A 108,506-nucleotide genomic window follows, 5' to 3' on the forward strand; every position below is an offset into this window, starting at 1 on the left:
TTGTTATAAAGTGTTGTTTGACTGCCACTTAAAAGTGAATAATAATTTTTTTTTTTTTTGCATTTATATATTTTATCATTTTACTCATCAACTACATCATTCACTTTAAAACAACCCTTCTTGAAGGGTCACCAACGTTACTAATTTCTTTAAAATTTTTATACCGTTGTTTCATGGCCTTAATAAAAGGAAGACTGCGTCCGCAACAGTATCAACTCACAAGTTGAAAAGAACTAGCAAGTTAGGATGACCAATTTTCTGAAACCATAAAACATATTTGATTTTTTCCCATCAATAATGTCATTTTGTTAAAAAATTAATTTGATTTTACAATTTACATTTTTGAATTTGTTAAAATATCAAATTGACTTTAGAAGAAGCTTTAAAAAAAGAACTAAAAAAAAGCTAAAATTTTTTATTAATATTTTTTACATCAATATTTTATAGATAATTGCAAAACTGTAATTTTTAATACATTTCATACGCCAAATATTCCACTTAATACAAGTTAAGGCCATACACAAGATATCTGTCAGAAAAAAAGTTATTGCTTCCCGACGTTTTTCTCAATAAAGCGACTTGGAATGAATAGACAACACAATAGTAAAAATATTAATGATATCATGAATTCTTAATGCAAACCGACCAAAGTTAACTTTTTTTCCAAGAATTAAAATTTATTATACATACTATAGCAATTCACTTTTTTTTTCTTTTTTTGGGATTGATATCGAGTTTTGGACTGATACTGCCTTCGACAAATATTTCAAAGTGATTCATCTTCGTTGAATTAGCAATGTGACTTGCCGTTTCGATGTTCATAATTGATTTCAAAATTGGAAAGATATTCATAGCTCAGAAATTGTGCAGCAGTTGCTTGAGTTTTGGAATATTTCATTATGAAAATACGATGGCTCTGATTTTATCACTAATTTCAGACAAAAAAATTTCCTCACAAACTTCATACTTGTATTTAATTTCGAAATAATCTTGATCCATAATGAAAGACTAAGAGTATTGCTCAACTGCATAGTTTCTCGTGTCGCCAAAATAAAAAAATATATCTTTCGGCCTTTATCTGATAATAATTACTTTTTAGTTAAAGACAAGCATCAGACAATGTATTTCAGGATTAGTAGAAAAAGCAGTGTGAATAGCACTGTGCTGCTTGCATCCTAATTATTAAAATACTCATTTTTTAAAATCTCAAATCATAGATTTTCATTTATTTTTATTTTATAAAAATAAATGAAACTTGAAAATAGAAATATATGAAGTGATTTTGTAAGTCAATATTGAAAAACTTGGTGACAATGGATTAAAACTTAACATTAAGACTATTAACTTAACATTAAAGCTTCAGACACTTAACATTAACAGTAGAAAACCAAATTATTATTAAAAAGTCTTTATAATCTTTCTTTGAATATCAAAAATCTTAAATCTATTAAATAACAGAAAGGTAATCAATAATCTATTAGGCTTACGATAACAATCGATGGCAAATCTTGAGAGACAAGAAGAAAACAAAATCCTTGATGATTTCCTTTTTCTAAGACACCATAAAGAATAAAAACTGTTTTATAGGCTAATCTTTTAGCAGATCGCACCTAGTTCAAATAATCAGTACTGTGATGAAACCATCGCTTCAAGAATAGAACGAAAAAATATAAAAAATAATTAAAAAAATTTAATACCACAGCTCTTTTTTGAAACTAATGGAGAAAGCACGAAAGGTCCCCGTTTCATTTCCCTCAAAAAGACTATATTCAAGCAAATTTGATTTATTTACCAAGTTTCGGCAGCAAGGCAGAATTCGATGAATGTACGGAAAGAAAGAAAAAGAGAGATGGTTGAACGATGATTTGGTCTAAAGGATGATGTATTATTTTTAAAAAGTTACACTTGAAGAAACTGATATTATATTTTAAAATACTAACTCGGCGCTCTTACATGGAAGCAATAGAATTGTTTATACTGTATCCTTAATTCTGGCCAGAGAAGAAAGGTTAAGCAGAGGTCTTGTTGAAGAAAATATTTCCGAGTAAGAATTGCAACGGTTTTTCAGTTTGAATTCTCACCAGAGAAGTAAGACCAACCAATGGTGTTTGAAGGTTGCGTTTCTTTCTTTGAGGTTTGTGAAAATTGAATTATTCTCATGAGAAAAAGAAGATCAATCAATGATCGTTGAACTTTTGGAAACATTCGTCGATAGGAGTCAATAAAAGAAATTTTGGTAACTTTTAAATGTCGTCATCCGGCCTATCACAAGTAAATTTTTGAACTCTACAAATCTGAAGCTTCCTTTGAAGATGTACTTTTCATTGTATATTTTGTAAATCAGTCAGTTTTCAAAATTTAAATTATTCTTACGTTTTTTTTTATTTAAATATGATTAGACGGAATAAATATTCAGAAAGGCAAATGTTTGTCCAATCTCATTTAAATCTTCACTGTCACAAATTGCGACCAACTTGGTCACAACGTACCTTCTGGAATCTCTCACTCGTTTTTCCTTGTGCTTCCACGTATTTTAAAATCAGTAGCCTAAGGTTCAAATTTTCTCGAGTTTCTTCTACTTGTTGCAACCATTTTATTCCTTCTTATTTAAAAAAAATGATGTTCCCTTTAATCTAAATATATGAATGCAGAATATTACTACAAAACATAACATCCTTCAGTGGCAGTGAAGATAAATACTAAATACAAATAAATGCTAATTAATTGCATTTAGTGAAAATCATAAACACTTAATTTGACAAACAGCACATAAACCGATCAATAAATTGACACTGAAAGATGTTTGCCGTTGAAAGACAGTCCTTCAACGTATTTCCCATCTCCGAAAAAATATAATTTTTCTGAGATGAGAAATCATAAAAAAAACATAAATCATAAAAATATGTACCAAAGTCATCAAATATATATCATCAAAAAATTTCATTTTGAAATCAAAGTTGATGCAAAAATTATACTTTTTGACTCTCCATTTTTGAACTTAAAATTTCTTTTAAATGATTTCCTAATATGTTTGCACCATTCAGTATTTCATCCCATTAATTTTGAATCAATCGAAAAAATGCAATGGGACATGATGATATGCAACAACAAAGTAAAGGACTGAAAATCAAGCATACAAAAGAAGCCCGAAGTCAGATTTACAAAATCGTTAACTTTCGTGTTGACTGTTACTTGCTTTAAGATATTTTACTTACAACTGTAATTGTGTAATGTCGTGGTTTTATTTTTCTAAAAATGCGCCTGTTGAGCATATTTTAATTTGTTTTAAAGTGGAAAAGCATCACAGAAGATTGCCCTCGGGTGACTTTCTCTGGGCGAAAAGAAAAGTTCATTGTATACATACGCTCTGAAATAAAGCACAAAAAGATCAGGACTTTCAATCAGGACTCAAAGAGAGGGAGTCCTGATTGACTCAGGACTTCAGGTTCTATTTAAAACAGCAATGAAATTGTCAGAAAATTTCAAACGCTGGTGCATCATTTGTGTGAATTCTGTGTTATTTTTATGCTGGCTAAGAAGTTTCAAAAATATTTTATAAAAATCCTGGTATTGTGACGATAAAAATGTATCCTTAAAATATTCCAATTAAAATAGTAAGACATTTTATTTTCAGTTTTTAATGTCAAATGAATAATCTTTTTCTAGAAAGGAATAATCTGTTTAATTTAATCTGCTTAGAGAAATATTTATTTTGAAAACGGTAACAAATCAGTAAAATTTTTCTGAGGATTTATCTCACAGTTACGGGCTGCCATCTGTTGGGCCTAAGTGCAGTTAGATGATATTTTACAAAAACCGTTTTTATAATTTTTACAATCTGATCTATGTTAAGTACAAGAATTTAACTTTTCAGAAAAGCCTAACCAGTTTCTTTTTATATATATTTTTAAAAAGCAATTGAAACGATTGTTTTTATGTGTTTATTTCCTAACATCTGAGTTTGGAATAAGACTATGTTAACTTAAATAAAGCATGAATTAAAATAGTAAATCGTTGCTAGAATATTTCTTATTTCTGCTTCTTTATTGAATATAGGGCTTAAAATAACTCTGATCATAAAGAATAAAATATATGGTGTGGCTCAAATTGAAAACTTTGGAATAAGCATAGTCTTGAAGCCAGCGAAATAAGATGGATTTTCAACGTATTTTTAATGTTCCCTTTGTTTCATTGTATTTTATGAGTTTTTGAAATTATTAAAGCATGAAGTAAAAGAAAATTAACATCCTTTTTTTTTTTGTCATTAGAGGAATCAACAGAGCTTAAACAAACCACCAACCTTTTCATTGTTGTAGCTTTTGAATATTATAACTTTTCCAGTTTTATCCCAATCATTTGGGGAAAAAATGTGAATTTTTCAAAACGTTTTCGAGGAAATAATTTCATTTCCACACTGCGTTACCAATTGATTTTTTCTTTAATTTCCATCTAGTTTATTCGATATGAAACCCTGAAGGTCTCATAGATGGAATCAGAAGTCATAGAAAGAGTAACTACTTGCCTTCCACACTTTTGAATCTGTAAATTCGTTTTTCCAGTAATGTAAATTTTCTAGATTATCTGAAATGTCTGAAAGCTAAATTTCTTGGAATTAAATAAATCCAAGCTATTTTCTTGAGGAATTTAATAAATGCCAGGTTGAGATGTCTTCATTGAAAAGTGTAAAATTCCCCTCATGACATGATAATTCTTGAATCTTCAGAATTTCATGTTTCAAGCAAACGCAGTCAGCATTTTTATACAATCTGTTGATTCAAATAGAGAAAGAATTTCTCTTGTAACGGCGAATTTAGAGTTGAACCTTTAGAAATTTTGTGCAATTTTTGAATTAATGGCACATTACATTGAGACAAAATCAGCGAATTTTCTTCGCAATGCCCTTGATATACTTGATGTGAAATTTATATTTTTACTGATTCTTCTATTGTTCTTAGAGGGTTAAAAGAAGGCAGATATTGGTCAGTTTTTGTCACGAGCAAAGTTAGGTAGTTGTCTCACCTAGAGTCATGTGCCAGGAAAGAAAGATTAACTCGGCGGATACATTCTCAAGGGGTTGATTTAAAGTCTCTTAATGTTCCCTGAATGTTGATATATATGATATGAGATGACATTTGTTATGATATTAACGACAAAGAAGAAAAAAAGGTTGAAAAACCAAATGTAAATTTGTTGGAAGATACAATTTCCTGATGTGTCTTCAAGTTTTCGAATTAAGATAAGATTATAAATAGAATTGCTGGGCTTATATTTTTTAAATAACAGCTATAAAAATTCTATTTCTAAACATTCAAAACTTTCTCTATCAGAAATCGAAAATGCAGAGCTTCTAGTGACCTATTTAATCTAAACTCGGTATTTTGAAGATGTAAATTCTGTATTCTCAGTTATGCTTTTAAGGATAAATTTTAAAGGTTAAGACTGAGCTTAGAAATATATCAGACTTCTTGAATCCAACATTTTGACTAAATGACTGCATACTTATTAAATGTTTGGCAGAATCTGTACATAGAAAATACTGGCATGCTGGAACTCAAATAATGCTATCTATTTTGAGAGAAAGATTTTGGATTCTAGAATCCCGTAAAACTGTCAGAAGTGTGATTAATAGTTGTTTGAAATGTAAATGTTATATGTCAAAACCATTGGATTTTAAATTTTGTCCGCTGTGTGCCGACACTGTAGAGTTTGAAGTAATAGAAGCCGACTAAACGAGGTCAATTTTTTTGAAGAATGGTTCGAAAGTTTGGACAGTATTGTTCTTACATGTTGAATACCAAACTATTTAAACTATTTTTTGTTTTTTAATGATATTTCTTCGATTTTTATCTTGAAGGAGAATTATCTACTCATGTAATGACCGCCGAGAAAAAGAAAAAGATATCGAACAAATTTTTAAAAAGAATTTTCAAAAAGAATATCTGATCTTACGAATTCAAAATAAAGATAAAATTGTTTCTTGAATCTAAGATTGGTGAAGTTCTGTTGGTAGAAGATGACAGTAAAACGGGATTCAACTGGCCTTTGGCAATAATAGAGGTTTTTTTTTTTTTTTTTCAGGTCGTATCGCTACAGTATATATAATTTGAGACCAGTGCAGTGTATTTTCCCACATGAATTAATGTATTAATGAAATTGATTCTCTCACAACATACAAAAAAGAAAAATAATGTAAGTAAAATTACCTTAATGACAAATTTTCTGTCCTTTCTCTAATGTTAAAAGAATTTTTAGATCTGGCCGAGGCATTAAAGCTCCAGTTATAATGCTTAATCAAATTATTTATGTTTTTAAATTGTAGTAATCCACTCAAAAAGTACGGAGGATGTGAAGAAACCATTAATATAGAAAACGAAACGAAGTGAATGTATTTACTATGTGAATAAGAACTGAAATTGTGGCAAATTAGATAGATGTGCATATGTGTTATAGTAAATCTGTATTTAAAATGTGTTCTGCCGAAATTATGGAAATACTTTCCTTTGTGCTTATAATTCAATATCGTAATATAATTCAATAAATGATTGAGTTCATTTGCTATATTTTGGATGCGCAAAGGACTCAATTCTGAACTATTTTTAAACCTGATTTTAACTTTAGCATTTCTGCTGTGCAATTTTTTTATTATTTCTGCTCGCAAATATTTTATAAATGTTAGCTAAAGTAAAGTAATTAAAAATTTCATTGATTTTATTTTCATTTTGTGGATGATTGCATAAAATTGCTTTGAATATGCCTGATTTTAGTAAACGACAACATAGAAACGCAATGCTATTTGAAGATAATAAAAAAATACGAAAGATCTAATAAGAAGGATAAAATCCTTGATGAAAATAATTAGTCCATAAGGAGCAAACTTTTACAAACGAAATTATTGAATGATATTCAGACAGAATGGCAGACCATATCTTATCAAAAAGCTCGCTATCAGTAATTCATCCAGATAGCAGTTTTTCTAACCACTAGTGGCAAGGGGAAAATTCTACTAAACAGAGAAAATTCAATGATTCCGATGCTTACATTAGAATACCCAGAAAAATAAAAAGGTGATGAAAATTGTTAATTCTGTTCTTGTAGTTTATATTCAATAATAAGGAGCATTTAGGGCCAAATAATTATTCAATAACAACAGAAAAAAATGTGCATGTTTTTTTTTTCTTTTTTTTTTTCTACAGTGTTTGCATTATTTTTACAGAGTTATTTTAAGTTTGAAACGTACGAGTTATTTTTGTGGGATGTATTGAATATTTATTTGCAATAAGGTACGCAATATTAATTTTTTGCTCATATAAGAGAAATGTTGAATATATTTGTTTATATGGTGCAAATAATATCACTTCTTTATTTCATTTTTATTAAATAATTTTTATAACATCATTTCCTCCCCCTCCCCTCTGAGGGTACTTCAGACATGGGGTTGAGAAGCTTCCGGAATGCTGGTTGATTCTCGTTGCCCTGGTGGGTACAGAAATGGTATGGAGGGACAAGCCTCTACCAATGACAAGACGTGCTTCCAACGGGAGAATTAGTACCGTGGCCGGTGGATTTAACCATAGTTCCTGCCTATACTGTAGCGACGTCTAGTCATTCCAATTTTCCCATGTGTCTTCAGACAGGTCGGAGTAATCGGCTATGACTATAATATTATTTCATTTCTTATTAGATAATTCTTTACAATGTGCGTGCTGTAGATCATTCATGTAATAGCACTGATTAATTTTAAACGTAAGAAATATAATAGTATTAAAAATGTTTAAACAAACATGTCAAGTTAGATATTAAGCTACATTTGGGTTGAAAGTAAAATATAAAGTAAAATATATTGCCAGCAAAAATGCATAAATTTTCTTGTGCAAAAATGCTTAATGATGCCTTCAATAAACTTAGACTCGGTAAATGAAAACTTTCTACATGGCTAATATCTAATATAACGAAACCTATCTACCTATCTAATATAACGAAATAAAGAAATTTCAGAATATAGCAACAGGGATAAAACATTCGATATAAAGTTGAATAATCTCTTGACGTATATCATTACATACCTTATGTATTATGATTACGTACCTCTTTACGTTAAATTATCTGTTTACGTATCTCTTTTCGTAATGATCTCTTTACTATCTCTTATGTTACGTAGTTATACGTATTATGACTTTGAATAATTTCTGCAGAGTTTTTGATGGAGGATTGAGAACTGCCAAATGTCGCATTCAAGCATTTTTTATTTTCTCATATATAAAGAATAGAGGAAGTATCGTAATCATAAACAATTGGCACTCGAGATTTTGAAGAATCTCCACCTTTTAGACCGCCTGAAAACAAATTTTAGTGTTATATCTGGCTGTCCATCTTTTTATCTGTCCGTGAACATGATAACTCAAAACGATTTCAGCTAGATAAATGAAATTTAGTATACGGATTTATAAGCTAAATTTATATATTTCTATCAAATTTCGAACTAAATTCATTCATTCATTCTGGCTGGCTGGCTGTTCGAATACGAGTGAACTTAATAACTACAAAATGCAAAGATGTACGTAGATAAAATTTGGTGCACAAGTTTAGCATCTAAAATGCAGATTCTTTTCAATTTTCGAACCAAATCTGTCAAACGGTTGAGTGTTTGTCGGTCTGTACTTGTCGCATGCATGTAAACTCAATAATTCATAAACGGAACAACTTAAATCAATGAAATTCGGCATGTTATGTGACTACATCTGTAGTTTCATGTCAAATTTTGATGTCAATCGATAGGCAAAAAGATGGCCAAAATAACATTCTCATAATAGATTCAGTAAAAATGCTAGATTCGCGCCAAAGATCTATATGTCGTAATTATTGCTCATCAGTGTCATGCGAGGTATTCGCGACCTTACCCAAGGTCAACAATTTTATGCTATGGGAGGGAGATAATTTATTGGAGAGTATACGAGAAAGTTTCGGGGAGACAACTCCCACTGGTTAAGTCAAAAGATCTTAAAGGACCAGCTGAATGACCTTTTTGTATGAAAACTATAGAACTATGTATATGAACTATTCTCACAATAGGTTCAGTAAAAATGCTAGATTCGCGCCAAAGATCTATATGTCGTAATTATTGCTCATCAGTGTCATGCGAGGTATTCGTGACCTTACCCAAGGACAACAATTTTATGCTACGGGAGGGAGATAATTTATTGGAGAGTATACGAGAAAGTTTCGGGGAGACCACTCCCACTGGTTAAGTCAAAAGATCTTGAAGGACTAACTGAATGACCTTTTTGTATGAAAACTATAGGAAAAAATAATCAAAATTTATAAAATAATCAGGAATACAGGAAAATTTATGCAGTTAATACTGATTAAAAAATTTCATCATATTTAGCTTTAAAGTTAACTTGAGTCAACAAAATTTTTACCTGCCTATGACATTTATTTCTCCTTTGAAAAATTTCATTCATATAATTATAATTATTATACAGGTAGAATAAATTTCAAACATATCAACAAATTTCATTACCCTTTTTTATACTAAATTTAGATCAGCTTTTTTTAAAAAATATTTATTATATCAAACAAATTTTAATGCTCACATGTTAAAAGATTTAAATTATATTATTTTTATTGTTTGAGATAATTTACAAATGTTTTCGGAAATTAATGTGTTAACTTATTAGCAATGACAATGATATAGGCTTGGCCTATTTCAGAAGTAGAACATGCATGTCACTTATCGTTTAAGTCTTCTACTTAGTGATTATGAAAGGTAAAGTTTCAATCCCTCAACAACAGTTACAGGTGTTGCATGCATTTATCGTAAACATAACAATGTATATAGCATTCACAAAATGGATAAGGCGTTCACAAAAATGGCTAGTATCATGTTTTTAAAGATTATAGGGCTTTATGTTTCTCTTTTTAAGCTTTTTGAATATAATAGAAGAAATTTTAAGGCTAAAAATACTCTCCTCCCAAACAAAAAATATTGTCATTTGCAATGTTGTCTTAACCCTCCAAGCGACTTGAAAAAGAGAAGATGCGTTTTTTTCGCAAATCAGTTCCAGAGGAACAAAACAGTCTTATTTTATCCTATTCCGTTGCTTTCCAGAAGGGTGCAACTGTTTTTTCTTTCTTTTTTCCCCCCCTACTACAAATTCTGCCGTGAAAAATGACGGAGTTGTGTTATTTCGCCTCCATTAATCGCCTCCGTAGAGAAATATGGGTGATTAGTTTTACAATAGGTAGATCTGCGGGTAGTTGAAAATAACTAATTGAAGCTGACAAATGAATTTCTTATCATGAAAATTATTAAAAATAGGGAAGGTATGATGTTGGTTGCGGAAACTAAATATTTGTATTCATAAATATAGCGAAATGTTTTTGGAGGTCTTATAGTATAAAAAGGTACGATAAAACAATTTTTAAATAAACCGAGTGTCATCAAAGAAATAACAACAATAAAAATAATGGAAGTTAAATTTACTCTTTCACGTTAAAAAAACCCATTTCTTTCTATGAAAGTTTATTATATTTTGTTTGAAGTTAAAATTATATTTTCGTATTATTAATTTATATTTAAGAAATTCAAGACTTTGCATTACTCGTAACTTTTGTTTTTCACATACTGAATAATTTTTGAGAGAAATTTTGTGTTTCATTATTGAAAGAATAAGTTTTTGTTTCAAAAAAAATTTAAATTAATCATAAATTATAATAATAAAACGACAAGGAAAATGTCGAACATTTAGTATGTTATATGAATCATATCGAGACCTGATCTCCAGATAATACACAATATAAATGTTTCATTTGATAGATTTTTCCCTCTTTAGCTGAAAAAATGTATTTTTAATATCAATTTTACTAAAAATATTCACTTTTTGATCGTTATTTTCTGGAATATGGAATCATGATTATATGTTATTATCCATTTTACTATTTTTGAAAATATTTTTTAAATATTTTTTTTGGTTGGAAACTAGATGTTAAATAATGGAAATAAATTTTCTAAAACATTTTTCATGTTAAGGAAGGAAATTTTAACGAATTTGAAAATAAAATAAAGAAAGATTATTTTTAATGCTGCTTCTGGTTTAGTTTTTAATATTTTCTTTTCTAACTTTTCTAAATGAATTAATTTGTGAAAAAAAAAATGTTTGTTTTAAATGTGTGTGAATTTTTTGGACAATAGAAAAAGCTTTCAATTTCTTTTCTTTAATATTTTTTTCTTATAATGTTATATTATTATTAGTTTTTTATGATACTATTGTTAATTTATTTACTTTTATCATCACTTTAAAACAATTTATGAAAATATTTCAAAAATATTACTTCCGAGATACGTAAATATGATATACAAAGGAAAATTTCTGATCTCAATAATAGGGGTTGATGGAAAATCAAAACTACAGACTTTTAAAGCTATTTGAAAGAGATAGTTTCGATTCAGCATTAAACATTCTGACCGTCTTTTGATGATTGGATAAGAAGCTGGGAATGCAAAATGTCTTCCGTTCATGATAAGAAGATTCGAATACATTTCGTGAGAAAATTACCTTGTGAAAAGCTGAGCTAATAACAGCTGAGGAAGTGAAAGCATTGGTGAACTCCATGGGACGGCATTGCAGAGATATAATTGATTCTGAAGTCTACCCAGCTGAGTATTAAGCACCAGAAGTAAGCATTTTTGCATGTGTCATGAATCTATGCTTCCTTTTCCATCTTTAGCACTGCTGTTCTAATATAAATATCCATTCTAAAAATTATTCTGTTAAATATTTGATTGAATTATCTTAACAGTGTTATATAACTTTAACACTTTTTTGCATGATGATGGAAATTTCAATTATAACATTTAGTGAATAAAAAATTGTACTCAAAACAGGTGTACTGTAAATTGGTTGTTGCAGGCAACTTTTTTCACGACTATTGCGTAATAAGGAATTTAGTTGTAAAAAAAAAATTGAATGTTACAATCATTATAGAGGGTTTTAACTTGTAATTCTACTGTTTGTTATGACTGGAAGAAACGTGCGAATCCTTAATTATTTTTTTATAACTAATCTGAGATTTTTTTGCTAATAAAAACGATAATGTGTGAAAAAATTTAGAAGAGAGGGACAGTAAAGATTTTGTACTGAGCTTAAGATGTACATTTGCATGATGATGGATATTTCCATCATACTGTTTTTTACTTACATTATATATTTATTCTAGAATTTTTTAAAACATTTTTCCTTTAATCTAGAGCATGAATTATATCACCTTGATTTATTTCACAAGAAAAGAAAAAATCATGCAAAGAAGGGTTAAGATATTTCTCTTAATAAAATTGCTATAATGAGATATCAATTCTCAAAAACCTGCTCTTTTCAAATGGTTTCCACAATTTTGGCCGTTATTGTATAGTGTATATGGTTATGTGCACATATGATTGAATATAGGTTCTCTACTGAAGTCAAGATAGCTTAAATTTCTCCAAAATGCTTTTCGATTATTGATGTTATTATTTACATTGGAAAATTATAAATTAATGTTTAGAAAAGCAATAAAATTTAGGAATAAATAGATATTAAAGACTAATGTAATCAAATTATATATGTTTCAAAAGTGTCGCTGTTTAACATTCGATCTATGATATAGCATGTATTCATTTGAATCAAGTCATATCTATACTTTTATTTTCCAGTCTAAGTAAATGATTGGGAATCTGAGCGGGCTACATGCAATTAATAGAAAATTTGAGGGGATAATGGCAGATGTGTTCGATAGCATTTTCTTTCATCTGATTGCTATATGCGTTTAAGCATTGGAAAAATTATCACATTGTAAATCTTATCTATAAGATTTTCACCTAAAACATTTGATTTCAATCGATACCAGTGTGAGAATGACATTCTTTTCCCTGATAACGGAACGCAGCGTTTGTGGGAAAATGTGAATGGCCCTAGTTATTATTTTTTTAAACAAGTGTCTAATATCGTGTTTCAGAAAAAACAAATAAGATAATAGATTTTTGGTATTAAGTAATTGATTGCAAAAAGAACTTGTCTGTAATTTTGTTGTGCAGAAATTATAAAAAATATAATTTTGATGTAAATATTGCTAACGCAATCTAATAAACTGAATAATAATTTTTAATGTAATGTAAATTCAACATTATTTTTTTCGTCAAAGTGGTACGCAGAGAAAAACAATTTTAAATCGTTATCAGTAATATTTAGCTGGTGTTCTAAAAATTCTATAACAGTGCAAATCCTATTAAGCTACACGCTGTGAATAAAATACTGTTTCACATCGTCATTGTAGATTTAATCAATGATTAAATGGAGCAATATAGATGGTCATTATATTCTCAAAAGTACTGCAACATACTTTCGAAGATTTCCATTTAAATATAAATTAAATGCCATAGATTCCTTCGTTCACTCCATATCTTTTAATGAGGTGAAAACTTCAAAGTACTATTACCGAATTTTATGAGTTAATTAAACTGTCATCTATCAACATCAAAACTGCGTCGGAAATTTTTTCAAGACTACCAGCTATACAGTTATAACTATTTCAAAATTATTAAATAAGAAATTATTCATTTCTATTTAAAGAGCAGTTCTCGCAAAATAATTGTCAATATAACTCACGGAGTGATATAGACTGTGGAACTCAAAGCTATATCAACTAAGAGCTCTCATTTAGGTCTTGCACAAATGCATTCTTCTTTTAAATTGCAACTGAAAGAAACTAAAAATATGCATGAGTTTTAATTATTTGCAAATATATTGCCTTTTTAATTTTATTACAATGAATAATTTAGAATGGATTTGTAAGGACACAAAAATAAAACTAGATAATCATATCATTTTGAATTTAAAATATTTATTTCTTGACTTCTCGAAAGCAATGCTATCAAAAGATAACTATGCAACTTATTGTTTTCCGCGTTTATAATGCTATAAGTACAAAAAAATTTTGATGTAATTTTGTTTCCAGTGTTTCTTTACATTCAAGTTATTCGAACAAGTTGCATGAAATTCAATTTTTAAGCAAAATAGAAAGCACGCTGGCCAAAAAAATGGGACAGAACTCTTATTTAGAACTTTAAAAATAAATGCTATCTAATTTTCAGAAAATGCAAATCTTTTCAAGATGGAAAATATTAGAAAATACTTCGATTTATTCAAATTTAAAATTTATCCTCTGATTTTATACTAAATAAAAAGATTCAAGCAATCATATGAGAGCAGTGTTTATTCAGTTCTGATTCATTTGCTATCATTATCCCATTCAGTATAATCAACATGTTAATATTTGTAAAGCTTGATTCTCAGATGCAATGCTAGGAACCAATGTTTTATTTACACTAGCAACCTACTCTTTTAAAAGTATTCTTAATAAATCCATGTTAACTTTCAAAATGCTATCTAGTAAATTATGTATAATCGTTTTATATCCCAAATATTCTTTTTCTCTCCTTACGTTCTTGCAAATACAGGAAATTTAGCATATTGGTTCGTCACTAAAATACGCCAATAACGTAACCTCAATTCAATTCAATTCCGTTAAATAAACACATATCACAACCACGTGAGTGTGGTTTGTACAATCCTTTTTTTTTTTTTTTTTGCATTTTAAAGCTTAAGTTAGAAACAAGTGCTAGTACTTAGATTTTATCAATCCTGTATTACACTGTTTGAGAGAAAGTATCAAATATGTTATCATATCTTCAGGAAGAAAACTTGGTTAGCTACAATTATTATGATAATTTTATTAAAATGTTTTACAGATAAGTATAATGTATTCATTAGGGTTTCTGTACAAGAGTTTCAAAAATTGGATTTCAAATGCAGTTTGAATTAGTCTGATCAAATCAAAGTGAATCATAGACTGACTACTCCGACCCATCCGAAGGCACACGGAAAAACTTGAATGACCGGACCACAGGAACGGCAACACTGGCGAGAACTGTGGTTGAGTCCTAAGGGCCATCACCGGGCACGGTACAACCCTTCCCTAAGGAAGTACGTCCCGTACGGACGTATACCCACACGGGTGGCGAAACCAACCAACACGCCGGAAGCTTCTCATCCACAATTACGAGGTGCCTCCCCCCTTGGGATCAAATCAAGGGGAATATCTGGAACTACAATTCCCACAATCAGTTATGAAAACCAGTTGTCCTCATAAATTGGAAGTGTAACAAGCTATAGCAACAAGACACAATAAAGGGATATTGGAGACATCAAGTATTGATTCAAACAGAATAATAATTAAAACTACGTGGTTTCCTATCGTATATTAGAAATCGAAGGAAGACCAAGAAATGATACAATTCATAAAACTTCAAACTTCATTTCAAACATTGTGTGATGATACGAATTTCAAAATCAAAACAATGCTTATTCTTTAATTGAGCTGAAAGAAATTGATGATAAAATTTGGGAAATTAATTTTTTTAGCATTTTTATATGACGTAGTTTTAATAAACTATGTTTTTTTCTATTTTAAAGTATATTTCTTAATTTTATTTTCAAGATAAATAAACTATAAAAAATTAGATTACTTTTGCATTATTAAAATTGCTTTTCAATCAATGTTCATTAAAATTATTTACGTCGCTCAAATAAGAAAATTTTTCCAATTTCTGCCTTTTTAAATTAAGTACTCCTAGAAAAATTATTTCTGTTCTGAATCAAATGATAATTCTGTGGAATGAGCCAAACACTCTAATAATGAATCAAGTATACTAGTTTTTTTTTTGTTGTTAGTTTAAACGTTAATGTCAGTGAAACAATGATTTAAAGTCCAATCATAATGAAATATTTTAATTTTCTTTCTAACTCATATTCGTAAAACTGCATACGTAAGATGTCATTTATAAGCATCTGTTATCTTTATTTTTGTGATTTTTTTATAAAATATAATAATATTTGAAAAATAAGAAATTTTTTGGTATAACAGCGATAATAATTATGCAGGTAAAATTCTTAAGATTTAAAATTTGTTTAAAAAATATTCTCCGTGAAAGGTATGTTGAAGTGAACAGTGTTTTCTCTATCTCTGAATTATGCATTGCATAAAAAGCGCAGAAGAATGCTGGAAATCAATTGTTTGACTGATACAAATATACATAACATCAATCACGCACAATTCTCAGTAACGTAAAGAAAAAAAATCCTTCATTTATAAGTTGAACAAAATTTAAGATTCTTATTTCATTTATTACTGCTATTTATTTAATTGTCATAGTGTATGGTTACTTATATGATTGAGGTACTGGCTCTCAGTAACCTTTACACCGTCATTTCCTGTCAGTGAAAATTTCTGTTTTTCTTCTGTTCTTTTGCCGCAGTAGAAGAAACAAAAATAAAAACTCAAATATTAAATATTTACAAAGCGTTTTAAAAGTTTTAAAGTTTTAAAAGGCAGAAGAACGCTTGAAGCGCGTTACGGCCATCCTGCAGAAGTTTCACTTGAACGCGCTAGACGCGTTATGGACGACGAAGAGGTTAAAAAACGAAAATGTAATATTTGATAATTTAATTTAATTTTGTAATATTTAATAACTTAATTTATGAAATATGTAATTTTTGATAATTTAAAAATAATATTAGGAAACCCCCTCCCCCCCTTTTTTTTGCAATTCATTTTCAGACAATTGTTTAAATACAATTTCTTTTGAATCATCTATTTTATTTAATTAAATGTAATTTTTTTCCTGCTAAAATTATGTAATGGAAGCTATTGTAATTAATATTTCTATATCTTTATAATCATAAAAATGATTATAGAAGTTTTTTATTTTGAAGTTTGAACTATTTATTGTTTTTAGCCCCTTCCTTTCAAAGATAATTTTATATATTTTTTAATTGCCTTTCAGCCCAGTAAAGGAAAGAAATGAATTATTATTATTATTATTATTTACTATTTAGTATGAATCACAGTTTTTCATAGTATATCCAGACAGACTTAGCAGTACTAAAGGAAGAATTCTATTTTCATCATCGAAGCATTAATTATATCAAAATTTACTGGTACTTTTGATGAAAATATTTTTATAAAAAAATCTATGTAAAAAATTATTTACTTCAAACAAAAGTCAGAAATTTCTTTATACATTAATTAATTTGAAAAGGATAATGCATTTTCAGGAAAGAAGGCTCAAGCATTAAAATTTCATATTTATCATAATTTTTTTACTGTAGGAGAAAGGATAATTATTCCATAAAAAAGAACTCTCGTGCATGAATAACCTCTTAACAGAAGGATAAATTTGCCTTTTCTATAACTCTTCTAAATATTCGCCAAGCTTTTCTGCTAAAAGTAACTAAGCTTCAGTGAACCTACAATTGAGAACAAATGGCACTAGTTAACGATGAGTGCAAATGAGAATGAATACATTTGAAATACAACTAATTTGACATGGTTTGGCAGTATCATGATTGGAAACATTCACATATTTAAACAATCTTTGTTATTAAGGAAACCGCTCTGTACTATATGCAATTATTTCATATAATTTGTTGCATTCTTACCGAGCATCCAGGCTTTCCTTCACTTACCAATTTTTTTCAGATGTCGCATCTGAATAAATTAATAGAAATAGTGCTTTTCTTTCCTAATTCATTATGCTAATATTTTGAGCTTTCTTAAGAATTTAGGCTTTCATAACTACTTAAGTCATTTTACTTATTACAATTAGCTTGATTTGGCTATATATTCAAGTATAAGTCTTTTTTTATGTTATGATGCTTCCGACATCGCTTTGTTTTCTTCTCTCTTTTTTTATATTGTTCGATTCCTAGGACTTATTTATTTTGTGCATATTTTAGTTAATTCTGACAAATGTGTTTTAAAAATAAGACATTTTGTCAAACATGTGTACTGATGAAGTCTTCAGACTATTACGAAAGGACATCTAAATTCATTGTTTGGAAAGCGCTGACTATTGTTATCTGAAAATCGTGAGGTGATAAGACTGATTCAAATCCATGCAGATATCACATGTCATCCGTTTGCACGTGAACAAAACATGGCTGGAGGTGTGTTGACATTGCCGTCCTCCGACTAAGCCACTCATGTCAACATGATTTGGGAGGCGAGGCTCTTATCATGTCCTTTGAAAGGTCAAGCTAACACTATCTTGAGAAAAAGGTTCGAAAACATTTCGCAATTAGCAGTGAAAAATAAATATTTCCGATTTTATTTGAGCGATTGATCTAATGAAACTCACTTGAAATACAGTTTGTGAAATGAAAGACAACTCTTACTGTATTGATTAAAATAGATTGAAAATCGTAAGAAAAATCAACATTAATTCATTTTTTAGGAAGTTTTACATATAACACTTTTTAAAAATCTTTTTCTTTTTTTTAAATTTAATTATATTTCCTCGTACCATTTTGCAGTAACATGTGGTCTAGTTTAGGACAAAATTCGTAATTTTGAACCATGGTCAGAAGATAAGGACGATCCCCCCTTTTTAAATATCAAAGGAAGAACAGTTGGTCTCAAGGATTTTACGTACTCCGGATTCGCTTAACACGTTCACTGTCACGAATCAAGCTTAATACTCGGACCATCTATCTAATTAGAAGGCCCATTTGTTGCTATCTCATAATTATTATAGAGAAGGGATCGTATGATTAGATAGATGGTTAGAAAGTAGGTGCGACCCACGGGGATGCTTATTGCAGTTAACATGTTAATTTTTTTTTTGTGTGTGTGTGTGTGTGTAAACGGATTTAAAATCAAGACCTCATCACCAGTCCCCAAAAATCTTTTAAGGGGAAAAGTATTGTTATTCACATCTTTTCATGTAGAAGTAAAAAGAATTACATGGAATTTTTTTTATTTAAATTATTTATTAATTAGCCAATAAACCTAACGTTTGTGGGGTGGGATTTCTTATTTGTTTTTATTAAGGAAAAGTTAATGGTTTCACTAATTATAAAGAAAAAAAAATCATACAAACTATCTTAGATTCCAGTAAATTTCAAAAAAACAACAAAAAAAAAAAACATGTAGGTATGCGTTATATGCGTAAAAGGGAAAATAATTTTAAAATTAGCATTCGACGAAATTCCAACGCTTCCACAATCAAAGATTCTTTAAGAAGCTCATTTTCACTGAAAAAGATTATTTTATATAAAATATTATAATGCAAAAAAGTTTTCTGTAGTCTACAATGTTTATTTTTATTAAAATGAGAAAGTCCAAAGAGTTTCAAAATCCCCTAGTTTCTCTAAAAATTATTTAAAATTATTCTAAATGATATTATACAAAAATTAATTACACATTGTGAGTGGAAGTTAACTATGAGTTTACAATTTGGAATATAAAGGTCGTCATTTTCAACCACGAATTCCTATCTCCGTTGACTGTTGAATGCTACATGTGCCAGTATAATGAGGCTTTGAATCAATATTTAAATAATAAGAAGCTTTAAAGCAATTTAGAAATTGAAAACATTTTTTTAATATCAATAAAATGAAAGAAATCGTATTTGAAAATCTCTCTTCTCCTGTTTTAGCTTGTTCACTTTTTTTTCAGCTTAGTTTAATTTGATGCCTAAATTAAAAATCGTGTTTATTATTGAATTGCTTTCGTCCCTTAATTTGCTTGAAAGATCACACAAGTTTTATATGCAAATACTTAATGAATAGAAATTTCAAAGAATTTTTTTTTCAGCTTCAATTTCCTATCGGTAAAGATATTTTTTATATAATTATGGCAGTGCAGGTTATTTCTCATACAAGAATTTTATGTTACACAGAATTGTAATGTTTTGCACTATAAAGAATTTAGGGACAATTTAAAAAAATTCTGAGACTACCGTTCTGCATAGAATTATTACAAAATATTAAAATGATTTTGAAAAAGTCATTTTTTATTAATTTTTTAATGTAAAAACATTTCCTTTAAAAACTTCAGTTTAAAATTAAATAGAAGAGATCAATGGAATAAAAGAAATAGGATTTTAAATTTTTCTCACATTTTTCTAGATTTTTAGTAAATTTGAAGAAATCAAACATGTTTTCAATTAGTAATGATTTTTTATTGCACTTTCAGTCATTTGTTGCATTGCTGTAAATGTTAATTTTGAATGTATTATTAATGTGATTTTTTTCATCAGTGTTGTTTTAATTTTCTGGGTTTTTATCAAGTGCAATCATAAAATTCTTTCGGATATAAAACTGATAATAACAGATATAGGAAACAAGAAAGATCGTTGTTAACATTAATTAATGAAAATTACTACTTTGAAAATCTGCTTTGAACCGTCAAATTTCTGATTGTCTCGTTCCTAGTGTAATTTAAAATTACGTGTTTTTTTAATTATTTGCATTTTGAGTTCTAGTGAGTTTATTAAAGTAAATAGAAAAGGTTTTTGCATGTGTTTCTTAATCTTGGGAACATAAAATATAGAAAGATTAGTTGCAAGTAAAATTTTGTTTTACTTCTCTTCATATTTAAAAAAATTGTTGAACAATATTCCTAAAGATATTTTATGAAAATGTTAATTTTTTTTGTTGTTATTGATCTTTATGGGAATCTGATAATGATCGATGGGTGTCAATCGAAAAATATTAACTGGAGGAAAATCAAACATGTTAATTGAAACAAAATTAGGTCTTATCGGATGATAACAATAAGAGTAAAAAAAAATTTAAAAAAACAAAAACAACATAAACATTAATTTTTTCACAAGTGAAATATTTTATTTCAAATTTATTACTGACTTGTAGCATAAAATAACACTGCATGATTAAGTAGTCATTAATAAAGAGTTTAACGCCTTGAACATAATAAACAAGTTGTAATTACAAGAAGAAATAATTCACCTATGAAAAATACATCTATTTTTACGCATCAAAAACGTAAAAATTGGCAAGCTTTCATATAAAATTATTAATAATCGGGATAAATAATGATGAATCCGAAGGAAATTATAAAATCATTCAGTAAAATAGGCAAAATTGTTAAAAGGAACCATTGTACGGTCATGAAAATTATTGAGAAATACACCAAGTATAAACAGTTGTAGAATTTTAAAAGAGAAAGAAGATGAGACGATTTACTGATATAGGAAAGAAAAATATCGTACTACAACAGCAAGTATTGTAAAATGTCACAAAACATCTTATAAATATTAGGAAAAACCAAGAGTGTAAGTATTTTCGAAAAGACCCTTAATGAGAAGAATAGATTATAGAATTTTAATAAGGATTTTAGGATTTTAATTTTTTTACCATTTATAACTCTAAGGAACTTAAACGAGTATCTCTAACTTATCGAAAAAAGAAAAAAAAAACAGTATCAAGACTTAAATTTTTGATACAACATTTAATTTTGAATGAAAAATTAAATTTTTTCCCACAAAGAGGCACGCAAAGATATGGAAGTGCACGGAATGCATTGCAAAAATATGCAACTGAACATGATTGTATCTTTGTTTTGGTCTGAGAAAAATAATGAGGTCTGATTTATATTTATCGAATCTATTGTACAATCTGTAAAATTGGCTACTTATCTATGATGCCAGAAAATGTTACCTCTAACATTGAGGAATCTGAATTCTCAAGAAATTGTATCTTCCATCATGAGAACGATCTCAAAAATGTATAAAAATTGTGGAGGAAGGGTTACTGCATTGGATTTTCGATGATCCTCAAATATTGACTCCATTAAATATATGTGGGTATATCTTGAAAACTAAGTACGCCAAAGGACAATTAGAATAAGGAAGAGTTGAAAAATATATCATGGAAAAAATAGCAAAAAAATCTGGTATGATCTGACAAAAAAAATGTCGTGTCATCTAAGTCTTTAAGATTAAAGGAGGTGATAAAACCCAAGAAAAGCAGACGAAATGTTGATTGTGTTACTTTTTTTCATTTTAGTTTTGTTGTCTGTACTCTTTATTTACTCTTTTGGAAACATGAGTTTGGCGTTTTTGATGAAGTTGAATTATTTTTTGTTGTTTTTATTTTAACTGGATATTTATGAATCGTTACCATTTGTTTGAATACGTTTTTAATTCTTTATACATACTTTACACATACACATGCTTTATACATATTATAAACCAGTAATATGTTTGAAATAAAACGTTTTATAAATGAAACATGGGTATTTATTTTTTAGTGACACTCTGCAATATTGATGAAGCTAAAATTATTGTCCAAAATGAAATCAATAATGGTGTTAGTGACAGCGCTGCACTAGTTAAAATCCAGTGTCTTATACAGTAAGAAATGGAGGATTTAAGATTTAACTAGCTTGCGAAGAAAGAAACCTTTTGAAGTTTTTTTTAGTTTACGTTTAACTAGGGTTGTTTGGGATGGACCTTGTAAATTTCGAATCGCGGTTAGATGACGAAGACGAAACCTGAGTTGGCACCCCCTCTCCAAGCTTCCTACCACACCATCTGGAGGATGTTTAGCCCCAATTGATTTAACGTGCACCAAACCCGCTTACCCGACAGTTCTTCGGTTAAATCGCGTCCTGAGCCTGAAATCCACCGGTTCTGACGCTCAGACCTTACCACCAGGCCACCCCGATTTTAGGTTGAGTCTTTTGAATCGAATATTATTAAAAAGACTCTTTTGTGTTTTAGAGAGCCTTATTTGGTTTTTATTGGACGAGTCTAGTGTTTATAAGAAGTCTTCAGTAAGCAACTGAGATTGAAATCTTTTTTTTTATTTTCCGATTAGATGTCGAGATGATTCTGAGATTTTTCATACTCAAAGTTTCTTTTAGCGTGCTTTAAAAGGAGTTAAAAAAATTTTTGTTGTTCATATTTTGAAAGTTAATGTTGAAGAACATTTATCTTTGTTTTTCCAGTGTTTTGTGTAACACGTTTATATTGGGGTTAGTTTCATAATATTTTCGTTTCGATAAATAAAAAGTGATGTTGGGGCTAGAAATTAAAAAAAAAAATATCCTGACTCTAAACCAAACAGCTGTGGTGCTTTGCCATGTGCTGGAAATTATAAAGCAGACAAGGAAAAACTGATGTGGCACTTTTACGATTTTCCACCCAGTTTGCAGCGATAGGTGACAAGCCCATAGAAAATTGTTACGATAGGTCTATGAATTAGAGAAATCTTTACTTGTAAATAAACATCGGCACAGGAAAGAAGGTGAAATCCATAAATTTTAATACAAGTGATTCTGAAGAGGCGAATTGATTTTCAGGAAGTAAAGGGCCTCGTTTTCATAGATTTTTGTCATTTTCGTCTTGAAATTCAATTTTTAAGTCATTTAGATCTATGAAAATAGGGACACCTCTTGAAGGGAAGGGGAGCGACTGGAAATGTTTTTTATTCGAAGAAAGACTGCTGCGGGAATGACGATCAGAGCCTTAATTCGTAAAACGTCAATTCATTCGACAAGGTAAGATTGTAATCAAAACCAACCACACTAATATTGCAATGGAACTCATCAGAGCCTTAGTTCCTTTGCAATATTGGCATGGTTGGTTTTGATTATAATCTTATCTTGTCGAATGAATTTTAGTAGTTTGATATAATTCACGTTAATTTATTTCAAGGTTAAATTCTTCTTCAAGACTTTTGGATAGATTTTGAGAAGCTGATATGTGGCAGTACGAAGAAGAAAAGCGAAAGTGTGTACGTTCATTTTGGCCACAAAACTGATTTCAGCCGATAAATTCAAATTTATTTTCGAAAGAAACTTGAATCCTCAAGTATTCCTTTTAACTGGAAGAGTCAATTGTTGGGTTTCACGTATCAACCATGATAGCTGAAAAACTGGAAATGTGTAAATCTTGCAAGGAAAGACCAAATAAAGGAGGGGGATTCGAAAAAGGTACAATTGTAATTCACAAAGAAAACAACAAATGTTTTTGCAAGGGATATGCGAAAAATAATTTTTTCTCCTATTTAAAAGGCGAATTAATAATAATAATAATAATAAAGAAACGTGAAGAGACTATAGAAAAGAAGAACTAACTTCGATTTCTTATCAAAAATTTAACAACTTATACACATTTCAACAACACCGGTAATTAGACGTGTAACAACATTATAATTCAATACTGTAGAGTTTCAATGCATTTAAAAAGAGGCAAAAAAAAAAAAAAATAACCAGGTCAAGAAATATTTGGTTTCAGAAACAACGTTGCTAATCGAGGACCTAATAATCTACCGAGCACCCACTGAATTCGAGATTTGCAACAGTTGGCAAGATTTTCACAAACTTACTCGAAAGGATAAAATAGCAGTTGTTGGCGGACAAAAGAAAAAAAAAAATGAATGCATTGTTGGAAAACAGAACCTGGGAATGTAGAACTTGCAGACGGAACTACTTACAGCCTATCATTCATAGTCCCTTGAAGCCAAGACACGCTAGCGGCACCATATGTATCATGTGTGTTGGCTTGAAGTGGTACATAATTGGAGTACTTAAAGTCCATATTAAATAGCCATCCCTTACTCACTTCAAAACACAAACAATATCCAGACATCAATCTATTTCGAACCTACAACCATTCGGTTAGGCTAGGTCAGTGCTGGTCTTCCAACTGTGCATCAGAAGGAAAATGACCGTTTTCGGCATTGTATACAAAAAGCCCGTTTTTAGTCTAAAACACCCTACGCCGATATAATCAAATAGCAGGAAAAACTTCTGGATTGTTTCCACTCTTTTTATTTTTGTGAGTGAAAATTTGCTGGTGTTGAGTTATCATCAGTAAACAATGAAACTCTAATATGGCACTGAAAAGCTGTTTCAGGCTGTCTGCTGCCAGATGATTGTGGAGTCACCTAGATAAAATCCATTTTCAGGAACGTGTCTAATGATAGAAAACATTCAGAATTATTCTTTTTGAGTTTGGCATCAATCCCAAAGTCCGTGACGCATTGCTCTTCATTTTTCAGTGACTTCTTTAAGTAAAAGCAATAAACAAACAAAACGTTGTTTTCATCTATTATAGAGAATAGTACTATCTTTTTTATCAAAAGATGGTTTTCAGGTTAGTAAAATTCCTTGATTCTTTACATTCAAATTTTAACTGTAATGTGAAGTTTCTGTAAAAAGTATTTTTAAACATAGATTCTAGGACATTATTAATGTCAATTTCAAATGCATTCTTGTTTCATTTTATTGACCCTATAGCATGTAAGTGAGTAGTAGTTAGTGTACTCATTATTCATTTTCATAGCCTCTTTACTAATATTTAAAACATTTCATATAGATGATTGGTCTGTAGTAAAAGTAAATTTGAACCAATTAATTGTAGCAATGATTGTATTGGCTGACATTTACACTTTTATTTCGCGAACATGAAGATAATTAGGCTAATGAGCATGTGGGCCGAAGCTATGAAGGACATTTAAACTAGAAATTAATTCTGGAAGTTTGCTGAAAAATACCGAGGAGTTTTAATTAGTTGCTTTCAATTAAGTCAAAATATGCCAACAGTTAATTTAACACACACACACACACACACACACACAAAAGCGCTATACTTATGTTAAAATAATCATCTTCGGTTGAAGTGAAGATTTGTGTGCCTCCGAGTTTGTCGCCAATATGGCAACCCAACGGAACGCTCTTCTAGCAACCCTAATGCTGTTTTGTTTACTACTTTTTACAATGGTTGAGTTGTACATAAACTACAACTATTTTATGAAAAATGTTAACTTAAAAATAATAAAAAAATATCGATTAAAAATTTTAATTTTGTTTTTATTATAATTAAAAAAAATTTTACAACTAATAAGACACTGCAATTTTATTTTTAATGTGAATACGAACAGAAAATATTTATTATTTTGCAATTTTTAACTGTCAGTATGCGCTTTAAAAAATCGTCTGAATTTTGACTCGACGAAATCGTCTGCATTCTTTAAATCATCTGCAATGGAATTCTTCGCAGTTCTCGTAATTCTTTTGGTGCTCTAACGGTTGGTTTCCTTGATAATTTGTTATGACAGCAATTGTGAAAGAATGGATGTCGGGTAAATGGAATGAAGGCAGCAATTCGAACCTGCAGAATGGATGAAGGGTGACTGGAATATATATATATAATATATATTTTACGAGTTGATGAAGATAGGAAAGCAAGCTTGTTTGAAATTTTGTATGGAGAATGGTTTGATATCGAAGTATAGTATCGAAGAATGGTTTGATATTGAAATATATCGAACCGGCAGAATGGATGAAGGGTGAGTGGAATATATATATTTTTTACGAGTTAATGAAGTTAGGAAAAGGATACAAGTTTGAAATTTTGTATGGAGAATGCTTCGATTGCTTCTTCCTTCTCTCTTTTTTCTTTCTTTTGGTTATGTACTGTTCCTGTTATCCACACAGTTCTTATGTTCTATGTGCTAACGAAGCTACTAGGTTCCCGCTCCCGCTGTTAGCGAAGCCATAAGATGTTTCTTTTTAAGTTAAAAAATTCAGCCCGGTGCCTTCTACAGATGCCGAAGGCATCATGCACCCAACAGACCGGCGCAGCCAGTCTGAAAAAAAGCAATACTTATCAGTAAAAAAATCATAATTATTTTGCGGAAAGTGGTAACCGTAACTGTTCCGCAGAAGTGTTTGTTTACTTTGTCCGCCATCTTTATTGGTCACTTGGCATCCTTGGAACAGCAAGGGGTGCACTAAACTTCAATTTTACCATCGTCTTCTCCCTGAAAGTGCTGCCAGCAGATATACATTCGAGTTGTGTATGGATAATGTCATTTCCCGAAATAATAATCTGTTAAATTTGAATTCCGTCTTCGACTACACTCAGACAGAAAGGTATGTATCTTAAGTTTTATATTCTAAGTTTTTCAGTTAAATAAAGTTGTTCTGGGGAATGGTGTTTGTTATTTTAAATTACATTATTTGAAATAACAAGCTATGAACGCAGTTCTTTTCTTTTTTTAATTTCTTTCTTGTGAAAAAGAGAAGTATGTTTGCACTAAGTTTCCGCAACATTATAAGCTTCTGTTAAATATGATAATTATGGAATTTTCTTGTATTCTTAAGAGAGAGTTAAGAGTTCATCTTAGTTTTCATGAGTTGAATTTTGATTTTCATTATTTTTTAAATGACATCAGGTATAAATGAATTTTCTCAGTACACGAATGGTTTAATATGAGACTTCATATAAATAGAACAAAACTCATCTGCAAATTGCTAAAATAAGCAAGAAAAATCATGAGACGGTACAAAAAAATTTGAAATAACTAAAGTTTCAAGTTGAAGGGAGTACTCGAGACAAGTCATAAAGAGATGACTCGTCCATGTTCACGAATCAGATAACTGTGCGGAAAGTAAAGAGAATATCTATAAATCAATGAGGCAAAATCAACATTTAATTTCTAAAACGAATTTCGGAAAGCAGGCTGTCCTGAGATAATTTATCTTGAATTACGTAAATCAGAACATTGTCAGAAATATGGAAGGAAAACTATTCTTAAGATACATTCCTAGTGGTCAATTAATGCTTAAAAAACAATTGGTTGTGCTAGCTCTACTGGCAAGGTAATGAACGAAAAATGTTGATTGCAGAAAAAGCAAAATTGTATGAACAGACTCAGTTTTGGAATTATGCGATTTATTCAGATGAGAGGGATTCAAACTTTGCGTTTTAAATGAACAGCGAAGCAAGCAAATGCAAAACTCGAATCAATGAATATGAGAGGAATTAAAAGAATAAGAGACGAACTGTTGAGTAAGGACATTATATAAGGTTTGGGGTTAGATAGCGGCTTCTGGAAAATTTAATTTATAATTGAGGGAACTATGAATCGATATAGTTAATTGAAAGATAATGATCTGTGTTTTGAAATAAGGACTTGAGAAATCATGCATCTTTCAACAAAATAATCTTAAATATACTACTCGAATTGTGCAGGAATTCTTACTCTAGAATAAATGGAAACGACTTAACCGCTTAACTGTTTTGCCCATATTCCATACGTGCATCGATTTATCAAATTTTGATAGTTGTAAGCAAAAATAAACCATTAATAATAATAATAATTCAATATTAAATTTACTTCGAATACATAGAATAAGTCAAGTATTCAATGGATTTCCATTTGAATCAAAATAAGAAAATATTCCTAAAAGAGGTATCATCTTATTAGATAGTAAAGAAAATAAAACAGTAAGTGGTTAAAATCCAATTCCAGCCATCAGCCAGTTTTAAATTTAACTCTTATACTAAAAAAAAAAAAAATTCATATTCTAAATTCCAGTAACCAGGGATTACTTCCACTGAAAATTTGTAGGATTAACTGGATCGGCAAATTAGAACATTAAAACTCATCAATAATTAATATTACATTAATCTTAATATATTCGTTCTAGATGAATGATAGAAAAAACCTATACAAATTTAGAGGATTTAATGTCATTGAAAAGAAAGGATAATTAAGGTCAGAGGCTATCTAAAACATTACTAATTCTTAGTATTTGCAAAAAAAAAAATAAAAAATAAAAAAAAAAAAATCAAAATTTGTATATGACCTACTTTTGCGATTTAAAATATATACTATTTGAACTAAACTGGTTTTTTAAAATTAAATTTTTATAATACATTTTTTTATTTTGAAGTAGATTATAATTTCACTGCTATTAAAATAAATAATGCTTTGTTTTTCTTTAAATAGCTATATTGTTGTTGTGCATATTTACATTTAAGAATAAGTAATAAAATATAACGTGAAAATTTCCCTTTCAGATTAATTTTTTTAATGTATGAAAATACAAATACATAATTTAAAGTTATATTTTGATTCTTAAATTTCAGAAACTGCTGGTAAGTCATACATTTTATTCTTAATTTCCGATATGTTTCATGAGAAATAACGAATATTAGATTATTATATTTTAATTTTTTATTGAACCTAATTTTTAAGTTAAAGATATGTTCCTGGAAAGCAATAATTCTCGTTGAAATGGAAAATTTGGAGTTGTTAGAAACATATAAAATGTAGAGGCATAATGATAACCCAATAAAACGAGCCTTAATTTGAACAAAAAATTAAATTAAAACAAAATATAATACAAATTAATGAACTGCGACTTCGTATAGATGGTGAATCAGTTCTTTAACCTGTGTTGTTGAACTTTCATAATTCTTCACGGTGCTGTAGACAACTGAGCTAAAGGATAAATTTTTCGAAAAATGAAACTACGAAACAAAGGACAGCATAAAGTTTTTGGAAAGCTAGTTGACAAGGTGGCAGCATTTCTTAAATGCTAAATATTAAACTAAGAGCTTTACTAGCTTTAACAAAATAAGGCAAGTCATGTTTAACCTTGAACTTTGAAAGAGTGTAGGATGTATATCATTTTTAATCTTTTAATTCGAAACATGGTAGAAAATAAGTATTGAAGAAGATTCTTCATGGATGAAACTTATTTTAAGGGGGGGGGGTTGTTCTGACAAAAAGAAATGCCATTTACCATTTAACCCTTTAAAGAGCCATTTTTTTCTAGTCATTATGTTAAAATATTTTTAGGCTTGAAAGAATAAGAAAAGGGATTCACTTAGCTTATTAGATAAATTTAATTTGATTAATTAATTTGGTTGATTAATAATTAAGTAACAAATCAAGACACATCATTTTGTCTGAGATAAAGAACTAAAGCATCCAAGTTTCTGACTTACTAAAAAAATTTGTCAGAACTTATGCCAACCTACATAATTTCGTACAAAGATTTATAAATTTGGTGGGAAGCATACTTCCCACGGCCCTAGAAAGGGTTAAAATTTTTGATTAATTTATTGTCAGATTCATTGTTGAATTTCTTTAAAACTTATTTTTTCTATAAAAAGAAGTAAGGAAAAAGTACAAAATACTTAATTTCAACAAAATCATCAAGATAAGAAGGAATTGGTGAAACTAATGTCCTAATTAATGTATTTTACATGATTAATCATTTTATGTTTTTAGATGACCTATTTCTCACACAAAATTAACCAAAACTTCATGAAGGTATAGGACAAATATTTCATAAATTGTTTAGTGTTTATTTGGGTTTTTAAGCCTATTAAAAAAATTCTTATTAATTAAAAAAATCATTCTTAAATAAAAGAGAAGGAAAAGATTAAAATAATGGTATTTATTAGGAAAATTATAAAACATAAAAATGTTTGCGTGGAACTATATCCGCGGCTATAAGAAATGCATAATCCAAATTTTGCTTTAATAATATATAATAGCATGGTAATATTTTAGTTCGCTTTATAATATATTTTGCAGCAAAACTTGCAATTTTCTTTATTTCAAACTATGTTCCAACTATAATTTTTAAATGCTCTAAAAATACAAGATATGCAGTTTATAAAATATATACATGCATTTCTAATTCATAAGAGTTGCTCAATTTTCTAAGCGAAATCTGAATTTCATTTAAAAAACATTTTAGAGTCAAACTTGCGGAATCTCTTTTGAAATTCAAAAAACAAATAGGATTAAATTTTTATAAAAACATCCAATCCGTCAAAAAGAAAAATAGTTATTCATTTACCTTTTGCTGATACATTTTCCTTATCGAATTAACAAATTTGATTTAATAAAACCTGAATACTACTTCAAAAAAATATGGAAGAATGATGCAATTAAATATTTGCGTATTTTTAATTTTCTTTTAAATTCCAAATTTAAAACAACCCTTAAGAGATATCATTTACTGAACACTTAGTTTACATGGTATACGAAAAAAATATAGTAAATGCAACATAGATATCTATCCGATATCGAATGAGCTTTCCTTGTATTCATGTTATAGGAACCCAATGAATACCAAACGGTTTGCAGGCTCGAGTGCGACAAAATAAGCTATAAACCTGTCATTGGACTGTGGTAGAAGAAAAGTGGCTTTTACTAAATTATTAAAATTTTTGAGAAAAAGAGAGATACAAGTTCTCGATAACATTCCTTTCAAGATTCGAGGTTTGTATAACTCATACAAAATACCTGTAAAAACCAGCAATCGATTTCCGAAACTCGTATACTCTCCAATAAAGGTCTCCCCCCCCTCCCCCCCTTGAGCATAAAATTGGGATTTAGGTTAAATACCTAGGGAATACCTTGCATTGTATCGGTGAAAATGTCATGAAACTTGTAGTACGAAATATAGATCTTTGCCGTGAATCTATCGCAAGAATATGAACATAGGACTCCTTTTTTCTGCCCGATAACACCCAAATTTGACACGAAACTAGAATTGTCACAAGATAATAAACCGAAATTCTTTTAAGTTATTAAATTTATGAGTTCATGCATGGAAGTGCAGACCAAGAAATCGTCGACCCTTAACCAATTTGTTTCAAATACGGATCTACATTTTAGATACTAAACCTGTGTATCAAATTTTATTTATCTAGCTTTTTTCACTTTGTAATCATAGAGTTCATTTGTACTCGAACAGCTGGACAGTCAAACTTCTGAATGAGTTTCATTCAAGAGTTTTGATTTCTACAAATTTGGAGTAAAGTCCTTATATCAAATTTGAATGATCTAGCTCAAAAAGTCAGTTATTGTGTTCACAGACAAACATAATGCCAAAAATAAATTCGTCAAAATATCGAGTTTGAATTTTTATTAAATATTTCCTCTGTACTTCGTATACGAGAAAGTAAGTGAAAATCTGGAGAGGGGATTTGCTTTTCAAGTATTGTTCTGGTCATTTGACCACAGTGCAGAGTTGCGAAATTGTCTTGTTTCGAAATTCTTGTTTCTTCAAAATAAAACATTAACCCCAAAGTAAATTAAATAATGGCCCTTATTTCCCCTCTCTGTATTTCCCCCGGGGGGGCATCTCGTAATGAGGATGAGATGCTTCCGGCATGGTGGTTAGATCTCACCACCCTGGGGGTTACACAAATAGGCGGGGGATCTGACTCCTCCCATCGATGACGGGATGTACTTCCTTCGGAGATAGGAAAAATCCGTGTGCCTACATGGCGGGTCGGAGAGTCAGTTGGTTGACTTCCCCTCTCTGTATGTCTTTTTTATATGCTTGTAATTTTTGTTGAGCTGTTTTATTGTATACTTATATCCATGGAAACAACTAGGGAAATAAGTGCTTCGAACGTTTCGTTCATGTCTGGAAACTTTTTCAGAAGTTAAAATTTAATGACGCTACGAAAATCCTTATATCGTGAACAGGCAGTGGTAAGCATAGTTACCACTTTTGAATTTAAACGATATTTAATTATAGACAATGTATTTCCGAGCTATTAAGCCAGCTAGATCGAATTTTCACCATCTGATTACGCTATTTATCATTTTAAAATACTTATTTGAGCCATCAAAAAAATATTTTACAGGTGGAAAGAATATATACTAAAGAACTATAAAGGATTAACAATTTATTTTTCTTGATGGGGAGCTCTAACCCTTTGCTATATACGCCCAATACATTCTAATTTTTTTACATAATTCGCCTATTAAATGTTCTTTACTGTATTGGATGCAAAAACCCAGAAAAATAGCGAAATATTACAATTTTAAGGCTAATATCCATCTTGGAATGGTACTTTCGGTTGGTTTTACATCAGACAAACTTTATTATAATCATTATAACTTTTTTCTATGAAAAAATGGTAAGTGGTTTTAGAGACAGAAAAGTGTCTTCTGTAAAGAAAAAAAAAAAAAAATCCCCATCAAAAGGGTCAGAAACCGATGTTTTCAATCTACATCTTACATCCAACCTACGTATGTACTAATGGATGCCTTAAATCATTTAAGAAAATTAATTTACGACATATGCGAAATCTTGGAGAATTATTTTGTCTCGGAAATAACGGGGGATTGCGGTAGCCTGGTGGTAAGATCTCGGCTTCGGAACCGGAGGGTTTCAGGTTCGAAGTCCAATTCCACCCAGGAATCGTCATGTAAACGTGTCTGGTGTGCGTTAAATCCTGCAGAGCCAAATGCCCACCCACTGGTGGGGTGTAGAAATTTGGAGAGGGGGTGCCAGCTCAGGTGTCGTCCTCGTCATCCGACCACGGTTCAAAATTCCAAGGTACGGCCCAAAATAGCCCTAGTGTTGCTTTAAAATGGGACGTTAATATAACCAAACCAAACTCAGAAGTAACCAGTGGAATTTCATCCTTCTCCCCTCTCCTAATTTTGAATGATTTGCAGAAATCAAAATACTATCTCCGCAGACATCTATTAATAGTTAACTATCGAAGTATTCGAAACATTAGTCATTCAAATTAATGGTGTACTTAATTCATGTTCAATAGTTCTGTTGTCAGATAATATAAATGAATACGAAATTTTAACTTCTAGACACTTTATAATTTATTGCACTATCAAAGCGATACCCGACTTCGATATTTTGGATAACAGGTTATCTCAGTGGATAACCTGTTATCTTAGAGATCGGATAACAGTTATGAACTGTGTCCAAGCTTTTGAAAGGGTTGAAAAAAATGATTTATTATCAATCTTTTTTACAAAAAAGAAATAAATGGCAGTTTCAAAATGGTAATGTTACTCTAGGTTGTTAACCCTTCTTTGCGTGATGATGGAAATTTCCATCATAACATTTAGTGAACAAAATATTGTACTCAAAACAGGTGTACTGTCAATTGGTTGTTGATAGCAATTTTTTTCATGACTATTGCGTAATAAGGAACGTACTGTCAAAAAAAAAAAAATCAAGTGTTACAATCATTATAGCGGGTTTGAATTTGTCATTCCGCTGTTTGCTGTGGTTGGAAGAAAATTGCGATTTCTTGAATGTTTTCTTACAGCAAATCTGAGATTATTTTACTAATAAAAGCAGTAATGAGCGGAGAAATTCAGAAGAGAGGAACATTGAAAGCTTTGCACAGAGCTTAACATGTAAATTTGCATGATGATGGATATTTCCATCATACTGTTTAATTATTTTATATATTTATACTAGGATTTTTTTAACATTTTCCCTTTAATCTAGAGCAGCGATTCTCAACCTGTGGGGCGCGCCCCCCTAGAGGGGCACGAGAATATCCAAGAGAAAATATTTTAAAAAATTGATTAACTGACTGAAAGGAAAGCACACATACACATATTAAATATGTCGAAATGCATTTTCTTTTCTAACTTATTAAAGTAAAACAACTTTCTAAATCAAAACATACGAAATTAAAAACAAATTTGATAATTATTAGTGACTTTCTTGGGCCTGTCTTGCAGAGCAAAGTTTTTCGAAGGAAGGCTTAATATTAGAAATAGCCACTCTCAGTTCTGTTTCTATATTTTGTCTTCAAAGATGCCACAGCAGAAAATCCAGTTTCACAAAGGTAGGATGTTGAATGGTAATAGAATGTGAAATGTCCTTGTTTTTAATGCAGAAAAATCATCCTTACTCCTGCCCCAAATTCAAATAGTGATTTATTACTAAATCGTCTTTTAGTTTCGCCACTTGTCGTGAAGTCTATGAATTTTTCTTCCTCATCAATTGAGTCTTATGAAATGGATCCCAAATCCACTCGTAACTTGCTCTCAATTTGTCGTCAGCATGAAAATACTTCTTAAAATTCTTTGCCAGCATGGCTAAATGATTTTCAATGGTTACAAAACTTTTACATGTTCGCCTTCAGCCTTATAAGTTTTAGTACAATCATTCACATTTGCAAACATTGTTAGGTTTTTTGCTTTAAATTTCTTCTCCACAATTTCAATTTTCTACAAAAAGCATTAACTTTATCACTCATATCCATTATATGTGTATTTGCTCCTTGAAATTGAAGATTCAAGTTATTTAATTTCTCGAATATGTTGACCAAGTACCTCAATTTCATCACAAATAAACCATCGCGAAAATTCTCGGCCTCCTGTCTGTTTTCTTTTTCTAGGTAAAGGGCAATTTCTTTTAACACATAAACACGTTGCAAAAATTTCTCACGTGATGATCATCTTGCCTCGCAATAAAATAGAAACGCTGAATGTACTGAACCCATGTCTTTACAAAGTGCGGAAAAGATTCTTGATCTCAGGGGTCTCATTTTTATATAATTTACTACGGTTACAACAGTAGTTAACACAATATTCAAACCAGGACTCATTTCTTTCGAAGCCAAAGCTTCTCTGTGGATCATGCAATGTGTGCACTGAGGCGAGTTTGTTTTACAAGTGCTTGTATACCTTGGAATCTTCCAGACATTGAACAAGCACCATCGGTGCATATTCCGACGCAATTTTTCCATTCTGTTTGCTTTGCTCATAAAATCATTTAAAATAGCAAATAATGCGAGCGCTGATGTTTTGAGTTCTATTGGTTTGCAGAAAAGTAGTTTTTCTACTACTGACGTATTATCACAAATTCGAACATAGGAATTAAATGAGCATCTTTATTACTATCTGTTGCTTCGTCAAGCTGTATTGAAAACAATTTGTCACGCAACTTCGAGAAAAGCTGCAACTGTACATCTTCAGCTATATCCCCAATTCGACAAGCAACAGTATCCTTTGAAAGAGGTGTGGACTACAATTATTTTGAAAAATTATCTCCAAACATAGTTTCTACAATCTCAATTGCTGCTTGCAAAATAAGCTCTTCACCAATGATGTGAGGTTTTTTACATCTGGCTATTTTATATGATCTTTGTAAGATGCAATTAAAGCTTTTTTATTCACAGACAAAATTTCTTTAAAAAATGATTTTTGCTTTTTATATGATTTTAATTTTAATTCGAAGAATTCTCTGGGTTTTTGACGTACTCACTATGAAGAGTTTCCAAATGTCGTTTATGTTTATTAGGTTTCATGCTATCTGCGGCTAACATTTTTGAGCAAATGATACACAGGGGCCATTCTTCTTCATTTACTTCAGTACTGGTAAACCCAAAATTTAAGTATTCTTGAGAATATTTCCTTGATTTTATTTTCGGAACCACGTTCATCTGTGTACTTGTTAATGCTTGACTATCATCTAATGCTTGATTACTTCCGCTTAAAAATTTATTCAAGAGTCTGCATAAATCTGCTGCCGTGAATATTTAATATGGTGAATTGCAATTAACGCGAAAACATATATAACATACACATTCAAGACTGATTCGATAGCGATAAAAGGATCAGCTCGAATTAGACTGACTGGAATTGAAACTTGCGTTATCGAACATTTTCCTTCTTCCTATGAGAAAACATTTGCTCCGCGCATGTTCGAGCCGGCATTGGTCGTGAGGATTCCCTTTCGCAAATATTGCTTATTTTTTTTTTTCACTTTTGTTTTGTCATGCTTCTGTTTTATTTCTTTTATTGTTCGAAAAAATGTATTCCAAATTTCTAAATTTAGCTCACCCTGTCTAGGTAAACTTTCATTTACGAATTTTCCTACTTTCATATTCTTTTACGTTATCTCCCTGTTTAGTTTTCATTTCAAATATAATATTTAAATTTTCTCCGCTCATTCGCTTCATCTGTTCACCCCCCGCTTGTCCAAAATGCAAGATATGGTTTCTCGCCAACGTGGGCTCGCTTTTACTCTTGTTTTGGCACTTAGTTAAAAAATAATTTAAAAACAGAATCCAAAATACTCAATATACATTATTGTTGTATACATTTTATTGTAAGCGGGGGGCGCGATGAAAATTATGATTGAAAACTGGGCCACGAATACTGAAAGGTTGAGAAACGCTGATCTAGAGCATGAATTATATCACACTGATTTATTTCGCAAAAAAGAAAATACATGCAAAGAAGGGTTAAATGCTATTAAAGGAGAATGATTTGCCTCCCTGCAAACGAGAAATGTTAGAAGTTATCTATGAAAATAATGGTAAGGTCAGATACAGAGATTTGTATATATGTGAACTTTTATTTAGCTAATTGTATATTAAAGCATATTTTGAATTATTGCATATTTCAATGTTGCGGGAAATGCTACGTCATGTATAGCAAGAGCGCACTGTATCGCTATTTGTAAAAACAAAAAAAGAAAAAAAACTTACAAGAGAATGAGTCGTGACCTGTACTCTGATCCAAGCGAGCATACGAAATGACAAATAATAAAAAAAAAAGCGCTGTTAAAGATTTCTTTTAATCCAAAACTAAATACAATTCACATTAGGACTACTAAATCCACACAAAATTAAATACAATCCACAATAGGATTGAAAATGTAATAACGACCGATATTCTGGTCAGACTGTTACGTATGAATTTCATTCAACGATGGCCAAATCTAATTGAAAGCGTCTTATTTTGAAGGGAAAAAAAAATGTTGATTACAATAACCCTCCGCATTTATCAAATTCTTTTGTTCACTTGAAAGAGTAGAGCGCCAGATGAAATTTTTTCTTTAATAAAAATGTAAATATAATTCGGTCAGAAATTTTTATTAAAATTATATCTACACAGTTTCTGATAAGACGAATGTAAAATTTCTGGTGTTCGGGTGTTTTTTTTTTTTAATATTTATTGAAACGAACATTTTAAGCATAACACTTTTCCATTTGACAGCTTTTTAGATCCCTTCAGAAATTTAACAGACGTTCGCATTAATTCCGCAGGAGGCTACACACTTAGTCATTTTCAACAGATGTGATACTTAATTTGTTTTCTTACCGAGTGATAAGAAACGGTTTTTATATCGCTTGTTTTACGGCAGATGTTTTTGGAAAGCTTCGAACGGTTATTCCTAACACTTTTTTTCTTTTTGAATGGAGTTTATTTCAGACCATCAACAACAGAGATAACGGAAGATATGATATCAAAATCTAACGTATACATAATAGAAGTAATTGTACTTAAGCTTATTACGAAAATCCCGCTTAAAGGACTTCATTATTATTTCTATTATTGTAGTAACTCAAAAATTTCTCTTGGCAGACGAATTAAATATTAAAATTCCACTCATAATCCTTTGAGATTACTTAACGTGAAGGAATACAACTTAACCCTTTGTCGGAAAGACAATATGATGAATAATTATTCTCTTAATACATGGACCTGTTTATTACACCATAAATAAATACATGCAACTGCTTTAAATTGTGTTTCCCTAAAAATGAATCTACATCATTTTAACATTCTGTAGGTATTTTTAACAATTAAAATTAAAAAAAAAATAAAATGTCAAAATAATGCCTCGTCTTGAATGATGACTGAGAGAAGACTTTCGACTGCAAAGGGTTAAATTCAAATTCTCCCCAAAAATATTAAAATTATCGCTTAAATTTATTTTGTTATTTTTAATGAAAATTCTTCTAATCTTAAATAATTCTCCTTTTCAGTGTACATTATTTCCTGACATGCATCTGACAACATTCTTCAATTTGTATTGTTTAAATCTAGATGAGAATTTTGGGATTTTTCTTTCAAATTCAAGAAATTGATTCGAAGATCTTTCAAAAGGTTAAAAAGTAATTTTTCCTTGACTTTTTTTCCTTTCCTTTAATAATTATTTTCTTACAAACTAAATGTGTTTAAAATATGAAATGATCACATTTTACGAATTCAAAGTATTTCAAGCTATATTTGAAGCATTACTTTACATTTATAACTTATTGGATATGGAATAAAATATTGAAAATGTATAGCTTTACTCTAGAATTGAAGAATTATTCCTTTATGATGGGAGTTTTATACAGAAAAAGTGAGAACTTCTTAATTTCTGATCTTGTACCAATAAAATCCAACAAATCAAACTCTTAATTTCTGAAAAAAAATTGAATTATTCAAGCATTTACTTGATTATAAATTTGTACAGTAATTGATCAAAGATTATTAACAACTATTGCTCTTCACAATATATCCCTACAATGCTCTCTAGCTATCGAAACAAATTTTTAGTTATTAACATTCCTTAGATACCTTTACTCTTATAAATCACATTATACGATTTTGTTCTTAACTCCTTCCGGTAAAATGACGAGTATAGCTCGTCATTGGTATTTCATGCCATTTAGTACAATGACGAGCTATACTCGTCAAACGACTCAAGTTACTGCTGAATATGATAACAAATTTGGCTTAAAATTTCTAATGAACTGAATCTGCCAACATTTTTATTTCTTATATTGATATCATAAATCAATATAGCATATTTTTTACTGTTAGATTGTTCTAATACAAGTCACGACCAAATTGTCGTTAGTCGCTGGATTTCATTCTTATAAACATTTAGCGTGACCATCTGTCTTATTAAAGGAAAAACATGCTGTGAAATAAACACCGTGAATAAGAGTAGTACAGCTATTAAGTCAAGGTGATTGGAGTGATTCAGAAAAATCAGAAGAAATAAGTATACATTTACCTGACACCGATAATGAAACTAATGATATATTACCAAGAAGATGAAAACGCGCTTAGCGACTAATAAGTGATTTAAGTGAATTCTCGCTCTGGAGTCATTGACACATCATCAGAATAGATTTGAAAGGAAATAAGATAATGTGCCTGAAATAAATAAAAAAAATTATGGGAGTGCCTAGCGTAAACGCGAAACCTAGGCCATAATCCGTAGCCATTCAAGGTTTTTGACAAAAATGTTAAAGCTGAACTTACGAATTACAATTATATCCATAGCAATAATATAATTTTAATTCACAATATGTAAGAATTATAAAATAAAAAAGTTTTCTTAAATGAAAATTAAATGGTTATTTCATCCCCAATTTTTCATTATTATTAAATCTTACCTGATAGGGTTAATCTGTGCAAGGCCGCTGTAACCGGTGGCATAGTCTCGGCCTCTAGATCGGTGGGTCGCATATTTGATACTCAGCTCCATGAAAGATCTACTGTTAAAATCGCTGTGAATACTAGATCTATTGAGGGTCAAACGCTTTTCCGTCTAATGCATTGCAGAAGTTTAAAGAGAGGTTATTTCATGATGCCGTTAACCAGACCACCATTAAAAATTATGAAATCCATTCCCAAAAAACCCTCGTTGATGCAGAAAGAGGACTAAATGTAGTAATTCTCAGTAGATGCAATATTTCTTTGTTGATTTTTCATACTAATGGAAGACAACTTACAAACCTTAGACAAAACTTTCGCTATTCGGCTTGATGTCTGGCTTCTTAACACTTTACCGACCGGTAGCGGTTCGAACATACTATGCCATTTCATCGCGCTGGGGAGCAAACGTCGAATAATCGACGACCGGTTGGTAAGCGCTGAGAACAAAACGTCGATTAATCGACGGCCGGTTGGTAAGCGCTGAGAACAAAACGTCGATTAATCGACGGCCGGTTGGTAAGCGCTGAGAACAAAACGTCGATTAATCGACGGCCGGTCGGTAAAGTGTTAACACTTTATTTTAACACTTTAAAAGATTGAGTTTATATCGCCTCGACAGAATTATTCTCATCGGCAACTTATAAACAACATTTTCTTTTTTGTCATATCTACGAAGCGATAACATACCAATTTTTAAACTTAAATGTCTAAATCTCTGAAATGAGAAATGAAGCTATATTCTACAAACCTGCCAAATGATTGAAGTTATTGTTTCCTTCACAATGCTTCTAGACAATGACGGAAATTTGAAGGAATGTTCAAATGTGATAGTTAAACCTATCAACTACTTTTTAATACCTTATTTATTAAGGCCACGGTGGCTTGGTGGTAAGGTCTCGGCTTAAGAACCTAAGGGTTTCAGGCTCGAGACCCGATTCCACCGAAGAACCGTCGTGTAAGTGGGTCTGGTGCACGTTAAATCCGTCGGGGCCAAATGTTTTCCCACTGGTGTGGTATGGAAGTTTGGAGAGGGGGTGCCAGTTTAGCTGTCGTCCTCGTCATTTGACTGTGGTTCGAAATTACGAGGTCCGTCCCCAAACAGCCCTAGTGTTGCTTTAAAAAAACGGGATGTTAATATAACTAGACTAAACTAAAATCCTTGTAAGTTAGAAATATAAGCGAAATCCACGGAGGCCACACGTGTCACCGTTTTACACAAATGAAATTCCACCTCTCAAATAGTTCTTTATTAATGTTAAATAACTTTATAATGACCGTATAGCTTGCTTTTTTTTAAAGAGGGAGATTTTTTCATTTTTAGATCTCCTTAGTGTCTGACTTTCGGAAGTGGACGCATCTTCTGTGACGAAAAGACATTTGCAGGCGTTTTAATGGACTCGCAAAAAATAAGTAAGATATTATTGTAATTTAGAAACTTATTCACATCTGTCTTTTCAATACACTTATGCTTTGTCTTGCTTTAATTCTTCCAGTCCTTATCTTTTATTTATAAAATAGTTAACTTAGAAATGAAATTAATTATTCAATAGCATGCGTCAAAATCTTTTAAGTCAAATTTTGTGTGAGTGGTGAATTCTGCCATATATCGGAAATTTTCGAACACAGGGTAGCTATTGGTTGAGCGCCTAGTAGATCTATAAATGTTATGATTTGTGCAATCCCCAAAAAAGTGATTCATCAGGATGAGATCCGGGAAGGGGGATTAGTGCTACTGTATTTTCATCCCCAAATCTATTGCCTCCAATTTGAATCCAAAATTAGTTGCCTTCGGCGACCAGCTGATTCATCTATCTCATTATGAAATTTGATAGTGATTACAATATTTATTTTTGTTGTAGTTCGTATTAATAATTTGAAAATAAAGCTATTCGAAGAAGTATTTGTCAATTGAAATTCCTGAACATAATTCATTGTTATTCTTGAGCAAAGGAAGGTAATGGATAAAATTGAAGATACAAATTACTACAATAAACCAAGTAAAGTGTATAAGAAAACGTAAGTTTTTTCAAGTGAAACAATCAATTCGGAAATCGGAAAGAAATTTGTACGTAATAAAAATTTAAAATAGATCATTTTCAAGGGTACATCAAATAAAACTTCAAAGTTTATCAGTAAATAAACTCAAACTTACATTGACAAAACTGTAATTGAATACAGTTATTCGCTGCTGCTTCTCAAATGTTGGTTTAGACCTCTTGTTACATTATCGAAAAAATTTGAATGCGTTTAGCAAATATGGATTAAAAATGAACAAAAGTATATCAAATTAAAAAAAAATGTAATAATAGCAATAACTTGAGCCAATACTGGAAAATATTTTGATATGATCATATACAATCAGGAAAACAATTATCTACGAAAGAAGATATTAGAAACTGTTTCTGTACAACATTTCACTATTTCTGTTTTTGGTTTCCGAATTAAATTTGATGAAAGATTGGTTCGGGGTTCAATTTCAAACAAAACTAAAGACTTGATACAAAATATCGCAAAAAGCAGCAGGCATTAAGGTTAATATGAATAAGTTACTTTCTATAATTCTTTAAAATGTTTGAACGTATTTGAAAATTTAAAAAAAATATAAAATGTTCCGTTAAAAACTTTTTTCTTAGTGAATCGTGAAATTTCCCCTCTCCTCTTCATTTTTATTTTTGTTTCGAGCATTAAATTTTCTTGAAAAACTTTAGCCATTGATCGCGATAACTAAAAACTATGCAAATTAAATAATTTTCAAATAAAATTTGAACTAAAAATATTTTGCATTTTAAAATGTTGTGAAAAACTTTATTATTTTGCGGTAATTGTATTGGAAGTTACTGGTGAAAAAATGAATAAAAATTTCGAAATTTGAATTATTTTTTAAATAATTGAAATTCGAATAAAAATTTCAAAAATGGGATCCGAAGTGCGCATTCCCACTCTTCAAAGTATACTTGTGCTAAATCTAAATGCGAGTGTTTTTATAGATCGCCAACAGATAGACTTTCAGTTTTGTTAGTATATATTTAGAGGTTCATAATTTCAAACAGAATCGCCTAAAAACGGTGAAATTTGATATCAGTACATAATTTTTAAAGTTGTTTCGGAATGTTGTGACAGGGTTTCGAACTAATGTCCAAGTTAACATATAAAGGATCAATTTTTTAATGTTTGAGCTAAAATCTTTTAGAGGGACCTTTTACTGATTAATAATACATGAGTTGTTATTAATTTTATTTAAAAATTTCTCCGGGTAGTCTGTTGAAGAAGTTAATTTTTTGAAGAGCTGAAAATAACGGTAAGCTGTATTTTGAGGCATTGCTCTTTCCCCATACATATCACAGTTCCCGCGAGTAACTTCGGTGGTCTTACTGCCTCGGCCAAATCCAAAAAGCAAATGGTGTCGGAAATATTTAGTTTTGCAGACTGGATATTCCACTTTTAAATTATTCGAAAATTCCCCCTAATCAATAACACTTTAAAAAATAAAAATTGAACATCTTTTAGAGCATCAATTCTCTTTCAAAGAAAGCATTTTCTCACAGGGTTTTATTTTTGTGTTCAATTTCAAATTTTAAAAGGAAAAAAACTCTCTAATGAATTATTCCTTTACTCAATAATTCAACTAAAACTTCTGAAAACTTGTAAGATCTCAGTTGATTTATACCTTTGCTAAAATTAATAATTTCAAAATCATGACAATAAATAAATTTAATTAAAACCGTTTTTAAAAACGCACTTATATTAGTTCCCTATAAAGTAGAATTTTTTATTTTCTCTTTTAGTTTATAATTTATAAATCATTTTCAGGAATAATTGATTTTTTTTTTATCGAATTCACGATGATTTGACTTATTGGCACGGAAACAAAATTTAACTATATTAATTTATTTACTAATAATTAAGTTCTAAACATATTTTTTTAAAAGAACAATACACAAAATACGAAAGTGCACAAAATTTGAAAACTCTACGATGTGATTTTCATTAGGAAGTTTTCCATCGACAGGAAAAATTTTTATTTACAAACGCACCAGTCAAATAAATGCATAGAAAAGAAATCGATGAAACGGAAAAAATTTATCTTTTAGATATCTTTTGATAAAAGATGTCCTCTAAAATTAATTATTGCTTTTACATTTTCATTTTTATTTTATATAAAAAATGGCCACTTCGGAAATAATTTGAATAAAATTTAAAATTTCTTAAGGTATTGAAAAAACAGCGACACACAAAAAGCAATTCATCTAACTTTGTCTGACGCATTTCTAGAATGAAGCCATTTTTTATTCCAAATATTTTAGAATTTATGAATACATAAACATTTGTGTTGGTTAGCCATCAGCGCAAATCTTAACTGAAAGCATAGAATTAATGTTTTGGGTTCAGTATGATGAATAACTCGTAAATGAATTTTGGTTGACGAGCACTTGCTTCACTGTTCGAAAAAAGAACGTTTGATATTAAAATATTTTATCATTTAAAAGTGACAGGAATGAGGCAAGAAGAAAAAAGAACAAAAAGTTATTACTCATGTTCTCCAATTGCTGATAGTTAGATTTTTTTTTCTTCTGTTCTGCTAAATCGATTCTAAATTATGAAATGATCAATAAGGAGATAATAAAGATAGATAACCAAAGGAAATGATTTCATTCTAGCAAAGTGATAATAACGTCTTGGAGTTTGAACTATTTTGTTGATAAGAAGAACGAGATAAATACAGCTGCTTTTACCAATAAAGTCTGCACTTTCCTTAGGAAATGGGATCCTTTCGTGGACCTTCATGACCTCCGTTTAGTTTTCTGTCATCTGACCGTTCCCATTAAGATATCAGTTTAAAGAAAAATGGTCGTGCACAGAGGAGCTCCCGCTGGCATTCTGTTGCTACAGAAATGTTGCAGCTTGGGTGAGAACAGAAGAAGAGTATATCAGACGAGCGTCTTATTTCTGACGTTTCTGGCATACACTGCTTACCACATGTCAAGAAGACCCTTGGCTGTCGTGAAGAATTCTCTGAATCAGGATTGTAGCAGACTGACTCCTCCACCAGGTACGTTACTGAATAATTCTACAGTCGATAATTGGTGTGATTGGGCTCCTTTCGATCAAAAAAATGCCAACCGACTATTAGGTGTTCTGGACTCAGTATATGTATTCTCATACGCAATATGCATGTTTATCAGTGGGATGGCTGCAGAACGTATAGATTTGAGATACTACTTAAGTATGGGCATGCTTTTAAGCGGACTATTTACTTACCTCTTTGGACTCGCATATTATTTAAATATTCATAGTTTCACCTTTTTTATCATTGTTCAAATTCTTGGAGGTGGCATGCAGTGCACCGGATGGCCTGGAGTTGTATCTTGTGTAGGAAACTGGTTTGGAAAAGCTCGCCGCGGTTTAATATTTGGAATCTGGAATGCTCATTTATATGTCGGAAATATTCTTGGAGCGTATGTTGCCGGTCATTTTGTGGCTCAAAATTGGGGCTTATCATTTATTATTCCAGGAGCTATTGTCGGTTTGGTTGGCTTCATAATGTTTCTTTTCCTAGTACCTCATCCAGAAAACGTTAACTGTTCCACTACAAATCATCATGCAACACCTAAAAGGCCATCCTCTGATGTATTTTTTCCCAATGGTACTGAAGTGCATGTAAAATGCGATTTAATGGTTCCTCCTGATGGCAACAGTGTTCACGAAAAATCTCCTTTAAAGAATAATTTTCCCGATGTTCACCATCATAGCAAGAAGAAAGCAATAACATTCTGCGATGCTCTCAAAATTCCTGGTGTGGTTGAATTCTCTCTTTGCCTTTTCTTTTCGAAACTAGTGAGCTATACTTTCCTGTTCTGGCTGCCAAGATACTTAGATCATACAACTGGAATAGGATCTCAAAGTTCCGCCTACCTCTCTATTGCCTTTGATGTTGGTGGAATTCTCGGTGGAATTGTTGCAGGTACAATATCTGATCATACAGGAGCAAGTGCGTTAACATGTGTTGGATTCTTAGGATTAGCGGTACCTTCTTTGTTCATATATGAATCTTATGGGAGTATGAACAGAACTGTTAACATAATTTTGCAAATAATCTGTGGAGCACTAGTAAATGGACCTTATGCTTTAATCACAACAGCTGTGTCAACAGAACTGGGTACACATCCAAGCATCAAAAGCAACTCAAAAGCTCTATCCACAGTTACCGCCATTATTGACGGAACTGGTTCTGTAGGAGCAGCTATTGGACCTCTGCTCGCTGGTTTGGTGTCTGAGATGTCCTGGTCCTACGTATTTTATATGATGATGTTTGCTGATATGTGTGCTTTGCTATCGCTACTTAGAACTGCCTTTAAAGAAGCCAAACAGTGCTATGGACTGCATTTTCGATGTGTTTTTCCTTTTTCTTGCTGTACGCCTTATGAAGGCACATATGAGAGAATTGCACGGTGATAATTACTTTTATTTAATTTAGTTTATAAATTTCAAAGTATTTTTGCCGCAATGCATCTTTTTTGTGTATTTGTCTTCATGAACTGAGCATTCAGAACTGAATTTTTAATATTTCTTGTCATCAAATAACTTTTTGATAATGTTTCTAGTATAGTTTGACTTTTTATGAACTCGAAAATTGTAATCTAAAAACATATATACATGTGATCCTACATTTTATTTTATAAAGCGTGTGAATTTTATGTTATTGCATCCATAGTTAAATTTTGTGTAATTAACTTTTATTAGGTAGTTTAACCATAACCTCAAAACAATCTTTTTAATCATAACCACTTTTTAATATTTACGTCACCTTGAGAGGAGTAAGCGTGTATATTTGCAATTCGGTTTTTATGCAACACCATCCAACAGTGAAGTTTTGCAGAAATTGAATTATTACATGCTTTTATTTTCCTATCCTTTTCCATGGTGTTTGATGAACATATATTTTATCAAATGCTAAACAAAGCAGGATTAAAGTTTTCATTTCTCTTCTTAAATTTAAAACATATTGTATCAGAATTGTGAAATTAATGACTTATATTAATTGAAATATGACTGTTCGAGTAAAACGAGATACCAGAATTGCTCAAATAAAAATTTAAAGAGTTTCACATTAAGAAATTCTTGACTATTTTCGGGAAATGAATTTCGAATATTTATTGCATGTGAAATGTAGTTTTCGATAAATGATATGATACTTCAATTATTTGTTGCATTTTTTTTGTATATAAAACATTTAATCACTTCATAAAGATTTCCTTAATGAGTGCAGTGGAATACATGTATAATACATCTCATGAATGCTTGTAATATGCTTTTGTAACATTTTAGTGAAATTAAAACTGCATCTGTGTATTTATACTTATGAAAATGTATTATCATTTAAATGTAAAGATTATAAAATATTTGAACGAATGTTATATGTATAAATATTCATTATCCTTTATAGCTTCTTCATATATTTGTAGTAATAAATTAAACATATTTCATACATTTTTTGAATTTCATCAATATATTCATAAAATAGCTGCTTTTAAACATCACAATTGTCTGAATAATGATTGTTAAGTTAATGATTATTTTATACGAATAAAAGTATGAGAGGAATCTGAAATGTATCAATGTTATTACTCTTGTTTATATGATAATGTCAGTTAACATAAGATGTAAAATGATTCCATAAGTAAAGATAACAATACCAAATATTAATTACAAGTATTTTTATTAACAAGAATACCAATAGAAAATTGTTTTATGCTAATGGTCAGAAAGCTGTGAGAGTTATTTCTTTTTAATTGAAGTTTCTGAAAATTTCAGCGTTTGAGTTGTATAAAATGTCCTAGTAAAGTATAATTTAATTTTTGGGGGTATTTAAAACAGAAACTTTAATTTTTTTGAAGTTATAAATACAAAAATTTATTCATTTTAAAGAATAATGACTCACTGAAAGTTATAAAAAAATAATAAAAATGCCTCACCATTTTCAACTCTTGCAATTTAAATTATTTTTAATAATCATTTATGGAAAATTCGAAATTTTTGTAACATGATTCCATTTTTCTTATTTTTAATAAATGATATACATTTCCAATTTTAAATTATAATTTATTTACTCTGTTGCAGAAACAAGAATTTTTCATTAAAATAAAGCAGATATCAAATTTGTATTTTTAATGAAAAAGGAAAGGTACACGACGAATTTATTTTTCTAAATTTGGACAAAGATAAGAAAATTATCACAAGAAATTATACATTCAAGCTTCAATTGCAGACTAGTATTTTTTAACTAAAGTAAGTTTATAAAATTTGTTATTTACATTCAAATTCTCCTGAATATTTTTGAAATTATTTTTAATATATTACTATTTTCAGAATTAAGCTTATTTCTAGGAGCTGTCATCTGAAAAAAAAAAAAAATCCGACTACTCTACCTGCTCCATTTAAATATCAATTTCTTTAAACTGGGAAATTTATTTTTATGAATCTGATATTTCTAGAATTTAATCAATAAATTGAAAAATATGTATAATAACAATAAACAAATATTAACATTTTAAATTCCATATATCCTATTGAAGGTTGATCGTTTGATCGTTCCTTGCTTCAAATCTAACAATACACTTTTCTTGGTTTATAAGATTCTGATAATCACTGAACTCTTTGAAAAATCAGTTACAACCAAGAAAATTATAATAAATATAAAAAAGTAAGGCTTTTATCAGTGTATTAAAAAGGGGAAAATGTATCAAATTTAGAGGTCAAAAATCTCAAAAATGTAGCGCAGATAGAAATACTCTATGAAAAAATAATTATATATATAATGTTTTGTCAAATTTCGTATAGTGAATGCGTAGTAATTTTTTATGATCTCATTATGGCTTTATATTCTTCTATTTGCTGCCCGCTTTTCAGATTTTTGATTCCCTGATTTTATCTTTTTTTAATTTCATGATTTTTCCCAATAACCTATCCCAATTCTTTTTATTCTTACATTGATTATTTTTTTTTACTAATTATTTCTTAGTTTTTGACCTTTATTTTTTTACATTAATTGTGGCGTAGAAAAACAATGTTAAATATACAAACTTCATTCGGTAATCGACAGCGGTCATGCTGAGGCTGCAAAACCGTACGTAAACCACTACATTACCAATCGACCATATTTCTTTGTTTCCTTCCACATTTTAAATAGACACGTAAGATTTCATCGTGAAAATAATTACTTTCTATTAATAATTTATATTTCTAAAAATATTCTTATCTGTACATAATTTATATATTTAATATTCTTCTAGAATAATAAAATGTTTCGCATTAGTAATATTCCTATTCTAAAGGGAAATTTTTATTAATTATTTGTGCATACCATTCTTATTTTCTTTAAATTTTTTATTAAAAATATGGATATAAAAAAACTGTGAAAGTGGGAAATTCTGATTTTAAAAAAATAAGTAAATTCAAATTAATCACATTTACAATGTATTTTGGTTTTCAATAAATATCTATTTTTTTTTTCTCCTTATGACTTCTTTGTGTCTTAATTTCTTTGATTTCCTACTTTTTACTACAATAATAGAATGACGTTTAAAAATCTATTTCCTTTTTTTAAACCTTTAATATATTTCATAATTTATTATTACAAAATCTAAGAATTTATATTTATAAAATTAATTTCTAAGTGGCTTCTAAATTAATATATTACTTCATAATTAAGAGCTCTAAAATTATTGGCTCCCGATGGCGATAGCTGACTTCAATAAGAGTGCTGAATTTTAGAACTCTAGTTTAGTACATGAGGAAGAGAGTGAAGTATCGATTAGAAAATCCCACTCTTACAATCATGAAACATGTGAAATTAGTAAAAGTTTTTTACTATTTAAAACGTTGTTTAAATAGTAAAATATTAAATTTAATTTGTTGAGGCTTAGCTAGAGTTATATAGGTAAAACGTTTGATATTGACCGAACATGTACGAAAATTTAGCATTTCGCTCTTAGTTGGTTTGAAATACTAGAACACTTTAATATTATTGTAACAGTTTGGATGTTTCCGTTGTTCAAACACTATTACTGTTTATTTTTATTCCCTGCACATTTGAAGGAAAAATCATCAAGTTCGTGCTAAAAAAATTATTGAAATGAAACTTTGTGGTTGCTAAATAAATTAATCCATTGTTAAAGGTAAGATCAATTTTAATTCAAATGGATATCGATTTTCATCCTTAATAACATTGCACAAGTATAGAATTAATCTTATTTTTAGCCTTTTAATGGTTAAAATTATTCGAACACGAAGTTTCATTGAAATTTTCAATATTTTCTTCCTTCGAACCGCAGAATTAATTTTCTTTTTGCCATGTTTGTTTTTTCAATGAATGGTACCTTATCAGTCAACCACACCAATTAAATTTGTTTGATCTCATTCGCCTTTATTTCCTGTTTGATGGAGAGCTAGCAACATTAAATAATGCACTATTTTATCAGGAAGATAGAGAGCAGAAATCGACCTTCTGTTCATCAAGTGAATAACAAATCAGTCTTTCTATTCAGAAACTTGCCATTTAATGCGCAACTCGGTCAAAGTAAAAATCTGAAAAAATATCGAATTTGTTTGATCTCATTCGCCTTTATTTCCTGTTTGATGGAGAGCTGGCAACATTAAATAATGCACTATTTTATCAGGAAGATAGAGAGCAGAAATCGACCTTTCTGTTCATCAAGTGAATAACAAATCAGTCTTTCTATTCAGAAACTTGCCATTTAATGCGCAACTCGCTCAAAGTAAAAATCTGAAAAAATGCCAAATTTATCTAAGCACCCACTTAAAGTTAATATTATTATTGCAATTATAAAATTGCCAGATCGTTTAGATAATGTAAAAAACAAACCAGGTCATTTTGATGTTAAAAATGATATGCCAGTTTTACCATCTTCATTTTTTCAAAGCTATTTTTATGCGAAGTACTTCTGGAAAAAATGACTATTATAATGACTAATGACTATTAAATGGCTATATAACACTGTTAGATTATTGAGACGTTAAAAAAAGGCTTGTCGAACGAATTCCAAATGTTTATTTTTAACCTCTTTTTCATTCATGAGTTTATCAAATATGATTTTTATATATTTTACTTGCATATCTTTTATCGTATTTTTGACAGAAAATAATGCAGTGGTTTAAATATTACAGAACTGAGTCGAAAATTAAATAGTAAGTTTTATTTCGAATATTTGGACAGAAATTAGGTTCATTTTTAACTGTTTCTAATGAATTTTGGATAAATTATTTGTTGGCTAATAAAAGAATTAAATTTTTAAAAAAAGGAAAAATATTTGCAGAAGAAACACCAATTTTAATACAAACGTTTTTCTATTGCTATAATATATATTATAATAAATTCATGATCTTGCTTCTATATAGCTTTTATTAGTATTCACATTACTGCTAGGAGAAAAGGCCGCGGAGGTCACTGACCTAGTGGGAAGGTCTCGAATTCGGAACCAGGGGGTTTTAGGCTAGAGATTAGACTCCTCCGAAGAGCCATCGTGTAAGCGGATCTGGTGCGCGCTAAATCCGTCGGGGCCAAATGTCCTTCCACTTGTGCGGTGTGGAAGTTCGGAGAGGTGGTGGTGCCAGCTCAGGTGTCATCCTCGTCATCTGACTGCAGTTCAAAATGACTAGGTCAGTCTCACAATAGCTCTAGTGTTGATTTAAAACAGGACATTAATATAAATAAACTAAACTACGCTAGAAGAAAAATAAACCGATGTAGTGACCATCGTTATTTGTTTCCTTATTTACCCTGCTTCACTTTGTCTCTTCAATTTCTGAAAAGAGAGGAAAAAAGAGGATTGATTTATTAAACATGTACTTAATTAGTTCCTGCATAGCAAAAATGGACACCTTTTTAGAATACATTTCATCAATTTTACTTACTCTTTTTCTAGCAAACACCAAATGAAAACTTCATATTTAAATAAAATTCATTAGTAATAGTAAAAATTTAATTAAGTTTCAATACAAAATTTATACGCGAATCACAATTGCTGACTGCTGATTGTTTGACTAGGTTTCTAACTAGTTAAACCACAGTTTAGTGGAGTACAAAGACATACAAAGTTATTTAAAGAAAAAAGAAAAACATCCAGGTATATGAGCCTTTAGCTATTGTACCTTTCATAGAAATCGAATAAAATTTTGGTTTAACTCCCCGGGTCGTTTCATTTGACGTGCAAAACTCTTTTAAAAGAGAGCGAAGTGGGATTAGTAATCTATAATAAAATCGTATTGGTTTTCCAATAAAAAGAAAACTGAAAATGCTGACTCTACGTCATAGATATTCCGCAGCCCTTGGGGTAGGTATCAATTACCGCTCATTCAATTCAAGTAGAATTTTGTTGCGTTCGTTTATTGTGTGTGACTACCAATTAGATGGTTTCTATGAATAGTAAATGGGAAGACTGTCCCTTTGCATTTCAACCCCGATCTTGTGTGATAATAAAGATATGAGAGTCGCTTCACGACCTAAATATAAACATCGAGGTTTTCTTCTAGGGATTGTATGTGCAGAAATTCAATACATGGTTGATCTCAAATATATATATTTCAAAACAAATTTATGAAGAATTAAAATTGCCTTAATATCCCTTTATTATTTTAAATAAATCATTATTTGTAATATTTTTGTACTGAGCAGTCAATATTTTCAATATTCTAGTATTTATTCAGAGTATGAACTAGTCAAAAACAATTGTTTATATGATATTTATTAAATTTTGGAAGCTATAGCATCATCTTCTATTATAAAATGACAATTTTTGTGTGCGAATCAGCAAACTGATTGGCTAGCTGAAAAAAAAATTATTCTGTAGTCACATAATTTCCTACTTGGGTATTAAGGATCCAAACCCCAAAAATACTTCGTTCAATTTTCAAATTGTTGTTCAAAATTCAATATTTTTAATTATCATTTTTTATTCAAAAGAATGAACATTTTTCCTCTTAAAGCTTCAAATAATGGCATTTCCAATTTAAAACTTTATTAGGGCCACGATGGCCTGGTGGTAAGTTTTCGGCGTCAGAACCAGAGGGTTTCAGGCTCGAGACCCGATTCCACCGAAGAAACGTTACCACCTGGTACACGTTAAATCCGTCGGGGCCAAACATGCTCCCACTGATGTGGTGTGGAAGTTTGGAGAGGGGGTGTCAGCTCAGGTGTCGTCCTCGTCATCTGACCATGGATCAAAATTGCGAGATCAGACCCATAATAACCCTAGTGTTGCTTTAAAACGAGATGTTAATATAATTCAACCAAACTAAAACTTTATTAATTATCCCAAGTTAAACACACATAAAATGCCTTTATTACGAATTTATTTTTGAATTTGTAGACTACTTGATTGATTTTAAACATTTGTGAAATCTAAGAAAATTATCGACATATTTTGCAATTCTTTTTCCCATCTGCTTCCATTATTTTGTAGTCTCATTCAATGAAGTATTCTTCAAAGGAAACTGGAACATATAAACAACTCTGTTAACTAAATTAAAATAATAAAAAATGGAGGCGAGTTTTTTTTTAAATCATATAAACCACTTTTTCTAATGCTTCATGTCGGACATGAAAACTTATTATATTGATAGAACCATAATTATCCGTATTCTAAAATTATCTACAATTATTAGCATTCATGATAAATAAAAAATAACTTTTATATCTCCTGATACTTGTTTTAAATGAATCGATACTGTAATCTCTTTCTTCTGAAATTTGCTTTATATAATTGGCTTAGAGCTTAAAAAAATCTAATTTGAATTGAATTTTGAATCTGATTAGAGATTTAAAAAATTCCCTTACATTTGGGATACAAACGCACTTAAAAGAAATAGCTTCTTCACATACCTCGATTCAGGTACCGCAAGTTTCGGAAGTTTAATTTAGATGTATTAACTTCCCATTTTAAAGCAACACTTGGGCTATTTTGGGACGGATCTCGTAATTTTGAACCGTGGTGAGATGATGTGGGCGGCACCTGTGTTGGCACCGCCTCTCCAAAATTCCCCACCACTCGAGCGGGAGGACGTTTGGCACCAACATGCACCAGACTCGCTTCTGCGATGGAATCGGGTCTCAAACCTGAAAGCCTCTTGTTCGGAAGCCTAGACCTTACCATCAGACCACCGCAGGCCCACAGATTCAGAAAATTTATTACTTGCATTCTGTGGTCCAATATCTAAAATATCTAGTTGTGGTTTAATCAAAAGTTCAGTTTAGTTTCTATTTATTTTTATAGAAAAGTAATGGCCGTGTTTAAATAATTACCATTAGACTTGATTTCACAAATTTATAAAATTAAATGCAGATAAAAAAAAAGTCTTTATTTTACAATTAGCTTAAAATTTGTAAGCTGTTCCATTAATTTATGATGATTTTACCTTAAATATGACTATTTCACGCTTTTTGATATATATTTTTTTCGTTTGCTTTCACAATTTCGAAACCACGTTGAAAAAGTCGAATTGAGACACACAGTTAAATTATTATCCTCGAAAGCATTCAGTAGCAGTTAAAACAAATTAACGACTCTCTTAAGAAATTACAAGCGATGATTCATGGAAACTTTATACTGGAATAATTTATTCTACATAAATTTCAATCAGCGTGAAACTCATGTCATCATAAAAATAATATAAATTAAGTATAACTTATTGATTATGAAATGTCCAGGAGTTCTGTTACCGTTATTTATTATTATATTATTATTTTACTACGACTTAAGAAAAAAAGTTAATAATTTCTCTTTACAAATCAACTATCTACACAGGATTTTGTTAAATATAATGTAAGAATTTAATTACCTATTTTTTCCCCTGTAATTCTGATAAAGATCTCTTCGTTATTACGTTTACAATAGTGTAAATTTGTGTATGACAAAGGTTTCAGTTGTTCTGACTTCATTTTCTTGAAATAAATATCTGAAACAAGTTTTGTGCATCTTAAGGCACACACAAATGGAGAAAATTCTTATGATCCCCTTTCCTTAAACCACCGTACAACGCGAATACGATCACAATGCCCCCATGCCTAGAGGAATTCGCGGGGCCTCGGATCTTGTGACATAACGGAGGGAGGAACTGACCATACTTTTGATTCCTGAGTTTAGTTTAGCTCAACTGTACTAACGACCCGTTTTAAAGCACTAGGGCTATTTTGGGATGGAATTTGTAATTTTGAACTGTGGTCGGATGACGAGGGAGACACCTGATCTGGCACCTCCCTCTCCAAACTTCCACACCACACCAGCGGGAGGACGTTTGGCCCCGACGGATTTAACTTGCATCAGATCCACTTACACAACAGTTCTTCGGTGGAATTGGGTGTAGAACCTGAATTTCTTCGGTTCCGAAGCCGAAACCTCACCATCAGGCCACCGCGGCCCTTTTGATCGTGAGAAGAGGAGACAAATCAATGGCGTGAAGGCTCCTATGTATTTTCTCAATATTATTTATTATTTATTTTTTTATTTATTACAAATGCCCAGAAGATTGGCTATGACGCCATAAGATATCCAGCCTTCCAATATGTCAAAGGCATAAGGAAGGAGGAAGGAGGAAGGATGCACCACGTGGAGGCCTGCTACATTACACCCCACATTATTTATTATCATCATTACAATTAACAGCCATCCGATGACAGAATTTCAAAATTGATTAGAAATAAAAGACAAACTTTTAGCAAATATATTTATAAATATCCCTCTTCCACTTTAACCCTTAGCACTCTGATGGCTCCTCTCAGGCACCATTCAAGATGGTGCCTGAGATGGTGCAAGATGAATCATTATTTTGACGCTTTATTTATTTATTTTTCAATTTTGATTTTTAAAAATGCCTACAGAATGGTAAAAAGACATAGATTAATTTTTCGGGGAAATTCAACTTAAAACAATTATATATTAATTTATTTTTTGGAACAATAAACAAATTCTTGTATTAAGTGCATAGTTATGCATCTAACTACTTTTGAGAGTGCAAAGGGTTAAACTCCTGTGAAATTTATTTTGACATAACCCTCCATAAAATTTTCATTTGTATTCCGACACAAACTTTGATGTTACTTTCTTTCCACTAAAACTTACCGAGAATGCATTAAACTTTTTTAGATCTCTTTTCTAATTTTAGACGAGTTCTTACATAACAACTTATCTAAGTTTGATTGGATAGCCTTCAGCAGCAAGATTGGATAAAGTCCATCAATCGCTGATAAACTCAGTATATGACAACAATATTTGTCAATATTGTTAAAAAAAATGTGCATGTGTATCAGTAATGATAGTTCCTGCTAGATAAGAAAGTGTTTTTGAATTATCTTCCAGATTGATAACTGAAAAATGTACCTATTGAGGAAATTTGCTTTCACCTTATTTTACATATTTAATCTAAGAGTAGTGCAAACAAGATTATCTTTTAAAAGAAATTGCATACAATTATCGTCTTGAAAAAGCTTATCAAACTAATCAGAAAAGTCAAAATCCAAGGGAAATAAAATAATTTTACGACGTCTTGGAACGGGATAAAAAATAAACATACTCTCAAGCTACAAATTCGCTACATGATATATTCTTTTTTAATGTGAATTAAAAGAAATTTATCTTAAAGTCTGATTATTTTTAAGAAGATGAAAATTATTTCTCTAAAATGTATTCACCTGGCATGTGTGAATTCCGACTTATAACATAACTAATAATTAAAATAAAATTTATTTTCTGATGACGTTTTTCCAATTATTTTATTGTGCAGTTTTTTCTATATTTACCTTGTATACTTCGCATTGGCTCTTGACGTATCGCATAGTTTGCCCATTAAATTTGGGTTAGTTGTTACTTTTCATAGAATCAGGCTCGTAAATCCAGCTCAACAGTTATCCTCGTCATCAGACCACGGTTCAAAATTACAAGATCCATCCAAAATAGTCCTAGGGTTACTTTAAAAAGGGACGTTGATATAATTAAACTAAACTAAACTAAAAAATCTTGCACCCATACATTCAAGCACATAAAACGCTTGCTGTAATACATTCTGGCATCTTTTAAAATTTTCCCCATGTCTTCTGTATTACATTCTATATGCTATACAAAGACAGATATAATTTCTAATTGCATATTTTCCTGTCATTGTCAAATTAGCATAATTAAATTGGAATCTGCGATGTTCAGCAACTCAAAAATGAAGCATGCTGCAAAACATACCACTCAAAATTTGAAATATGTAATTAAAAAAAAACTTTTTTTCAGGAATGTTGCATTTCACTCTGGATTAAAATTATTCATTTGTTTAACGTATTTTAATTGAATTAAATGAGCAGCTTTTACTCGATATTGTTATATTTAAAAAATAATTATAGTTTAGGGGATATTAATAAGACTCTTAAGTAGTACATCATGTTATATTTTTTGCTCAGAATGTACTCTAAATTGTGTTTACTTCTTCTAAGGATTGTGATTTGCTTATATTTGAGTAATTGGATCGTTGTCTTGATTTGTCACAATTATAATAGAAGAAAGGCAAAGTGCCGTATAAAACGAAAACTGAAAGTAGAATACATTAATTTCTATAGAGGAAAGTGTCACAGTAATAGGAGCTGAGCAGTTTCATTCAGGTGATTCAGCGAAGAGAAATAGTCTGTTTTGTGAATCACATGTTATCATACATTTCTTTTCGTGGTCTTTTTATTGGCAATCATGTGCGATTCTGTTTTAACAAAACAGAAATAAAAGGACAATTCCTTTAGGTATAGGAAGCGGATGTATGCATAGAAAGTACAAAATACATATTTTAGTGCTTTTCGAATCCTCACTACAGAAGGAAAAAGGAAAAAAAAGTCACGCGACTTTCATTTTTAAATAAAAGCAAAATGGACGTTTGAAACCAAAATTTTTACTTCAGCGCCAATAAAAATGCGAAATTAAAAAAAAAAAAAAAATAGACGTGTAAGATGAAAAGGAAGGATAATAAAACAATTAAGGCAGAGGAGAAAATAAAAACAGTTGATAGTTCTGCTTATTACGGTCTATAGCATTATAAATCTTCGAGCTGAATTACTCGCAGAACTGTATGAAGTGTAAAAATATCATTTCTTGAAATATCTAAGAATATACAGAACTTTCACGAGTTCACTAAATAATATTTTTCTTTCATTAGGAACTGCAATTTTATAACCCCAAAATCTTTTCCCATTGTTTTACGATTGCATAAGACTCATGGTGGCTAGGTGGTAAGACTCGTTTTAGCGACCAGAAAATTTCAGGTTTGAAAACTTCAGCCCGTTTCTATGTAAGATCCATTATTATATGCTGCTGGTGTGCATTAAATCTGACGTCGATAATCGAACGACTAGTGAGGAGAGGAGGTTTTAAGAGAAGATGCCAACTAGTCTATCATCTTTATTGTCTGACCACATTTCAATATTACGATGCCCCTAATAGTCTTTTTGTTGCTTCAGAACAGGGTATAAATATAACTTCGCCTTGATATCCCACTGGAGTGTTTCGCGATTACCACATTCAAATTGTGGTTATAGAATTTCGTTTTCATTGGCTTTCTTTTGACAAAATTTAGTTCATTTCTTTTGATAAAATTTTTTAACATCTTGAAAGTAAGATTTCAAAGCAGATGAACCTTACATTTTGATGTACAATTCAAACTTTGAAATCTAAATAATATTTCGCATATAGAAAATACTCAAGCTTGTAGAAAATGCTTTTGATCTGAATGTGAGAAAAGGAAAATGTCGTTTTTGCTGATTAAGTTGTTAAGATGGATGATTTTTTTCCCCTTTTCTTCTGTTATCGAACACTGCAAGTTGATAATTAAATTACTGTATTTAAAATATTTATTATTGAAACAATTATAGAGGGTTCTAAAGATCTTCAATTCCAAAGGATAGTATTAATTATTTGAAAATAAGAAGATAAAACACTAATAAATTGCTAATACGTGTCTTATTTTACTTTAGAAACCATATATATAAAATGAATCATTCAAACAAATAATGAGTAATCGATGATAGAGGAAAATTCTTTAAAGAAACATATCGAGGAGACATTCAGATATAAAATGTATGCACAGAATAAGGGATAGATGCTGAATGATGGATCGTCGTATAGATTGGACCGGTATCTTAACCTCAATTTCAATTTCATTAAAGACACGAGTCTTAAAAGAAGCATTTTTTATTGCAAATTATAATAAATATGCTTATTTTATAAAATACGCATATTTATTGCTCAAACAGACATTTTTCAATAAAATCACAGGCATGAAGCCTGTTATTGTTAAATGGGAGAAATTAAAATCAATCATGAAATTAAAATTTTCATCATGAAAACGATATTCTCATCTCATATGAAACCATGCTCTGTGGCTCATTTATCAAATCCAGTATAAATTCATACAGATTTCAGAGGCAATTATGATACAAAAGCCTTGAGGTTTGCATGATTATCCTTATTACTTTATTTTACCCTTCAGAAAAAAAGTGGGAAGGAAACATGATGTAGTGAATATTTAATATGTAAAGTGTTAATAAATCTTTGATATATTAATTTATAATAATCTATAATAAATAAAATTTTGAATGATTATATATTTCATATAAATCCCCATCTATCTTAATAAATTAATATAATATTTAATTTTTATAGAAATGATTAAAATAAAAAGCTTTCATATTTCATGATTTCTGTATTTATATTTAATTCTAATAGATTCATTTATAAAATAGCTCTTTAATATTTTTCCATTTATTAAAGTATCAAGAAAGACATTTGTGTAGCGTCCAAACACATACATAAAAGAATTTATTATTGGTTTTTGCCAAAACCTTTATTACGTTAATGTAAGAAAATATTTTCATTTACTTTACTTTTTCATCACGAACATCTTGTAAACGTTAATTATTGAGTGTTTTATTACTCGTCCACTCGTCTTAAAATTTCATATATATTCGGTGATTTACATAAATGTTTTTCTTGATGCTTTAAATATTGATCCAGGCATTTTCAGTTTTTTTTTTAAATTTTATTTTGAGTTAAATATTCCTACTTTCTTAGTAATTTCTTCAGTTAGGAGAATTTCTAGATATTTGCTCCGGGCACTAGATGTATTTATCCAAAGCAGGAATTTTTTAATTTAATTATTTTCTACATTTTTATCGAAAAATCTGCTGTTTCTGAAACTCATAAACAAGTGGCACCACTGAAACGGGAATCATATGTGATTCAACTACTGATTAATTGATAACCAAGTCCTGAAAATATTAAAATAGTGTATTGCCCTCAAAAGTATATAAATGCACAAAACTTTAGACTTTTAATATTCTAGGAAGTCAGTGAAAAATGGATTATAAAGTAATATCTCTACAAACCTGAAGGAAATCAAGTTTAATAAAAAAAATATTAAGGTATAGATTATACAGAAGTTTCCAAATTGCAAGAGTATATTATTGAACGATAAAACATGAAGGAAAAAGGATCAGCCCTTAAATGAATCTCAGAAAGCAAAATAACGGAGATTGAAAAAAGTTTTATGAGAGTTTAGTTTAGTTACATTAAAGTCCCGTTTTAAAGCAACACTAGAGCTATTTAGGAACAGAATTCGTAATTTTGAACCGCGGTCAGATGACGAGGACGACACTTGAGCTGGCACCTCTCTCCAAACTTCCATACAACACCAGGTGGAGGACGTTTGGCCCCGACGGATTTAACATGCACCAGACCCGCTTACACAAGGGTACTTCGATGGAATTGAGGCTCGAACCAGAAACCTTCCGGCTCCGAAGCCGAGATCTTACCATCAGCCACCGCGGCCCCAAATGGAATGAGAGACTTCTGATATTGGAACTTAAGTTCAAACTGAAGGTTGACAGTTGAATTTCAAAGATCTTTTGCTGTATGTTATTTTCATTTGAAATTAGATTCGCTGACTAAGCCTCCAAAAAGACAACTTCCTAATGCTTTGCCAAGAAAATTTAATGATATATATTTTAACTTTCAAACAGCTGAATAAATAGTTGCAGTAGCTGCTTGAATAAAACAATAAAATAGTTGCACTTAATAGTAATGTAACATTTTAAAGAAAAATTCGGACCTTCGTTAGATTTATGAAGTATAAAATTTACATAATAATTTAAAAAATTTTAATTTATTTCAATTAAAGACAAAATTTAATTTTCGGTCAGTCAGGCTACACAGTACCCTAAAAATGACAGAAATACATTTTTAGTTTTTCCGTTTCGATGACGGTTTGGAAGTTTAACTCCAAATTTTAGATTTCTTATCTAATTTGTTTTAAAGATATTTGAAGTTTTCTGAATGTTTTCAGTCTCAAATTGAGGAAATGTGTTTAGTTTCTCTTTCATCTTGAAGCAGTTTTGAATTCTTAAATTTTATTAACTAAAATATTTTTGAATAAATCAATTCTTTAGGTGAAATCGTTATTATGTTTTATTCAGATCGTTTATGTTTCGTGTTCTTTTTGAATTTTCATTATTATACAACTAATGTATCGACCTATTCAAGAGCAGGACTTTTTCAGGATCAATATTAGTTTTCACACAACTTGTTTTGTTTTTTTCCTTTAAAAGCTTTCCAGTATAATAATGTGCTATTTTTTTATTCCTTTTTTCTGTTGAGAACATACCACGACCGAAACGTTCGCGAGTTATTAAAATGCATAATGCCGTGATGAGATGGCAGAGTAACGAAAATAATAATTTTCAAAATCAGGATGAGACTTCAGAATACATGTGTTTTGAATACAATATTGTGTATAAAATTGAAAATATTCCTGTTGCATCAGACTATATTATTGCGGACACTGAAAATAAAATCAGTGAAGCATAAAAACGAGCAACGAAAAATCAAACTAAATAACTTGCGCCAATTTAAAACTGAGAATAAAATAGAATATTTTATGCCTTTTTAAGAATTTTAAATTATTTATTTAATTATAATTATAATTATTTTTGTTTCTAATTTGTATTATTATTATTGCAAAAGAGTAAACAATTGTGTGGTCAAGTGGAGTAATGCAAATAGGTAGTGAAATCTGAGTCAGGGATTTGGTCAAAAATATTTAAAATACAATATTGCCAAATACATATAAGTTTCGGAAATTTTTCTAACGGAATGATGCTCTTTTAAAGAAAATATATACGATACTTTTTTTTTTAAATCAACTCAAAACTTGTTTTTGTATTTTCATTTATGTTAGTTTCCTTTTTTTCAAACTCCTACTTTTTCTCTTTTTTTTTTATTTCCCTGTGGATTTTATTTTAAAAACTATTTCTATTTTACTTTGAAGCTCTCTCTAGAAATCAACTTCTAGAAAGATATAAGCACTCTGATTGAAGAAAGGTACATGTTGGGTTGGTGAGCTGAATTCCTTATTCTCGATAAAAGGTGATTTGCTACTATTTATATCTTAACATAAAATTTTACAAATTAAAACAGTTGGGTTTGAAACGTTTTCTTCTGCCCAAAAGCAATTTTCAAAAGATTCCATCTTAATTATTCTTGGGTTTTCCTAAGTTTTCATGCGAATTCTTGTAAAATCATTTTGAAACAAAGAGAAAAATAAATCTAGCTATCTTATCTTTTTACAGACAAAAACTCAATCCTTCTTATATCAATCAGCGAAAAACTTAAGTGCTAAATCGAATAGAATAAGCACTTCAAAAGTTTTTAAGAAGAAAAAAATCAAATATTAAAAAATATTTTATTTTTTATAAAGTTCTCATCGTCGAACATTTGCAAACACTGTCTAAGACCAAAATTAATCTCAACAGTTAAGATGGTTCTCTTTCTTTTTGTTCTGGTAACAATGCAGTCTTAAGTGGATGGCTTTTCACTCAAATAAGTGGAGGATTGAGAGTTCTTGAGAGGTGTCGTTATCTTTTTTTTTTTTTTTTTTTTTTTTTTTCGTTTTTTGAAGAATAAAAGTATATTATTATTGAGAAATTATGATCATTGTATTTCCTCTTAAAAATTAGATATAATGCAAAAATCATACAAACACACACACACACACAAAAGATCACAAAAAAAGGGCATGAAATGGCTTTTTTTTTTTCTATTTGAAATAGTTTCTACTGATAAATAATGTATTGGACCAAAATTGAAACTTTTATTCAGAGTATAAAAATTATATAGTTAAATAAAATCGAAACGAATTTCCAATCCTTTGAATTATGATATGAAAAAAAAAAAAAAAAAAAAAACTGTGATCCAATAAATTTCGGGTTCTTGTATACTGTGAGGAGAAAAAAACATTGTCATAAACTTTTAGGCATAAATCATGTAAGGAAGTCACATAATCGCGAGTTTTTTTTCCCCCATGCTAAAGATTCTGTACAGAGTATGTAAAGTACACCCTTCATGGGGATTATTCAAAATTGAAGTTCGCATTTGTCGCATTTAAGAAAATAAGACACACCAATATGAATAATAAACTGGTAAGCCTTTATCTTTTCTTTAGCAAACTTCTTACAAAGGTTGATTAGTTTCAATGTCCTTTTACTATAACTTTTCAAAAGATCAACAATACTGAGCGAAAGGAATTGCGTCACTGTTTACACGGGGGGAGGGGAACCGTACCCTTCTTTTATGGCGAGCAGTAAAGATAAAATAAAATGAAAAAAGGACGATCAAACCCACCATTAATAATACATAATCCAGAAACTTAAGTCAACCAGCGGGAGTGGTCACCCTCCCCCCCCAATAAAGATCTTATTCCCCTCCCCCCGTATAAAATTGTGAACTTTGGGTAAGTCGCGAATGCCTTACATGATGTTGGCGAAAAAATTGTTAAAAAATATATATCTTTGGCGTGAATCTAGCATTTTTACTGAATCTATGGTGCGAATATATATATTGTATTTCTTTTTTCCAACCTATTGAAACCAAAATTTGGAACAGAAATACGGTTTTAATCACATGCCGAATTTCATTGAGCGTACTTCGTTGGTTTTTCAATCTTCAAAACAGAGAACAGCAACCCGTGATGTACGATGTCGGAGAGCCCTGTGGAGCAAAATGTGCTGCATCGGTAGGGTTATAGTCACAAGATTACATACCAGATATTAATGGTTTAAACCATTTTTTACGAGTTATTGAATTCCCATGCATAAGAAAGAACAAATCAATAGACGGTAGAGGGACAAGACATCACCTACAGAGGGAAAACCAAATTTTTCTAATTTTACTTCAAAATAACGCATAGTAATTAATTTTATATTTATATTAAAATAATCAAGTGTTTGATACCTATTAATTAAGATTTATTAATTATTTGCAATAATTGATTATTTATATGTTGACGGGGAAAAGAATTTAAGACCAAATGGAGAGGAATAATAGAAAATGAAGAATTAGTGACATAATCTCAAATTAAATATACCTCATAGATATTGGAAACAATCTTTCACATTATTTACGTTTTATAACAAAACAAGGCAATAACTAAAACAAATTAAGATAATTAATCACTTATAATTAAACTTGAGTACTGAACGCTCATTACTTAATTCTCAAGCTCAATTCTTAATGCATATCTTAATATGCATTAAGAATTTGTTAGTTAAATTGATGCTTGTGGGACATTATATGATGTGAAATCAACAAACTTAATGTTAAAGATCTTCTCAAAATCTAATTTGGATTTTCAAAAAGTATTAATCGCTGTTATTTCTGGTGAAATAAATATCTATTTAAAATAAAATTACTGTTTCTCAATAAAAATCGAAGTATTAATAATAATTTTTTTTAATGAAAAAATATTTTGGGGGGAGAATATATTTTTCTGATAAATTTCTAAACATAAATATTTTTTAACTGCAAGTTTGTATTTTTTTTTAAGTTCTTGTACTAAATCAATTATAAGTTCTTTTAAAAGTAAAAATTACATTAAATAACATGGAGAAATATTTATATAATATAAAATTCATGCGAATCTCTTAAACATTCCAATTGTTTAAAATCTTTTTTTCATAAGTTTGATGTGCGTTAAAAGGTGACAGTAGAAAAAGTCATATCCATTACTTTGACATACAATCCAATCGTAATTAGTTTTACTATAACAATTTTAACAAATGTAATCTGTTTTTAAAATTGTCAACACAGGAAGGATTGAAATTTCAATGGAGCCTCTCATAATGAGCTTAATTTGTTTCCAAATTTTACTGCAAATTGCTCAAATTTTTCATGGACGAGCAATCTATATTTATTTCGCTTGTTTATGAAGTTTTTTGAGAAAACAAATTTTTTACTTACCTCCAGGTGTGGAAGTTCTGCTGAGCATTCTTAATGAACGTATCTGAAGTTTTGAATATAGTTAGGTAACGAGTGGAATCGTCTGAACTGTAGCTGAACACTACCAGACAGGATCTGACTCCAGGTACCGTCATCAAAGACCTCTTTCTATAGCTGTTTTTGATGACATGCTTTGAAAATAGACCAAAGAGTGTAGATTCACTTGCTGTTATAGAAAATCAAGAATCAGGTAATCAATGCTTTATTAGAACCGCAAAGAGCATCCATATATTAACGCTGCTCTTGAAATTGATATAATAAAGACGATGATCATGTCAATTAGCAAGTGCTTTAACCGAGAAAAGAAAATGGAGACCCAGATGGCGTAAAGAAGCGGAAAGTAAATGAATATTATCATTGAATGGAGCATGTTTGTATTTATAATAACAAATTTTTTAAAATTTTCCTTGCCTGTTTTTATTTTACTTTTATTGTTCTTATATTTTTTTTTTTTGTTTTTTTTTTTTTTGTTTTATGTATACTGAATATGCAGTTGAAATTCCTAATGAATGAGAACAAATCTGATGAAAAGCGTTTCAGGATTCACAGGAATTCCTTCATTTTGAATTTTCACATTGGATTCGAGTCGTCGGAATGCAACAACAGATGGTTTTCTTATATGTCTCTTACATACTTAATATGCTAATATAAAACATAATGAAAGCAAAATTTCATGTGCAGCAACTTTATATTTCCACTTTGCCTTTTTTCTACTGAAGTTCAAAAACAGCAGCAAATTTTCGGTACTTGTTTAGTAAAATGAGATTATTGTCCCATTTAGAAGCTACGTAGAAGTTATTCTAGTGTGAACCTAATAGTTTTGAACTATAGTCAATTCAATTCCACATAGCTCATTGTATTCCAATGAACTCCCTTTGATCTTACTTCATGGGAAATTTTTCCCTTCCTTTGGAGGTCAAAAAATTCAAGGTATACTCAAAGAGTTTACAAAGGAATGGTGAATGTCTGCTAGCAATTCTTGAATCACAGTCACAATTTCGTTCATCGGAGATGGAGGATATCTCTTAGATAATTGAATCATCAGGTTGTACTGGCAAGTTCTCGGAAAGGAAGTTCAGGGATTTTTAAGAGATCACTTCCGTAGAATTTTTTCAAGATGACTTAAATAGAATTCTTGTCATTAGTTAAAGCTTTATCCACTGAAAGAGAAATTTTCCTTACTTGATTCTGGGTATTTGATTTCTGTTCTATAGGCTTCTAGAAGTAGTATTAATTCAGTATTAATTTTTTAAATTACTTACTTGAAGAATGTTTCCTATTTAAATATAGTTGTTTTCTATAGCTTCACCTTTCTTGAAAGAAGATAAACATGATTTTACTTGATATAAAAGATATTTAGTATAAAACTTTTTTATAGTGATACAATCGTGAATATAAAACAAAATTTGAAAAAAATTCTCTGATGAAATTAAGGGAGATATTACACTAAAATATTCACCTAAATCTTGGATATAACAAAGAATAAAAACAAATAATATATTTGTACCATTTATCAGAGAAGACTTAATTTCTTCTCTTGCTTCATTTAAAAGACTGAAATCCAAAAAAGGCTATTTACCATATTTACAGAAATAATCTTTATAAGTTTATTTTCAGTAAGAATTGGAAAGGTATAGTCCGCCTCACTATTGTTGGCACAGTCGAAAACTTCGAATTAATAGGAAATGGGGAAGGCATTAAAAGCAACCGGCAAATCAAGACTTCCACATTTGACATATTAGCGGGTGAGTTTGTTGCGAGCTTTCAGTTAAATTTTTTGTTGCTGTTGTTGCTTTTTCAGCTTGTTGGATTTTATATTTGAGGAAATAAGAAGGTAAGGCGAATGAAATAGAATTATAATTATATGGCTGAATCGAGCATTTAGCACATGATTGATTTAAAGAATTCAACATTATAATTATGAATCAAGGTAACTGGTATTTGCATATACAGTTTCGCATTTTATACAGATCCGCAGGGGCTTAGGAGTGGGTGGAGGTAAAGGGATGAAACACCCCCCCCCTCCCAGATTTTTTTCAAGTCGGCAATATTTGAAGGGATATTCGTACACGATATTTTATCCCGCATATCGATGACATGTGGATAAATACGATTACATTGTCAAAAGAAGTCAGTAAAATTTCATTCCGTAAGCAATTTTTTTTTTTTTTTTTTTTTACCAAACATGAGCTGAAAATTTATTGAAATAATTTCATTGAAAGAAAAAGTTGTTGTTTCTGTAATTTTTAGTACACAAATGTCGTTTCTATTGTCTTTAAACTATACAATTTTTCGACTTGTATAAGTTCAAATTAATGCATCGAAATAAAAAAAAATGGACAAATTTTTGATTACTAAACTTCGGTTAGATAATTATACAAATAATTAGGCTACACAGATTCAATGCAAATTACGAATACAATGACATGTAAATATTGGAATTAAGAGAATAGATTGTATAGTGTTCTTGAAGTAAGTCATGGAAAGGGGAAATCCTTATTCATTATTTATTGTCATGTCATTAAAAAAATTTTTGATACTATCTCCCTCAGATTGTAAAAATTAGTCGGGTATTTTTCAATTCTCGTAAATTATTCCCAGCATTCCCTTTATAATGTCATTTAGCTAATTAGAAAGTTTTTAAATCAAATCAATCGGTAATTCTATTTTTTTTTCTCTTTATATTTTGTATTTCCTATTAAAATCATGTCAAAATATTGCCTATAGTTGGAACATATTTTGGTTTTTCAATGTATAAATTAAAACTTGTATTCACTTCTGAATTGTTTTTTGTTATTTAAATATATTCAATCTCTGAGTCCTCAATGATCTCAACAAATTAATTTTAAAAATGCTCAATTCACTCAAAAGTTCCAAGGAAGCTTTACAAGCAGTTAGCGAGAACAAATCTTCAGCAATTCGAAATGCAGTTACTGCCAAATTTCAAAACTGTTTTTCTCTACATCTTCTATTTTTCGACTTTCCAGGAATGGTAATTAATTCAAAATCGTTAGAAATCTGAAAATTTAACGTTAAGATCACATATCAAATTGCACGCAATCAGATTCAAAGATTAAAAGACAAAAGAAGAATTTTTATTTCCTTATATAATAAAATTTAATATTATTTAACAAGTTTTATATTAGCCAGGTAATGTTTTATGTTACTACGCATTGGTTTTCAAAGCAAATCTATTTCTTTTCAGAGACAACAAAGATTTTCTAATTTGAACATTAACAATCTATAATATTGATGTATCAGAAATATTTAACCGTTAATAGAAAAAGTTGTATATTCTACAAAATCATGATATAAATCCTGCAGGAAAAAAGCCACAAAGCTGACGAATGCTCAATTTTGTTGCAAAAAATATTCAAAACATATAAATCTAAATATTAATATAAAAAACTAACATTGATGCAGAAGTTATGATTTCAACATAAAATAAAAATCTTTGAAGAATTTAAGGAATTCATGACTAGTCGGATTCCTTACAGACAAAGTTACTGAAGCGTTAAAGGAAGGCATGTCCGCATTATCAATTCAGTACCGCTTAAGGGGCTGGCTATCAAATTCAAAATCATATTCGGCAGAGACAGTTTTGCTTCAGAATCATCCGAATCATCACCTACAATGAAACTAATCTTGTCGATAGTTTGCTCAACTAAATTGTCAATCTCCCGATATCTCTTTTCAACCTGGTCACAGAAACTCTTCCATTTATCCTTTCGTTACGTTTGAAAGGCCATTTATAGCCAGATCTTTTAGAGTTGTTTTGTTGAGCTCGCTTTAACATTTCTATTCCGCACATATGTTTTTGTGGATCCCATACCATTTCGATGGCATTTAAATCCCAATGATATGGTGGAATTCTTAAAACATCATGACCTTTTAAGATTTCATCAAAATACCGGTATTCGGTATCTCGGTATACCGGTATTGCAATCCCTAACTACAATTCTTAGGCATTATGGTACTGATATTTAGATGGATGTAAATCTGAAAAGTCAGAAAAGCAACAGAAATTAAATAATTCATATAAACACAAGCCGCTCGCAAAATTGTAAACGAACAACGACGCTTCAAGAAAAAACTTCTATCGCCAACGCATGATTATAGAACCCTGACTCCTCTTGTTTTCAACTGCTTTTGAAATGGACTTATCCGAAGACAAATGTCAAAAATCATGAGGTGGACTATAGTAAGAATATTTTGCTTTTAGTTAACTTTCATATTTTTAAAAAAATTTCGAAAATGTTTTCACCATTTCTACACCAATAACAAAACAGTGCTATTTAGTAAAAATAGTGCAATTCTTTAGCTAGCGTAGGATTGTCTCATTGCTTTTTTTTTCTGAACCTGACAACAAGTGCGCTGATATGAGAGATGAACTAAAGAAGAGCTTCGCTTTACATTTAATCAAAGGGCGCAACGAAAGTATGGCTTAGACTTGTGGTGAAAGCTTATAAGCCAGTTAACAGCTACACTACCTGAGCAATTGCTTTTGTATTGTGGTCATGTTACTCGGCTGCGAACCACAAGGTCCCAGGTTCTATCCTCGCTCATCTCAATTCGTCACATTGGTGACCTCGGACGATGAACCTTCAACCTTCGTACATATGTTGTAGCGTCATCTACCCACAGCAAACCAAAGTCGTCAGATTCACTTGACGCATCAACAGAAAGTCGTCAGACTCACTTGACGCAGCATCAGCAACCACTCACCCACACACGCTCGCCATAACGCTTGGCGCTACTCAAATGCTCAAATGGGTACAGGCGCATTAGAGTCAACAACTAATACATCACCACTCAACAGCTATATCGTTCGTCTCACTTCCGACTCACTGGAGGGAGAGTCTGTGGTGAAAGCTTATAAGCCAGTTAACAGCTACGCTACCCGAGCAATTGCTTTTGTATTGTGGTCTTGTTACTCGGCTACGAACCACAAGGTCCCAGGTTCTATCCTCGCTCATTCCAAGCCACCACAAACTATTCTTGCAACGCTTTCTGACGAGCCGTTAGTCATTGTTTGGATTCAATGCATTAAAAAACTCTGACAATCTGCTCTTTGTATTTCAGCGATACGTGCGCCCGTTGACGCAGTTTTTGTTGTATATTCCATTTTTTGTTATTTTTAAAAAATGATGTAACTGTAATCAACAACTACCTCATTCATTCGACAAACAATAAGGAAAAGCTACTGAGAATGAAATATCTCTGAAAACTGGCAAACACAATTATGAAAAAATACGATGAGCGAATACTTTACGTTTTTACAAAGCGAGCTAAAACGAAAAATGTTGAAAAGAAAAGCAGAACAAGATTTTGAAAAAGTGAACTAAGTCTCATTAGGTAAGAAGCCAAATTACATCAGGTTTACCAAATTACAAACTAATTTTAATTATTAATTTTTCCAACTTTTAATTTAAACTTTTAATTTAAATTTTATATAAGAATAGGGGGTTGAAATGCCATTTCCAACCCTGTGAACACAGATGTTTAGCAAAGGGTCGGCCCTTTCATTTCCAAAGTTCCCGACATGGGCCTTAACCCAATTTAGGCCGACCACATTCCTACATGCATAAAGTTGATTTTTAACTTTGTTGACGAAATGTAACCTGGGTAGGGTTCTGTGAATAGTATCAATACAGGACTGACTATTTGTGTATATATTTATTTTAAAATGAATGTCAGTGCCCAGCCAGCCACATGATTAATTGCTGTCAGCTTGGCCTGGAACACAGAATTGCATTTTTTTTTAAGTTTAAAACAGATGTCCTGAATGTTTCTATCATCTTTTAAGGTGCACACAGCAAATCGAATTTCACCCCCCCCGTGTGCCCGTCAAAATGTACCCGTTTTTTTGTAATTTGTTCCTTTTTTTTTTTCTTTCTTTTTTTTTCTTTTTTTTTTCATTATTCGTTGTCCCAATGAAAGGAAAGGATACATTATTTTAGCATCTCTTTTTGCAATTCCATTATCACTATTCCTTTGCGAAGAGATTCGTTTTTGAGTTATTATAGGCTGTAACTAGTTCAATTGTTAATGTGGATAAAATGATGGGAATTGCTTCGAAACTCCTTGATGACAAATAGTATCGAATCAGGTCTTGAGACCTGATTCATTTTGCGAACCGGTGTAGGTAGATCATACAGATAAGCGGCATTTGCGCAGAGCAAATATGGTATGAAAGCTTAAGAATAATGATCGACATCATATATGCTTCTTTACGTAAGTGATGGGGACGGCAATTTTTCGTAAACAATGGCGAATATTTCTGTTTCTTGCGCTTTGCATTTGGAAGGAAATATGTCACCTCATGTCCATACCAAATGTGGAAGAAAACAATAAATATTTATTAATTTCCGAAAGATACTTTTTTTTTTCCTCATGAAAAAAATTGATAAGTGATGCTTGTTAGGCAACGAATAGCTATTCTTATTAATAAATTTTTAATCAGTTTCTGATTTACTAATAGAACTTCGTACTTTTTAACTCTGTCTAAATGTAAATTTTACATATCTTTTCTCAACAACATTGTTACCATTGTTTACCATTGGTTTAATGAATTCTAGATGAACAAATGAACGACTTTCAGCGTTTGAGGAAGAATAAATTTCCTTAAGAATTGCAATGACTTGAATGATGGATGAGCTTTCATTTTCAATATTTCAAGAATTAAGTGTGATTATATCCATGTACTCGAATTTTGAATTACTGAATAAATAATTTATTAACTGTCAACAAAACTTAATGAAATCAATAACAAAAATTAAAAATGTTAAAATAATGATTGAATAGATTTATGTCAAATAAAAATGTATTTGCAATAGTTTGAAGTATGCACAACAACTGAAAAGTGAAGGTTCTCATAAAGCGCCATATGCCCTGAGGAATGCTATAACTGAGACTATCCGCCTCCCAAAATATTTAGAAAGGATTTCGTTTTGATCGCTTCAGTTTTATAAAAAACTAAACTATCTATTTCTTTCCAACAATTTTAAAAAAGTACACGCTTTTCCATATGGCCAATTTGTTTTCGAATTTGTCATCAAGGTCAATTTGGCATTCGTAAATTAATTATTTTTCATAATATGAAAGAAATGTTAACAAGATCAATCAGAAAATGATTTTGCGGATAGAGATGATCTTTATCACCCATCATACGAACACAAAATTATTCTATTGAAAAATTAGGTCAAGAAGCATGTCTGATAAGCATAGGACGATATGTACTGCGAAACCAGAGAATTTATTATTTATAGAAAAAGGATATTACACAAATATTCTAGTAGTAAGTTAAATTTCCTATTTTTGTAAGGAATTATTAATGTCACTTGTCTACGCTTAAAATTAATAACCAGACAAAATTTCAGATTTCTTTAGGTAAATTACTGTGATTGCTGCATAAATCAATAGGCTGTAAAAATCCCGACACAGATCTTCTTTTAATACAAAAATTTTATTCCAGTACATTCATGCCAACATTTTAAGAATTTGTTTTAAGCATTCTCAGTTGGTACACCACATCTGCAAATTGTCTCTTACATCATATGACAAATAATGTAATTTGATAAATTCCACTAATTTAAAATTAAATTGCTCCAATAATCAATTTCAACTAACTAGCGAAAATAATTATGCTCTGAGTAATTTAATAGGACAAGAATTCTCTAAACGGACAAAGGTGGCGTACCAAATAAATTTTTTCTTTAATGATAAATTGGAAAATTAGTCATTAACAAAAATTATATTTAACAAACTACGAATCTGGTTGACATTAATTTGTGCAAATTGATGTTTTAAAGCATATTTCATCTATTTACGCAATATTTAATTCTTTAATTTAAAATTAGATTTAGTTGGAGGATCTCAGCGCCATCTATTGAGTTAGTTAATAAGTAACGGAAAGTCTATTTTTAAAAAATTTCTAATGGTACAACATTAGTTGGTATCTACGATAAAAGGGATGAATTCAACTTTTAAATTATTAAACTCGGTAATTATCCTTCTAATCTAAATTTTCAAAAAATTCATTTTTTTACAATTTGATAGGATTAAAAGAGGTTGTAATAACAAAATTTCTTATATTTTAGCACCAAATAATCTCATTAAAATCTTAACTCCTAATGAATTTCCCTGAAACTAACGCAATATTGAAATTTTAATAAAAGAAGGGATGATTCACTTCTAATCATTTGACACAAATAAAAATAGACTTTCCATTACATATTAATTCAATAGATGGCGCTGAGACCGTCCAACTATTTATTTCTAAGCAGGAACAGTGTTAAGACGCGGGAAACACGATGGGACACTTTATTTGGTAGATATTTTTTCCCTGCTACTGGTCTGTAGTTTTTTGTTTTAATAATTAGTTGTGAGTATTCTTTTATAGTTTATATTATGTTATTGTATTTTTCACTTAAATTGATGGTTTAACCCAATTATGGTTATTTTTATAAATGACTATTAGCGATGAAAATTATATAGCACAATATTCTACTTTCAATACCTCTCCATTTTGTTAGAGGGATTCAATCAAATATTCACATGTAAATGTTTTTCATTATTATAAATTGTGAAACTATTACATATATAAACCAGTAAATAAAATTCAGACTGTAGATGCTATAATTTTTTTTTTAAATGACTAATCACTTACTAAAGAAATGCCCAGTAAGCTTTCAGCAAAGTGAATTCCTACAGATACCAATCTGTAAATATTTTTATTCGATGCTTCAACACTGTAAGTAACATCCTTATAATTTATGTGCATAAGTATTTATTTTATATCCCATAGCTGAGTATGCACAATGATTTCCATGTTAATTGAGAGTATATTACAAATCCTATGCTTAGCAGCCATTCAAACTACAGTTTCCTTAATGATTGATAATTATAATGAAAACAAACATATCATTTGCTTAACCACCTTGCAAAAATCAGCTGGTACATAAATATTTAAAACAAGTTTTAGTCGAATTACTTTTATTTATGTTTACTTTATTTCTTTGACTTTTTCAACTTGCTACAACTTTGTAAATAGAGTGTATTATGCATCTGTTATTTTTTGTCGTGCAGTATATAAAATTACCAAAATATAATTTTCTTCTAATAGAAACATATTTTTCTATAAATACTTATAAAAAATGGAAAATAACTATTTTGATTATATTGTTATAATATATTGTATTATACAAGTTTTTTCGCCTCTTAGTCAAACAACACAAATGAAGTTTTTGATATAATGAAATATATGTTTTTGTGAAATGCCTTCTTTGTAAGAAGGCTATAATGCTACATCTGTTCATAATTAATTACAACATACCAATGAAAAAATTAAATTAATATCCAGATTTTTTTTTTTTTAATTGTTGCCTGGAAAAATTACAATTTGTATGTAAATTAAGTTCAAAGGTTGTTTCATTTTGTAAGCTATTTTAAGTAACGATACTAAAAAAAAGTTGATTATAATAGATATTTTATAGAATGTTACTATTATTAAAGTTAATAAAATATCTTTTAGCTATCATTGAGCTATCACCAAATTCATAATTCTTCAAAGCTGAAGTTCAGTAGATTATTTAGTATAATCATAATATAGGAATCTATGTATCTATATATATATGGAACATTTAATCAAATCATGCACAGAAACTTAAGTCATTTATATTAATTAATATCTTCGTTTATATTTCTTTTTATGGATAAATTAATGCAAACTCATTTGTTACATTACTTATATTTAAAAAAATTATAAGTACTTCCGTATTTAACTGAAACTCAAATTAAAATAAATATACATAAACCTGAAAAGAAAAATTCTTTCACTCATTTCAGAAATTGTATTTATATTTGACATAATTTTTTATATGACTTTTGATACACTAATGCATATTTACCTTTAAATAATTTGTTGATATTTCTTGAATAATTATGCAAGAATTTTTATCAGAATATAATTAAAGACTGAATAAATAATTATTGAATCATTACCTGTTATTGATACCTTGTTTCTCATATTTACACGATTGAAGAAATATGAAACATGTATGGTACAATGCATTAAATATAATGTAAATAATCCTGCAAGAATATATTGTTGATATAGAGAAATTTATTTTAATAATGCACATTTGAACATATTAAATACAAATGATGCTCATTACAAATTTCTGTGAGTAAACTTTAGGTAGGAAAATACTCATTCAATTAAAATTAGTTTGGTTTTGTACCATTCTTTTTTATTTTAAATTTCCTTTGTTGGATACTTTTTTTCCATTAATGATATGGATATTTCAGATAGTAAATTTCTTAAATATGCTGTATTAGTTCAGGCAACAGAAAGATCAAAGCATGCATCAAGCACTTATCTTTTATTCAACATCTGGCAGAGGGTTGATATTTATTTTTTTTAATCTACTCCATATATAAATTACTTCAACTGAGAAAAAAAAAATTGCAACTAATTGTTAAAGAAAGCAGAACATCTATATACTATTAATAAAATTGGTTGTGTGCTTGTGTTTTGGCACTCTGTGGGCCAGATTGTTAGATCTACATACACCAAATTTGGCACATATATATCTTGGAGATGAGAAAGCGCATTTTTGAGCGACTGTTTTGAAATATTAATGAGAATTTCAATAAATTAAAAATTAAACTGAATTTCCTATTTTTTCCATGAAAATATCTGAACATAACACTGCATAAAAATTAATATTATATTGATTTAAAAATTGTCTATTTAACGATGCCAATTTAACCGTGCAAATTTTTACATTTTTTTAATGACATCCCTCCCCACACACAATAAGTTCCATAGTTGCATCAAGTATTTAATCATGTGACTTTCCATCATTGTTGAAAGCTAAGTAAAAAGGATTGTGCTTAATATATGAACAAATTACAAGAGAAAAAAGTTACAATACCACAAATTTACAAGATAGATAAAGGGTAATTTACATTATTTTTTAACACCATTATGATGTTATGGGAATAATTCCCATTTGAAAAGTTCATGGACATAATATACAGATTAAATAAGAATATTTAAAATAATCGAAATAAACTTTGTAATACAGTTGGCTTTAATGTTGAACAATTTGGCAGAATCATGGACATGAAATTAAATGTAAATAAATTCAACCAGTATTCCTAGTGAACCAATTGGTTGCCTGAGGTGGCAAGTTTGAAATACCAAAAATGATAAGACAGAGAATGTAAATATGAAAAGAATATCATGTTTTAATATTGCATGGCATTCCCTCCTTATTTATTAATCTATTGTTTTTTGTTTATATTTGATCATGAAATGTTTTCTTAATAAATGTTATCACAATTTTCTTTTTCTATTATATTTAAATTTATTAATATTAATTCATTTCGCCAGTTGTGAGTAGCATCTATTAAGCAGATTACATCTCAAAAAGCAGTTTGCTACCTAGGCCTTTCTAAATGCAGCTTTTTGTTTCCTTGTAGTGATTCAAATAGACTTGTTAGGATCATTACTTAATTATTTTTATAACGATTGCATGATAAGGATATTTGTGTACTTTATTGCATAAACATTAACATGAAGAATTTCAATTTCTCTGCTTCTAAAATATTAGAAACTTTAGTAATGTGTAAACTTGCATTATCATTTTAATATGATAAGCTTTAAGATTTAAGTGTAAAAATTTTTGACAAAGCAATTAAAATCTGTTTTCGTGACAAGGAAATATTCCTTTTATTTATATGACTATTGAAATGTCTTCTATTTATATGACTATTGTAATTGCTTTATAATAGAAAGTAAACCGCACATTTAATAAGAAAGACGAGAATACTTTATTTCCCGAAAACTGTTACACTCTAGTCATAAGTCCATCGAAATTCCAGATTGTAAGATGAACTACTCTCATTTGTACCTTTAATTTGCAATACTTCTTTTCTTTGTAATAATTTTTTTTTAAAAAAAGCCAAACCTTTCAAAAATTCCATTATGTACGAATTGAGATGCCAACACAATGATGACAGAAACACTCGACCGCAACATAAGTATTTTAATCTGCATGCAATAGTTTCAGAAAAAAGGAATACGTTAAATTTCATCAGCTGCAATTTATCTTCAAAGGCGGTCATCTACTTTGTGTTGTCCTCTCCGAAATAAAGTGACAAAGTTTTCCTGGAGCATTAGAACCCTCTGTAAGCTTTGCACAATGCTAAATTACCTTTGAGGATAACATTTTTAGAGTTTGCATACTCAAGAATTTGAACTTTCAAGCAACAATGAGAATTATTGATTTTTGCCCACTCGACACACTACATTTCTAAACAGATCTTTGATGAAAATTTACATAGACAAAAATATAAAATAACAAATAAATAAATAAAAAACTCACTGTACTGTATTTTTTATTTAATAAATAATTAGCATTTTATGTCTTGTATTTTATATAGAAGTTGATTGATTTTAATAAAAGAAGGGATGATTCACTTCTAATCATTTGACACAAATAAAAATAGACTTTCCGTTACATATTAATTCAATAGATAGCGCTGAGACCGTCCAACTATTTATTTCTAAGCAGGAACAGTATTAAGACGCGGGAAACACGATGGGACACTTTATTTGGTAGATATTTTTTACCTGCTACTGGTCTTTCCTTTTTTGTTTTAATAATTAGTTGTGAGTATTCTTTTATAGTTTATATTACGTTATTGTATTTTTCACTTAAATTGATGGTTTAACCCAATAATGGTTATTTTTATAAATGACTATTAGCGATTTATCATCACTAAAGATCGGCAAAAATATTTTGTAAGTCTTTTGACTATGTACGCTAATGCATACAGTTAAGCCTAAAGTTTGCCAATGGCATGCAGTTAATAATAAATACAACTGTATCGAGGAATATTTTAATAAAATACTAGATGATACCCGAGTCCGAAAAACAAAGAAGAATGTAGTGCCTGCTCTGAGAGGAAAAGTTACGAAATTAAAATCGTCAGAAAGCTATCTGGTAGAATCCATAATTTTTTGACAGCTGAAAGATTATTTTGAACCTATTTTCTATTAACTTTAAATATGATTGCAGTTTGTATTTGTAATATAATTTAGATTGTTTTTAACCATGATAGAAATGTGAATTTATACGAATTATATAAAATGTGTTTTAGCTCTTATGGTTTTAATTGTCCTTTCAACGCTTAGTTTTTGTTGCACCTCAGAATTTTATAAATATATATGTTTGTTACTATTAATTATTGCATTATCAATTTGCAGAATTTTTGTCTAGTATTATATTAAGCATGGAGGCAAGAATTGCAATAACTTCTTATGAAATCCTCCTTTTTACAGATTACTATGCTTGGAAGTTACATTTAGAGAGTCCAACTTTATTTACCTGAAATATTTTGCTTTTATAATTTCTGAAGCTTGCATATGTCGGTAATGAATCTAAATGCACAACACTTTCTATAATTAAAGAAAAAAGCATTTCATTGGCAATTGAGGTAGAAAATGGGAAAGAAAAAGATTATCGTGTAAATAAATTCCACATCAAAAGATGGGCATCTGATAGGGCACATCCAGGAGTGTGTGTGTGTGTCACCACACCTACCGTTGGGAAATCTGCCACTGTATATACTCATTTTTTTAAAAAGTTTTCCTCATATTAATGGATATATCTAGCATTGATATTTTCATTAATTTAAATATTTACCGACATTCAAATATTTTTATTCTGACAATCTGAGGCGGAAGTAAAAATAAAAAGTATTATGTATTATTACTTTTTACATATTAAAACTGGTTACATTTTGTAAAAATTGCTTTTTGTTTTTATTTTTCAGCTCATTTTAAAGTGTTACAAAGGCATTTAGCTTTTAATTTATAATTCAAAATATAATGGACTTTGAAATTAATTTTATAGAATAATTTGCCTCTTGGTTTGATGTGCAAGAATCATAATTAAAAAATTATTTTAATTAAGTGCTATCAATATTAAAATTTTCTCAAATACACAAAATTTAAAAACACCTAAGTAAAAAAGGTTTCAAATTTTTTTCACAAATCACGAAATAACATAAAATTGTTTAAAAATGATTTCAAATATTGTTTGAAACATTTCTCAGATTTTTTACTTCTACATTAATTACAATTTGCTCTTTTTAAAAAGTTTGTTTTGCAAAATTTAACCAAATGATAGATTAATATGACAGCCTAGAAAAAGAAAGCATGGAAAAATATTCTGTTCAAGTAAAGAAAATCACAATATTTGTTTTAATACATTTCTCTTTACTTCTGTTGTTCAAAATCAATACAAAAACCTTACACTTCAGCTATTCAGGCATATATTGATTGGTTATTTTTTGTTTCTTTCTCTTGATTTTTTCACTTTTGTATATTTAGAGAGAAATCTTTCAAACACATGTTATATTAATATTAATCACTTTATATCAATTAAATTTTTTAATAATATGCTGATTAAATTTTCATAATAGGCAGGTAAATTCCCATAAATGTTAGGTTAAATGTAAACTTTTAAAAATAATTATCCAATGGGAAGTTCTTTTTAAGCAAAAGAAGAAAAATCCATGTAAAATATTGTAATATTGCATACATAGTTGCTGTTTTAGAATGTATTAAGTGTTCAAAAACTATTGCAGTGTTGGAAATTTGAATCATAAACAATTTTATAATTATAAAAAATAACATAGTGTTTGATTTATGGGAAGATATATTAGTACTCAAACTACTTAGGTAAATAATTCCATTTTGAGCTTTCCTTGTTTCTTTTTTAAACTGTTCTCAAATTTCATTCTGACTGCCAATGCCCAATATATTTAAATGGTGACATTTTTTTATATTATGAACTGTCTTATTCTTCATAAAATATACAAATATTGTTGACCATTTTATATGTAGTTTGTACATTTAATATGTCCCTTTATTTATTGCAAAACCCATTTGATAGTGTTAATTAAAATTTTATACTGTGAATTATAACATTTATCTATACCAATGCAATAGATAAAATTTTTCATATAATTATTTCAATTTAGTTATATGCTGAGTATTTTACTTTATCATTTGATTTTTGAAAATTATATAGCACAATATTCTACTTCCAATACCTCTCCTTTTTGTTAGAGGGATTCAATCAAATATTCACATGTAAATGTTTTTCATTATTATAAATTGTGAAACTATTACATATATAAACCAGTAAATAAAATTCAGACTGTAGATGCTATAATTTTTTTTTAAATGACTAATCACTTATTAAAGAAATGCCCAGTAAGCTTTCAGCAAAGTGAATTCCTACAGATACCAATCTGTAAATATTTTTATTCGATGCTTCAACACTGTAAGTAACATCCTTATAATTTATGTGCATAAATATTTATTTTATATCCCATAGCTGAGTATGCACAATGGTTTCCATGTTAATTGAGAGTATATTACAAATCCTATGCTTAGCAGCCATTCAAACTACAGTTTCCTTAATGATTGATAATTGTAATGAAAACAAACATATCATTTGCTTAACCACCTTGCAAAAATCAGCTGGTACGTAAATATTTAAAACAAGTTTTAGTCGAATTACTTTTATTTATGTTTACTTTATTTCCTTGACATTTTCAACTTGCTACAACTTTGTAAATAGAGTGTATTATGCATCTGTTATTTTTTGTCTTGCAGTATATAAAATTACCAAAATATAATTTTCTTCTAATAGAAACATATTTTTCTATAAATACTAATAAAAAATGGAAAATAACTATTTTGATTATATTGTTATAATATATTGTATTATACAAGTTTTTTCGCCTCTTAGTCAAACAACACAAATGAAGTTTTTGAAATAATGAAATATATGTTTTTGTGAAATGCCTTCTTTGTAAGAAGGCTATAATGCTACATCTGTTCATAATTAATTACAACATACCAATGAAGAAATTAAATTAATATCCAGATTTTTTTTTTTAATTGTTGCCTGGAAAAATTACAATTTGTTTGTAAATTAAGTTCAAAGGTTGTTTCATTTTGTAAGCTATTTTAAGTAACGATACTAAAAAAAAGTTGATTATAATAGATATTTTATAGAATGTTACTATTATTAAAGTTAATAAAATATCTTTTAGCTATCATTGAGCTATCACCAAATTCATAATTCTTCAAAGCTGAAGTTCAGTAGATTATTTAGTATAATCATAATATAGGAATCTATGTATCTATATATATATGGAACATTTAATCAAATCATGCACAGAAACTTAAGTCATTTATATTAATTAATATCTTCGTTTATATTTCTTTTTATGGATAAATTAATGCAAACTCATTTGTTACATTACTTATATTTAAAAAAATTATAAGTACTTCCGTATTTAACTGAAACTCAAATTAAAATAAATATACATAAACCTGAAAAGAAAAATTCTTTCACTCATTTCAGAAATTGTATTTATATTTGACATAATTTTTTATATGACTTTTGATACACTAATGCATATTTACCTTTAAATAATTTGTTGATATTTCTTGAATAATTATGCAAGAATTTTTATCAGAATATAATTAAAGACTGAATAAATAATTATTGAATCATTACCTGTTATTGATACCTTGTTTCTCATATTTACACGATTGAAGAAATATGAAACATGTATGGTACAATGCATTAAATATAATGTAAATAATCCTGCAAGAATATATTGTTGATATAGAGAAATTTATTTTAATAATGCACATTTGAACATATTAAATACAAATGATGCTCATTACAAATTTCTGTGAGTAAACTTTAGGTAGGAAAATACTCATTCAATTAAAATTAGTTTGGTTTTGTACCATTCTTTTTTATTTTAAATTTCCTTTGTTGGATATTTTTTTTCCATTAATGATATGGATATTTCAGATAGTAAATTTCTTAAATATGCTGTATTAGTTCAGGCAACAGAAAGTTCAAAGCATGCATCAAGCACTTATCTTTTATTCAACATCTGGCAGAGGGTTGATATTTATTTTTTTTAATCTAATCCATATATAAATTACTTCAACTGAGAAAAAAAAATTGCAACTAATTGTTAAAGAAAGCAGAACATCTATATACTATTAATAAAATTGGTTGTGTGCTTGTGTTTTGGCACTCTGTGGGCCAGATTGTTAGATCTACATCCACCAAATTTGGCACATATATATCTTGGAGATGAGAAAGCGCATTTTTGAGCGACTGTTTTGAAATATTAATGAAAATTTCAATAAATTAAAAATTAAACTGAATTTCCTATTTTTTCCATGAAAATATCTGAACATAACACTGCATAAAAATTAATATTATATTGATTTATAAATTGTCTATTTAACAATGCCAATTTAACCGTGCAAATTTTTACATTTTTTTAATGACATCCCTCCCCACACACAATAAGTTCCATAGTTGCATCAAGTATTTAATCATGTGACTTTCCATCATTGTTGAAAGCTAAGTAAAAAGGATTGTGCTTAATATATGAACAAATTACAAGAGAAAAAAGTTACAATACCACAAATTTACAAGATAGATAAAGGGTAATTTACATTTTTTTTAACACCTTTATGATGTTATGGGAATAATCTTCATTTGAAAAGTTCATGGACATAATATACAGATTAAATAAGAATATTTAAAATAATCGAAATAAACTTTGTAATACAGTTGGCTTTAATGTTGAACAATTTGGCAGAATCATGGACATGAAATTAAATCTAAATAAATTCAACCAGTATTCCTAGTGAACCAATTGGTTGCCTGAGGTGGCAAGTTTGAAATACCAAAAATGATAAGACAGAGAATGTAAATATGAAAAGAATATCATGTTTTAATATTGCATGGCATTCCCTCCTTATTTATTAATCCATTGTTTTTTGTTTATATTTGATTATGAAATGTTTTCTTAATAAATGTTATCACAATTTTCTTGTTCTATTATATTTAAATTTATTAATATTAATTCATTTCGCCAGTTGTGAGTAGCATCTATTAAGCAGATTACATCTCAAAAAGCAGTTTGCTACCTAGGCCTTTCTAAATGCAGCTTTTTGTTTCCTTGTAGTGATTCAAATAGACTTGCTAGGATCATTACTTAATTATTTTTATAACGATTACATGATAAGGATATTTGTGTACTTTATTGCATAAACATTAACATGAAGAATTTCAATTTCTCTGCTTCTAAAATATTAGAAACTTTAGTAATGTGTAAACTTGCATTATCATTTTAATATGATAAGCATTAAGATTTAAGTGTAAAAATTTTTGACAAAGCAATTAAAATCTGTTTTCGTGACAAGGAAATATTCCTTTTATTTATATGACTATTGTAATGTCTTCTATTTATATGACTATTGTAATGTATTGTAATTGCTTTATAATAGAAAGTAAACCGCACATTTAATAAGAAAGACGAGAATACTCTATTTCCCGAAAACTGTTACACTGTAAATTGTTTTACTGCTGTTTCTCTCTAGTTGATTTAAAACCCATTGTTCTCGTATGTAATTAGAAACATGAGATTTTTTCTTTCAAATTGTTGAAATACATTTCTTATCCAACATTTGTTCATGTAAAAAATCCTAAATTTTTTCCCCTTTACAGGTTGGAACATTCAGAAGAATTTAACATTCAAGATATTCGTGCTAAAATGTATGGAAAAGTACTTAACCAACAGTGAAATAATTTTCCATATCGCCAAAAAGAAGTAAGTAGACAGTATGGTCATATTTTACACGCCGCTGATATTTTCCTTATACTTTCTTCCAATTCCACAAGATTGCATTTTAGAACTATCACTAAAGAAATGGCACTGATAAAAGTCGCCATTGTCAAGCTGAAAGTATAAATTTATTGAAGCGATACGACTGTGAGATTGCAAGTTTTGCGTAGAAAGTGGAAGAGAAAGTATCGTTATATTACCTAAAATAATGAAAAAGAAAATTTTCAATGTATTATATAATTCTATTGGTCTTAAATACTATTGTAAACTGGGGGAACCGTCTTGAATCAACTTTAATCGAACCAGAACATTTCTTAGATCAACTTCGTTGAACATCTGTAGGAATTGTGGATTATCATAAAACAGCCGAAACATTAATACAACAGAAACGAATAGATATTAGAATTAGTTATGAATGAACATGTCTACATGATGCTCCGAAAATATCTGCAAATATTTGAAAAGGGGAGACGGGTAGAGGGGATTAAAATAAGCATTTTTTGTCTGAATATGTGTCCGGAAATGATGCGTGTAAGCACCAGTAGATGGAGTAGGTTTGGAGCATCTATGAATAAAAGGTCGTTTGGTCGCTGGGATTAGAACAGCATGCATTGCTTTATAAACGCATAGCTTGCAGATATCCATCTGATGTTTGGGGCAGCGGACAGAAATGGACTAGCTGCTCAGAGGTTGTACAGGGAAAGATTTCCTAGTAGATAACTACCGAATCGATGAACATTTGAACGTGTCCATCGCCAGTTCTGCGAAATTGGATTTTCCACTGAAAGCAGGCGGGATGTGGGTAGAAGCGTCCAATGCCAGCAATGGAAGAAAGTGTTTTACTTGCAATTGAACGGAACCCTGTTGTAAGCGCGAGAAATATTTCGCGTAACTTCGGTGTGAGGTGTGCGCTTGTATGGGCTATTCTCCATGATGAAGGCATGCACCCATTTCACTTATAGAAAGTATAAGCATTAAATGTGGATGGCTATCCTTTAAGTGCAGAGTTTGCTACTTGGTACCTGCAACAGCCGGATTTCTCCGCATACATGTTATTCACCGACGAAGCGACATATACACGACACGAGATGGAGTGTTTAATGACCATTCACATGTTTGCGCTCTTGATAATCCGCATTCAACAAGATTACATGCAATTCCAGCAGAGATGTTCCATCAATATTTGGACTGGTATGGTTCATGATTATCTGATCGCATTGCATATCTTTCCGACGCCTCATATGAACGGACGCACTTACTCCATTTTCCTGCGAGAGACATTGTCCAAATTGATGACCGACGTCTCTGCTTTCATTCAGTGACGAATCTGGTTTCAGTATGATAATACTCCTGCACATTTCAGAAGAGATGTGCGGAATTACCTGGACGCAACGTTTGCATACCGCTAGATTGGTGGAGATGGACCCGTTTTTTGATCACCACTATCACCAGATTTGTCATGTTTAGATTTCTTTTTGTGAGGGGCATTTGAAGAACACCCTTTACTCAATCCCCATTGCCTCCCCAGTACTTGCCGTCGGACTGTCTGTTGCTGCTGGGAATGTCAGGGATGTGCTTGGTATCTTAGAAAATTTACGGTCATCAGTGCACCGACAGTGTGAATCATGTTCGTGTTGGAGGTAGATTCCTCGTTTGATCATCTGCAGTAAAACCGCGCTTATTAAAATTATCGTTGTGATATTTCCACGAGCCTGTCTTTATTTCGCTATTTATATTTTATTTGCGACTAGCGCTTAAACGGCTCTTTCCGGACATACTTTCTATTACAAAAAAAAAAAAAATGTTTTTTGGTCCCTTCCTCCCCCTTTTCAAATATTGGCTGATATTTTCGGAGCACCCTGTATTTGCTGAGTATCGAAATGTGTTGGTGATTCTCGCTTGTAACATTTGTAAATTTTGTTACCCGAAAATCTTTGAAGATTTTTTTTTTTTTTTTTTTTTGCAAGTATTAAGTCATTTGAAAATTTATAATATGGGTAGCAATAACAAGATTTTGTTCAAGTTTCATTTTCGGTACATGCGGTACAGAGGGTGTCAGTTTAGTGCCTAAAAATTCAGAAAGTAACTTAGAAAGTTGAACATTTTTTTGTGAACATGCACTTAATCTTTGTTTGAAAATAGTGGAAGAAGGGAAATGGTTTTTACTTGAACTGTGCATTCTCGAAAGAAGTCAAGATGAGACTAAAAGGCATTTTAAGAAGTTTCTTTGGCAACATGAATGCAAAACGCTTAAAAATTGGGGCTGGTTGTTTTTCGTTTGATAGATAATGCAAATGTAGAGGACTCTTCATAATTTGGTATATGAGTTAAGTGGTTTTATTTTTGAATCTTTCGAATTGTGGGAGAAATTTCATGCAGCTATCATTTTCTCTGTAAATTGCATTTCCCCCCCACCCGATTAGAAAAAATTATATTGAAATGTCTCTGGAAAAAATTTGAAAAATATCCTTACATGGGCTCTTCTTTTACATTTACTATACATATTTACAGTGAAATAAATGTTTTAAATGAATCTTCATAAAACATACCATGACCTTATTAAATATCGAGCAACTTTTTCTCCCTTTTATAATAATATTTCTTTCATGAAGATACTTCGAAACTTTTTTCGGGCGCCATGAAAGCGAAGAAACTGAGGACAGCTCAACTGTAAAACATGAAGATTTTTTTGTTTTGTCTTTCAAGCAAGAAACTTTTTATTGTGATATAATTCTTGGTATGCGATCATGAATAGTCACCTTCAGACGAATATTTTACATAAGAATCCTATATTTTATTTTTCGAGTAAAAATAATCTAATGGTCCAGCAGTTAGTTTTATTTTTATGTTTGTAAATGCAACATATATTATTTTGAAATACCAAAATCGATATTCAGTATCAAGAAAATATCGATATTCTTCAGTGGTTGTCATCATTCTCGTAATTGCTTGGTGTGTATTCGAAATATTTGTTAGATATTATTATTTCTTACTTACAGTGGCTCAAAAAATTGAGAGTACACTTTACTTTTACTTGATAAATCCGACTTTCAATACGAATAACACATTACCAGGAAGTGCAAACCTGTTTTTATTTTTACACATAACAAATGGTTTAATTTAGAGTAAAAATAAAGAAAAATAAATGAAAAACTTCTTAATTGAAAAGTTTCAGAAGCATTTTAAATAAACATACGCAGAATTTTGCCGCAAAAAATTGAGAATACACAATGAAATTTTTATAATATCTCGCATAGAAAGAACGTGTCAGTATTTCGTTGCATGTCTTTTGGCTTTTATAATGGCCTCTAAACGTTGTGGTACCGATTCGACCAATTTTTGGTGGTATCTGTAGATATTTCACTCCATTCTTCTTGCACCACTTGTTTTAAATGGATTTTGTTTCTAATTTTGTGTTTTTGGACCACTGCTTCGAGTGTGGCACACAGATATTCAATGGTATTTATGCCGGGGTAATGTGGTGGTATGTGTAACTTCTGTTTACAATGGAAAAAAAACACCGCCATATTTTGACATTACGTGCATTCTGTTTGGGGTTGTTGTCCAACTAGAAAATGAAATTTTCATCTAAACTCAAATTTTAAGCATTTTTCTTTAGATTTCTGCGAAGTATATCCAAATAAACCCTATCGTTTATAATGCCATCTATAAAAATTAAATTTTCTTCCCCGGATGAAGACATGCAACCTCAAATCGTGACGGAGTCACCATCATATTTAACTGTAGGACGTAAATTTTTTGGATCCAAAGCAGTATTAGGCTTTCTCCATACAGTACGATGGCTGTCACTGTCAAAAATGTTCAGTTTTCTTTCATTACTAAATATAGTTTTCTTCCAAAGGTTATTGGTCTTCAATTGATAAGTTTTTGCTAACTTCAAATGCTTTTTCTGAATTTGCAAGCTGACGAACGGCTTCTCTCTAACAATTCGACTTTTATATTCAGCTTGTCTAATGGCATTTCGCGTAGTTTCAGCACTTACACTTCTGCCTATGATTTGAAAGATTTCTGCAACAAGTTGGATGAACCGTATGGTCGCAACAATCTAAAGAAAAGTGTTAAAAATTTGGGTTTAGATGGAAATTCCATTTTCCAGCAGGACAACGACCCCAAACAGAATACACGTAACGTCAAAATGTGGTGTCTTTTTCATTGTAAACAGCAGTTACACACCCCATCACAGTACCCCGACATCAATGCCATTGAATATTCATGGGCCATTCTAAAAAGTGGTTCAAAAACACAAAATTAGAAATAAAACCCATTTAAAACAAGTGTTGCAAGAAAAATGGAGTAAAATATCTTTAGATACCACCAAAAATTGGTCGAATCGGTACCATGACATTTAGAGGCCATTATAAGAGCCAAAAGACATGCAACGAAATACTGACACTTTCTTTCTATGCGTGATATTGCAAAAATTTCATTAGAATATTCTCAATTTTTTGAGGCAAAATTCTGCGTGTGTTTATCTAAAATGCTTCTGAAACTTTTCAATTTAGAAGTTTTTCTTTGATTTTTCTTTATTTTTACTCTAAATTAAACCATTTGTTATGTGTAAAAATAAAAACATGTTTGCACTTCCCGGTAATGCGTTATTTATATTGAAAGTTGTATTTATCAAGTAAAAGTAAGGTATACTCTCAATTTTTTTGAGCCACTGTACATCGTAATATCAGATCGATCAGCATATCATCGATCGGCATATGCCATCATTTAACATGCATTAATAATGGTGAATAAATTTCAGTACAAATATTTTGATTACATTAAGGCAAAACTACAATTTAAAAAAAAATCATATTAAGACATATTATGACATGTATCAAAATAGGAGCAAGTTTGTAGTATATATACATATATATAGCAAATATAAATAAATTATTGAACCTAAAAAGAACAATACATTCTACACTCATGTCTATAAATTAAGGATAATGCAAGTTCAGGAAAAGAAATAGTTAGAAGCAAAACAAATGTTGTAAAGCCTATTTATTAAACAAAAAGTAAAGAGCAAAAAAGATGCTATACGTTTGTTATCATTAATAAAAATTACGATTTTTTGCTCCCGGGAGCATAGAAAAAAAAACTGTTTACAAAAACCAATATTACATGGATGGTATGATGGTTAATGCATAGTGTATCTCCCAGATGATGCAATATAGTCCGTACAACGCCTAGGCATGTTGAGTATCAAATTATCGATCTGATCTTGGGGAATATTACACCATTCATCAAACAATGCTCACCGAAGTTCGAGAAGGAGAAGGTTGACGGGCTGCAACTCGTCGGCTAAGCATGTCCTACACATGCTCTGCTGCATTCAAGTCCTGTGAGAATGATGGCCAGTCGATACGCCAGCATATATCTCCATGATATTCTCCGATCAAATGCCTTCGTTTACGGTGTTTGCATGGTGAGGACGGGCGTTGTCATCCATAAACACGAATTCTGCATCCATGGCGCCCCGAAACAAGCGTACATGTTGTTCCAGAATGACGTCCCGATAGATTTGGCCTATCAAGGTTCCAATTTGAACATGCAGGTCAGTTCTGGAACCCAGAATAATTCCTCCAAAACCAAGCAATCCTGCACCACCGTAACGGTGTCGTTCAATGATGTTCTCTTGGTAGTAACGGGTACCTGGCGTACCATATGAAAGTTCGGCAAGAATCAGATTGCAAGCTAAACCTGGACTGTTCGGAAAACATCACACAAGCCCACTTTTGCGGTGTCCACAATGCAGGCTCTCTACTCCTGGCTAACCGCAGGCGACAATGAGTTGCTGTAAGTGGAACACATCTGACAGGCCTACGAGCATATAGACCAATCTTCCCTAAGCATTTGTTCACGGTCTGCCCTGAAACTGTTCTACCAGTGGCTGAATAGAGCTGACGAGATAGGTTTGATGCTGTGCTCCGTCTGTTTCGTTTGGCAGTAATTGCCAAATACCGGTCCTCATTCGGCGTTGTAACTCGGGGGCGACCTTTGCTGTAACGTCTACTCACATTACCATCATCTTGGAATCGTTGCCAAAGCCTGGAGATGACACTTTGGGCGATTCCAAAATCCTCGGATACTTTCAGCTGGGTACGCCCACATTCCAGAAGGCCGATAATTCTACCACGTAAAAAATCATTCAAATGCGTCCTTTGTGTCATAACTATGCGATTATTGCACTGAAAGGCTTATAAAGCGCTTGCGAACAATTTTACATTTTTGTCTGTACTCCTTATATATCACTATCTTACATTCTCCTCATTGTAACGTACTACCGGTGTCATCTGGTGGCTTCCTGCAATTTACATATGATTTTTGAAGATGTGTGCTGTCATTTTATGGGTGATATATGTATTTTAGAGTTCGATTTCTGCGTGACTCTGAATTATCTTTAATTTATGAACATGAATGTAAATAGGAGAAAAAGATGCAATTAATAATAAACTGAGGCAAAAAATATATAATTAAAATTATACAATTTTATAGTATCAACTTAAATTGTTATGTTCACCTGTCTACTTGAGTTTTCTCGTTTCACCAGCTCTCAACAAAACTTATATGCGCTTGTCGACATGTACCAGCGATGCTTCGAATGTATAGGATTGTCTTTCGCCACCCTGTTTAGTATATGCCGATATTCACCTTAGAATATCCACTTTCTCTAATTTCGTTCTTTCACAGTATCTATATAAGATTAGAATAAAGACTTTTGATGAAATTTGTAAGAAAACATTTGTAAATTATCGATGTTAAAGTACTGGAATGGATTTATTTTAAATATAACATTCGTGATTGCTATTTGGGGATTATTGGCCACATTGAAATTTATATTAAATATACACGGCACTTAATAAAATCAATTTATACATAATATATACGACAAGAATAAAATCAATTTATACATAATATATACGACAAGAATAAAATCAATTTATACATAATATATACGACAAGAATAAAATCAGTTTACACATAATACATATGGCTATCTTCTATTTTATAATAATACTACGTCTGCTTTATCTGCTTTCATTTGTTCTTTATACATGAAAGAAAGAAGCAAAGCACCTATACCTTTGACGTCGTATAGTTTTTATATTCCATCTATTTAAAGTTTTTTAGACCCTCAATTAATGATAAGTAATTAATTATTAATCTAAAAAACAATACCTTGGAATACATGATATTTTTAATCTCATCATTTGGTGTGTATATGTAAAAATTGTTTGGAGTTCCCGTTCTAGAATTTGGGAGTATGTATTTGGCTGTTAGAGCAAGCCCGAATTAAACTCTGTTAATGCCTATAGGCAGTGGAATGTTGTAATCCAATTTTCCCTTCCCAGTTTCCGAAATCAGTTTTTTTATTGTTTTAATTTAAATTAATATATATAAACAGCAGGGTTGCCACGCTACCGGAAAAACGAAGAAAATTTCAAAATAGACTAAAAACCTGGGAAAATACTAGAAATTTGGAAATTTTCTTAAAAACCGGGAAAATATAGGGAATTTTAAGTTCCTTATTTATTTTTTTTCTCATCTAAAAAATGCCCATCTCTAAAGATTGCAAGAATAAAATATCGTAGTCATAGCTGCCTAAAGTAAAACAATTCCATTCGCGATTGTGTAATGCGGAAATTCACCGCTTTTCTACTCTCCCCCCCCCCTTTTTTTTTTAAAAAAAAAACACGCTTAAAATTAGAGAAATAATTATACAAAAAGTAATGACACTGAAAAGAATTTTCATAAAAAAAAATTCATTTCAGAAATGAAATTTTTGAAATTTTAAGATTGTATAAAAAATAACTTTTTTTGCTTTGATATTTTCCGAAGCTATGACAGAAAAAAGTAAATTTATTCAAACCCATTTCCTGCCCCTCCCCGTTTAAGAAGGCATAGCGATTTTTTGAAACGCAGTGAAATCTAGATGCTACATGTGTGCTTAATTTTGTTCTGTTCTGTCCTGTCCAGGGCTGCAGAATTATATAATTTCAAATAACCGAACATTCAATTATATAATGCAATTTTTTTTTCTCCCAAATACATAAATTTTTGTTAAACAGATATTTTGAAATCTCGTTTGACCCAATCCTGCTTTTAAGTATTTTTAATTTTCAGCAATAGTTTAATTGATTTGTTTAACTTTATTTGGTCTAAAATTCTACATTTTTTTTCTATTGGGTTGGCAACTAAGTAATCGCGGATTTTAAATAAGAATGAAAATTCAATCTTTTTGTTTAAAAATATAACTTTATTCACTTAGGCACTATCAATCTTTGTCGATGACCTTTTTCCATCTTTCAGTGTCATAATTCCAGGTTTATAAAATTTCCGATTTCTCCAAGCAAAAAACCGAATTAAATGTGATTTTAAATCATGAACTTCATTCAAAATTTTATCATTTAAGGAGTTCTGCATGGAACGGAATAATTCCATTTTTAAATTGGGATAAAAGCAAAACCAAATAACTAATCGATATTTTTTTTTTTTTTTTTTTTTTTTTTGCTAAATTGAAGGTGGAAGTCCAAGCAACAAGAAAACAATATATGTTAGTTTCTTTGAACACGTTGACAAAATAAAATAATGTGTTAAATCCATCTATTGACAAAACCCGCAATGACTTAGTTGCCAACCCAATATATGGTGTTAAGTATGTCTTGCTCCCTCGAGAATTGTTTAAATGCTATATATATATATAAACTGATTTCATGCTTATTTAGCCATCACTAATTACATTTTTCTTTTTTTCTTGCAGTGGGAATATTTGGCCAGTTCAGCACAGAAAATAATCTTGATCAAATTTGAAAGCAAATCAATCAACAAATCAATGAAATGAGCCAGTCATATTTAATGACTTTATTTAGCTTTTGTGATAATAACAGAGAAAAAGCAATAGCAAAAGTTTGGAAATTATTCAGTCCTATAGTCTAAATAGATTTAATTGGCATAGACATAAAACTTTCTTTATTTAAGACTTATCTTCCAGGCATTATTTGTTGTTAATATTTCCAATGGAGAAACAACATTACATTTTGAATCTATCGCTTGAACAAATAACGCTAAGAAAAGTCGCTGTTATTTTGTGGAGCCAAGCTGATATTTTACATCTAATAAAATCATTTCGTTGGCAGTCACTAATTTGTGATGATACGATACGAGTGTGGCAGAATTCAATAGAAAGCAAAGTGAAAAAAAAAGCATCAGTAATTCTGTTAACTGATACAGTCAAGGAGGAACTTATGGATGTTATTAAACCTATTGGTCCTGAAATATTGAAATGGAGAAATTATCATCAATTATTGACTTTGGATTCATATTTTACCTCAAATGTCTTGCATCAACTTTGTTGGACATCTGTAGGAACTGTAGATTATAAAAAAACTGCCGAAAAATTGATAAGACAGCAACGGATGGATATTATGAGTAGCTATAAACTAGCATGCATGTACTGTTTGGATGACAGCATTAAAACAATCTGGGAGAAATTATCTGAAACTAACAAAAGACTTTTTTATGATGAAGAAACCCCTTTACGTATTAGACAGCCGGAACTAGTTATTTTTTGGACATACTTTATTAAAGGTGAAATCGCTAAGCTGGATGTTTTTATTAATAGAAACAGAAATGAACGCGAACGTACTCTTTACCAATATGCGTTTGAACATGCAGCACTGAGTGGTAATAAAGTAGCAACTGAGTATTTTTATCAAAAATTAACGTCTGAAGAAAGAGAAGTTTCTTTATTGGAAACAGCTGAAAGTGTAGTAAATAAGCGATGTTCCAGTGTTTATAATGCCCTGTATGATTTTCCAAAAGAAAATTTTTGTAGTGTTTTATGTTATTTGCTATCTGAAATGAGTGAAGAAGAACAGATACAAGTGTTTAAAAGTAATCCTTATGGAACCTTGTTCTGTTTTATAGATTGGCCATGGCAAGATCTCTTAATGAAAGTTGCAGGACTGCTGTGGACCTTTTTACTTGATAACGACTACGATTTAATAATTCAGATTCTTGCCAGAAATCGTACCATCACTGGCTATAACTATCCAAAATTACTAGCTGGACTTTTTCTGCAAGCTCCTAGTCATTGTAGAAATTATATAATAGGAAGACATCAATTTTGGCTTCCTGTTGTTATTTGCACTAACAATACAGAAATTATCAAATTGATTCTTAGAAATGTAGATGATAAAGACAGAGAGGGATTCGTGTTATGTCAAACCGGATATCATCTATGTTGGAAATTAATAGAAGATGAAAAATGGTCTTTACTTGAATTGTTTGTTTCAGAATGTAGATTATCGAGTGAAGCGACGACAATACTGAAAAATAATTTTATGCGTTATATCGCTCTTTATTACAAAGAAGAAAGTCAACTTAAATTGAGAAAACGCATGTGGGAAAGGTTCTTTATGTTGATAGATAAGGCCAAAGTGAAGGATGGCAACGAAGGAAATGTAGAAGAAGCTGAGAAAGAAGAAGGATCAGTTAGAAACAGACCGAAAAGAAAATGCAAAAGAAAGAATTATTAAATACTTTCATTGAATTGTACAGTAAATTTTACAGAATTTTCATTGATTGTACAGTAAATTTTACAGAATTTTCATTGATTGTACAGTAAATTTAACATATTTGTAAAATTAACAGTAAATTCAATAAATTTTATACTATTCAATAAAAATTAATATCGAATGGTCGTATCGACTATTTCTTTTGTTTTTCAATGTTTTCTTTTGTCTTTAATGTTATGTGATAATGTGATTGAAATAAATGCATTGTTCATCGAAGATATCTTCAAAGTCCAAGTTTCCAGCCACAAAAGAAAAAAGGATAACAAATTGAAGAAATTTTTCGAATTCTGTTTTTGAAATTCGATTGAATTATGTGGAAAAATTTATTACTTACGGTGATTCTGATATTTCATTTTTTGAAAGAGAATTGCAAGCTTTCTACTTTTTACGAATCATTCGGACGATGCGTATCATACGAATTCATATGAACAGTTCTCATATCAAGAAGAACTTGCAAATTCCAGACTGGTTACTTACAGAGATTCAGATATTATATTTTTTGAAAGAGAATTGCAAGCTTTCTACGAATCATTTGAACGGTGCGTGTCGTAGGATTTTACACGAACAGTTTTCATATCATTGAAACCGAATTCCTAAAATTCACTGTAGAGGAGAATATTGATATTTCTTCTGCATGATCAAATATTATAAAACTTTTTCCTTGATAATAAATTGACATTTACTGTTTTTGTGTGTAAGTTGTATGTGAATCTTAATTTCTATATTTTTTTCACGGAACTTGCATATTAAATTTTGTTTACAATTAGTCAGATAAAATAATTTTATTTTTTGCTCCATACCTTTAAATTTTGCATAATTAAATATGTTACAGTGTATTAATCATCACATTTTGAAAAAGGAGTAATAGTAACCGAATTAAAGAAACGATTAATGAATGTATTAAGATTAAATAGAATTAAACATTTCAATATTTACAATATTAGACTATTTACAGAAAGAGGATAAGACAGTTTAAATAAAGAGTATGGTCCACTTGTGAGATGGGGACGGCCAACATGGTCTAGGCATAAGAAGAGCTTGCCTCCGTTTTTCATTTTAAAACGGAGCGCATAAGCAACGTCAGACCTCAGATGTCCATTCCTGACGGAAAACCTTTTAGGCGCCTGACGTCATTATATATGCGAACTTCTCTCATTGGATGTTAAAATTCAGCTAGATCTGATTTGACATGATTGGCGTCGCCATCTCTTACAATTGAAATCAATTAAGCATTTTAATTAATTATTATCCTTTAATTGAAGCAAGTTTTCAGTTCTTAATATTTCATTCTACAAGTTCAGTTGTCCTGGGATAATTGATCCCAGTAATTTGACATACATTGAATAATTGGCCTATAATAACACTAAATAAATTCTTATTAGAAAATAAAAATTTCCAAAATGAGTTAAATATAAGGAATAATAATACAGTTCGCGTAAATAAAGTACCAATGACAACAAATAAAGATAATAATGAAAAACAGCACACAATGAATTTAGAAACACTTGGATCATTCACCTTGATGAGTAAAGTTTCATTAATTCGGCGAATGAAGAGGTTAGTTTAGGGCCTCTTGGTCACCTACTTTTTTTTTTAGCTCGTATATATCCAGGTTTTACTTCGATTATTCTATATGGCCCTAAGAATTTTGGTGTTAGATTCAGACCTTTTCCAAATTGTGTTCTCTGAAAAACCATTAAGTCTTCCTTCTGGTCCCTAGAAGCCTTCTTGGGGGTTTTTTTATCGCATCTTTTTTTTTTTTTATCTTTTATTTTCTGCTTAGATCTTTTGGATGGATGGATAGTGGGATTTATTGGCGCAAGAGCCATATTTGACTATACTGCGCCAGTCGTATGGTTAAAAAATATATAAGGCGTTTTTATGTAAGATACTGTAGAATTTGAAACTGGTTAATAAAATTACCAGGCCATGTCTCCTAACATTGTATAAATGACAACAAATTGAAATATTAAATAAAATTATAAAAAACGATTGCTTTTAAAAATTTAAAAAGGTTTTTGTGGGGACGTTCCCCCACGAGCATTTGCATGTCCACTGTTGAAGCACAAAAAGAAAGAAAGAAAAGAAAACCGTAAACGATGATGATCAAAATTAGGACACTCTATTAAAAGATGAAGAATGGTTAAAATCACTTGGCATCTAGAACAGAAAGAGCTCTATCACCGAATAAAAGGTATTTATGAGTAAAACGAGTGTGACCAGTGCGGAGTCTAGACAATCTTGGATCTTTTGAATGTTTCTTTTTGCATCGTGTTGTAGTTAGTTTCTCTGTTCTTGCAGATCTTCCATCATTTCTGCTATTAGCAGATTTTTCAGATGAAGATCTTCCTTATTCCTCATGGTAACGCCCGTCAATAATTCAAACGGAGACCACTTGGTGCTGCTTAGAATTCTTTGAAATGGATCTACGAATTTACCACTTGGTAGAATCAGCGGTTGACAACTTGTTGGTCAAAACAAGAATAAGAGTTCGGTAGATGCTGTTAATTTGATCGTTCGCTTTAGGTACGCAGTGGTGATCTATAGATGTTAGATATTCTCTTCAGTACAATAGTCACTAAATGCTTTGGAGATGAAAGCAGAGCCTTTGTCTGTTATTATTATTCTGGGATTGCCGAAAATCTTTTGTTGTAGTTTAAATTTATCTACGGTATCTTTTGTGGAGGTGGATCGTTCAGGATAAAGCCAGGTAAACTTAGTAAAAGCATTGTTGTGACATAAATAATAAATATTTCATTTAAAAGTAACTCACGAGTAGTTTAATAATTATAAATATTATTTTGTAAATAGTTGTAAATTCAGATTGGCAACAGTGGTATGTTTTGGAACTTTTGAATTTGTTTTTTTTTTAAACGATACTAGAATTTGAACGAAAATAAATTGATGTTAATTTGATAATATTATTTGTATTGTAACAAGATTTCGTTTTATAGTAAGTTTGTCTGCATTTCATTTTTGTTGACACAGCATTAACTCTTGTGAGGGTATGTTGATACCTTTTGTTGTTAAAAGGGAAAGGTCCAATGAGATCTATGTGATAAGTACTTAACGGCATATTCTTTTTGGGGATAGGATTTAGGAAACCTTTCTTTAGTTGACCAGAATACATGGCACACAGTTAATGATTCCATTTTGCACTTGTCAGCCTAAATTAGGTATAAAAAAATTATCGTTTGGCAATTTTTTTTTTAATGACTGAAAAGTGCCCTTTCTCTTGAGCTAGCTTGATTAGCTCAGTTTGCATATATCTTGGTGCAACTATCAATTCGCGGCGGAATTTGTATAGTAGTTCGTTTTTATCGAAGAAGTAAGAAGCATTATTTGTTCCAAACAGCGACTTTAAATTTTGAATGTTTTCACCTTCGTTTTGCGCTCTTTTTTAATCTTGCGAAAGAATATCGCTCATAATTACGCCAACTGATATCTGCGATGCACAGTTTCGTATTCATACTCTTCTAACAGTAATACCCATCTCGCTATTCGAGAAACTAAATCTTTTTTTGTCCATAGTCTAAACAGTCCGTTATGGTTTTGAAATGATTCCTCAGAAGGTAGGTGTGAAATTTCTTTAAAGCTTTGAATACAGCAAGAACTTCTCGATCATAGCTACTATATTGGAAAGAAAGTGGCTAAGAAATGTATTTCTTAAATCTGTGGAATACAGTTGTAGCCACTTCTGAAAATCGTTATATTTTTTAAATTTGTATGCTTATAAAAAGTGTTATATTTCACAAATTGCAAACTCTTGCATATTATTTTAAAGGAAATTTAATGCTAATTTCACTTCAAAAAGCAAAATTCAAATATTTACAATACAAAAAAGTTATTCTTATTTTAATCTGAATAACAAACACAGTGATGAATTGGATTATAATTTCTTACTTTCCTGACAAATCACTGATCTTGTTCTGGGAATCAATTAAATGTTAATAACTGCCAGCAGAAGCTGATATCATTTTTAATATTGGAACAAGTCATTATTGTGCTTTTTTTCTGTAGAAGGAAGATTTTTTTTATGTAATCATATTGCAAGTTTGAAATTTTGTTAAACTTTATAATATATAGTTGGAATTTTTGTAAATATTTCTAATATTTAGTCAAGAAGTAATGACATCAAATAAAAGAATAGATTGGACACCTAGAAAGAGAACGAAAATTATTGTGTTACATGAATGTGGTCTTTCTTATGCTCAAATTGCAAGATAGGTGGGTGGTTCAGTGACTACATCTGGAGCCCGAAAGTTTTGTTTACGATATCAGAAGGCAAATTCAATAAAAAACAAAGCAGGAAATGGCTGAAAAAGATGCACCACCTCTGTTCAGGACAGAAGAATAAAAAGACTATGTCTCCAAAATAGAAGAATGTCATCAGCGGCCATCAGAAGTCAATTGAATGATGTTGGCATTTATGTCAGTTCAAGAACAATCAGGAGAATATTATTAGATGTTTGACTAATAGATAGAATTCAATGAAAAATCCTTATCTCAATTTACATCAGCGTATAAAAAGATTACAGTGGGCAAAGGACAGATGATCAGCGGTCACAAATTATACGGAGTGATGAAATAAAGATATTGTTATTCGGTAGTGATGGCGAAAATATGTAAGATATTGAATAGGCGAAGAGCTACATCCTGACTGCATTAAGGCAACTATGAAGAACTCAGTGTTATGATTTGTTCACGCATGTCAGCAGACGGTATTGATCTTCTCCATTGTTATCGACGGGACATTAAATGCAAGAAAGTACATTGACGCTATTCTAGAGCCAAAGCTTACACCTTCCATCAGTGATCTCTTTCCCAACAACACATAATTTATTTTTCAGCAGGATTCAGCTCTTTGCCACTAAGCAAAAATATCGAAAGTGTGGTTCAGTACAAAGAGCATTGAATTGTTATCATGGCCAGGAAACAGTCCTGACTTCAAAATTATTGAAAACTTATGGCACTGTTTGAAAACTCTTGTACATATGAAGCGTTCATCAAATAAAAGAGGATTAATTGAGGCTATAATTGTTTCCTGGCACCTTGCAATAACGAAGTAAGAGCTTAAAATTCTCTTTAGCACAATGAAATATCAGTATGAAGCTGTAGTAAAAAATAAAGGCTACTCTACTAAGCACTGATAACTCACTGCAGTCATCAGCATCTAATGTATCTCGATAATTATTACCACTCAACATTTTTTGTATTGTCAATATTTGAATTTTGCTTTTTGTATTGGAATTAGCATAAAATTCTCTTTAAAATGATATATAAGAATTTGCATTTTGTGAAGCGTTACATTTTTTATAAGTATACAAAGTTAGAAAACATAAAAGTTTTCAAAAGTGTTCACAATTTTGGCCACCACTGTAGATGACTTATAGATTTTCTTTTGCAAAACTGGTAAGTATTCTCAATATTCCCTGATAATTTTCAACGCAGAATAATTGGGAATGAGCTTTCAATGTAATAATGTAATAAAAATAATTATAGTGTAATTAATTATAATAAAAATGCTGCAGTATTTGTAATTTATATAAAGTTGAAAGTATTTGAAATTCTTCGTGCATAATAAATGCAGGAAAATTTTTTTCTGTAAATTGCAATATTATGATTATGGCATTACTGCATATTGAGCGTTTCTCTTCGAACTCTTTTATTTGAGATACAAAGTTTATGCCGCGTTTGGCAGGTAAAAGGCTTATGTCGAGCTTCTTTAAACCTTTGACGAATGATTTTGCTTTTTGAAGAGATTTCAGTTATTTAAATATTGAAACTTCGATTCCGATTCTTCTCTTTCTTTTGAATAATGATCATATAGGAGTAATTTAAAATAGTAAAACAATATTATTAAATGATGACTATATTTTCGGTCAATGACTTCAAATTGAAAAGCATTGTAGTCATTTTCGACAAGTCCCCCCTCCACACACACCCGTTTACTTTCCCTTTTTTTTTTTTTTTTTTTTGAAAACCATTGTGGGGATATCGATGTGAAATTTTTACCTGTTGGATTTGATTTACCAGTTGATTTTAGTTACTGTATAACACGTTCTTAATACGAATTGTAAAATTTTTGCTAAAAATTATAATTATAAAACTATATAGCACATTTCAATCATCTTAACAGGGTGATGATGAAATTTTGGAAATAAAGTTTGACGGGTAAAAATTTAATGGAAGGCAAAAAAAAAAAAAATATCATTCCCGGCAGCACTTTAATTTTTCAAAGACACTGATAGTGACTAGGCACGAAAATAATCATGTTATACCCAGCTTATCTTATCACTTATCTACGCTAGGCCATTGCCAAGCATGTTTTGTAATTAAACCTTGTTTGACTGTTATTCGAAGGGGAACTATATGAATATTGAGTGGAACCTTAAAATATTATTTTCTGCTAATTCATTCATGTTATTTTTGAATTAGTGGCAGATTTAAGTAGACAGTAGGAAGAGTATATGGCTCTTCTTGTAATAAACCTGATCGATTCATTTACACATTTTTAACCTAATGTAGCCGTACGAAGGTGATTTTTTTTATGTCCATTTCAATTGCCATGTGGCAGATCGCAATTCGCTCAGGACGATTTGTTTATATATCTTTCTATCTGGCGCTGCTGTAAGCTGAAACAGATAAATTAATTCAATCACACGTTAGTAAGCTTAAACAGATAAATTAATTCAATCACACGTTAATTAAATTAGTAAATTAAGTATTAATTACAATTAATAAATTTTATATTTAATATTAAGTAATAATTTTTAATTAATAATATGATTGAAATAACAGATATTTGGAACGCATATTTAAAAATAACAATAGCAATATTATTTGTTATTCAAAAAATCGTGGATTATGCATCTCTACCTTAGTGTATCTCTTGTTGAAGACGGTTGCACAGGACCGTCTCGGCTTAGACTTCGAAATTCTACCACCTCATTTGGAAATGAGACAGGTGATGTGACTTTTGGAAGATATGGTGATTCTTTCATTGTATTGTCTTGGTCATAATATAATGGTCCGGAAGATGGGCGAAGATGAAAACGATTTTGAGCCTGATGATACCTCTAGAAGTTTCTACAAAGTAAGATCAAGGAGCATCATGCTTCACTTTTATCCTCCCGTAGGATATTTGATCTGCGATCCAAATAACTTGTCCCGTTACAAGTTTTTGTAAGTCTTTAACTCAATGATGTTTGTCATAATGTTTTTATTATTATTATTCACCCCATATTTCCGCTCTTTCCTTTGTATATCTTCTGTTTTTGGAATTTTGAGTATCAAACTTCTCTTTGCTATAGGCAGACGCGTTTAATTTATGCCCCGTGAAGAGTTTATCAGGGCTGAATCAATTTTCTTAAAGTAATAAAGGTTCAAATATTCTTGATTTTTTTTATTTCACGAATATTTTTTTAAAGAGAGATTTTATTTTTTTAATTATTGGTTTTTCCTCTAATGCAGCTGGAATAATTAATTATTTATATTTGTGAAAAGTTTAAGCTATTGTACAATGAGCTATTGCAATAATCTATAATTTTTTCTCATAATTATTTTAGAAATATATTTCAGGTCACGTCAAAGAAATCTTAATTATGAGATTCTTTTGATTATGTTTTTCAATAAAAACCAGTTTACTTCATAAAAGAAATCTATTATTACAGAAATAAGATGTAAAAATGAGCAAGGACGCTACTTAAAAAACATGTAACACTTTTCAGCTCAAAATCAGTAAAAAACAGTAATTTTTTATTAAAAATTAAGTCTATTTCAGACAATATACCTTGACAATCTTATTAGCACAAAATGTTATAATTTGGGCTTCAGCTAACCACTACGAATAATGGCCAGCCTTAGCGCCAAGCACGATTAATGCCACAACCGCCGATAGACAAGCCTCTGATGTCTTCCGTGACGTCACAACGAGAAGTGACACTTCATTCCTTTAATAATGTTAAGTTTGGCCATGCTAGAGAGTCGGGTGAAACTACTTTTCACTTGTTAATATCTTTTCATATACATCAATATCATGCAATTCAACACACATATATTGTAGAATTCATTATTAATTAAAATGCAGCCACTTTCTACATTACCCTGGGGGTACAGCGCTTGGTATGCGTTACCTTTCTTGCATTATTTGCAAGGCAGGTTTCCCGGTAGGTGTATCTCCCTGCGATTTAAAACAATGTATTTAAGAAATAATGAACGAAAAAAAATTTGATGAATTTCAAAACAATTCCATACAAAAAGGCTTTTATGAATATTTGCTGTGGCGTCAACTCCAAGTAAGCAATAAAAACATTATTCAATTCTATTGATACTTCAAAAAAATATGAAATAAATCTTTGAAACATTAGAAGAGCTTTCTTTGGCTGCCATTTAACTATATCTTTTATCGTTATTTTTTGTTAGAAATAATTTTACTAACTTTTCTTTTCTTTTCTTTCCAGCTTCAGAATTGTTTTTCAAACTCATTTAATTTTTAACAATAATTATTCAGTAATTAATTGTAGACCAAACTGCCATTCTATAAACAATTTTTGGTTTATGTCATTCGCCATAATCATGTACTTGTTCTTCATTCACTAAATTATTAAAAATTATCTCTGCTGCTAAATACTTTTGATTGGAAAATTTCAAAAATTTCTCTTCATATATGGTACATAATTTCTGAATTATGATATATAAAATAAGAATATAAAATTACATTTATAATGGTTGAAGAATTTCAAAGCAACTTTATGAATATTTGCTCTGGCATCAACTCTAAGTAAACAATAAAAATAATATTCAATGAAACAGTATTCAATTCTATTGACACTTCAAAAAATATAAAATAAATCTTTGAAACATTAGAAGAGCTTTCTTTAGCTACAATTTAACTATATATTTTATCATTATTTTTTGTTAGAAATAATTTTACTAGATTTAAGGTAATTTTGAAATAACAAAGTATACCCAGACTTTCTGACAAATTTATATGCATGTGGAGCCATTGAATAAAATAATGTGCAGAATATCATCATTTACGTGGAGTACCTTTTACTGTGTACATTTTGAATGATCAAGGCAGATTGCTTTTTAATAAATGCAATAACATTGGTTAAATTTTCTTGGGTTATATTTAAATTGTCCATGAATCTGGGAAATAATATCTGAATTCAGCAATGAATTATTTGTTTTTTCTAGCAGATATTGTAATATTTTATTTAAATTGTTGATGTTATTGACTTTTATTGATAAAGAAGAAATATTTGACAGGCTTGTTTTTCCAACAAAAGCTGACACTTCTAATAAATCATATATTACGACAGATAATGCAATTTCAGGATCAGAACTTAATTCAATATTCACAAATAAAATTTTGCTTTCTTTATGAATGATATTCCAGAAATTTTTCAAATTTACTAAAGAAATGCGCTGGTTCAAGATTTTTAAATTCCTTTGTCTTATAGTATTTCTTTTTTTCTCTTATGCTTTCCTGGAGAGCTTTTTCTCTATATATTGTTGTTCTAATTTCGTCTTTTTTATTTCTGGATTTTCCCTCTGAAATGTTGAAGATGTCATGTAAGAGGCACAATTTGGCATCCTAGATGGAATTGCTCCAATTATAGTCTGGGATATTTAAGAGGGGCACTTAATAATTTTCGTACAGTAAAGGAAATTATTCGTAAATATTGACTTCCTTTCATATTTAATTTAAATACAGTAACAAATATACAGCATGAAACAATATATAATCATAAGTACCGAGAGTTTTTATTTTGTTTACTCTGAGGTATTTATTGTCATGTTATATTATAAAATTTAACTATATAAACGTAATTATAGAATGGCTATATAATAGTAAACAAAAGTGTAAACATAATTATGGCAAATATTATAATTATTATTGACAATAATACTGCCAACATTACAGCGTTTTATGAAATAATTCTTTTTATAATTCACTTGATTAAAATCACGAATAATGGAATGTTATCGAGCAGTTAAATTTCTAACGTGAGAATAAATGATTTTGAAACATTTGGCATTACTTTAAAATACTTAAATGAGTGTACCCTACTATACTGCGTCGTATAAAATTTATCACAATGTATGGCACTTAACCATTCCTTTTTAAGTTCTTCCTCTTTAGCAAAGGAAAAAAAAACACTAACTCTTGGGCCATTCCTATAATTTCCATTACAGTTTGAAACACAGCAGATTAAAGGCATTTCTATTCCTTATTTTTAGTGACTCCCAAATGAATTTTCTTGCAAATAACAAAACGCGCTTCCTGCCTCCTCAAACATGAAAATGACTACTGGCTAAAAAATGGCGTGGGAAGGGAAGAGTCCATTTCTTAACAGTAAGCTTGATGAGGGTGAAATTCTTCCATCGCTCCCCAAATTCACACCTACTTGTATCACCACTCGGTGCGACGTCATGACTTTCTGTGTCGTAAGTGTTCTGGCCTTGTCTATCAGTGGTTGTGTTAATGCTTGTCCAGTCAATATATTTCTTGACCAAAACTACTTAATTTTCCAAACATTGCAACCCAGTTCGTCTTCGGTACATTGAAATTTTTCTGAGATGAACGACACATAATCTTTTCAAAGAAGGTTCTAAGTGCCAAAAAGAAATTTTAGGGAAAAAGGCATTCCTTATTAAATATAATAAATATTTATAAACATTTATTAATTTTGAAGTGGCTCCTTACTGTTTGTGCGTTCGTCGGATAACGAATCGAATATAGAGATGCATAATCCACGATTTTTTGAATAACAAATAATATTGCTATTGTTATTTTTAAATATGCGTTCCAAATATCTGTTATTTCAATCATATTATTAATTAAAAATTATTACTTAATATTAAATATAAAATTTATTAATTGTAATTAATACTTAATTTACTAATTTAAGTAACGTGTGATTGAATTAATTTATCTATTTCAGCTTACTTCTTCAATTTGATTTTTTTTTCAAAACTATTTATTTAATTTCTTTATTGGAGTAAACCATATTCTGAAAAATTTGAATTAAATATATATGTCATTTCTTTAAATTGTTTACTTTGGTTCTATATTCTACCAATAGATGGCACGAGCAGTAAATGGAATATATGCAAAGTCAAGTCACAAGTAATTAAAAATGATTTGTTTGGAATAGTGCAAATGCGAATATCGGGAAGTTAAGGTCACTCTCATGAAGTGGAGCGGCGATTTCACACTTTCCATTGAAATCACCGCTCCGATAAATTTCAGTGATATGCAATTCAATGATACGATAATTCCAATAACCGGTCCGTTCACTTTTCAATCCAATCACAGATTTCTTTCGAGATCTTTCATTGGACAGATCGTATCGTCACCGCTCCGGCAAATTTCAGTGATATCGTATCGATTGTTAGTTTCTATCGTGATCCAAAACTTGTAATCGAAATATCATCAGTAAGATCGTATGAAGGATTTGAAACACGCCCCTCTTTGAAAAGTATTGATCACTTGTATTTGTGACTTTTTGATATTGGTTACGTAATAACCGCTCTGAAAATATTCGTCATCCCTAATATGAACCCTGAAAAGGCAAATATGCACTTGGTGTACGGTGCGGCGAATAAGGAACGGAAACTTTACCAGGAACGGTTTCCGATGGGACGCACTCCAAATAGGAAAACACTCGAGATTTTGCCTCGGCAACTGTGTGAAACGGGATCCTTCGCCGAGTCCAATCAAGACACGGGAAGGAATACACCCCTATCGTACGTGAAAGATTCAAGCGTTGTCACCGGCGGAGTATCAGCCACGTGTCGATTTCGCACGTTGTGTACCGAGATCTGGCTGTGCTGCATTTGCTGGAGGAACCATGTTTTATTTACCGTTGAGTGCACTTTCACCCGTGAGGGCGTTTTGAATCCCCACAGCTCACAAACGTGGGCTACGAGCCCGCATGCCACGCATCCTCATTCATACCAGCGCGATTTTCAGTAAATGTTTGGGCAGGGATCCTTCATGACCATTTGACTGGCCCATACATCCTGCCACACCATCTGGATGTCGAATCGTATCATACTTGCATTCGAGAGGTGTTGCCGGAGCTGTTGCTGCCAATTCAAATCATAGTTTGATGGCATTTGATGATGCACTATTCCATACAAATCCTTTTTAATTGCTTGTGACTTGACTTCGCGTATATTCCGTTTACTGCTGGCATCATCTATTGGTAAAATATAGAACTAAAGAAAATATTTAAAGAAATGACATATATTTAATTCAAATTTTTCAGAAAATAGTTTACTCCAATAAAAAAATTAAATAGTTTTGAAAAAAAAATCAAATTTAGGAAGTAAGCTGAAATAGAAAATTAATTCAATCAACTTTACTTAAATTAGTAAATTAATATTAATTACAATTAATAAATTTTATATTTAATATTACGTAATAATTTTTTATAATATGATTGAAATAACAGATATTTGGAACAAATATTTACAAAGAACAATAGCAAAATTATTTGTTATTCAAAAAATCGTGGATTAAGCATCTCTATTGCAGATTAGATGAAAAATAAATTATATTAGGATTGTAAGATGTTACTTTTAGCTGAATGCGTGCTGAATTGGAGTCATCTGCCAAACGGTTTCTAGGCAAGTCTTTAATGTTATTCATCACTGAAATTAATGACTCGCAGACAAAAGCAGATGACAGTATCGTTAAAATAGCATGAGCCAGCTTCTTCAAATATTTAAATGCGTCTGGAATCGAATTCCATGTTTCCAAAATTTAGTTGGGGGCATTTTTACTTATATTGCTTATTAATCTTTCTGTTTCAATCAATTACAACTTTTTCCTTGTTTCAATAAATTTTTGATTCCATATTGAAAACTAGACTGGAAATCAATCAGCTACATTTCAAATTCTTCAATTTCCAACCAATCGAATTGGGATAAGTTCAGTTTACCAAATGAAGTCTCATTGGGGTACATAATAAACCTGAGCGTTTACGATAATTCTTTGAATTGAAAAAAATATCGCTGAAAATTTCTTGATTGAAGAATCATTTACGGAAATAAATTCTTCCATAACTTTTTCTTCATCTGGTTTCTCATGAGCATCTAAATCTTTGATATTTTATTTCAAGTTTGGGAAGTGCTTGTAGTTTCTTGAAATAACATCGTTTCTGAAAACATGCAGTTTAGTGTCAAAAGCGCGAATGAGATTTATCATGACGATATTTGTTTTATATGTACCTTGAAGCTTTATGTTCAATTCATTGAAATATTGGCACATGTTTGTAAGAAACATTCATTTTGAAAGCCACATAACATCCAACAATTGTGGGTATTTACCCATCATTTTGCTGAAAGAGTGATTTCTTCCAAGCAGTCAACAAATCTTTGAAGCACGTTCTAGCAGCTCAACCAGTGAACATTATAACATTAAGCCATTATACGCCGAATTGACTTCACCCAGCAAAGCATTAAACTTTCGCTTATTAAAAGCCTGCGACGATTTGAAGGCGACTATTTTTGTGACTAATACCATTACATTATCAAGAGATGTTAAACCACTCTTAGTACACAATGTTTGGGAATGGGAATATGAGTACCGCGTCCGATCACTCGCGTTCGTTCGTAATACTTCATAGTGAACTTTATTATTTTGAACTAAAATACAAATCGTTTTGATCGGCGGCGTGCCCAAAATATTGTGTCAATGACACGCGTGCCACTGGTTCGCCATCCCTGGTCTAGGTGGTCTTATATCTTGGTCATTAAGATCTTCTAATCTCTTGTATTCGGACTTTTCTCTGTGGGGCCAGTTGAAAAGTTTAATCTACGAGTGCCCCATTGAAAGCGATATGGTTCTAATCGCCAGAAACGCCATTTTTGACAACGATATTAGGGAAATGCCTGGTGTTTTCACAAATGTACGTCACTTCCTATACCGCAGGTGTAAATCCTACATTGCAGCTGGCAGAAAATCTTTTGAGCAATTTCTTGGTTCATCAATCATATTCCCGTTTATAAAAAGCTTTCTGAAGCATCTTTTACCATTTTTATGTTAATTCTTTAAGTGTGGCTGTAGAAAGGTACTTTTGAACTTCTCACTGCTTGTGTTCCTATCATACATTCCATGACAAAAA

The 108,506-nt window shown here is 30.3% G+C and overlaps 2 protein-coding genes across 10 annotated transcripts; both read left to right on the forward strand.

Moving 5' to 3' along the window:
- The first annotated feature begins 24,836 nt into the window (after positions 1 to 24,836).
- Positions 24,837 to 47,626, forward strand: LOC129960289 (glucose-6-phosphate exchanger SLC37A2-like). Of its 3 annotated transcripts, none has more exons than XM_056073594.1 (4): positions 24,837 to 24,994; positions 38,213 to 38,341; positions 40,984 to 41,072; positions 44,420 to 47,626. In XM_056073594.1, the coding sequence occupies exon 4, from the start codon at positions 44,508 to 44,510 to the stop codon at positions 46,113 to 46,115; it is 1,608 nt and encodes a 535-aa protein (XP_055929569.1). In that variant the 5' UTR covers positions 24,837 to 24,994; positions 38,213 to 38,341; positions 40,984 to 41,072; positions 44,420 to 44,507; the 3' UTR covers positions 46,116 to 47,626. The 3 variants fall into 3 exon arrangements, with proteins under 3 accessions (XP_055929569.1, XP_055929572.1, XP_055929571.1); XM_056073597.1 differs by having other exon boundaries at positions 38,213 to 38,333; XM_056073596.1 differs by lacking the exon at positions 24,837 to 24,994 and adding an exon at positions 26,636 to 26,775.
- Positions 44,573 to 95,052, forward strand: LOC129960290 (uncharacterized). 7 transcript variants are annotated; one of them, XM_056073598.1, is made up of 7 exons: positions 44,579 to 44,712; positions 47,781 to 47,948; positions 62,019 to 62,116; positions 64,991 to 65,213; positions 66,641 to 66,768; positions 83,659 to 83,761; positions 92,550 to 95,052. In XM_056073598.1, exon 7 carries the CDS (start codon positions 92,806 to 92,808, stop codon positions 94,324 to 94,326), a length of 1,521 nt encoding a protein of 506 aa, XP_055929573.1. In that variant the 5' UTR covers positions 44,579 to 44,712; positions 47,781 to 47,948; positions 62,019 to 62,116; positions 64,991 to 65,213; positions 66,641 to 66,768; positions 83,659 to 83,761; positions 92,550 to 92,805; the 3' UTR covers positions 94,327 to 95,052. The 7 variants fall into 7 exon arrangements, with proteins under 7 accessions (XP_055929578.1, XP_055929573.1, XP_055929574.1 ...); XM_056073599.1 differs by lacking the exons at positions 47,781 to 47,948; positions 62,019 to 62,116 and having other exon boundaries at positions 44,654 to 44,712; XM_056073603.1 differs by lacking the exons at positions 47,781 to 47,948; positions 62,019 to 62,116; positions 64,991 to 65,213; positions 66,641 to 66,768 and having other exon boundaries at positions 44,573 to 44,712.
- The last annotated feature ends 13,454 nt before the right edge of the window (positions 95,053 to 108,506 follow it).

The sequence above is a fragment of the Argiope bruennichi genome, chromosome X2, assembly GCF_947563725.1.
Source record: "Argiope bruennichi chromosome X2, qqArgBrue1.1, whole genome shotgun sequence".
Classification (NCBI taxonomy): Eukaryota; Metazoa; Arthropoda; class Arachnida; order Araneae; family Araneidae; genus Argiope; species Argiope bruennichi.

Coding starts and splice junctions, on each gene's coding strand:
- LOC129960289 (XM_056073594.1), top strand. CDS start 44,508: ATGGTCGTGCACAGAGGAGCTCCCGCTGGCATTCTGTTGCTACAGAAA.
- LOC129960290 (XM_056073603.1), top strand. CDS start 92,806: ATGGAGAAACAACATTACATTTTGAATCTATCGCTTGAACAAATAACG.